The sequence below is a fragment of the Thamnophis sirtalis genome, unplaced genomic scaffold, assembly GCF_051295495.1.
Source record: "Thamnophis sirtalis isolate CommonGarterSnake01/CBP01778 unplaced genomic scaffold, rThaSir2_p1.2 scaffold_3, whole genome shotgun sequence".
NCBI lineage: Eukaryota > Metazoa > Chordata > Lepidosauria > Squamata > Natricidae > Thamnophis > Thamnophis sirtalis.
This window is the reverse complement of record NW_028261383.1, coordinates 88,823,506-88,967,684: the sequence shown is the minus strand read 5'-3', so window position 1 is coordinate 88,967,684 and position 144,179 is coordinate 88,823,506. Positions and strand designations below refer to the sequence as shown.

The 144,179-nt window shown below is 40.1% G+C and overlaps 3 protein-coding genes and 2 long non-coding RNA genes across 8 annotated transcripts in view; 2 read left to right on the top strand and 3 right to left on the bottom strand.

The window, feature by feature from the left end:
- The first annotated feature begins 4,634 nt into the window (after nt 1-4,634).
- On the top strand, nt 4,635-17,363 carry LOC148048058 (uncharacterized). Its single transcript, XR_015695783.1, has 4 exons — nt 4,635-4,731; nt 8,671-8,764; nt 10,417-10,526; nt 17,134-17,363. It is a non-coding gene; the product is annotated as an uncharacterized LOC148048058 (long non-coding RNA).
- Nucleotides 17,364-43,452: 26,089 nt separating this feature from the next.
- On the bottom strand, nt 43,453-49,207 carry LOC148048057 (uncharacterized). Its single transcript, XR_015695782.1, has 3 exons — nt 49,144-49,207; nt 45,108-45,148; nt 43,453-43,892 (listed from the first exon to the last, which is right to left on the bottom strand). It is a non-coding gene; the product is annotated as an uncharacterized LOC148048057 (long non-coding RNA).
- Nucleotides 49,208-58,490: 9,283 nt separating this feature from the next.
- Nucleotides 58,491-107,928, top strand: TCOF1 (treacle ribosome biogenesis factor 1). Its single transcript, XM_087709448.1, has 19 exons — nt 58,491-58,762; nt 64,714-64,769; nt 65,616-65,746; nt 66,818-66,930; nt 68,493-68,838; nt 71,999-72,081; nt 73,730-73,945; nt 74,640-74,846; nt 76,550-76,756; nt 78,874-79,054; nt 81,748-81,896; nt 85,047-85,265; nt 86,621-86,909; nt 88,220-88,302; nt 93,179-93,332; nt 97,109-97,558; nt 103,200-103,270; nt 105,347-105,380; nt 107,683-107,928. Exons 1-18 carry the CDS (start codon nt 58,652-58,654, stop codon nt 105,374-105,376), a joined length of 3,096 nt encoding a protein of 1,031 aa, XP_087565574.1. The 5' UTR covers nt 58,491-58,651; the 3' UTR covers nt 105,377-105,380; nt 107,683-107,928.
- A 1,627-nt stretch (nt 107,929-109,555) lies between these two features.
- On the bottom strand, nt 109,556-131,377 carry CD74 (CD74 molecule). 3 transcript variants are annotated; one of them, XM_087709445.1, is made up of 10 exons: nt 131,183-131,377; nt 125,607-125,782; nt 125,098-125,165; nt 124,234-124,296; nt 121,198-121,293; nt 120,776-120,842; nt 115,729-115,917; nt 112,195-112,275; nt 112,047-112,106; nt 109,556-110,765 (listed from the first exon to the last, which is right to left on the bottom strand). In XM_087709445.1, exons 1-9 carry the CDS (start codon nt 131,236-131,238, stop codon nt 112,060-112,062), a joined length of 843 nt encoding a protein of 280 aa, XP_087565571.1. In that variant the 5' UTR covers nt 131,239-131,377; the 3' UTR covers nt 109,556-110,765; nt 112,047-112,059. The 3 variants fall into 3 exon arrangements, with proteins under 3 accessions (XP_087565571.1, XP_087565572.1, XP_087565573.1); XM_087709446.1 differs by lacking the exon at nt 115,729-115,917 and having other exon boundaries at nt 131,183-131,375; XM_087709447.1 differs by lacking the exons at nt 112,195-112,275; nt 115,729-115,917 and having other exon boundaries at nt 131,183-131,374.
- A 7,348-nt stretch (nt 131,378-138,725) lies between these two features.
- RPS14 (ribosomal protein S14) overlaps nt 138,726-144,179 on the bottom strand; it is a 7,645-nt gene continuing 2,191 nt past the window's right edge. For both annotated transcript variants that reach the window (XM_087709443.1, XM_087709444.1), the window contains exons 2-5: nt 144,132-144,179; nt 143,536-143,697; nt 140,559-140,635; nt 138,726-138,835 (exon numbers count right to left, since the gene is read on the bottom strand). The exon at nt 144,132-144,179 is cut by the window's right edge and continues 103 nt beyond it. In XM_087709443.1, coding sequence (XP_087565569.1) covers nt 138,768-138,835; nt 140,559-140,635; nt 143,536-143,697; nt 144,132-144,179 — 355 coding nt within the window. In that variant the 3' untranslated portion in view covers nt 138,726-138,767. The remainder of the gene's footprint in view (nt 138,836-140,558; nt 140,636-143,535; nt 143,698-144,131) is intronic.

The following is a 144,179-nucleotide window of genomic DNA, read 5'->3' as shown; positions in this document are numbered from 1 at the left end:
GTCTCCAGATATTTGTTTTATTGTATTTATGTGCCGGGAGGGGTTGGGGCTTTTTCACACCACCAAGAAATCTATTTTAATCTTAAATAAGCTAAGCAATAGCTTCAATGGGGCAAAGAGCAGTTTTGTATCTGCAAGATATGGAGAAGGGAAGAAGTAACACGGAGATCCTAGCTAAAGGAAAAATACTAATCTTTTTTCCAATAAACAACCATGCTTTTACACAATGTTATATATATAATTTTATTTTTTATTACATAGACAACATCACATAACAATAGAAAAAAAACAATGGGAAAAGGAGAGAAAAAAGGGGGGGGAAACCCCATCATCACATACAATATATCATTGGCTCACAGGTGCATCCCTACTACATTTATACATCCCGTATCTCTCTGTTGTATATTTAATAAATACCACAATAACCTAGGGTTTAAAAAAAAAAGAGGGGAGGGGGAAGACAAAAAAGACAAAAAAAACCATCATCACATGCAGCATGTCGTTTGGTTACAGTTGTTTTAACCTCTGCATCTTCAAATAATATTTACCGTCTCAAATATTTCATCTAATATAACTAAAGGCCTTATTTTCATTCTACAATATATATTTAGTTAACATTGGCATTATTTTCCCCCAGAGAGTATACTTCTATTTATTGTTAACCTTGCATTTCATACCTTCAAACAGAGATCTTATTCCTTCATTGTTCAACAAAGTATCGCTGCCTATATATACCAGTTTTCATTTGTTCCCCTATTAGAATTGCTTTATCAGCAGCAACATATCATTATAATAAGTTCTTAACCTTATACATTATATTCCCAGACCTTATATTAATACTTCATTGTGTCATGACGCTTTTACACAATGTTGAAAGCTGGGTAGAAGAAATTGAATGAGAATGGGAACATCTTGCAAAAATGGAGCAATTGGTTAACCTGCACTTTCATTCCTATACATATGCATTACTATGTTGAGTGGAATGCATGAACGAGTCAGTATCTCATTATTGCAAGTTGGGCAGCTCTACTAATCAAATAATAAACAAACAAACAAACAAACAAATAAATAAATAAATAGCATAGTTTCAAATAAAATAATTGTTCATAAAATGTGCTTAATTCAGTTGCAGACTGAGTGCACCTTGCTGAGAATCTTTCCATGTATCTTATTCTCAGGAGCAAAGCACTGATGAACCATCTCGGATGAGTCATTAATAAATAGTAAATTGGGACAAAACTACAACTATAATAGTTTTGCCAATAATATTGCTCCCACTTCTTCACTGGTGAATTGAAAGAGAGGGGGGGGGAGGGATGTACTATAATGTTTTCCAGATTCAAATATATTGTGGGTTTTCTTTCCCAATGGAGCACTTGGAAGGGAAATGAGGTGGTTTTTCAAAGAGCAATTTGTGGAACTTCAATTAAAAAAAAGGCAGGAGATTTAAAGCAATCATAGTAATTTGATATGCCACAGCTTTCTTTCCTCCCTACAGTGATTACATTCCCCTTGAACCAGAACAAGAAAAGATTATTATCAGCAAATATTCCTGAAATTTTTTAAAGCCACTATTGACACTCTTCTTTCTAAATGTTCCTAAGCATCAATAGTTGTGGTAGTCCTCTCAACATCTCATTTGGACTTGTTCTGGTAAAGGGCTGGTTTCGCCAGGCTATGCACAGTGTCAAACTAAGCCACAAATACCTTATTGAACCCTGAGCTATAAGTTTAGTTTAGTTTAGTTTCCCTTTATTTGTATGCCGCCCTTTTCCCTGGGGGGACTCAGGGCGGCTCACAGTTCAAAAAGGGGGGGGGGAGGACAAACAATTTCCCAACATGAAGACAATACAACATATTAAAAAGAAAACACAACAGTCACACAATTCGGGTGGGGTTAGAATCTTAACCCCAGGCCAGCCGGGACAGCCAGATCTTTAAAGCGGCGTGGAAGGACTGGAGGGTGGTGAGGGTCCGAATCTCCACGGGGAGTTCGTTCCAGAGGGTCGGAGCAGCCACCGAGAAGGCTCTCCTCCGGGTAGTTGCCAGTCTGCACTGGCTGGATGATGGAATTTGGAGGAGGCCTAATCGATGCGATCGTATCGGTCTAGTGGAGGTAATTGGCAGTAGGCGGTCTCTCAAGTACCCAGTACTGACTTTGTGCCAGTCTCTTACTCTCGATTCAATCTAGCTCAGAGGCTTTTGGTGCCCAGAATCACTATTAAAGAAAAGGTGAGACAAATATAAAAAAAAATGTTAAGACATCCATTTGATTTTACTTTTCTTTGGTATTGTATTTTGACCGAATAAACAGTATTTCAATGTAACAAACAATTTCACTTGTATTGGAATATGAAGTCCTGTGAATTTGGAGGAGGCCTAATCGATGCGATCGTATCGGTCTAGTGGAGGTAATTGGCAGTAGGCGATTGCTGATACAGAGTTCCTTTCATCCATCCCAGAACCTATTCAGCTGGGCTACAAAACCCATAATTATGTTGTCCAAGCAAACAGGAGCTGAAAAGGTTTTATTCTGTAAAGAAAGAATTATTATAATAGAAAATAAGACAGCAATCTCAGATGGAAGAGGCTGCAGTGATCATTCTTTTGCTCCTCAAATTTTGTTCCCATAGTGAAGGGGAGGGAGCCAAAACATCTTTCACTCATTCCTACTTAGTTAAGCCAATATTTTTAGAATGTTTCCAATATTAAAAATGCCTTCAGAATACAATCTTGAAACTGCATAAGATCTCCTTATAACCTGTTCCAGATGAAGGCAGAATCCAGATGCTTATGCCAGTTCAATCTTCAAATGTGGAACTGTGGTTATAATGCAGGCTAATTCTGCCCACTGCCAGGAGTTCAATCTGGGCCAGCTCAAGGTTGACTCAGCCTTCCATCCTTTCAAGGTTGGTAAAATGAGGACCCAGTTTGTTGGGGGCAACATGCTGACTCTATAAACCGCTTAGAGAGGGCTGTACAGCACTGTGAAGCGGCATACAGCAATAGCAATAGCACTTTAGACTTCTATACCACTTCACAGCACTCTCTAAGTGGTTTACAGAGTCAGCATATTGCCCACAACAATTTGGGTCCTCATTTTACTCACCTCGGAAGGATGAAAGGCTGAGTCAATATTTGAATCTGGTGAGATTTGAACTATCAAATTGCAGGCAGCCAGCAATCAGCAGTAGTAGCCTGCAGTACTTCACTCTAACCACTGTGCCACCGTGGCTCATAAGTATAACTGCTATTGCTATCAAATAACATCCTAATCAAGAGCCTGCAACTGTGTACAAAATATATCTGTGCCTATGGCACTGTATCCATAAAATACCAGTTTGGTACAGCAATGGTTACTTCAAAAATAACAAGCTATCAATTTTGTGCTTGAAAGGATGGCCCATGTTCAGTACAGTTTACTGGCCTTCTTTGCCTCCCATATTCCTGGACTTCACTGTAGAAGCGTACTGGAATGATTAGTTAAAGGAACTCAAGTACAGCATTAATTTTGAAGGTAAAGAAGTTTGTCAAGATGATAAGAAGAGGAAAAACAAAGAGTTGTTCAGATTTTAATTCTCTTTTATTTTTATGAAGAGACAGAAGGGATGTGTGTTTAGACAAAAAAATGGGGCAAAGGCAGTCACTTGCCAGCATCAAAACACTGATCGGCCATCAGGTTTTCCTGATCTGTTCTTAGCCAGAGAGGAACATTGATGATTGGCAGATGGCTCTTTGGACTTTCTAGGCTTCTGAACATGAAAGAAAGGATCCCAATACCCTGATACAGCTGCAAATAATCAAAATGGCTCAGATAAATCATGGCGGCATTTTGAATTGTATTCTGAAGAGTTGGAGGATGACACTGGAAAAGTCCTCCTTTATTCATGAGATATAAATTATACCTTATCCTATTCTAATTGAGCATAATGCTTTATAAAAGTCTGTGCTGAATAATAGAATTTCCTAGTGGCTTCATTGATTTAAAGAGTACTTTTCAACAGGACTTGTCACCTTTTAAAAGAGGCAAGTGAGTCAGAAAATAGAGACCATAACACCTATAGGAACTCTTTTGCTGTATGGTGTAATAACATATTTGAGGCCTGAAAGAGTTTCCTTCTGCCCCATCTTATACCAAACAGAATCAAAGCTGAGTTATCTGGAGTTTCTTTCATACCTCCTCTTCTTGCCAGGGCTATATAGATGTTTACCTAATTATTCTTGCATTTCTTCTTCAAATCTATTACCATAGTCCTCTTCAGGAGCATAAATAGGTGCGTGGTAGATCTGATTTGTCTAGTCCTATCCAATTGCTCCATAGTTGAGGTGAACAAGTGGCAATGCTTTTGTTATAGGTAATGACAGATCCTATGGTGTCATACTTTAATGCAGCAATTAGTTTTGATCTCTCTGTTTAACTGACTCATGAAAATTTGGCAGTAAGGAAAGAATCAGGGAAATGGTATGGACTTAACCATCCCCACTGTGAATAAAGGAGTGATTACATTCTAGAATAAGCTTGACCCTTAGGTGAAGTAATGCTACAGTGCCAGACAAAGGTTGCCTAGGAATGGGTTTAGCAGCAGCAACATCACACAGAAGTTGGTCAGACCTATGTTGTCTCTGAATGGTATCTGATTACAACATGGATTTTAATGTATAATATAAGGCAAAACAGAGGAATGACAAAGGAAGTATAAATCTGCAAAATCCTCCAGCCCATTTGCTCAGGTTGGTAAAAAACTGAATGGGGATTTATCTTAATAATCAGCATTCTTAAGATGACTCAATATATTTAGCTACAGAAGACAAAGGACTAGTTGTTATTCTCCAGAAGCCAATTGAATTGTAAATGAAATATCATTTCAGCAGTAGAAATATGATAAGGTTTCCATGACTCCTGAGAAAAGGAAGCTAGTTTAAGAAATGTTCACCCCGAAAAAGGAAATTGAGACTTAAAATAAATGAGAAGGGAACTGTCACCTAGAGTTCTCCACCCATTCCAACCACTGCAACCTGAGGCAATTTCACTCTTTCAAAAAATAAAATAATACTGGATATTCTCTGAAACTGAAAAACTGCTATAACTTCCTTTACTTGGGAATAGTATATTCGATTTCTGAAAATGGTTTGACCCCTCCCACCTTTGCGATGGTTGCTCCTGATGTCCCAGTAGATTTTATTACTCAGGACAGCCAGGATCCAGATAATGGAAGGTTTGCTTCAAACTCTTCAGCTCATGCACCCTTTTTGTGTCCGTGACCCAATAAATGCGCGAACGTCAAAAGCGCGCCGATAAAACCGCAGTGCTAAAACCACAATGTCAAAAGCATGCCGACAACAGCACGCCGACAAAAGCGTGCCGACAGAAGCGCGATTTAAGTTAAGGTAAGATTTAGGGTTAAGTTTGGGGTTAGGGTTAGGGTTAGGGTTAGGGTTAGGGTTAGGTTTAGGGTTTGGTTTAGGGTTAGGGTTACAGCGCGCTTCTGTCGGCGCGCTGTTGTCGGCGCACTTCAGCGCTCATTCATCGGCGCGGTTTTGTCGGCGCGGTTTTGTCACCGCGGTTTAGTCAGGCGCGCTTTTGTTGTTCGCGCATTTGTGGTGGAACCTTTTGTGTCAATCCCCCAATATTATATGAAAACAATGTAATTAATGCTCCTTTAATAGCATCATGAATAATATTAATCATCATCATCATCATCATCATCATCATCATCATCATCATAAGTCAATTTCAAAAGAGTTTTACTTGGAACAGCTTACATCCTGCAACAATACATTTAACATCATCAAACAACAACATCTGCATATCCCAGGTCCTTGGGAAAGACTCAATAGGTGGATGCCAGATCCAGTCTAAACATCTGGCTGACTGTACAACCAGCCATAACAATGGCAGCTGACCATCCCAACTTTGGGTAACACTCTCTTGCCATGAGCCACCTCACCTGCAGAACTAGGAACTGACATAGAACTTAACCTCAACTGACCTTCCATCATTTATCCATCATTTATTCCAGTAATTGAGGGGCTGCCACAAAGAGGAGGGGGTCAGTTTATTTTCCAAAACACCAGAGGTCAGGACAAGAAACAATGGCTTGAAACTAATCAAGGACAGAAGCAATCTGGAATTAAGGAGAAACTTCCTAACAGTGAGAACAATTAATCAATGGAACAACTTGCCTTCAGAAGTTGTGGGTGCTTCATCACTGGAGGTTTTTAAGAAGAGACTGGGCAGTCACTTGTCTGCAATTATGTAGGGTCTCCTGCTTGAGCAAGGGTTGGACTAGAAGACCTCCAAGTCCCTTCCAGCTCTATGATTGATTGATTGAATGAATGAATCAACCACCTATTGATTCTCAAATAGTTACTGATTATCTGTTGACCTCCAACCATTTATTGCCCCCTTGTATAGACACACTGGCCTTTGGGAAGTCAACCTTAATCACTTTGGGGAACCCTACAATTTTACAGCTGACCAAGATTTCATAGCCAGTATTTCCTTCCAGGCTAGCTAACACTAGCACTTACACTTATATACCGCTTCACAGTGCTTTACAGCCCTCTCTAAGTGGTTTGCAGAGTCAGCATATTGCGCCAACAATCTGGGTCCTCATTTTACCCACCTCAGAAGGCTGGAAAGCTGAGTCAACCTTGAGCCTGTGAGATTGGATCTGCAAAACTACTGGCAGCTGGTGATTTGCAGAAGTAGCCTGCATTACTGCACTTTAACCACTGCGCCACCATGGCTCTAGGTTGTCAGAAGTCAAATGACTAAATTCAGAAATGATTCTTTTAATTAAAACCAGCTGGATCTCTAGTTTCTCATTTCCACATACAGTTCTAAAAAAAATGTTCTCTCTACTATTGTATCCTTATATGTACAATTTTTTCATAATGAATCATTTTATTTTTTAAGAAACTGTTTCTTAAATTCATGCTATCTGGTTCTCTACTCTTCTCATATGTTCTGAACTTTTCTGTTTTTTTTATATCCAAGTTGGTTCTCTTAAATTAAAATTACAGTATTATTCCTATTATCATTTAACCTTTTTAAAATCTATTATTCAAAAGTTCTGAAAGACTTTATTGACACAATTATTTTTCTGAGCTAAGAATTCTTTTTAAAGAATGTATGCCTTGAGGATGCCTTTAGATACATTCTTAGGCATCTAAAGCAGAGAAATGTAAAAATAATATTTTATTTTAATTTAAAATAAATTAATATTTTCATAAAATATTAAAAGCAATCTGGATTATATTTGTATCTTTAGTCATTTTTGCATGGGATCCTGTGTGAGTTTGTCTGTGTTTGTGTTTTATTCTGAATTTGTTGCAGCATTCTATGAATATGTTTTTCAGAAATAACACATTACTATTTATTACATTACTGTGGCAGGAATATTTCACACCTATCATTTTGCATTGGCCATTTCATTACATTACCTAGCCATTCTTGAAGTGATATAAATCTTGATCTCGTTAGTTATTTTGATATAGCAATGGTTGGATAACTAGAATACTCAAAACAACAATAGATCACTAGTAAGAAAATTACCATAAGCAATATAAATAGATCTCTGTTCCCAAAAGATCTGAATGTAAAATAGATAGTGGCAAAACAGAGGAGAAGAAAAAACAACAGTGGGAAGAAATGGAACAATGTGGGTAAAAACATTAGACATATACTATAAAAACCTTGGGAAAGTGTTAAGTTAATGCAAAAGAACTTCTGTTCTTTTTCATCTTTTCAGTCTTTTGTTGTTGTGGTGGTGGTGGTGGTGGTGGTTGTTGTTGTTGTTGGATATATATTAGCCTCAAACCTATTTTTTAAAACCAAATCTAGCTTTTTCAGGTAAATTCAAAGTGCTAGCTTACATACTACTTCTATCAGCCTGGCTACTACATGGGTTATTATTTTACAATGCTTTGTGTTGCTGGAAAATTCATTATGTAGCAGCGTAATAGAATAACAGAGTTTGAGGGTACCTTGGAATTCTTCTGTTCCAGCCCCCTGTTCAAACAGGAGACCTCCTACCAGGGCTGTTAAACTCACAGCCCGTGGGCTGGATGCGTCATGTGCTGGCCATGCCCATGCCCGGTTTAGCGTAGGGGAGAAAAAGTCTTGATAGTCACGTGACAACAGCGTGATGCTGTGAGTTGACACCCCTGCTCTACATCATTTCAGACAAATGGTTGTCTAATCTCTTCTTAAAAACCTCCCGTGTTGGAGCACCCACAACTTCTGGAGGCAAGATGTCCCACTGATTAATAGTTCTAACTGCCAGGAAACTTCTCTTTGGTTCTCTGCTTGATTAGTTTCCATCTATTGCTCCTTGCCTTGCCTTCAGGTGCTTTGGAAAATAGGTTGACCCCCTCTTTTTTGTGGCAAACCCTTAAAACCCCTTTATGTCTTTATGAAGACGCCTTCCAGTGCTCCATTTATCTTTACTGCTACTATCACTCAATCTACTCCACTACTGCTCTGCCTTTATACAGTATTGCAATGGTAGCCACTTCTCTTGCTTGTTGGGCAGCTTTAAAATGCTGCTGTCATGTCACCTCTAGTCCTTCTTTTCATTAAATTAAACATACCCAGTTCCTGCAACCATTCTTCATATGTTTTAGACTTCAGTCCCCTAATCATCTTCGTTGCTTTTCTCTTTTTAGAGTTTCAACATCATTTTTTATATCGTGGTGACCAGAACTGGATACAGGTCTCTACAGTATTCCAAGTGTGGTCTTATCAAGGCAATATAAAATGGTATCAACACTTCATGTTATCTTGATTGTATCCCTCTCTTAATGAAGCAGCTTTCTTCATAGGAAATGTGAGGTGAAGATAGCTAAATAAATGTGAAGTCCCAAATGTTGCTCTTAGCTTGTGGTAAAGAGTGAGGGAGTTGTGTTCTTGAATGGAAGTAGGTAGCTAGTGTGGAAAGTTATCACCCAGCCCTCTCGTTTCCCAGAGAAATGAAATATCCTAGGAAATGTTGAAAAGGCAGAATATATTTCCATGGATGTGAAAGGGACTAAGGTTTTAAAGAGAAACTTCCTGGAGCTTCCTGCGTCACCCCACTTTTTGACAATGGGCCATTAAGAAGGCCAAGCTAGTCGCTTTACATAATAAAGAGTTCTCCACTTCAGCTCCAGGGGAATGGGATTAAGGCATGATAATATTGGCACTTTACCCAACTCGCCACATGGCATCTGAGAGCTCAACCAAACCTGGATTCAAAACACAGCCTAGAGAGTTGCCCCTGCATGGCCCCATGGGAGTCTGACAACCAATCAGAATACAAGATCAAGATCAAAGGCCAGAGAGGGCATAAAACCAGGGACTTGGCATCTCAGTCCCTCCTTCTCTTTTTTCCACCAACATTGAAGCATGTGATCACCTTTTCTGTTCAGGACTCAAGCCATGTGGTCCTGTCCACCATTAAACCATCTTTCCAAGCACCCTCCATGTCTCCAGTGTCTTTTCCCCCCACTTGTAGCCAAACCCAGAAGGACATTTCTTTCAACACTAGCAACCAGAGCTTCCTTCCAATTTAACACTTGTCCATCCTCCCAGCCTGCCTACAGTTTCCTGTATTTGCAGTCCAATTTGAAACAGGAAATTCCCAAGCATAAAATGTATACCTTGTACAAAAGTGTTGGAGAGGTGTGGGTTGGTATGTTAGCAGGGTTCCTTTTCATGCATAAACCTTGCCACCCACATACCAGTTATGATTGTTCTTTGTAGGGACATTATTCCAAGCTGCAGATTGAGTGCCATTTATTTGCAGAATTGAGTAACTAAGATCCATATGAATCTTCATGGAGGCATAGGTTCAATCTAGCCTCCTGAAGGAGCTTCCAGTTCTGACTCCAAATCTATTCTACATCTAAACGGCAAGTATATTTTCTTTGAAGAGATGTCAACCTGGAGAGGGGCCTATGGTTTGGCTGACCTTGTTTCTTTGCTCATTGGATGCTTTCCTCGTGGCTTAAATAAAGTGATCCAATCTTGTTTGAATTTCTGCCCCTGTTTCTAGAACTGAAGCAGGAGAGCAGCAATTTCATGAGAATTCTGAGAATCCCAAGAAAAGTCTTCCTAAGATCTTTAGTCAGCTTCCCAGCAGATCCTTAAGGAAGAACTAAAGACTAAGGAAATAATTGAATCCTGCTGATATGCCATTTCACCAATGTCTCATCCTCTAAAACACAGATTTTTTTAAAAAAATGTTATTGAATGAATTTACACTTTACCCATTAATAAATGTTTCTTATAAGTGCTGTTTGACCTGAATATTCAAAAATGGATTTGGGGCCACTTGAAATAATATTTCAGGGCAAAAAGCATCACTGTGGAGTTTAAATGTATTATCATTTTCAAAATATATCATTTGTTATATTTTCTGTCTGCGCAAGCAGCTTCTTTTCACACCTGTAGCGGTTAAAAAGTGCTGATGCAAACAATATGACTTTGCTTGGAGGATCCTGCTGGCTATTGAGATTGAAATAAGATAGAAGAAGAGAAGAATGTAAATCTTTATAGCATATATGAATCTTAGGATCAGAGGTGGTATTCAGCCAGTCCTGACAGGTACTGGAGCACTAATAGTGGAAATTTTGAGTAGTTCAGAGAACCTGCAAATAGGCTGTCCCTGCCCCCGCTGCCTCCCAGCATCCAAGCTGATCTTCTTTTGTTGCCCTGAATGGGAGAATGGAGCTGGAAAGCAAGTTAGTGGGGGGGGGGGGGTTGGGGATTTTGCAGTATCCTTCCCCTGTCATGCCCACCGAGCCACACCCAGAGAACTGGTAGTAAAAAAATTTGAATCCCACCACTGCTTAGGATACATTGATTTGGGACTTCTCTAGTTGGAAGCTTGCATGGTCTCATTCTGGATCACCAAAATAGAAGGAAATGACATAATCTTTTTCCAAGCAGGACCTGGGAACATCTAGAAACTTTCTGCTTTTGGCTGCAACATAACAATTTTTTTTACAGCTAATATTATTTTTCAGATGGCTCTTCTATTCTCCCATGTTGGAAAGTTCTCCATTCAACACAAGCCAAGCTTAATGTTCCTCATTGGTACCAGATTTTTTGTTGCTTAGCTGGCCTAATTTTTCTTCAAAAGAAATGTGATGCTCAATAGTTTCCATTTACTGTGTGTTACTATTGCCAGCAGGAATTGTTCTTATCTCTTACACATTAAACTGCATGTCCAGATTCTAAATTTAAGAAGTGCACTAAAAAAAAAGATCTAAAAATGTTAAAAGCCTAAGTTAAAAAAAAAATCTCTTTTCTAAAAAAAAATTCTGAGAGAAATACACACACTTGCATCCTCTTTAAAATGAGATGTAAGTTTCATTTATTTTCAGATTCAGGTTATTTGATTCTCATAGCATTTCCACTCTTCCGTCCTTCAGAAAGCAGTGATCATTTTCGTTTCTGAAACTCTGACAATTAGTACTTCTAGTTGCCCCCCCAAAAAAAGGATGTTCATTCAATGCATACCTACAGAGTCACCAGACTTCATGGAAATCAGTAGAGTCTGAAAGAAGAATGAAAGGAATGGCTGGAACTCCTTCTCATTCATATTTCTAGATTGGGAAGCTTATTTGAAAGAAGAGAAGAGAAGAGACATCCAAATATGTTGTGAATACTTTTCTGTTGTGTCGCACTTAAAGGCCTCTAAACCTGAAATGAGTTTTGCAACCAGAAAAGGGGTAAGCAGCAGATAACAATGCAGAGAAACTACAAAATATGACATTGATTCCATATGTCAGAGAAGAGAGAATTCTTATCCAGGGAGGGTCTTAAAAAATTCCCAGCCATGGGAACAACCCACAAACTCCACAGAGTCACAGCATTACAACATGAGCAGTGTTGGCTTCAGTTTCCCATTAAATGAAACAAAGTAGAAAACAATCAACTCCTCTGTCAAAACCAGCCAACGCTGTGTGATCGGACAGCTCCAGAACTTGTTCCAAACTGGCACAAAGCCCTGGAGTGGAGATGTCCTTCATTCAAAACTGCTTCTCAATGTATTTGCAGTGCTTTCAGGCTTTGAAAGAACCTAGGGAAGCACCCACTCCTCACTCCCACCTCTCTTAGCCATTGTGAGCAGGAAGATGGAACGTTGCTGTCTTAGGAATCAGAGCAAGGTGTCTTATAATTCTGTGAAGAATTAATGTCTAGATATGATGCCATTGGAACAACTTTGTGCTCTGAATGCATACCAGTAAGTTGCAAGTTAAGCATGTGCATGCATTTTTGAACCTCCAGGATTATTTTTGCATTGGATGTTACTGCCTGCACATTTGCACCTGAGGATCAAATTATTATTTTTTTTGCATTACAGGATGGATGGATGGATGGATGGATGGATGGATGGATGGATGGATGGATGGATGGAGTGATAGAGTGATAGATAGATGATAGACAGGCAGACAGAAACACATACACACACACACCTCTTTTATGCACCCCTCATTTTTATTTTGTGAAAGCTTCCCTTTGGGTAACAGTAAATGCTCAAAATCCAATATAAAAAACATCTGTCTGCTTCAGCTATTTTTAACTATCTAAACTTATCTACTCTAAGACTAAAATAGCTGCAGAACCAGGAAAGAAAAACTAAGACCAGGAAATCCATCTTGAGTTAAAATAGATGGACGTTGAACATGCAAAAAAAAAAAAAAAGACAACTAGAGCCCATCATAGAATGATCACTTCTGCCTGTAATAATTTATGATGATCTTCATAAGTATTTTCTGAAACTCAAATGTTTCATTAAAAACTTGCAAATTACAACAGGGTATTTGATATTTATGCTTATCACTGAATTTACTCTCAGTCAGTATTAATACCCACTGGTGTAAGCCTATTGGTATAATAGGCTTACACTAATACCCTTATGTTATATGAGGGTTTTTTTTTTCCATTCACGGTAAACTGCCTCTGTAAAATAGATTTATTTTGCTCTTTGAGGAAAAGGATCCTTACTATTAATCTACTTACATTACTAACTTTCAAGATTCCCCAAGATTATGGTACTCCTTTCCCAATTGCTTTCTTCTGTTTAGCAATGAAACCACTACAAAGGCCAGGAGATGTGTCTTTTTCTTGGCTAGAAGCTTTTTTAAAAAATAAAAACAAAAAGAATCTTCAACACACAGAATACTTTAGTAAGTGTTTCCCACTCTGCCTGAGGTCTGTTGTTCCCAATAAATGCAGCCAAGCACATTTTTTAAAAAAGAAGCTTTTTTCCCTTGGTTTATGCCTGTGCCTCAAACAAGGAGGTCTTTCTCACTTGAAAACTTTCTGTAAATGTCCAGTAAAAGCAACACGATCACCTGGTCCTTCTGTTTATTTGGAAGCCAATCCCATTTCACAGAAAGAAAAACACACCTGTCTACATCAAACCGATGCATAAGCATGAATCCTGTTAACAGGAAGACGACTGTCTGCTTATATGAAGCATGTTCTCCTGCGTGCCCCAGAAATTTTTGCTGAGACGGTCAGTTTCTAAAGTGAGAGTCGATGTTGTTTTTCCTTTGATGGGGTAGGATGCAGGCTTTATCTCAGGAAGTTTAAATAGATTGATGCAAGATAACACTCTGTCCAGGAAGAATGCCTGGAAAGCATTTGGCTTCATGAAAACAGCAATCACATTTGTGAAATGCTTTATATTCGATTACATAGAAATTCAGAGAAAGTGCAACTTTTTGAGTTTCACAACCTCCCTTCATAAGGAAAATAACACAAATATTCGGATAAGGAAAAGAAATAGAACAAGCTATTAATATCCGTGTTACTTTTCAATCCAAGTTACTTCTGCAGACAAATGACATGGTTGGTTGCTAATTAGATTTCCCCCTGGGCACAAGATACTTGTTCTTGCTCCTTGCAAGATTACAAAATATGCATATGTCATTCAACTAAAAATGAAATCTGCATGATTCATAAATTCACCCGGTTGATAACTAACTGTACTGGGATTTTTTTTAAAAATGTGGGCACATAAGTGACACCGGAGGAAGGCAAGTACAGAAGTGTTTCTGCCTCAGCCTATTGCTGAACTCCTTATTTATCCAAGGAAAGGGGGTTTTTTTTGAGACTCAGTCATAACCTTGAAATCAAGAAAAGTCTGAATTCATAAGAATGTTCACTTCAAAGCTAACGCCCTCAAGATCAACAGGAGTTACTTTAGAACCACTATGTTTTCTTTATGACAGTTTCAGGATGAGAATATTATAGGCTAATGAACCACTTCTTTTCAGAAATCTAACATGCACAATAAAGCTTCCCCACATTCCAAGTCACTAGGACTTTTCCTGTGCCCCCCCACTCTCTGCAAACATGAACTTTCAGTTGGGTTTCTTTGATTAGACACACCAAGTGGGGTAATATTTCAATATTTCATGAAAGCCCTTCCATGTGCATTGCCTTTTTTCAACCAGCACTTTCCTATATATAAAAAAGTAAACTTTTGCCTTCAAAAAATAATTTAGGCCATTAGCAGGGTGATCCCTATTATTCCAAATAGTTCTATTGTTCAAAGACACAAAAGCCAAAAGGAAAAGGAAATATTGAGTGGGCAGTCTTAAGCAGGATTATAATAAATAGTTCTTTGTATCTTAACAAAATCAGTACCCATAATTGAATGGAAAGTCTTGGTATTATGGCTCATTAAAGAAGACCTGGGGGGAGTGGAGGGGAGAGCCAAATGACAAACCTGTGGTAATTTCGGGCCTGGGAAACTTCATTTATACTAGCAAGAGTGAATGTAGAATAAGAAGATCAAAGGTGTTCCAGTCTTTCTCAACCTTGGCAACTTTAGGAGTTCAACTTTCAGAATTTCCCAGTCAGAATTCTGGGAATTGAAGTTCATGCTTCCTAAGGTTGCCAAGGTTGAGAAACACTGCTCTAGTCCAACATATTCTTTCTCACACTCAGTCAGATGTCTCTAACATCAATCACATCAGAGGTGGTATGCAGCAGGTTCTGACCAGTTCTGGTGAACCGGTAGCAGACATTTTGAGTAGTTCGGAGAACTGGTAAATACCACCTCTGACTGGCCCCACCCCCATCTATTCTCTGCCTCCCAAGTCCCAGCTGATCGGGAAGGAATGGGGATTTTGCAGTAACCTTCCCCTGGAGTGGGGAGGGAATGGAGATTTTACAGTATCCTTCCCCAGCCACACCCACCAAGCCATGCCCACTAAGCCATGCCACGCCCACCATATTATGCCCACAGAATCGATAGTAAAAAAAAATTGAATCCCACCACTGAGTCAGATGTTTTTGGGATGCCTGTAAGAAAGACATGTAAACAAGCATTCTGCTGACTGCATCCCAGCCACTTGTATTAGGAAGCAATTTGTTTCCACAACTGGAAGAAACATCTATCTACCATTCATAGATTAACCATATACAGAGTCCACAATTACTTCCTTTGGCCTTTTCTGCCCACCATACAGTTTTATAGGATGATAACAGTTTTTGGGATAGTGGGGGGCAGTTATATGTATCCATCTTTTTCCAGGAAACACTTAACAGTTTGATCAAATCGCTCAGTTCCCTTCATTTCTAGCTTTCAAGTATTCATTATTTTCAATCATTTGGGTTGCTTTTTTCAGCACGGTTTCCAGTTCCGCAATATCACTAGCCAATTATATTGTTGAACAATGTTCAAAGCACAATCATATCACAGACTTATATGAAAGTTCAGCAGTATTGACATTTATTCGTTTATTATTTGTTTGTTTGTTTGTTTATTTTCAAGCCCCAGTGTGAAATTGGTCTTTTTTTTTAATAGCAAACACACATTAGGCTATTCCATTGAGCTTCCTAGTCTAAACCCAAGAATCTTTCCCTGAGGGTGACTTCCAGCTCAGATTCTACATACATTTGACTTTTATGACAATGTGTTTTCCTTTACATTTGGTGAAACTGAATTGTATCTGCCATTTTAATGCACCTCACTGTCGAGGTTCCAAGTAACAATCCCCAACGAAAGACGACTCCGAGGCTTGAGATTCCTCAAAGTTCAATTTTATTAGAGATGTCATATTGGCACATCTGGGAAAACCCGAAGCTGAAAATTTCTAGGTTTTTCCAGAGGTGGGTTCCTACCAGTTCGCACCTATTCGGTAGAACCGGTTCGTCAAATATACCGAACCGGTTAGAAGAGGTTCCACCAGTCGACCCGGAAAGCAGGCCACACCTACAGAAGAGGTTCCAAAAAATTTTGAAACCTACCACTGGCAAGGATCTTGTAACTTGACAGCTTTAAGACTTGCATGCTTCAATGCCAGAGTTTCTGAATAGCAATAGCAATAGCATTTAGACTTATATACTGCTTCATAGGGCTTTCAGCCCTCTCTAAGCGGTTTACAAAGTCAGCATATTGCCCCCAACAACAATCTGGGTCCTCATTTTACCCACCTCGGAAGGATGGAAGGCTGAGTCAACCCCTGAGCCAGTGAGATTTGAACAGCTGAACTGCAGAACTGCAGTCAGCTGAAGTAGCCTGCAGTGCTGCATTTAACCACTGCACCACCTCGGCACATAATAGCTACTTGGACCGACCTATATATCTCCCATACTCCATATAATCCCCCCTCCCATGTCCCACAGCATTTAATGCAGCAGGCCAGAAGGCCCAATGCAAAAGATGGCTTCCAGGACTGACACTCACACCACTACCACCTCTGCCTTTCGGAAGTTATTTTACATCCTTTGGTGATTTATCACCCTGGGTAATTAGTGCATCGATAACCTGTCCACATTCTCTCAGACTCTAAGCTATTAGTATTCAGGCTGAAAAACAAAAATCCCAGGAAAACCATGAATAAATCCACATTTTTATGCCTTTATTGTACAAACTGTTCCCATTTTTTAATTAGCTACAGTTTGCTGTAGTTAGAAAGCCTTTCTTCCTATTTCATGACAAGGGTCATTATTTAAAAAAAAACCTTCTGGATACTCAAACAAACAATTATTGCTATTAATTTGGTTTATATGCCAACTTTCTCTTCAAAATAATTGGGCACGGGAGTTTTTCTAAAGTATAGAGGAGTGCATTTCATGGTCTGAAAGCAACTCAGAAGAAAGTTCTCTCTCCTGTGTCCCATTAGGACTCTGAAAGTCAACAAGATTCTTCATAGAGATGGCTCCTTAGAAAGTCACGTAAAGGTTAAGATCTTCACTTCTACTTGAAAAGTATTTGGAAACCAGTGCAGAATATTTCAGCAATCTGGCATCTTGACCAGTTAGCAATTTCTGGACATTTCTGGTCATCTGACAGTGAATGCAGTGCAGTAATCAAGACAGGATGTGATCAGGCCTTGGATACCTTCTTCCAAAGCCAAACCAACGAGGGAATAACTGCAACTGGTACATTAACCCTAGCTACAGCACAAATGTTTTTCTTGCCATAACAACTCTATCAGAATAAACAATTCCAAGTCACAAGTCTGTTTTTCCTTTAATAATAACAACAGACAGGCAGTGGCCTTTCCCATATGCCTGTAGACATTTTCAGAGAAGTACTCCACATATGTACGTGCATAAAGACACATATAAAGAACTGAGCATCTTTGAGAATGAGATTTTTATTTCTGGATAAATGGACAGAGCAGGAGTATGAAACAGCTTGTTGAGAAAATTGGTGTGGCTTTTTGCTCATATGTTTCATGGGTAACAACTGCTTCCATTCCTTCTTAAGTAAGGAAGCATATATTGTGAAGTTCTCCATTACACACTTGTATCTTTCCCAACAAGCAATCTAGGGAGACCATCTCAAATTCATTTCCAACTCGGGGTCAGATGGTAAGGACCTTGAGAATAACAATCCAATCACAAAACAGTAAAACATTTTTCATATTTACAGTAACATAATCAAAACACACTTTAAAATATTATTTATTTATCCATGATAAATTTCAGTATAGTTTTCTCAGCATGTCCCCACACAATCCAGCTCCAGAAACAGAATTTCATACTAAAGCAGGATATCACACAGGGCCCCACTGCTGAAATGAAGTACTACATGCTTCTCTTTGAGTCTGCATGAAACTATTCCGCTCCTGCTGCATCTCTTTTGTCTATTCTGAATCATTGCTGGGTCATACTGACTTACCATTATATGTGTGCAGGATAGAATAAGCAAACTAATTTGTTTATTCCTCTGGCTGTTTTGCCCTCTCTCTTCCCCAGCTGGGGGAGAAACATCTGCCAGTCATAGAACTGCTGAGGATTTGGGGGAGGAGGCACTCTGAATGCAAGAGAATGTCTGTCAACTGTAGACTCCCTCTGAACTTCTCTTTCTACTTCTCACTCTGTTGCACTCAGGGTTAAATAAGAATTAAGGGTGGGGGGAGTTTTGAATCACAAGCAACATTTTGCTAGGAGAATCTCTCCTCTCCTTTTCTTTCTTTATATACGCAACAAATGCTGAGTTCCAGATGTGTCTATGTAATGCTTGGGAAGCAATGAGAGATGGTGGTCCTATCATATGTGATACTATTTCAGCCCTGAGCTTTGCTGATAAGGGGGTCTAAAATTAAATTACTTATCATGCTGCCAGCTGGATAACCTATTGCTATTTCACAATTCTGACTCAAGTCCAGGGCATTGGATGACTTCTTCCAGAGTTTTTATATTAAAGAGCAAGAGCTTAAAGAGCTTCTTCCAGAGTTTTTATATTAAAGAGCAAGAAAAATGATCAACCCTTCAGATACCATTGAGCTGACTTCTTGATCCCCAACATATATTGAGGAAGGAACAGAAACACTATAAAACAGTGCCTCCGATTCTCATAGACCAGCCTTTCATAACCTCATTATCCTTTGACATAATTTTCAGGTTTCGGGGAATCCTGCATGAGAATTATACAACAAAAAAATCAAAATGTCACTTACATTTTTCTTCTAACCTACACAATCCATGTTTTACAATATTTAAAACTACAGGAAAGCAACAGATCAGCCGCTGGATCACAGTGGGTAAAAATTTCCACCCCTGCAAGCAATGCTGTGTGTCAAATTAAAAAAAAACAATGTTTTTTTAATCACAATCTCTCACAGAAACCACCTCTTGTGGAATCCCAGTTGAGAAAGGTTACAGACAGTCCAGTAAATACCACTCTCAATGGTATCAAAATCCAAAGTCTAATAGGACCAATCCTATCCAGATCCCTGCACAGGTAATCCAAAATGTTCCTTATCTGAATCTGAATTCTGACTGTCAAAGTGTCAAAACAATCCATTTATTCTAGGTGGTTGAGGCGTTGGTCTGCATATACAGATATAATTAAGTCAGTAAGTCATTTTTGTTCCCTGTTTTAAAGGTCACATCCATGTGCATTCAGTGATATTTACCATGGAGAAAGCAAACATTTATATTTCAGATACAGATGGTTTAAATGAGACGTCTCCTTAATCACTGGTGGCTAAAGTTGATTTTTTTATCCTCTCAGACCTTGCATGCTGACATCATCTAGTCTGCAGAAGATGTGAGGAGAACAAATCTGGTTCTTGGGTCTGATGCAGTTTCCCACTACTCTTTTAGAGTGTACAAGAGTTGTGGGGAAAATAATGTGTGATTCTGAACATTTACTTAAGAAAATGATGAGATCAGAAACTGTAGACATACTTGATCAAAACTGATAGCATGTCTATGTTAGGTCTTTGAAGCAATTCCAAATCAGCTCCAAAACTGTTTGATCTTTTGAGATTGACTGTGTTAATTTATTTGGGTTGGTTATTGGGTATTTGAAGTTGCAGCAAAGTTGGACTAATTTATTTCTGGGTTGGTTATTGGGTATTTGAAGTTGCAGCAAAGTTGGACTTCATATTAGTGTTATGGCAGTTCTAGAGAGCTTATGGGTAGGCTTTTTTCACCACTGGGAGAAATGTTTCATCTTATTTCCTTTATCACAGTTTTTTTTCCAGTGCCTCAGAGAAATCATGGCTTCTTAGCTCAATAATTGTTCCTCATAGCAGCATTTCAAGGCAAGTGGTAGTGAAGGCAAAATTGTGCTTCAAATTGAGTTTGAGAGACTGAAGAATGTGGAAGTGGTCTAAAACTATTTAGAAATTTATTTTCTCAAAGCATTTCTGCAGTAGGAACAATCTGAATACATAGTTGGTCCAATTATTTTTTTCTGCTATGAGCAGCCAGCATGGTGGCTGTTCAAATATGGTAACCAGCATCAAGTGAAACTTCTAGAAACTGTGAACTGAAATAACGGGATGAACTTATCTGATCTGAGAAATATGAATTTAAGCATGAATCTTGCTATTAACCTAGCCATCCCAATTTAATTTATCATACCATTAAATCTATTGACTTTGTATTGTATGCAAATATCTTCCAGAATCGAATTACAATGACATTACTCTGATACGGAATACTAACAGAACAATCCAGGCAGTGGTGAAATTCAATTTTTTTACTACCAGTTCTGTGGGCGTGGCTTGGTGGGCATGGCAGGGGAAGCATAGTGCAAAATCCCCATTCCCTCCCCACTATGGGGCCAGCCAGAGGTGGCATTTGCCGGTTCTCTGGACTACTCAAAATTTCCGCTACCGGTTGTCCAGAACCTGTCAGAATATGCTGAATTTCACCCCTGTATCCAGGTATGTCTACGTTGGGGCTACAGATAGGAGCAGAATGTTCTCTCTCTCTCTTCACCCCACCACCCAAGCCCAGCCCTCCTGTTTTTCACCTGTGGATATCTTTTTAAAGGTATCTACAAAAAGATCTGAATTTAGCATTGTTGTTTCCCTTGCTTTTAAATTAAGGATCATTACAGTTAAAGAGAAACAGAGCTAAAATAGAATGACCCAAATACAAATGTTATGCTCTGGGCTGCCATATGCTTAGGGATAAGAAGGTGGAAAGGTTCAGCATCAAGGGTGTTGCAAACACACGGCCTTGTGCCATTTTTAACATTTGACTCTGACAGTAACTGCAAGAGGCTCTGAGGAAACTGCTAAGCATTCCTCCAGATATAGTGCAAGAGTTATAGGCCTTGAAATCCAATCCCAGTATGAGTTGGAGATAGTGCTCATAATTCTAATTCAAAGTTATTTAAAAACACACACACACACACACATTTCTGAGCTTTCAGGCTTTGTGGTTAAAGAACACACGAAGGCAGAACCATAAATTATTTTATTTACTTCTATATCTGCATACTGAAGGGTTTATTCACTGCTGCTCATTCATCTGATTTTTGCTGGCATTTTTTATGCATGTGTTGTCAGCATCTGCCAAAGGGAAAAGGAAGAAAGCTGCTCTGGAAATGCCCTTGCTAGGTTTATCTTTATTTCTAAAGTATCTGCATATTTCTTTTCAGGCTCCAGCATTATTAAGAAAACAGCAGTTTGCACTTTTTAAGTGGATAAATGCTTTGGAACATGTCACTGGTCTGAGACTGCCATATCCGATTAAATGTAATTTGTTTTGTTTGTATAGTATATGCTAAAGTGATCCCTACTATTGTGATCTGATGACCAGGATTTCTGGCTTAATATATATGTAATAGAAGCCCATCCAGCTGTGGACTGATTAATCAAACCATCGCTTTGTACAATGCCTGAATGTTTGCAGTTTAGTTGTTTATACCTCTTAGTAGTAGTCTTTTGATTGGTCCTCTCTCCTTCCACAGATACATGTCCATCCAGTCTTCTTTTCAGAGTTATCTTCCTATTGGAGTAACATGCAAAACAATCCAATTGTTACATTCTTCCAAAATGAGACATCCCCAGTGGTGGTATTCAGCTGGTTCAGACCCATTCGGGTGAACCGGTAGTGGTGACCTCTGGGTAGACCCGCCCACCCGCCCCAGTGCTATTCTGTCCTATTTAATCACATTTTTGAAGCTGCGCACATGTTTGCAAGCCCCTCGCACTCACATTTTCGGTGTGCAGTGAACCGGTGGTAAAATTATGTGAAACCCACCTCTGGACATCCCCATATGAGTACATTTGTATGACCTATCAAAATATATGAATTTGGCTAATATTATGTTATTAGCTGGATATAATTTTAATGGAATTTAATGGTGTCATTCACAGGCACTAAGTGACGATGAGGTTTTTTTTGGCATAGTATGTTTATAGTAACTCTGGCAACTATGGTTTATACCAGGGGTGGGCAATTAATTTCCCAAGGGTCTGAATTGTTGCAGAAAATGACAGGCTTTAGACTTCTCAGGATACAGGAAAAGTTTATTTGGCAGCCAGGTTCAGAAAGCTAGCCCATGGCTAGCATTGCAAGTTCTGAACAACCTTCATTATTGAAGCACACGTTCTTATACATTCTCAAAGGAAGCGTAACACGGAAATACTTAACTCATTTCCTATTGGTTACCTTGAGGAAAAAGCTTTATAAGGAGATGGGGTCTTACTTCTCCTTTTGTTACAGGTATGGACTACGTGTCATTAATGAACTTTATCTGAACTTTGTGATTTGGACTTTTGACATAGGGAGGTTGGCTGGAACATCTTGTGGTTAGGCACTTGCTTCCTATTCTTTTGCAAGCTGCAACTCTGCCTATGTGGCTTTTTAATATAGAAGTAAAGGGTCCCCGAGAGGCTGTCCAGCCTGACCCAGTAGGTTTCACACTTAATGTCCAAATCTCACTTTACGTCCTACTTTAATATGACTGTTTATATAACTAGGACTGTTGTAGAGTCCAACAGGCTCATGGCTTAAACTGAAGGTGGACACACAAACACACAAAAAAGCAGTTGCCTTCAAAATAAAAGCTACACAGTTGTATTGCGCACATAGCATACACTTGTTTATGTTTGATTTGTTTTGTTTCTGACTGACCTCACACAGGCTGGGCAAGGATAGCCAAATGGCCAGATGTGGCCCAGGGACCGTAAAGTGCCCAGGTTTATATAGAAACCCATGGCTGAGCCCAATAAACAAATTTAGTTTATACAGAGAGACAGAGATCACTTCCACACAAAGCACAAAGCATTAGAAAGTCACTAACTAGTTAAAAAAAGGCATGTCTTGCCTTTAAAATGAAATTGTACAGTATTTATTTTGGGCCTTCTTTCGGAGGCACGTTTGACCCACCACAGAACAGTAGAAGACTATGCCACTGATTCATTTACCTTCCCTACCTTCGCTGCAAATGTGAGCATGCATTGCTTGCATGTGCAATACCTGCACATGCACTCAGCCTTCCACGCATGTGTGTTGGAAGAAATGTCCTTCTGAGTTCGGCTCCAAGTGGGGAAAAAGACACTGGAGACATGGAGGCTGCTTGGAAAAGTGGTTTAATGGTGGACAGGACCACATGGCTTGAGTCTTAAACAGAAAAGGTGATCACATGCTTCAATGTTGGGTGAAGAAGAAGAGAGAGAACAAGATGCTGAAAGTTTCTGGCTTTATACTCTCTGTTTGGCCCCACCTCTCTGTTTCCTGTTCCTGTGTAAGAAACTGTATTCTAATTGGTTGTCAGATTCCCATGGGGCCATGCAGGGGCAACTCTCTAGGCTGTGTTTGAGTCTCAAGTTTGGTTGAGTTCTCAGATGCCATGTGGTGAGTTGGGTAAAGGGCTAATACTATCATGCCTTAATCCCATAACCCTGGAGCTGAAGGGGAGAACTCTTTATTATGTAGAATAGACTGGCTTGGGCATCTTAATGGCTCATTGACAAAGGGGGATGGGCAGGAAGCTGCGGGGAACTACTTTGTCTTTAAAACATGTTTCTCCCTATTCACATCCAGGGAAATACAATATTCTGCCTTTTCAATATTTCCTAGGATGGGTTTTAACTTCCACACATGTGCTTTTACACCCAATTGTAGAGGTATATTTAGGAATTAGGTACTTGAGAATCCTATACTCGCCACGTTGCTGGATTTTTTTAGTAAAGTCAGCACCAGGAAACAAGACAGCAAGATTAAAAAGTTTATCTAAAGTTATAAGCAAAAGAAGAAGAATCAGTCCTTAGTTTTGACAGGAATCAAAAAGCTTTTTAGCCTTTAAGAACTTTGATTAGAATTTCAGCTGTTCTGGAACATTAGATTCTTTCTTGGCAAATGTTAGAACAGCAAAATAAACCACATGTTTCATAATTTCAGGGCTAATCTGACCTCTTTCAAATTCCTGATGTCATGATTGTGAATCTGCCTATAACCATTTACTTTGACCTTTTCAACATGCTGATACTTTGCATAACATTCTACCTCTCTCCGTGTACTCAAATCCATTTTTTTTTTTTTTGCTAAGAAAAAATATGCTTGTACAAATTTCATGCTGAGAAACTTCATTGCTTAGGTTTCAACAAAGGCACCAAGGAAAATCTGGTCCTTGTATTTCTTTGCATAAATACTCTCAAAGCAATAAATGCTTCCAGTAAAAATTGAAATCTTTTTCATTTATAAAACAAAAAAGGCTGTATTCCTTTGAAAAAAAAACATTTCAAAATAAAGTATAACAAACAGATTTACCATAATATTCTGTTTTAAATTTAAAGATTCAGCCTTTTTTGTAAATTGATGTCAAAATGCGAGATTTCCTTCTTTATTTTTTTCTGTGAGGCACGGATTTAAGATTCACATTGGAAAACCTTCACTAGATATTAAATAAAGATAGTGAGGCAATTGTATTATTTGAGATACTCTTTTTAGCAAACAGATAAAACATTAACTAGTAAACTGGCAGAATCCCAGTTTTCAACTTGGGAGGTAGTGAGTTGCAATAAAGGAGCTTTCAGAGTAGCTCCTAACATCCACAAATCAAGGACTTTTATAGTTACCACATAATGATCATGTGTGGTTAAATATTTAAGTTAAAACCATCCTAAGCCATGAATCCTTTTGGCACTGTTCATATTCTCAAATCTTTGTAAGAGAGAATTCCAGGCGATCCTGGCTTACCATAAATGATAATCATAAATGTATACATGATTCATTTGTAGCTTAATTCTTTTCCAATTCTCCCCACAACTAGGAGCATTTAAATGAATATGAAATTAAAGCTTCATATGTAAAGCTCTCCTGGCTTTCTGCAACCAAAGGAATCAGAAAATGTAATCCAAGGACAAACCCTGTTTATTATTTTTACAAACCCTGTTTCTAATACAGTTCATGTAATACCGTATACTATGTTGTTGCTGGTGGTGGTGGTAGCTAGGAAATCTGATTCCCAGAAGCCAACAGGCTGAATCTATGATCTGTAGTTAATTTGAGATAAACTATGATTCAATGCTATATTTTTATTATATTTACATTCTTACACAATGGCAATCAAATAAGCTATGATTTGTTGCTATTAGCTGTACAGATACCAGATCTCAGATATTTGAAACAATGAGAAAAGCACCTGAAAACTTAGATTCAGGGGGGGAAATGTGCAATGCTTTTTAACATTCTTTATAGATCTAAACAAATAGGAAGGTGCTATTGTCAATGTCTATCCTCAATGTTCTGAAGCCTAGCAGAGGAGATCTAGCAACAAATCTAGCAACGATCAGAGCCAGAGCTGACCTAAGATGTCTCCGTGGTCATATGGCTGGCATGACTAAACGCCGCAAGCTCCCGAAATGCTGTTACCTTCCCACCAAAGTGGTCCCTATTTTTCTATTTGCATTTTTACATGCTTTGGAACTGCTAGGTTACCAGAAGATGGGACAACTAATAGGCGCTCACTCCAAAACGCAGCACTAGGGATTTGAACTGCCAACCTTTCTGATCGACAAGCGCAGTGTCTTAACCACTGAGCCACCGTGTCCCTTAAATGTATCACTAGACAATGTATCTATAGTGAATGGGCAGATAAATATTCCCCCACCCCTTTCATTCTCACAGCTTGCCTGCCGGCTCCCTCACATGGTAAGCTGCCGGCTCATGTCTCCATTTGACATCTTATTTCAAGTGTGATCTTGAAAGTATGCAAAGCCCAGAGTTCCTCAATATATCCTTTTTTGCTAGGCAGGTTGTTGCAAAATAAAAATCACTTAAGAAGGAAGAAGAAGCTGAATGCTGAAGTAAGGGAGACTTAAGAGACGCTTCCAACTTCTAACTTGGAATTCACAGGAAAAAAGCTCTGGCAGCTTAAAAAGAATGGACACAAAGGTAACATCCGTCCAAGAATCAGATCCAAGGATTGAAGGAACAAGGAAATATCAAGAGTTGCTATATACATACATACATACATACATACATACATACATACATACATACATACATACATACATACATACATACTGCTGTCTCTATACAAGCACTCTACGCAATCCTAAAGTGCTTTGTGCAATATTTTTGGAACAATTCAATATTCTTATCTCCTTTGATTTACATTTTATACAGAACTACTTAAAGCTAAGAATGTTTTATCTTCTTTTTCTTTTCTTTTTAATAAACTTGGATTCTATTTATCTCCTGTATGAGTGATTTATCTCCCTAACCAAGAAGGAGGAGAGGGACAGATTTCCCAAATCCCACATATCAGTGCTTACATGGTCAAAAAATGGACCTATAAAATATCTTCCCCCTGGGTCATTTTTTTTTCTTTTTACTTCCAAATGAGCTATTGGATCCCTGTCTCTGACTTTTGATGTGGTTAATGGGGAAGGTGAAGGCATCCTTTGGAAGGCAGGCAGTGGGAGCAAGAATTGCAGTTCACTACTACCTCAAGGCAAGAAGCACAGCTGTGTTGTGTAGTGCAAAAGAATATCTGAGAGGAAGAGTTTAAGACACTAGCCTGACACTGTAACTTCAAGCAAATACCTGCTGCTTTGTGAGGAACCATATTCTTTCCCATAAAAAGATATTGAAGCCCCTAAAAAATATCAAAGCTCCTAATATTAGCTCCTAATTTCTGCTCAAGAGTCACTTGGACTACGGTATGGGTTGCAGATAAATTTGAGAGAGACAGGGGAGAGAGAGGGAGGGAGGAAGAGAGGGGGGAGAGAGTAGACATATAAAAAGTGGAAAGTAAAGCATAGGAAGTCTTCTAAGAGATCAATCTGGCTTGTCAAAGACAATTTCTCAAATATATTTTCCATGTACAGAATAGATTCTAGGGACTATTTTTCTAATAGGAAGTTGATCCATCTGAGATTTGGCCATCAGGATATGTATCTCATATGCATTACTATACACACATACACCACTCTTTGGCTTGGCCAAGAGAAATTCCCGAGGTTCGTTTCCCAATTCATAATGAAATTGAAATATCAGCAGCATCATTAACTCTGCTTCAATTTAAAGATAAATATCATTTAATCATTAAAGAGAAGTATAAAAGAACTCCAACACTTATGTATGTACTTTAATTGATGAAAGCAATATGCTCTCTCACAGGCAGTAAAAAGATACAGGCTCCAATTTCATCTTATGAACAGAAAAATATTAACATTGCCCTTGAGTTCCAACTTAGCAAAAGTACCCTATTCAGCAAATAACAGGAAATCACAGTTCTAACTGATAAAAAAATGTGCATATTATTCCAAATATTCCTGTGCATATTTTAAATATGCTCTAAGTTAAAAAAAGATTCCAGGAGACAAATCATCTCCAGTACTTTTATATGCCTGCACAAACTCCCTAATCCCACCAAGATACAACATTCTTTCTACAAGCTCCCACCCATCAGCAATCTGTAGGAATTCACACCATGAACACAAAATTCATCTTGGTATGCCAACACTTGCATCTGATCACTGACATATGCGCAAATATATAGAGCAGTATCATTTTTCAAATGGCTCATGGGCTTTAATACTCTTTCCAAGAGACCTTGTTTTAAAAACCAAGTCCAGTCTTCAATCAGAGGCTGAATTAGATGCTGCAAGTAAAAATTGTTTTTGGCAACAGTTCCATTTATTTACTTTTTTTCCTCCCATCTAAGTGATGGATGAAGTTATAAGAGACTTATTTAAGAATCGGGGGAGGCGGAGGGAGATAGCATTGAAGCCTACATCTATGGCATTCTGAGATGTCACGGGTTCTTTTCTGAACTGTATCCAATTAGACTGACCCAGACTCAAGAGAGCCACAAAAACACTGGAGTCTGGACAGGTATTTTATATATAGAGAGAGATACACGTATATAGAATAGAATATAGGAGAGAGACAATAGAAAAAGCATTCACATACAGATTGGTAAGTTTTACATTTTAGTTTTATATCTTGGGTTTTTTTTCATAATGACATCTCCCCAGCCCTTTTAGGTATGTGTATGTATGTGTATATATGTCTCCCTCTAAAAGGATTGGGCCATATAGGAAAAGATAAAGGTTCCCCTCGCACATATGTGCTAGTTGTTCCTGACTCTAGGAGGCGGTGCTCATCTCTGTTTCAAAGCCGAAGAGCCAGCGCTGTCTTAAGATGTCTCTGTGATCATGTGGCTGGCATGACTAAACACCGAAGGACACAGAACACTATTACCTTCCCACCAAAGCTGGTTCCTATTTTTCTACTTGCATTTTTACATGCTTTCGAACTTCTAGGTTGACAGAAGCTGGGACAAGTAACGGGAGCTCACTCCGTTAGGTGGTGCTACGGATTCAAACAGCCAAACTGCTGACCTTTCTGATCGACAAGCTCAGCATCTTAGCCACTGAGCCACCAAATCCCTTTTTATTGAGGGTATACACACCTCTATACTTCTTTTTTTCTTGATGATCTGCTCCCTTTAAAGGAAAAACACCTCTCTCTTTTTTGGCAGATCTCCTCCATTCTCCTTCCATACCTGTTTCAAAGGTACAGTTTTATTGGCAGCTCTACCCTACTGACATTGGAGGAAAGGTTCAATGGAGAGGGGAGGAAGGCAATGCTGTCCCACACAAGAAAGGAAAAGAAGTCTTCATTGAAATAATCCTGGGAATTTGAAAAGATTGTGTTCAGAAATGTCTTTGTTCTGCATTATCTGATAAAGTTCTAAAAGTGCCACATTTTAGAATTTTAATTCTGTGCCTTTTTGACAATGTTGGAAGGAGAATCCATCAGGTTCAGTTCCAAGCTGGGAGAAAGACGCTGGAAACAACATGGAGGCTGATTAGAAAGAAGGGTTTATGGATAAAGCAGAGCCACCAACCACATGTGATTCTGGGCAGGTGACAAAATGGTTGAATGAGTGGATGGATCTTTATAGGTTTCTGTGACTTGGAAATTTGGTGTGCTCTCGGTGGGGTGGAATGAAGCTGTTTGTGTTTTGAAAGGGTGTTGGGCAATTCCTACTGTGAGTAATGGCTTTTGTCCTGTGTTGGATCTTGCCTGAGGGCCTGCTTTCTAATCCTACCATTCTGCCAAGGGATTTTGAAATATCCTGTCTTGACTGATTTCTTCAGTATTTGCTTTGCGTATGAATAGAGCTATCTAGATACTTGTCTTCCTCTTTCAATAAGCTCTTTATCTCTTAAGTGCTGTTATCTGCTTTGGGTTATTAAGAAAGATTTGGGGGCTGCTTTCTGTCTTTAAGAACATGTTTCTCCATTTCTCTTTTAGGGAAATATAATATTCAGCCTTTTTAATATTTCCCAAAATATTTCATTCTTTTAGGATGGGGGGGGGGGCTTTTCACAATAACATCATATGTGAAGAAAATCAGATTATCTAAGAATGTCATAACTGAAAGTTACTCAAGATGTACAATTTCCAGGTAGAAAAATGCTTCTGCACAAAATAGTTTTCTACCTATATGATATTTAGTTGTTGTTTTTTCACTGAGCATTTCAGCATGTGACAAACCCACTCCAGCTGCTGTTTAAAATAATAGACACCAGGTATAGAGCTGCATGTCAGCCAAGATGAAATGTGAAAGATGGGAGATTAGCCCTCTTAAAAGAAATTGAAACCTCATACTGGTAGATTATAAATTTAATCCAAATGCTAATGGGGAAGGCATTGCTAATTTTTTTCCTCCCAACTGCTTTTCTATTCATAGAAGAAAAAGAGGCATGTCCTTGAACTTTGCATTAAATAAAACTCACAATTTTTTTAAAAGTAGCATAAGATGTCATTTAGTCAAAATATAACTTTAATTTGCAATTAAAAGTGAATTAAAAGTGAATTGAATTAATATTAAATTGAATATTTGCATTTAAATGCTTTGAAACCAATTATTCGTATATTTTGCATTCTTTCTCTATGATTTGTCATACAGGACAGCTCAATTCTCACATATAAACAATAAATAGAGTACTTAAAGAACATTTCAGGTACCTATTAGAAGAATATATTTAAGAATGTGTGCAAATAAACCAGAAAAAGCAACTGCCTGCAAAGCCTAATTTGATGATGAAGATGATTATAATGCACATTTTAGCTTTGAGAATTATAGTATGGAAGTGTTAAAAATTAGATAATTGCCAAACAGGAATCAAAGTATTATATCTATGCATAATAATGTTGTCATCTGGAATAAAATAGGTGGGTTGTAGTAATTATTACTATGCTACCTATTAAAGCTGCAACTTACATTACTGTAATTTAGACTAAACTCAATTGAGTTTACTTTTGAGTAACTACAAACACTCATATTAGATCTCGCAAGTATGCTAAGCTTGATCTAAAATAAGCTCACATTTATTTAAGAGAAGTAATGTATCAGTATTTAAATTAAAGTACACACTTCCTTTTTTGTTGCTGAAGAGAGAACTCTTTCACTTGCCTTGGTGAATTAAACAATGATGGCAATTATTGTTAAAATATTGTGGCAGTTATATACAGTAATTATTTTAACTATTTCAGTCTTTTTATTCTAAAGATGGAATCAGGGAATTTGGTAGTGGTCTGGTTGAAATTTGATGTGTTGTGTTAGAGAGATCTTGAAGAATAGATGAAATACCAACAGCTGAAGAAAGACAAATCTAGCTCTAAAAAAGGAGGAATAATAGACTAGTCCATATGATACAGATAATTGGAAAGATTTTGCATATGTTTGCATAACAGCTTGATCTGAGTATCTTCAAAACAATATGTCTGCAGCATGGATTTGTCAGGAGCAAGGCCTGCCAAACTCAACTTATCTCAATTTTTTTAATTAGGTTTCCATTGATTATGGAAGTACTACAAAAAGTATCTTGATTTTAGCAAATCATGTGATGCAGCAAGATAATTAAATGTAGCCTGGATGACATGGCAATAAAGTAGATTCACATCACACTCAAGGAGAGCTCATTAGTAGAAAAAAATGGGGATGTATAGTGTTGAAAAGAAAAACCTAGAGGGGATATGACAGAACTCTTCAAATACCTGAAAGGATGGTAATTTGAAGAAGATAAAGAGGTGGTCTCTATCATCCTATAGGGCAAAGTAGTTTATAATAAATCTCTGTTTAGAGAAAGGCAGAATCTGACTGAATGAGAAGTTCAAATGCTAAAAGCTATTGAACACGTAACGAGCTCCCTTCACGGGGTGTCTTCAAGCAGTAGTGAGAAGACTTTCTGTCAGGGTTTATTTCAGCCAGATTCCCGCATTAAGCAGAGGATTGGAATTGATGTCCTCATTAATGTGTTTCAACAATATGATTCTAAAATGAGGCCAGAGATCTACAAAAAAAAAACCCAACAACCCACATTTGTCTGCAACAGAAACACAGGCTCCGCATTTGAATGAACCAAATTAGAGATCACTTCAAAAAATCCTGATATAATGGATATGTAATTACATTCAGTTAGATCTAAGTGGAAAAGTTTTAATAATACCATGAATTCAATAGCTTAAAAAATACAAAATTGGTGATAAAGAGAATGGGAAAACAACTGGGCACTGCTGAGCTGTCTCAAAAAGTCACATATGCACCACATGTGAAACTTTATTTTCACCTAGCGTTGTTTAAATTGTGTTGTTTATCATTGTTACCAGACAATCTACTCTTAAGCATTCTTGGAAGAAAAAGGCCACCTGGTTCAATTCCAAGTGGGGAGAAAGACACTGGAAACATGGAGGCAGATTGGAAAGATGGTTAAATGGTGAAGCAGAACCACCAAGCAGAGAGAGAGGGGGGAGGGAGGGTGGGAGAGAGAGAGGGAGGGAGAGAGGGAGACAGGGAGAGGGAGAGAGAGGGGGGTATTTATACTCTCTCTTGGGCCTTGCCCTTGAGCTTCCTGTTCCTGTACAAGAAATGTATTCTATTGGTTGTAGTCAGACTCCCATGTGGAGTCATGTTTGTCTGAATCAAGTTTGGTGGAACCTTGGGCTGATGTCATGTTCCCAGGTGATTTCGCAATACAGTGAGCCCTGCTGGTAGATGGGTAGATGGCTAATCCTATTATGTCCTGAGGATCATGTCTTAATCCCATCACCCTGGAGATGGAGGACTTTTGTCTTGTAGATAGGTTGGCCCAGTCTTAATGTGCACCAAATATCTGCTGTGGGCAGGGAGCTGCTTTGTCTTTAAAAACATGTTCCTCCTTTTCTCATCCAGGGAAATATAATATTCTGCCTTTTTAATATTTCCTAGAATATTTCACTCTTCTAGGAGAGGGGTGGGTGTTAACTTTCTACAGCATGTTCTTCTCTGAACATGCACTTTTCTATTTATTTATTCAATTTCTATAACTACCCATCTCAATTACTATTTTTTTCTAAATATATTGGGTTTTTCCTAATATGATTAGCATCCAATTGATGCTAGCTCTGTGTGACGGGGTTGTGTGTGAGAGCAGGCAGCAGGCTTTTTTTTCCCCACAGCGGTGAGTGACCACTACTGCTCTCAATAGAAAACAGAACCCACTGAGCTACTTGAAGTCATTAGTTTTACCTCTATAGTGTGAATTTGTATGCCTGAGTGATTCCTTCCTTCCTTCCTTCCTTCCTTCCTTCCTTCCTTCCTTTCCTTCTAAAATTGAAATGTTGCTAGAAGATGTAATTTTATGTAAAATCACAATAAATAAAATTTTACAGAGTCAAGACATTTTGCATTATTTGTGATCATTTTAGCGGGTTCAAAAAGGGATGATTTCTCTTAAAAGGCAGTAAACCCTTAGGGACAGAATTAATTCTTTATCTGTGTAAAGGAAACACTGCTCTCCCTGTAGATTTTTTTTTAAATAAAACAATACAGAAATTATTGAAAAAAATACTTTAACATGGAGGAATTAAAATTAAATGCAAATTTAATCCTTCAATAGCAGATTTTAAGAAAATAAATCTACCTACTCATATATATGACAGAAGTAATAAGCAAGGTCTGTATTAATTAGTTAACCATCAAAGAGAAAATAATCCAGCAATCATTTATGGTGGCGTCTCATATAATTAGCAGTCCTTTAATTTGCAGTTGCAGACAGGTAGCAAAGCCAGGGTACATCAAGTAATTGGTGGCTGGTACATTCAGCATCCGCAAACGTCACAGTCTATGAAGATTTGCCCTAAGGAGGTCATAAAATACAGCTGTAGTACTATTTTCTGTTTCTGCATGCAGTAGAATAAATGAATGCAATCAGCCATATCAATTTGCAAAAGAGCATGGAACAAAAATATCTTCCCCATGTTGGATTTTCAGTTAAACATATGCTTTTTATGTCTTCTTTAGTATAGATACAGATTTGGCGTTCAAGACGAAACATAAAATAATCCTGCAACCAACCAATGGCATTTTCAGGGTTATTAATATTTCTTGTACTAAGCCCTTACTTTAAAAAAAAGATTCTGTTGTGTTTTAATGCATAGCTCCTATTTATTTTACCTTTGTTGAACTTATTGTCAACGTCAAACCAAACCTGGCAGAAGCCATTGTCTTGTTTATCTTTGTCATACAGTGAGAGAAAAAGGGGGAAGAGGTTGGAATGCCTTACTAGACACAACACAGAGCTTTCTCCTAGGAACCAAGGTCATCTTCCCAGGTGACGGATGAAGGTGGGAAGGAGTGCCTGAGGAGCCTGCCAATTAACGTAATTGGCCAACGAGATCAGTGACACTGGGGGGAAGGGGTTATGCTGAAACCACAGGAATTATTCAGAGTTGGTTTTACCCTAAGTGTGTGCCGATATGATGTACCCAATAAATAAGTTCTTTGAGGAAGACAGTGGCCTCAGAGTTCTAATTTGCTTGAGTTTGTTAGTTGAAACCTTGATACTTATTTCTTGTCTGTTTTTTTTAATCCCACTCCAATAGTTCTGCTCTCAAAGGTCTGAGCTCCAGACTCAAACCAAAATCAGGATGCCACTCGCTCCAGATTCCCAACAGCTTATTAAGCCAGTATTTCAGCACACAGTGAGTTCGGTCAAAATGAAGAAAGGAATAAAGTTAGTGTTGGGAGCCTCTGCCTCCCAGTGCCCTTTGCAGATCAGCTGCTCATCAGGCTCCCAGCAACCACGATCAGCTGATCATCAGCCAGCTTGCAGTCAGCTGTTCATCGGCTCACCCTTGCTTGCTGCTTGCAGCAACATCTGTCAGTCTGATGGGCTTCATGATGTTCTCCCTACCACCCACCTCCTGTACTAGGGGTCCTCCCCAGGAAAGCATTGATGGTGGCGCCATTTCGGGGGTTGACAGCTGCCATAACAAAAGGATTCTTCTGATACTTATTCTTCTGATTATTTATTAATATTTCATATTTTAAGCCCATCTCCCTTCTTACTTTTTATAGCCACTTGATTCACCAAGTTGGATACGCAAAAAAACAAGATACCTTCAGAATTGGAAGAAATTGGATTTCTACTCAAATAAAGTTAACCTATTTTAGGTTGAGCGAACCTGAACAAGACACCAGAACAAGTTTGTATATCACGCACATACAAAGGGAGGTGGAAAGTGATTTAATCAAGTATATATGTGCTTCAGGAGATACATAGTGAAGGGAAGTATTGTCTGGTACGCGGAGTCAGCACAGAGTCAAAGTTATAGGAGACAAATAATAGTATAACACAATTATTCTTGTTTCTAATACATTGAAATTCAGATCCACATACCTTGTATTATACTGTATATGCTTAACATTGACTGGAAATTATTTCAGTGCTTACGTAACTATGCAGCAGCATCTGCGCACAAAAGTTCATGTGTATCAATGCTCCAGTCAACATTCCTCTAAACAATTTAATTTGGAGAGTGGTCCTAGTTTTTAGTTTTGTCACATATTCAAAGTGGTTTGATGTTTGTTAACTGCCCAGGATTATATTGTATAAGATGAGCAGCCATATAAATCAAATGGCAGACAGACAGATTGGCAGACAGACTGACAGACAGAAAGTTAACAGAAGTATTTCTTATTCCTTTCTCTGTAAATACGTTAAGAACATGTGACATGTCCTTCGACAACACTTCAGAGAATTCAAAAGGGGGATGTTGCTGTTTTTACATAGCAGAGCTATCTATCTTAGTAGGTAGTCTTAAATCTACAACTTATTTTTACTGGTTAAAAAAGGAGTCTATTATTATACTAAACAGACATGCTAAATATCTAGCAGCCTTTTTCAAAATCTTCACTGCAGCAATGAGACAATATTTCTTTTATATGATGGCCAACATGAGCAGTCAACCTTAATGGCATCAAATTTTATTTTTATTTTTTACAAAAAGCCCTCTCAACTCAGCATTTTTTCCTAAAAATAAAGGCCACATATTCCACAAAAATATACCAAATTATCAATGTTTACAGAATATGTGCATGAGGGGAAAAATGCAGAAGAAAATATATATTTACAGTATATATAACGGAATTTAGGAGAAGAAATTTAAATACAAACGGAGGTGTTTTTTTTAAAATAAGATATGCAATTCAGAGGTGGTATTCAGCCAGTTCGGGAGAACGGGTAGCAGAAATTTTGAGTAGATCAGAGACCCAGCAAATAGGCTGGCCCCGCCCCGCTGCCTTCCAGCCTCTCAGCTGATCTTCTTTTGCTGCCCTGAACAGGAGAACGGAGCTGGAAATCAGGTTAGTGGGGTGGGGAGAGAATGGGGATTTTGCAGTATCCTTCCCCCTGCCATGCCCACAAAGCCACTCCCACAAAGCAATGCCACACTCACAAAGCCACACCCACAGAATCGGTAGTAAAAAAAATTGAATCCGACCACTGATGCAATTATTATAAAAAAGACACCTAGCAATATTTCTGTCAGTGTGGTTATGGACCAACAGTCCTTCTGTAAAAACTAGAGAAAAGTTTGCAATCTAACCTAACAAAACCCATGAATTGAAAGTGTCCTCCAAAACACTATGATATTTTAAAGCAATAATAATTTATCATTAAGAAATCCACCCACACAGTAGAATGAAACTACAAGGCATTTTTTAGGAATTTAAGTTGCAGTGTCATGGTTAAATAAAAAGGATTTTTAAAAAAATGTAAAATAAACCAAGGCTACACATCAACATGAAATGCCATCTAGTTTAACCAACTTTATACATGTTTGTATTCCAGCTCCCACAAAGAACCAAATGTTTTTATTCCCCTCAGTGATGATGTAAGTTTTTCCATAGTTCTTACATAAACTGACATTTTAAACAAACTTGCTTAAAGTGCAGGTCTGGATCGGATCAGTGCCTGAGTGAGAAATTATTTGGTAACCATACTATGCTGCCTTGAATTCTGTGAAAGAAAGATGGCATGGAATAGGAACAATCAATCTGGCATCCTATCAGGCAACCCACTCACTAGGCATCCATCTTTAGGTTGCACTGAGATTTATAGGTTGCTAGCAATGATCTACTTTCATATGAACTAGAATCACTGCAAAAAAAAAAAGTTTAAGCATTGAAATGAGAAGTCATACATGTCTTGCATTTAAAACTCTCTGTCTACTTCTTAGAAGTCATTTATTGTCAGTGAAATGTGTTGCTTTTTTGATTCTGCCTAAAAACTAAAGCCGTAAATATATATCATTCTCTGGAATATCTTGTCATTTGAAAGATATATGTTTATTCATCAAGTATGAAAACAGATTTAATCTTGAGTCTAGCTAAACATGTCGGTGTTAATGGAGTACTAAGAATCAAATCATAAATGGCCACAACTTACCTCAATCCCTACACACACACACACACACACACACACACACAAACACAATCCCAATTTCCCCTTCCTACTCATAAACATAATTCCATTTATTCTTCCCATAGGTGGCAGCTAATTTTTAGTGCATTTCCATTTCTTTCTTCCTCCCCTCACTACCCCTAGTCAAGTGTTCAGATGTACTGTTTCAAGGATCCAAGAAGATGATCCTGAGGAGAAGATTATTTCTCTCTCTATCACCTTTCATGTGTTGAGGATTAACTTATTATGTTTGTACACTTATGACCGTTTCAGCATCCCCATGGTCATGTAATCAAAATTCATCTGTTTCAGATTTATGATGGTTGCAGTGTCACTTTGTGACCTTCTGACAAGCAAAGTCAATAGGCAAACCAGATTCACTTAATAACCCTGTCGCTCACTTAACAACTGTAATGATTCACTTAACAATTGGGTCTTACAATGGGGCAAAACTCACTTAACAAATGTTTCACTTAGCAACACCAATTTTGGGCTCAACTGTGGTTGTAAGTTGAGGACTACTTGTATAGGTTAAGGCCAAAAGTGGTGGTAGAAATAGCAAGCTATCATAAAATGCTTCCAGGAAATTCCTCAAAATATCTGTACAGGTTTCTAAAACCTGGCCATTGCAATGTTCTCAAAGCACTACCCTTCCCGAAGTCAAACTGTTAATAATAGCTTGTTAACTATTACAAACCTCCCTTAAACTTTTACTTCACACTTTATTTTTTTCTAGCCCTCCTCCCTTTTCCTTTCTAATGCAATAGACGTAATGCAATTTAAGAAAGGAACCATACAAAAATGCATTTCCATGACATAACCACAACTTTATTTTTATGTCAAAACTTTTAAACTTTATAATGGTGAAAAACAGCAGAAATCTATATAAAATCACAACTATTTAGCTATTGATGTTGGCCGACAAGATTGAGTATCATTGCCAAGCTTTATAATGAGGAACAACTTTAAAAATTAGCCCCAAGGTAAAGCTTTCATAAAAACACTTTTTAAAAGGACAATTAGTGGTAAACCGACAATAACAGTAGCGGAGAAGCAGCCTATGTTTAAATTAAATACCAGTTGAAACTAATTCTAGAATGCCAAAGTGAGTGGAGTGCATGTATATATGTGAATCTTTTTGTCTGTACGTCACAAGAATTGCAAAGTAATTAGCTTTTAATTCAGCGTATTTATAATAATACTGCTTTAGGAGATGCTAGGAAATTTAGTTGCCCAAGGAGATAAACACAATGTCATCTGTCCCTAAAAATACGAATATGGCGGGGAGAAATGACAAAACAACAAATAGACCTAAAACCAGAATTGTTTCTGTTGGGAATCTTACCAGAAAATTATAATAAAGGAAATACATATTTAATTTTATGTGTTTTAACAGCAGCAAGAATTGTATATGCACAAAATTGGAAAAATGAAAATATTCCTACAGAGGAAAGTGTAATAAATAAAATATTAGAATGTGCCGAGATGGAGAGATTAACGATGAAAATTAAGGATAAGGGGGAAACAGAATATTTTTTTAATATGGGAGACATTTTATCAATGGCTAGAAAATAGAAGCAGAAGTTAGAAACTTAAAATTGAAAAGAATGTTTAATTAAATAATGAAAGGTTAAATAATTTAATCAAATGTAATATTCAATTAAAGAATTAAGGACACGCAAATATTATTATTAATATGTTTGATGATAATTGTTTTAAATAGCATCATTAAATGTTGTGTTATTATTACTCAAAATCAATAACACCCAGGCAACACACTGTCGATGGGAACATTGAGTTTTTATGTATACCAGAGGAAAATGTATAAATAAAATATAAGATGTCATCTGTCCCATTTTCTTCAGAAGACAATGACTGCTGGATATGTCTGATGTCCTAGTAATAAGCTGGTCTTCTCCATCAAGCATCAGGATAACAGCCAGTATAGGAGGGGAGGGGTTGTAATCTAGTTGACCAGCATACATAGCTCTGTCTTTCCAGAGAATAAATTTGGCTGCATTAAGTGTGAGATTTTGATGCATTCTCCCACAACCTTGCTTATACTGTATTTATGTTTAATTGTTTTAACAGTTATTTAAGACTGTCTTAATCACTGGTTTTAATCATATCTGTTTTAATCGTATCTGTTATAAATTGAAATAAATTTGATGGATAATTATAAATAAATAAAATTTGTGAGCTCAGGCACAGCCATACTTCCTGAGGTAGTTACTTCTGCCTCCTAGTAGAACATACTCATGATCTGAGCATAGTTGAGTCAAAGCTATTTTTCAGCTATTTAATAACATGTTTTATCATTTGGAAGCTCTAGAGTTAGGTTTTTATTTGCTCAAATAGTATCAGATCACATAAAGTTTTAGTCATACTTTATAGCATCTTATCCATGATGGTGCTGCTAATGCAATGGCAAGCTGGTTGCAATTACAAATCTACGAGCAGTGTGTTTGTTCATTTAAATGGTAATGAGGCCAGGAACATCTTTAATTTACAAAAATGAACAAGTCATAAAAGATGCTATAGAGCAGGATAAGCGTTTTGGGGTAATGGGCCGCACTTAGTCTTTGCTTGAGATGGTGGGTACCACATTTCCAAGGGGAGGATGGGAACAGGATGAAAGGTGAGCTCAGCAAAAATAGAAACAAAGATTGATTTTTAACATAAGTAGAATTAAATTACAGCAAATGAATACGTTTGCTTTTGAAATATTTAATCATCCATATTTTATTGATCTGTCATTTTTAAAAAGTTAGGAGACAATGGTAATTTTACCAGAATTTTATGGGACCATATGTATTTAATTTCATCCTGTAGGTTACTTTGCATAGGAGATATATAGGTATAAATATATAAAAACATCCACCTATGGGAAAATTATAACTATTTGTAGACCGGCTATGTAAGAGGAGAAGAATTTATCAGGGTTTTTTTAAATGTCTTTTTCTCAGCATCCAGCTGGGGTGGATTCTTTATGTTCAGTGTTAGATTTATTTGATATTTGGATCATTCTTTTCCTTTTTTGCACATGATTTTTCCTTTTTTTTTGTTTTTAGTGTTGGATGTATGTTTGTCTGTTTTGCATTTTATTCTTGTATGTACATACATACATACATACATACATGCATGCATGCATGCATACATACATACACACACACACAAAAGTAGCCACCCATGACTTTAATGGTAATGCAAGAGAAAGGGGGGGGGGGAATCAATTTAATAAGAAGAGCAAGGAGAACACCCAAACTACTGAAGTCAAAATAGGTAACAAGAGATGCTGTTTCTAATTCCCATTGAATATGGAAAAATTAGTTTATATATCTCATGGAACAATAGAAGAGAATATTTGTAGCTCCTAGTTGAACTGTGGGGTACTTTGTTCTTTCATTTTATTTGTTTTAGATATTTCATTACCAAACTAACTAAGGTTCTACATATCTTATCTTACCTCCACCCAGAGAATATTAAAAACTCTGTATAAAGGGGAGGAACTTTTATGTTGATCTAGATATAATCCTAAGGGAAGTTCCTGAGAAATGCAGCCAAATTAGTTTGTAAATATTTAGCATTGTAAATATTTACCAAGTTAGTTTGCTAAATATTGATAAATACCTGGCAGTGGTGTGGAAATTATGGGATTCATTTTTTCTTTGAACAATTTACAGACAGAAAACAGAATAGAAGAAGCATAAATTTCTAAAGAACATAAAGTTCTAATATATGATTTAACACTGCAAATTTGGATAGTATCTTGATGGCATTTTCTCCTATAAACAAGTATTCTTCTCATTAAATTTATGATGGGATTATCATCTTATCCAGTGAGTTAGTGGAGTATTTACTTAGAACACAGAATGGGATGGCAAGAGGGTGGCAACATTACTTAGGTAGTGATATCTCCTTTCAATTAATTCTATTAATTCTATTAATTCATAGACAAAATTATTTGAAACCAGGGAAGAATTCAAACCTTCCCCAAAGTTACAGGTCAGTTGCTTTTCTCTGTGTCATCTACAAATCTCTAGAAAGACTTGTGTTAAACAGGACAGCCCTAGCAACAGAATCTGTAATCCAAGTAGAACAAACTGGATTTTACTTCAGACATGGCTGTAGTGATCCTTGTATTAACTTCCTACCTGGAGAATGGATTCCAAGGGAAAATAAAAACTGTTGCTATTTTTCTTGGCGGCCTATGGTACTGTTTGGAAAGAAAGACATCTTAAACTAACTAATGTTATACCTTGTCATAACACCATCACCTTGACTGACAATGTGTTGAATATCAGGTAATTTTAAGTAATTTTAAGTTCTCTCTCTCTCTCTCTCTCTCTCTCTCTCTCTCACACACACACACACACACACACACACACACACTCACACACACTCACACACACACACACACACACACACACACACTACACACACCAACCTCAATGCTTATCAGTCATATTGAACCTATGGTGGGAAATCTAAATGAAAGTTATGGAATGGGTCTTTATTACATTTGTGGCTAACAAAAGTCCAGCAGTATTCAAATCACCTAACTCAGAAAGAATCCCATTGTTTTTTGTTCCCAGAGAATGCAAATAAGTTACATTTGCCAATTGGTATCTGCATCGTTGCTGCAAAGTTCCATGTAAGAAATTAATGCCAAATAAACTAAGATGAAAATATCGACCTTCAGGCATTAAGCAGAGACACTGATTCAGTTTTCTTTACATTTTTCATTGGGGTCTGTGGACATTTTAAAATGGCATTTTCTTCTATCTCTTGGACATTTACAACCAGAAGAATGGGAGAGACTTTCCCAGTGATACTTCAGTAAAAAGCTATGCCTTTGTTCTATGCGATCACCGTGGCTGGACCTAGAAAGGTAGCACTGCTGGTTTATGGATCAAACATTCACCAGCTGTTCTCAGAAGTCCAGCCTTAGCAACCCATACCTAGACATGTTACTTAAATATATATAGCTTCTTTTTAAGAGCACAAACAACTCCAATCTTCTGAGCAACAACTGTGCTTTCTGTTTTATATCAAGCACATCAATCTGACAAATATCTGATTAAAAAATGCAAATAGATCTACATTGAAATTTATCAAATCATAATAGAAAAAAGCAAAGTGTCTACTTTTATTTTCTGCTCCCTATCTTTCACCCTTCTGTTCTACTGTTTCACTACTTTTACATAATGCGTTGCTATTGCTCCTTGCTTCCACCGCTTGTGTTTCCCCAAATGTGACTCTTCTGCTTTGATTTTAAAGCTCTACATCTTTTCTTCTTTGTGGAAGGTGATTCCTTCAAAGCCTCCTTCCTTTGTCTTGGTCCGTAATACACATGTTTTGTTCCTGTGGAAAGGAATGAAACTTCGTGACCCGTCAAAAGCGCGATCGACAAAAGCGCGATCGACAAAATCGCGCCTTTGACGTCATCACAGCGCGACGAAAAAGATCGAAAAATTCAAATAAAAATTAATAAAAATTAAATTAAAGCAAGCCGATTCACATAAAGGTAAGGGTTAGGGTTAGGGTTAGGGTTAGGTTAAGGGTTAGGGTTAGCTTTAGAGCGTTAGCGTTAGCGTTAGGGTTAGGTTAAGGGTTAGCGTTACGTTTTTCGTTACTTTAACGGTTAGGTTTAGGGTTAGGTTTAGGGTTAGGTTTAGGGTTAGGTTAAGGGTTAGGTTTAGGGTTAGGTTTAGGGTTAGGTTTGGGGGGCTTAGGGTAAGGTTTTCCCTTTATTTTTACATTTTTCGATCTTTTTCGTCGCACTGTGATGACGTCACAGCGCGCTTTTGTCGAGCGCGATTTTGTCCTACGCGCTTTTGTGGTGGAACCATGAAACTTAACTTCCTGGCAGTAGACAGGACTGAAATACTACTGGACAACATCGCCAGGGCTCGCTGCCTTAGAAGAGTGAGGAGAATCCTCAGGGGCAACTCACACCTTGGTCAGCCCTTCTTTGTTCTCCTACCATCTGGAAGGAGATATAGAAGCATAGGCAGCCACACAAACAGGCTGAAGAACACTTTTTAATCTGTGGGCTGTCAGGTTTGGTTTTAAGATTTTATTTGGTTTGTATGCCGCCCTATTCCCGGAAGACTCAGGGCGGCTAACAATCTGAAGGGGAGGGGGGTACAAAATAAAAATACAAACAATTTAAAATACACCAACAGTCGTAACCTCGGATGGGGCTGGAAAATTCAACAGCCCCAGGCCTGCCGGAACAGCCAGGTCTTAGTTGCTTTGCGGAAGGCCAGAATGGTGGTAAGGGTCCGGATCTCAACGGGGAGGTCATTCCAGAGGGCCGGAGCAGCCACAGAGAAGGCCCTCCCCCGGGGAGTTGCCAGCCGACATTGGCCGGCAGATGGAATTCGGAGGAGGCCTAGTCTGTGGGATCTAATAGGTCTTTGGGAGGTAATTGGCGGCTGCATTCTGGACAAGCTGAAGTCTTCGAACACTCTTCAAGGGCAGCCCTGTCAGACTCCTGAATGAAAAATATCCCTACAACAACATAGTACGATTGACTTGCAGGGCCGGCACAACATGCAATAAGTTCTCATGGTGCAATAGGACTGGGCGTTTGTTAGTGGGATACAGTGGGCTAGGGATTTTTTGTCTTTCACTGTGAAAGCTAAGGGAAGCTCAGTGTACACATGTTGTACCCCTGACAATAAAGTTTTGAATTTGAAATCCAGTTGTGGTGCTGTCCACATTTGTCCTCTCCTAAACTGACCAATCAAAGAACATTTGTATGTACAACATTATTGTTATGCCAGACTCTTTTTCTTTGGTTTTGATGTGAGCTTTGCTGTGGAGATTTCCTCAAGCAGCTTTCCGCTCTCAAAGAATGCTATACTTCCTAGATATCTGTTTCATCCTTCGATGTTTCCCATAATACTCAGCTGCTAGCTGGGCATCTGCACCTACAGACCAGTAGTAGAAGAACAGATATGTTTTTAATAGGGAAAAGGCTTTGAAGTGTAGACCTGCATGAAAAATTTTAAAAATCCTGTTATTCGTTTTTGAGAATAGTTAACCTGGGGAATGCTCTGCCAGCAGTTGTGTTAATGGAAAGAAAATGGGGAGGAGATTCTCAACTGAACAGTAAGCATTCTCTCCCTACATCTTTGGAACGTAGTAATTAAAATAAAACAATACTAACTTCTCATTTCAGTTCAGATTGTGGGGAACATTTTAAATGAGGTCATTTGAGGAAAAGGGGAAGCTACTTTTTCTTCTCCTTCCTATATTCACAACAGCAGGAAAAAGGAGATCTGTGTAGATATAAATGCGATGATGAACATTATTATATCAGTGGAAGACAGGATCGATCAATGATTAGCTTAAACAAAAGGCTTTATTGAAGTAATCAAATTTCATCACTCTGCAGGTTGTGATGAGCTAAAGTTCTGGAAATATTATGCCTGCATCTCAAGATTTTAATAGTCTCTTCTAATCAATCCAAATTCACAATACTTAGGTAAGAAAAGCTATGTCTGTTGCTCCTGGTTTTACTACTGGTTTGCTGCATACGTGTGCGAAGTTCAACGTAAATTGTTCTTCATGCATGTGCAGAACAATTTACAGTGAACTGCGCATGAAGTTCCCTGGGAATGGCAACAGTGACCAGGCAACCAGTTTAGGGGCATGGCCAGCCTGGGTCGCTGCCGATTCTGCGACCCAGGCCAAAATACCACTACCGGTTCGGCTAAACCAGGCCAAACTGGTAGCAACCCACCTCTGGTGCAAGATGCTGGGCTTGTCAGCTTCCAGCTGACAGCCCAGGTTCAAGATCCAAGTGCTGCATGACAGATGAGCTCCTGTTACTTGCCCTAGCATCTTCCATCTAGCAGTTTGAAAGCATGCAAAATGCTGGAAGATAACAGCATTACATGTGCCTCAGCATATAGTCCTGCTGTCCACATGACTATAGAAGTGTCTTTGGACAATGCTGGCTCCCTTGGCTAAGAAACGGAGATGAGCACCATTCTTTAGAGTCAGAAATGACTGGATGGGGTAAACTTTACTTTACCTTTTGTATACATACATATAAATGTGCCATCACAAAAATGATTCATATCCTATCCTTCCTTTTCGACTGTGATAAAAAAAGTTAAAATAATTGGTAACTGGTTTACCTTTGAATCCTGCTTGAGTTTTGATCATAGAAGGGCTTTTCCTGTATTGGAAGAGAATTTTCCTTTTAACTTCAAGATATCATTAACAAAAATATATTTTAAAAAAAGCTTCATGACAGTATAAGTATCCCACATACAGTTTTCACAAAAGTCCTTGCAACTGGATTTAATTGTGAATATTCTATGTAAACCAAGAGGTTATAATTTCACTCTATCTCTCTCAATGATCACATTTGACTGAATGAGGATGTTCATTTTTTTCAGTGAAGCTATTTTTTTTTTAAAAAAAGATGATTGTTCCTTCTTGGGGCAGGATAACCAATTACTGAAAGTATCATAGACCAGCTTTATGATTCTAACCTATGTTGAAAGTCTAGATGTACAACTCTTTTTCAGGCTAAGGATTTCACTTTCTTTTAAATACCGTATATTCTAGGTTTGCATTCAGGAAAATATGCAAGACCAATACAAACACCAAATGCAATGAGTAACAATCAATGGCACTTTGATTTCAATTTAATAATATTCCTCCTCTGTTACCTTAAAATTTTTGATTCATTGAAGCTACAATTTTTGAAGGTCCCCTTGAAGCCACATTCAGGGCTGGGCAATTCTGTTAAAAAGTTACAAGGAATCTTGGACCCTAATTTAAAATAACCTTCTGCCTAAGACAAGGCCAAGATACTGAAAATTAAAAATATCACTTGATGATATTGCATATATCTTCTTGAGAGAAAGAACTGTTGCCTCTAGGCTCTATTAGATAAAGACTTCACAAACAGGGATGGAAGGATTAACTACATGGCAGTTTTTAGTCAGAACAGTTGTGCTGGAGAAAATGGATTAAAATTCCATTTTCCTCTTCCCAATGACCACTCTTCTTATTCTGGAAAAATTGCATGAATTTCAGCTAACTCAGAGAGACAATGAAGGAATAACAGAATAACAGAGTTGGAAAGGATCTTGGAGGTCTTCTAGTCCAACCCTATATCATTTCAGACAAAAGGTTGTCCAATCTCTTCTTAAAAACCTCCAGCATTAAAGCGCCCACAAGGCGCATATGGAAGCAAATTGTTCCACTGATTAATTGTTCAAACTGTTAGGAAATGTCTCCTTAGTTCTAGGTTGCTTCTCTCCTTGTTTAGTTTCCATCCATTGCTTCTTGTCCTAACCTCAGGTGCTTGGGAGAATAGATTGATTGCCCTCTTCTTTGTGGCAGCCTCTTAAATATTAGTTTGTTTGTTTATTTATTGGATTTATATGCCGCCCTTCTCCCAAGGACTCAGGGCGGTGTACAACATTTAAAAAGACACATATTACAAAAGTTTTTTAAAAAATTAGATAGAGTATCCAAAAAACAAACCCAATTAAGATTAACAATAACATTTAAAATTAAATTAAAATTAACAATAATCAATCTTTTTTTTGTTGTTGTTGTTCAGGCCAGGCTGGCTTGCTGGAAAAGCCAACTTTGTAGGGCGCATCGGAAGGACCAGAGGTCGGGGATTATACGAAGCTCCGGGGGAAGCTCATTCCAGAGGGAAGGCGCTCCCACAGGGAAGGCTCTCCCCCTGGGGGTCGCAAGCTGACACTGTCGACGGCACCCTGAGGAGGCCAACTCTGTGGGATCGCACTGGACGATAGGAGGCTACCGGTGGCAGTAGGTAGTCTCGCAGGTATCCTGGGCCTAAGCCATGGAGCACTTTAAAGGTCATAATTAGTACCTCGCACCCGGAAGACAACCGGCAACCAGTGCAGGCCGCCTAAAAGGGGTGCAACATGGGAGCATCTAGGTACCCCCATAATAACCTGCGCAGCCGCATTCTGGACCAGTTGAAGCCTCCGGGTGCTCTTCAAGGGCAGCCCCATGTAGAGAGCGTTACAGTAGTCCAGATGAGAAAGGACGAGGGCATGAGTGACTGTGCACAGAGCATCCTGATCCAGGAAGGGGCGCAACTGACGTACCAGGCGAACCTGGTAAAAGACCCCCTGGTCACGGCCGTCAGGTGTTCTTCTAAACTAAGTCGCATATCCAGGAGGACTCCTAGATTACGGGCCCTCTCTGAGGGGGTTAAAATTTCTCCTCCTATCATCAAAGATGGAACAAGATACACAAATTGGGATGACGGAAACCACAGCCACTCAGTCTTGGAGGGATTGAGCCTGAACCTGTTCCTCCCCATCCAGATCCGCATAGCCTCCAGACATCGGGACATCACGTCGAGGGCATCGTTTGGGTGGTTTGGGGTAGGGATGAAAAGTTGGGTATCATCAGCATATTGATGATACCGTACCCCAAAACCACAGATGATCTCACCCAGTGGTTTCATATACATGTTGAACAGGAGGGGTGAGAGAACCGACCCCTGGGGCACCCCACAAGTGATGCACCTTGGGGTCGATCCCTGCCCTCCAGTCAGTGTTCGATCAGATTCGGGCCGGCTGGCCCTCCAACCACTCTCTAGACGTCTTTTCCGGTGTTTCATCTCCCAGAGCTCCTTGGTAAACCAGGGAGCTACCCGGGATCGACACCGGGTCAGAGGCTGCAAAGGCACAACACGATCCAAGGCTCCCATGGCCACCCTATCCCAGGCTTCCACTAGGGCTTCGGTCGAGTTATGAGCAAGGGATTCAGGAAAAGTCCCAAGCTCCATCAGGAACCTTTCAGGGTCCATCAGGCGCCTGGGGCAAAACCATCTAGTCGGTTCTGCCTCCCTGCGGTGAGGGGTAGCAGTATGGAAGTCAAGCCTGATGAGGAAATGATCCGACCATGACAAGGGTTGGATAGAAATATCCCCTAAATCTAGATCATTCATCCACTGTCCAGAGACAAAAATCAGGTCAAGCTTGTGTCCCCCATTATGGGTGGCGTCTTGAATTAACTGAGTTAGGTCCATAGCCGTCATGGAAGCCATGAACTCCTGAGCTGACTCAGATGTCTCGCCAATGGAAGGCAGATTGAAATCCCCCAGGATCATAAGCCTGGAGAAATCAACCGCCAATCCAGCTAACACATTCAGCAGCTCCGGCAGGGCCGATGAAACGTAGCAGGGAGAGAGGTACATAACAAAAAGGCCCACCTGAACTCCAAGGCCCCATTTCACAAAAAGGGACTCACATCCACCTATCTGAGGCACAGTGACCTCCTGAGGTCCGAGACTTTCCCTAATAACCACTGCTACCGCCCCCCCGCCCCTGCCCTGGGCTCTCCGCTGATGAAACGCCCAGAAGCCTAATGGGCACAATTCACTAAGGGGAACACCCCCTCATGGTCCAACCAGGTCTCCGTAATGCACGCCAGGTCCGCTATTAGAACACTGTTATGATGTCAACCCTAATCCTTTTCAGGGGGGCCTAGCCTTCTATGGTCCATGGGGTTGCAAAGAGTCGGACATGACTTAGCAACTAAACAACAACAACATTCTATTTCTTAGGCTAAGAAAAGGAGACTGGAATTAAGCTGATTATTAAAGAATCTATTATGAGGATTAAATGCAGTTTCACTATGTGCCCAACAGAGAACTAAGTTGAATAGTCAGAATTCAAGTTAATAAGTGACATAAACATCTGGATGGAATCCACAGTGGATAGATGGATATATATAGGGAAAACAATTGCTTGGCAGTTTCCTTTAAAAGCCTGAGGGAAGTCCTGGTGTGGGAATATCTCAATTTGCTGTTTTCACCCTCCCAGAGGCTCGAGGAAAGTACACACACACAAACACACACACACACACACAGTACAGAAGAGTGACTAGGCCATGGGCACAATGACCATGCCCACCAAGCAACTTGGCAGAGAACCACCTGCTAATATTTTTAAAGCCACTTCTAGTCTACAGGCTGATCTCTTGGTCACTGCACCTCTATCCATCAGCAAACCTGATCCACTTCCTGCTATTCCACCCCTGGGACTGAATCACTTATCTAACAATCTGAGATCTTGAAACCCCTGTACAGGGACATTTCACGCTCCTAAAAATACAGTGAACAAATAGTCTGCCTCCGGTTGAAACGACATGAATCTAAACTCTCACCTTTTGATAATTGCCCGGTGCTGTTCCTTCTGTGCCAGAGTTCCGTCATGGCAGTTTTCTTTCCTATTTATAATGATGCAAATGTTTGCTTAACTGAATAGTTCTATTTATTATTTGCCATGTTTATGAAAGCACTCAAAACGCCTTCTGTGCCTGTAACTATAAGTCAAGAAAATTCTCAGATTTGTCCATTTAAGTGGGTTCCATAACTGTAATGTCTTCCCACACACACACACACACATAGAATGTGCTGATGGCTATTCATTCATGAAGCTGTAAGCCTTCTGGGATCAACTGGCTTTGAAATGTAGATTTGCAGAGTGCCATTTCTTTAATATGAGCTTTAGCAAAAAAAGACATTTTTCACTTAACAATTTTCATGAAGACAATATATGTTTAAGTTTACTTTATTGTCATTGCACCTCATATAACGAAATTAAATGCTATCTTCAGTATACATCATACCGTGTTTCCCCGAAAATAAGACAGGGTCTTATTTTCTTTTGACCCCCAAAATAAACAGTTGTCCTCATTTTCGAGGAAGTCTTATTATTTTTGAGGTGCAGGAAGTGGCGAGCATCGTCACCTCATGGCTGCTATTGTGTTGCAATATTTTGGGGGAGGACTTATTTTAGCGCATGCACTCAAAAGCCCGATTGGGCTTATTATCCTGGGAGGTCTTACTTTCAGGGAAACAGAGTACATAAGAAAAGTATTTTAAAAAATAAAACAAAACACACATCTTTCACATACTACACAATTGAATTGAAAACCCTTGATACTGCATTAATATTGCACTATACAGTAGAATTCAACATAGCTACTGCTGTGGGATAGAACTGTTTTTCAGCCTATTTATCCTTGTTTTTATTGTCTTTCCTATTTGTTCTGAAAAATGAGATGCAGCAAACCTGCGTATTCTCAACTCCTCAATTTCTTTTAATACATTCACCAAAAGACATAAAATACTTCAGTATTTGCTTGAGATTAGTTTAGCGCTTCCCCCCCAAGCTCTAAATTGCAGTGATCTAAAAAAATACATTATGAGTTTTACAACAAATCACGATAAATATTAATCACATCTATCCTGTTTAGATTAAAAAAACTATAGCTCATGTAAAAATGAAGTGAAAATGTTAGATAACAGTGATGGTGAACCTTTTTTGGCTCGCGTGCCAAAAGTGAGGGGAGCACGGGAGGGGGGGTCATGCGCAGGTGCGCCACACCCATCATGCTATGCGCACAACCCCAGTGTGCATGCGTGCACGACCAATGCTCCCCCCCCCATTTTTGGCATGCTTTTTTGTTCTCCCCAGGCTCCAGATGCTTTATAGGAGCCTGAGGACGGCAAAAACAGACTCCTCCGCACCCCCGGAGGCCCTCCAGAGTCTTCAGGAGATTCCCTGAAGTGACTTCCAGTTTGTTCGTAGGGTCGTTTTTTGGCCTCTTGGAAGCCCCCTGAAATCTCCGGAGGGCTAAAACCAGACCTACAAGCAAAGCAGAAGTCCGTTCCTGAACTTCCAGCTTGCCCATAGGGCCTTTTTTCCACATGTGTGGCACGCATGCCATAGGTTCACTATCACTGTTATATAAAGTTATAGTGGAGAAAGAAAGGGAACAGTTCTTGTAAAACTCAAGTATTGTAGTGATTGTGCATCATAATGATAGCACAGATCAAATGAACTGACAATGTTCTGTCCACTGCCTGTCTCCCATTATGCTATTATTGGAACTAGAAAAATGTAGGTGTACTGTACTAAGGAAAGCAGTCAGGATATATACCGTTCTATAAGTAATTCCCATCATAGAGACTAAACAAAGAATGGGCTGTTTTCTAAGGAGACTTTCTTTTTCGTTTCATGCTTTAGCTATGGAAACAATATTATAGTACCATCTAGTGACAATTTGCAAATATTACAATACAGTAGTAGTCTACACACAAAGCAGATCTGACTTTGTTAATAATAAAACACCAAGTCACCATCATAAACTGGAAGCAAACCAGGGGTAGGTTCCTGCCGGTTCTAACTGGTTTGGTAGAAAAGGGTCCACAAATCTACCGAACCGGTTAGAACCTGTTCCTCATGGAGCGCCTGCCCCGCTCCCCTTGCTCGCTTCCCCCACCCATTCCGTCGGTGCTGGCGGGAGGTAGCTTGTACGGCTGGTCTCCTAGGACCCCCCCCAAACTTGCCTAGGAAGCGTGGCTGCCAGAAAAGCACGGGGGCATTCCAGGCATCTCCCCCCAATTGATTCCCCGCTTCCCCTCCCGGCGAAGTTTTCCAAGGTGTGGTTTCAAAAGCAGCCTCCCATCCCTTGTGCCCGGCTCCTGCTGAGCTCCAGGAAGGAGGAGAAGAGCCTTTGGGGAGTGAGGGGGAGGAGGGGGAGGAGGCGCACGCGTGGGGCCATGCCAGCTGGACAACTGGCACTAAGAAAGCGCCTCACAGCTTTTTAAGGGAGGAGGGGCGAAGGAAAGAGAGAATGCGGAGTTGCCTTTCAGGGATGCCAAAGTGGTGAGAAACCAGCACCACCACCAGAGTCTAAAGCTTTCGGCGGCTCCAGACAGATGAGGTGGAGAGTAGAGACCCAGGCGGTTTCCTTCGCTCCCCTTGCAAGGGAGTAGTAAGTAGTAAGCGTTGTTTTTGCATTCCTGCATCCACTGAACTTTGCACTCTTCTCCGCTCTCTCCTCAGCTCCTCGCGACTGCAATAGATGTCCAGAAGTGGTGGGGGCTGTCCGGTTGGAAGCCCAAGCCCCATTAGCCCCAAAAGCCGCTTCTGGACGTCTATTGAAGTAGCAAGTAGAGTGCGGAGAGGAGGCAAAGTCCAGCAGAGGTAGGAAGGTTCTCGGTGCTCCAGGAAGCCATGAAAGCGGCTGGGAAAGGTGCGCAGATCCAGGAAAGCTAAACCAAGCCATGCGCCTCTCTCAGCCGCTTTCGCTGCTTCCCAGAGCACCGAGAATCTTCCTGCCTCCGCTGGACTCCATGATCTCTTTGGCTTCTCCTCCATCGCTCACTCACTCTTTCGTCTGCCCAGACGGATTCGGCGCCACTTCGGCTACCTCCGGCCGGCCATACCCAGCAGCTGCAGCGACATCATCAAGAGCAAGAAGGAAGAGCCTGGCTGGGAGAGGGTCCCACCACCGCTTAGGCAGAGCACCGAGGCCCCTTCGCCTCCAAGCCACTTCGTCTTGATGATGTCGCCGCAGCTGCCGGGTGCGGCCAGATGGAGGTAGCCAGAGCAGTGCCAAGGCGGTCCAGGTGGGTGAACGAGCAAGCGAGCAATGGAGGATCAGGCAGTCTGATTCTTGTTCGCTTGCCCACTGGGCTGCCGTGGCGTGGCTCCAGCTACTTACGTCCAGCTGCGCCCAGCAGCTGCAGCGATATCATCAAGAGCGAGAAGGAAGAGTCTGGCTGGGAGAGGACCCCACCGCCACTTAGGCAGAGCACCGAGGCCCCTTCTCCTCCAAGCCATTTTGTCTTGATGATGTTGCCACAGTACCGGTTGCAATGGGACCGGTGCAACCCACCACTGACCTCCACCTAAAATCAGTCATGACTAGCAGGATAAAAGCCACAGGGACATCTTTCTAGGAATATACAAAATATTCCATATATAAAACATTCTGTAGCCAAAACAGCTAGATCCTGATGCTTCTTATCTGGACTAAAAAGAGAAATATAAGAGTTTTTTCCAACTTGGAAAGAGGATGCCTAAAAAATTCCTAGTTATGCAATAGTTTCTTATTTTGCAAAACTTTCTTAAGGTTACAACAAAGATAAAATACAAGGAAATGGGGAAAAGGTTAAAAAGAGAAAAAGGAAGATCAGGGAAGTAGCACAACTGAAGGTACATGAAAAAAGGGAAAGAAAAATATAGAAAAGAATAACTTCCAACTTTTTTGGGGGGAAACATATAAAATATAATAAGCTTTTGCTCTGAAATGAATCCTTAGCATACAGTAAGTAAATAGAAATAAAAAAAATCATAGACAATTTTAATTGTCAAATTAAAATTCTATTTTAATTTCAAGCAAAAACTCCAAAAATTGTTTCAACATAGAAACAAAGCTAGACAAAGTCATTTGTTTAATCAAAACAGTTTTACCATATATGAAATCCCACTCCGTGAAAATTTGTGAATTTTCCCATTTCTGGCATGGGAAAGGCCTGCTGCTGCGCTTTGCAAAAGTTTCAGTTGCACCTGAACTGAAAATATATCAGCTCAGCTTATGGTCCTGATACTTCTAGTGTTACTTTCAAAGCGGAACAAAATCTTCATGGGTGAATATCTTAAATCATACCATTTGATCATCGATGGAGATTCTCAGTCATCCAGGTCATGGTTGCCCCAAAGGTGCTTTTTCAAAAGGCTTTCTTGTTTTTCTTTGAAGACATTTCGCTTCTCATCCACATACCGTTTGATCCTACTGCCTAGTCATTATATTGATTGACAGCACCACTACAAAGTTTCAGGCATACTTTTTTTTTAAAATAAAGAAGAATTTGAAGTATTTTATATGATGGTGCTAAGATCTGAAAATTGTGTTCTCATGAATCATGTGCAGGGAAAGGAATTTTTCTGTTAAATGGAACTATGATTCCTCTATGTGCAGTGTGCATATTCTTTGTCAGCTGTCTCAATATTACAAACTTACATAACTTTTTTTAATAAACAAGGACTTCTGAAACAAAGTATTTTATAGCCCCTCCCAACACACACACACACACACACACACACACACATATATTAATGTATGCACACATACACGTGTGTGTGTTGGAAACTTTGTTTGCGTGTGTTGTGTGTGTGTATGTATGTGTGTGTGTGTGTGTATGTGTATATACATACATACATACATAAAAAAACACAAATATAACAAAGGCAACAGTAAAAATATTGGGTTTCTGTCGTGATTGACTCTTGTGACGAGCCGATTGACAGATGATGGAAGCAGTTAGCTTCCTCCCATAATTGGGGCTTACCAGGGGTTGTAAAAATCTAATAGATACCTTTCACCCTGGCTTTGCTGATAACGGATAAGAGCCTGTGGCCTAATGGCTAAGATGTCTGCCTAGTATGTAATATAGCCCAGGTTCAAATCCCAGTAAGGGTATGGCTAGCTGATGAGAGCTAAATAGCTTGAAATAGATCTATACTAGTCTCCCTTTACTTATTTATCAGCACAAATAAAGAAACACAAATATAACAAAGGCAACAGTAAAAATATTGGGTTTCTGTCGTGATGGATTCTTGTGACGAGCCAATTGACAGATAGCAGTTAGCTTCCTCCCATAATTGGGGCTTACCAGGGGTTGTAAAAATCATATATACATATATATGTATATGTATATGCAGATACACATAAACACACACATACACCCTGTATTTAAAGAAGCCTTCTCTGGATGTTATTAGATGCCTAAAATAGTAGCATCTTTCTTTGCCAAGATTGAACACAGTCAATATTATCCTCTAAAGTGCTAACTTTAGCACCTTCACTATCTAATTGCTCTATAGTTTGTACCTATGTATAAACTACCTGCTTGCAAAACTAACTTTATTTAGCCAGATGGTCAGATGGTCTTGTATAAGTGTTCATATATAATCAACTATTTTGAAACAAGGAAGTGCTATTAACATAGAACAATATTTACATAAAATATTGAATATTTACATGCAATGCAAATAAGGACTCAAGCTATATTTGGTTACGGAACATTTCCAAATAACAGACAGTCTACAGTACACTGCAACTCTTGAGAAACCAATGTGGTTACTTGTAAATGACTGGTTTCCTGATATCCAATAGCAATTAAGATTGAAAATTAGAAAGAGATGTTGCTTATCTATGTATAAACCTATGTGCTGTTCAGGTGAGGAGTAAAAAAAACAACACATCCTGCATAATCTAATGATTGTGTGACCTGAATGTTCTCTTAGAACAGGAAAAAATTAAAATGCTATCATACATACAGAACTATTCTGCCTTCTTGGTGAACAGCTTTTACAATTTTGGCAATTCAATTCCAAAGTACTTTTCAAAATTAAAATTAAAAAACCCAAAGCATTATTTTGTTTCAAATGTGTTACAGAACAAATAATATAAAGTTTGATGATCAGAGGCAAACCCAGAAGAGGGAGGGAGGGAGGGAGGGAGGGAGAGGGGGCAAGGAGAATTAACCCTGTTCTATCCATGCTCTCTTTGTGGACTTCTCAAATAAAATGGTTTATTGCAGGAACCAAATGCTGAACTAGGTAGAGGACCTTATAGTATTCCAGAGAAGTGGTTATCCAATCTTTCCTTGAAAATATCCAGAGATGGTACACTCACAACTTCTGAAAGCAATCTGTTCCACTGATTAATTGTTCTCACTGTCAAGAATAATGAGCTTCCATAAATTGCTTCTTGTCCTACCCTCAGGTGCTTTGGAGAACGTGAATTGCCTTTTCTCAGTGGCATTCCATCAAGTACTGGAAGACACCTATCTTGTCACTCCATTAGGTTAGACATCTCTAGTTCCCTTAATTGTTCATCATATGGTTTAGCATCCAGACCTCTCCTGATCTTTGTTGCTCTTCCTTGCACACTTTCTAGGCTTGGTTTTAGCATCTTTCTTTATCATTGTTGCAGAAATGAGACCAAATCAGCTCTTTGTCGAAGGGAAAGGTTTACTGCGCAAGGTTCAGCAGCAATAGCTCAAGCAGAATCTGAATCCCAAAGAGCAGTTTGTTACAGGTTTTTATACTTTATCCGGCAGGATATTGATCATTCTCCTAAATACATATTCTTCCCGTATCACGTATGCCTTGTACACATTAACCCTAGTGACAGGATATCTTGATTGCCTTATGAGGATATAATCTTACCAATTTCCTGCCTAGACCTAGTTAGGCAGATAAGGTATTCAATCCCCTGTGGAATGGATAAGGCTCGGGGCATTCTTGTCTGGCTTAACTTTACATTTTATGTTAACCTTTTACTTTATCATGGTGACCAGAACTGGACACGGTATTGCATCTTGATGCTACTTCTCTGTTGATGTACAGTACTGATGACAGTATTCCTCGGGTACTAACTATTCTATACTGTGCATTTTGGTTTTCTGCCTAAATACAGAATCTTACTTTTCTCCTCAAGGAGCTGCATCTTGTTGCTTAGGGCCCTATGTTCACATCTGTCAAGATCCTTTTGAATCTTGAGTCTATCTTTCAAAGTGTTAGCAATCCCCGCCCCCCAAGCTTGGTGTTATCTGCAAATTTAATGAGCTCTCTTTCTATCCCCTCATCTAGATAATTTATGAAGATGTTAAAGACTACTAGCCCTGAAGCAGGACCCTGAAGTAACCCAGTGCATATTTCCCTCTATGTAGATGTAATTCCATTGAGGACAACATGCCAACTGTGAATCCATCCAGTGGTGGCACTATCACACATTATTGTATTTTACCAAGAATGGTCTATTTTGTCAACTTCATAACTGAAGTCCATGTAGATGCATGCACAGCATTACTCTGATTCACTAATTTAGTCACTTTATCAATATACTTTGTATGGCATAATCTGCTTTAACAAACCCATACTGGCTCTAGTAATTGCCTTGTTCATTTCTAGATGCTCACAAATGCTCTGCTTGATTATCTTTCCCAGGATTTTACTTGGATGTTACTTTGATGCCAAGCTGATTCCTGGATCCACTTTTCCCCCCTTGTTGAAGATTGGAATCATATCAGGTCTTTTCCAATCCTCTGGCAGTTCTCTTGTGCTCCAAGAGCTCTGAAAGATTCTGGTCAGTAGATTCCGAGATCACATCTCCCAGCTCCTCCAGAACTCTGGATATAAACCATCTGATCCTGGTGATTTGAACTCATCTAAAGTAGATAGGTCTTCTCTTACCAATTTCTTGCCTATTTTGACCTGCCTTCCTGGAAATCAGATCTTATGCATTGTTGGAAGAAATGTCCTTCTGGGTTCAGCTCCAAGTGGGGAAAAAGACACTGGAGACAGGGAGGCTGCTTGGAAAGATGGTTTTAATGGTAGACAGGACCACATGGCTTGAGTCCTGAACAGAAAAGGTGATCACATGCTTCAATGTTGGTGGAGAACGGAAGGGAGAGAAGCTGAGTCCCTAGTTTTATGCCCTCTTTGGCCTTTGATCTTGAACTTGCATTCTGATTGGTTGTCAGATTCCCATGCGCCATGGAGGGGCAACTCTCTAGGCTGCTTTTTGAATCCAGGTTTGGTTGAGTTCTCAGATGCCATGTGGGGAGTTGGGTAAAGGGCCAATATTATCATGCCTTAATCCCATCACTCTGGAGCTGAAGGGGAAAGCTCTTTATTATGTAAAGTGGACTAGCTCAGGCTTTAAGGGCTCATTGACAAAGGGGGATGGGCAGGAAGCTGCAGGCAGCTATTCTGTCTTTTAAAACATGTTTCTTCCTTTTCACATCCAGAGAAATATTCTGCCTTTTCAATATTTCCTAGGATATTTCATTTTTCTGGGAGAGGGCTGGGTGATACGTTCCTGCAGCACAAGGAAACAATATAATGAGGATGGGCATACATGTAGTCTCACCCCTCAACTATTTGTTGGAGTTTGGTTCATTTACAATGTAAGTTCCCATAGCTCATTTTTATGCTACTCACAGAGATATTAAGTGTACTAGTGAAATGTAGTTTTTGTGTGGTCTATGTATATTGATTCTCCCTATAACTAGCTGCATTTATTTCCACCAATCTGGTAATCAGTTATATACCATTAATATGTGATTAGTTTGGTTTTCATTTTAGCAGGATGTGTAAACTCATACATTAATGTTTATTATGTGAACTTAATACTGGTGAGTTTAATATTATATTGGAGCTGATCCACTGTCAGTTGTTCCACACATACATTACAGCATTTGTTTATTCAAATGTTCATCTGAATCTATGTTGCTAACAGTGCTGTGTGTGGCTAGTAAGATGGGCAGCATATAAATTTAATAAATAAAAGTTTTAAAATAATTTGTGCAAGCATAAAGTTATAGAAAAAAATATTCAAACGTTAAAAATATAACATTAATATTGTAATGCAAAGTAGCAAGAGATTTATTCCAGTTAAAATTTCAGATGGGAGATAAAATATCGAGTGTTTCTCTTCCTTTTGCTCCAGAAAACAAATACCAAGTTATTTCACATCTTCCCAAATAATCCCAGTCCCGATGCTATTATTTCGATTGCTCAACACCATTGGCAAGACGCGCCGAAAAGAACGCACATCGAGTAACCTTTCGCGCTCAGACTACATTTCCCAGAAGCCCGAGGACCGGTATGAGTGGAAAGAGGAAATGACGTAGCCTTGGTACATGGGCAAAGGTTAGAGGCACAGGGAGTTTGGGGCATGTGGTTAGCCCGCCGCCTGCTCTACACGCGGGGCCTGCGTTTGTAGTCATGCCTGTGGGGTAGAGGTTATTGCTTCCTACGTCTCTTCCCCTCCCCTTCACACACACGCGCGCGCGCGCGGCGAGAGCATGGCGACAACTCCGCGAGAGCAGAAAGAGCTGCTGGCTCTGATACACCAGCAGCTGGTCCAGATGGGTTATGTGAGCGCAGCCAAGGAGTTGCTGGAGCAGAGCGGCCAGGTAACGGCGCCGTTGGCCCACGTGGCTGGAAACATGGGGGACCGGCAGCCTTCCTTGGAAGCCAGCTGCGGGGGTCAGGTTTCAAGTTGAACCGTCCCTTCCCTTCGCAAGGTTTCTCCTTTGGCCTGATAACGAGGCTTGCAAGTATCTTCTCTGGATCTTTGAAAACAGGGCACCCTGGACCTTACGTTCGTTTATTGTGGCTTTCCCCCCTCCCCACCTTTTTTTTAAATAATTTGGAAGCCACATGGAGGCTAAATGGAGGGATGTATGTATGTATTCATTCAAACCTAAGGCTCTCCTGTAGCTTCACTATCTGGGCTTGGAAATCATCACTAATACTTACCTGCTTTTACAGAGCTGCCTGGAAGAATTTCCTCTTGTGATTAAAATCAGTCTCTCCTTTCTCTTTGGACACTTAGGGCAATGATCAGAATATGTACATTCTCTGGGTAAGGATTATATTGAAGAGGTTGGATACTTACCTCTCGTACAGATTTTAGGCACACTTACATCTTTTAAGCATTCCTGTGGCCCTGTAGCATACCTAAATAAACAGTGGTTGTTGTGGGGTGATATTATGGAATAATAAAAGTAAATTGATCTTCTAAAAGGTATAAGGCAAATTTGTACTTTACTCTAATTTTGCCTCTGAGGGATGTATTTCCAGGCATATGAATCGCCAAATGCCTTGATTCTACTGTTGGAAGAAATGTCCTTCTGGGTTTGGCTCCAAGTGGGGAAAAAGACACTGGAGACATGGAGGCTGCTTGGAAAGATGGTTTTAATGGTGGACAGGACCACATGGCTTAAGTCCTGAACAGAAAAGATGATCACAGGCTTCAATATTGGTGGAGAAGGGAAGGGAAGGGAGAGAAGCTGAGTCCCTGGTTTTATGCCCTCTCTGGCCTTTGAACTTGAGCTTGTATTCTGATTGGTTGTCAGACTCCCATGGGGCCATGCAGGGGCAACTCTCTAGGCTGCGTTTTGAATCCAGGTTTGGTTGAGTTCTCAGATGCCATGTGGGGAGTTGGGTAAATGGCCAATATTATCATGCCTTAATCCCATCACTCTGGAGCTGAAGGGGAGAACTCTTTATTATGTAAAGTGGACTAGCTCAGGCTTTAAGGGCTCATTGACAAAGGAGGATGGGCAGGAAGCTGCAGGAAGCTATTCCGTCTTTTAAAACATGTTTCTTCCTTTTCACATCCAGAGAAATATTCTGCCTTTTCAATATTTCCTAGAATATTTCATTTTTTCTGGGAGAGGGTTGGGTGATAACTTCCTACACTACCTTACAAATACTGTCCTCCTTGAGGTTCAGAACTCACTTAGAGATGTAATACTAGCTTATGTAAAATGAACATTTCATAAAACTGCACTGTAGTGCTCATCATAAACACTTTGCTGGAAGAATCTCTTCTTCCCCTATTTTCAGTTCGGTTTCCATGTGGGAGAAGGCCATAATGGCAACCGTTGTCTAATTAAGTAGCAAATGGGTCCTCCATCAATTTGGGTATTTTGTTTATAAGTTGAGATTTATTCACTTTACTGCCATAAATCTGAGGCTGTCTCTGTTTGCAAGACAAACCATAAGGGTTGGCAAGTGTGCTCTTTCCTGCTATCCCCCATCACGTATAACTGAAACTGGCCATTTGCAATGATTTCGAGAACTGAAATGAATGTCCTCTTGGATGGATTGGAAATCAATCTTGTCACAGATCTCCATATTCAATTTCCAGGATGGCATCTATTTTAATAGTGATATCAGTTAAAGAAACACATCAGAGAGAGCAAGATAGAAGTGTTAATGTGCAGGATGAACAGACCACAACCTCTTTATGGATTATAATTCATACATTTTTGCTTTTAATTGTTACTACTTGACTAATGAAACTGAAAGCGCTACCCATTATGTATTTTACTTATTACGTTCTTGTAGGGTATTGTGGCAAGTGACCATCCCTGAAAGCAAATCAAGGAAAATAAATAACTTGCAATGATTTGTGTGTGGTTTTTTTTAAATTAATCATGACAAAGAGACACTTGCAGATGAAAATCATGGTCAGTCTATGGATCATGGGGCAGGTGGCATCAGTGCCAACCTGGTCTCAAAGGAAATAGCCAAGGGGCTACAACCGTCTCCTATGCTCCCACATAGTATGCAGCCTCTTGCGTCGGGATGCTAAGAACAAGACCCATACTTAAATGTCTTGATTTTTGGGTAAGAATATGGCGGGAAACATTTATTTCTTCAGGTTTTGGAGTCCTAAACCATTTGAATATTTAAATAGCATTGCTAAAAGATTGGTGTCTGACAGGTAATGCTGGGGTACCCATGTAATTCTTTTAGGATTTGCGTTCTGCCATTTCTGAAGGATATCTCACATAATATAATAGCTGCCTTATTCTGCACTTTCCAAATCACCTGTCACTCATGCTTTGGTCATTTTATGGCTTGACAACTGCCATGTGCTTTACATGGGGCTGCCCTTGACCACCCAGAAGCTTCAATTAGTTCAGAATGCAGCAGTGCAAGCAGTAATGGACATGTCTTGGTATGCCCATGTAACACTTCTGCTTTGTGGGATGCCCTGGTTGTGAGTTTGGTTCTGAATGTGTTTCAAGGTGCTGGTTTTATAGGGCCTGGTTACTTGAGGAACTTCCTGTCTCCCATAGTATTTTTCCGGAAAGCTCAAACTGGCAGGATTGGTGCGCTCCAGGCTGCATTGATTAAACTATCAGGATTCTTCTCTGTAATAGAGCTTGATAGAAGTGGGCTTGACATAAAGTATCTCTCCGTTCCAAATATTAAATCTATTAAAGCATAAAGGAAGAAAGGGATTATGGTGGGCCTCAAGCCCTGCCTCAAAATATAAAGTCTGAATAATGTAAAAATTGACTCTCTGTATGTGTACACACAGCTGCAAATGCACACATACAGCAGGCCACAGATTCTCTTTAGCCTTTTGTGAAGCCACTCTAAATTTTGTTTATAGTGAGGGTGGTTTAGGCTGCAATTTTAACTTTAGTGGGGTGATAAAGAATGGTTAGTTGCACCTGATTGGGGTAGGCATAGGAGACATTCTAATGTTTCTTTTGAAAACATGGTCTTTCCAATTTATATAGCTTAAATTGGTTGACAGCGTGGTATATGCTATAATTTTTAAACCCTGTCAGCATGAGAGGTTGCTCATAGAGAATTCTGGTTAATAGTAATTTCAATAGTTTTATTGAGGTCCTCACCCTGTACGCATTTATATTTGTTTATCTTCTTGTCTATTGAAGATCTGTTGTATCTTGTCTTTATTTTGAACGCTTACTGCCCAGGGTAGCATTTTCTTACCTTTATATTGTAGATGGGCTGGTCGCAATTACCTGCTGTGCATCAATGTCCCAACCTGCAAAAAAAGGATGTCTTAAGTATAATGGATCATAACTTAGTCATAATTGCTTGCTAAAGCCACTTTCTAGTAGAGTTGTCCATACTGGAAGAAAATTCAGGCTTTGTGTGAGCCATGGTTTTAGGCTTCATGTGTGCAGTTTGATGAGTAATATCTAAAGCAGTTTTTTGAGATCATTTTTGAATTGTGCACAGTCCGGCTTTGTGGGATGAACTTAGAGAAATCAGTAAAAATGGTGAGTGACGTCACACATTTTGCAAGCCATTGATCTCTTAAGTACTGTGTATTTTATTGAATAAGATGTAATTTACAGGATTTGCAAAGCATTTAGATTGAAGCCATGGTTACAGCAGATCTTGACCAGCAAGAAATTACTCTTGAGAAGAAATCTGAACGTTGAGATGAATTCCACTCATCAGTGGGTCCCACATCTTCTCCCTTGATGTTGGCATTGCCAACTCAGAGTTGCATGGGAGATGCGTTTATGCAAGAATAGCATTTAGCTCCTCCACAGAAGTGGGTGTTCTATGGCAAATTAAAAAAAAAATGCTGTCAATTTTCTCACAGCATAATTCATGTGATCTGGTAAGGATGCTAAGATAGAGGGCCAGGGAGTTCAGAATTAGTACGTAGTTTTCAGAACCTTGCAATACTCTTGGGACTTCTTTTAATAGAAACTTTTGTTCTAATTGCAGTTAAGTGGAACAACATGAACTTGGATTTAGTTATGGGGTCTTTGACAATTTATTAGATTTTAAATTCTTTTATTGATGTTTAAAATAGTGACAAAAATGAGAAAATCAAACAAAGATAAAAATACATTGTCAAAGAAAAAAAAAAGACACATAGGAAATGCTTTTTAGAAAGTTGGACAAGATGTAAAATTCCAGGAATAGATGAGCTCCTATGGAGCGGTATAAAGCATTTATAGGTCTTTTGATGCCAAAACTTTGTCAAATATATGACAGCATTCTGTTGGAAAATGTAATAAGGATAATGCTTCTATAAAACATGCAGTGTCCAACAAATATTAGGTTTTGGGAGAAAGTACTAAATTATATAAATAACAAAAGCTAAAATTTTCAGATGCTAATATTCTTTTTTGAACTACATATCTAATATTTGGAATTTGGAAACCAGACAACATAAATAGATTCTTCATGTCCTTATTGCCAACTATTAAAGCTCTAGAAAGATAAATGTATGGCCCTTTTCATTCCATGGATTTACATTTGTTACTTATGAGGATATTGCCTATAGATGTAGATTTTATATGGACAAGTATAATGGTATATAGAGTTTATTTATACATGGCTAAAATGGTAGTGATATGTACTTGAATAATAAGTTATTTGCTAACCATGCAGAAAATTGTAACTACTGCTAAAAAACTATTATAAAATCAAGAAGAATAAAAATGCTAAAAATATTATCATTTCCCACAATCATGAGATTAGCAGTTATCAGGAATTTGTAGAAAGATATTTATTATTGTCCTAGCTAATAGTCATCAACTATTAAATTAATTTATCAGTGCTGTTAATTTGTATTTATTGTTGCTCTACTTAACATTTATTAGTCATTTTGAACTATCAATTAGCAATGACATTACAGTAAGCATGGTATTAGAGTCTTTGATGTTCTAAGATATGCAGGCCTTTTCCCCCTTATTTTAATTTTGTGTCAACTAAGAAAATTGAGAGTTTGGGGACCACTGAAAGAAATACATGTGTAAAATATCTTGGAATTAGTAAAATGCTCTTTAACACAAATATACTCATTTTTAAACAAAATAAAAAGAAAAGAATTTGAAGCAATTCCCATCAGCTTTCCGCAATTTTGGGTAGAATTATTTTAACTTCTGCCATACCAAGAACATGAACAACAACCATATTCAAACAACTGAGGACACAAGATTGGAGAAGTTTTCATTTTCCAGGTGTATTGTATTCCAACTTCTTAAATAGGTTTGGGATTATTTAAATTGTGATTCTTAACATGGAGACAAATATTGCCTACCCCTACGTTAGAAGGATATAAAGAAGTACATTTAAACCCCGCAAATTTAATACATTTTGTTCCTAGAAAAAGGAAGATTGTTGTTGACTTTTATAAGAGCCATACATATAACCTTGTTTCATTCAGATTTTTCTAGTTGAGTCTTTGGTGGCAAATACCCTTTTACTATTGTCCTTTTAATCTGTTTCCTCCCTATTGATTGGCCTTTTCACTTGACCCATCAAACTACAGATTAGGAAGCCAACAACCATTTACAGTTTTGTTTAAAAGTAAAAGATGGGAAATGAAGATGTTCTAGTCTGAATATTAAAACTTATTAGATATTAAAGTGGCAGTGGCAATCCTCCACAACAGTTCCAGTTTCCTACATGGCCTTTGGGGAAATTACCCACCTCTATTTTAAGGTCTAACGTTCTCCTTATTAGATGAATGTTTAGAATTGTAACTTTAATCCAGAATTTTTGTACTAAAGATTCTATAATAAAATGATTTAATCGTATTGGTCCAATATTTTTTCTTCCTGTACAGAAGTCTTTGCCATCATCTCATGTTTCTTTGAAAGAGATCATCACTCAGTGGAAACAGTAAGCTTTTCTGTTTATTATTGGAGAGTGGTTAGAGATGTTTTGCCTCTTGCTATTTTATAGGTATACTTAAGTATTAAATTGTTTTTGCACTTGGTTTAACAGTCCTGATGTTGTGAATAATGTACCAGAGATCCAGTACTGAGTTTTAGACTAGTTTTAAACAACAGTGTAAGAAGACAATTTGTTCGTTGTCAATAATTTACTCAAAAAGCTGCTTATAGTTGCAACTATATTAAGACAGATACTTAAATTAGCTTTCTTACTTCAGAATATCACTGTTTTGAGCTTTTTTGAACTATTGGTACCCGAATTATCCCTTTTACACAATAAATTAGTACAAAGCCCAGTAATCTCCTGGGGCACTGAATTAAAATAGAAGTATGAATATAAAACTATGATGCATTTAGCTGCGCCATTTTGTCATTTGTTCTCTTGTATATGATATGGCTTAAACATTTACATGATGTGTAGAAATACTTCAAGAAAATCCTAGGACCATGTTCTTGCAGCTTAGATTATTACTGGACTTAATTAAGTTTTGCATTGTAATTTTATGGTCATGCATAGGATGTGTATAGCTCTAATTATATTTTTAACATTAAATTTAAGGTCTGCTGGCCTTATATTTTCTTGAGAAAATGATCAAACTGTATCAAGTCAGATCAAGTTTGTGTGTGTGTGTGTGTGTGTGTGTGTGTGTGTGTGTGTGTGTAAGGCAAAGAAATGCCAGCTTTTATTTCTGCCACAATAAGTGCTTCTGAAGAGGGGCACACAATTGAATACATTTTGAAAATCTCAGCAAGCCTTATTAACTCCAGCATCCTTATAAAATCTGTTTAACAGGACTTACTCACAAATTCCAAAACAAAAGGCCATAGAAACCAAGAGAGGCACTCCCGGAAAGCTCAGAATTCCTGACCCCAAGAGCAGCTCTGAGAGCTCAGAGGAGGAAGAAGCAACACAAACCATAAAAAGTAAGAACCAGTGGGAATGAACCATTCAGACAAGTATTCAAATGATTGACTTTGAGAATATAGGTGCATGAAAAGGGGAGATATACATGCCTAAATCTTAAAACCTGCTGATTTATGATTTCTTAGTGGAGAACAAAGAAAGTTGGAAGGCTGGGATATTAATGGCATGGGTATCGTTTAAGAACATTGTACCTCATTCCCTATAAGCTCCAAAAATGGTTTAAAAGTGTGAAATAAGCCCCTACCCATATTAATGGAATACAGAAGGAAATGAGATTGGGAACAAGAGGGAAATTTTAGGATTTATATATTGCATATATAATGCATTTATATATTATTCTGGCAACATTACAAGTTCACAATATTTGGAATACTACTTTACCACACCTTAGTCCTATATAGTGTTAGCATTCCAGATTAATTAGAATTGTGATTTGACACTTTAGATATTTAAAATTCAAATTGCATCTATGACCTTTTTTTAACCTTATCTATAGAACTTACCTTTGAACAACATGTTTTAATCATTGTCTAAAAGCTTCCATTGTTAAGGTACAGGTTTGGCAATTTATAAAGCAACATATTTTTAATTTTGGAGATCAGCAATTCTAGTTAATCTTTTTCTTGCAATACTTGGTTTAAAGTCGGTTGTATTTCTTTACAACTTCCCATATCTGAAATAAAACTCAGAATTCAAGAATAAAAAATAATTAACTTTGAGAAGATTTAAATCAGGACAACCTCAGTACACTTTCATGTATTATTGCTATTTGACATAGCTTGTGCAGAGTAGCTTATATTGGGTCTGTGTCCATTTGCACTAGCATAGACAAAATCATTTCAACCAGATGCTTAAAAGAAACTTTTTTTAATCAGCATATTTTATTTCCTACCTATCACTTAGTGGTCATTTATCCTTCGATAGAAAAGGTAGAGAGCAGAGCCCTCTTCAGTGATCCAGTTTGGCATCTCCTTTTCTAGAATCTTTTCCATTCTAGTTGGTTGTAATATAAGTTGAAAAAAATTACATTCAGTTTTTCAAAATGTTGTGCTTTTATATGGGTGTGCCAGCTAATCTGCGTGGGAATAACAGCACCAAGCCAACAGTAGCTAAAGAAAAGAGTAGCAGCGAAGATTCATCTTCAGATTCATCTTCAGAAGAGGAAGCAGTTGCCAAGAAGACTGTAAGCAAAAAGACTTTAATCATTGCTATTCTGCTGGAAAATATTTGGAGTGTATCTAGGATGGTTGATTAGGACTGTACCCAGGTGTCTGTTATTTTAAAAATTATCATCATCATCATCTTCATTTAACGATCCCATAATCCCTTAGGGGGTGGAGTCTGGGCAAATGAACATAGTTAGCAGAGTGTTTTAATGGCTGGATGCTCTTCCTATCGCCAATGCGGAGTTTTGTTCAGAAGATATATTCTCAGTGTGTCCAAAGAGAGAAATATCTGCCTCTGCCTAGGATGAAACTCATAGCCTCCTGAGTGTGAGATGAGAGCTCCACCTCTGGGCCCTGCACCACTCATTATTTTAAACATTATGTCCTAGAAAATATTTAAAATCTGCAGTCAGATGCAAGTGACTGTCTTGACTAAAAACTTACCTGCATTTCAAAAACAGAGTCTATAGGTTGTATTGTCACCGTTGGGTTTTTTTTTTTTTTACAGATAAATTCCTCAGTAGCAAACTATATTGTTTATCTTAGTGTTAACTAAGAGAAAAAAGTAAACATGTAAATTTACTTGGGAAAAGTTGCCTTCGATATTGCTTAAAAATGATGTCTTTAATTCAGTTCTATAACATATCAGAACATGCCAAAGACACATACACAGAGGGAAAAAGTTCATAATTTTAAAGTATACCATTGGCTACGTGTCTTCAGCCATTACAAGGTTTAAGGTATACAATTTGTTTCTTAACTCCCCCCACTTAAGTGGGGGGGGGGATGAAACAGCCTCCTCTGGTGACCACAAAGGGAATGCTTGTATTGGCCAGATCCCACTTTTATACCCCTGAACTAGGGTCAACCTCTGTAGAGATTCTCAGTCATCCAGGTCATGGTTGTCCCAAATGTGCTTTTTTCAGGAGGCCACTGGACTTTCTTGTTTTTTCTTTGAGGAAGTTTTGCTTCCCATCCAAGAAGCTTCTTCAGCTTTAACAGGATAGCGGGGAGTGGAAGGATTTATATTCCTTGCAGACAGCTGGTCATTTGCATCCTTTTAGAGGGTCGTTGAAGCACTTGGAGGTTTATCTGTATCAGAATCATCTGAGTAGTGCTCCTGATTCCTTTAATCTGCATTTTTTTTCCTCGGAGAAATATAAATCCTTCCATTCCCAAAGCACCTTTGGATAGGGTCAACCTCATTTTAGCATACAGAAGATCTCTATCACTATTGATGGGAAAGCACTCATTACACAAGCCACTAAGTCTGCTGGTGACAAGTTGTCTTCCCCAGCTCTTAACTGCCACACCCTATTTCAGGTAGCCACTTTGTGCTCTGTTGAGGTTATCGCTCCTGAATGGGAGAAGAAGATATGTGTTAATCAATTTAGAACTGGAAGTGAGGAGTGTGAGGTCAGCTCCAAGTACATATTAAGCAGGCAATTGTTATGAAATCTGTGGGGAACCTTGAGTCAGAAAGTTTCTTTGAACGTAGGATATGCTGAAGTATCTATAAAAATGCTTTGACAAATATCATGGAATGCCTTCCTCTTCTAACCAACTTTTTTTCTTGTAGGAGAAAACCCCAGTGGCTGGAAAAAAACCTGAATTACTGAAATTGGCTGCTCAAAATACTAATTCTGTCCCAGGAAAGGGGGTGACTGTTGCTGCTGCCCAAGCAAAAGGAGAGCAGAACAAATCTGTTTCAAATAGGGCCTTGCCTCCTGCTGCGAGAAAAGCAGGGCCAAATAAAGCCCTTTCTAGTAAAGCAGGGACTCCTTCACAGTCCTTGATTTCAGGAGGACAAAAAACAACACAGACCACAAAGACCGCAGAGAGCTCTGAAAGCAGCAGCAGCACCTCATCTGAGAGTGAGGAAGAAACAACTTTGACCACAGTAAAAGCCCCACCTTCCAAACCAAGTAAGCATATGGCTTAAGATGCTTGTTGCTGTGTTGCATAGATAGCACTCTAAATTTACAGAAGGGTCTTTATTATCTTACCGATAACAGTGAAGAGCTGCTATGGTAGTTTTACGTCTCTCCCTCACTTAGGTAATCTCAAAGTTCTTACTCAAAGCCGAAAGAACATTCTCCAGTGTGCTGAGGAGAATCCAAGGAATGAGTTACCTCTGCCTTCCTGCTCATTAGACTGAGTCAATCAGGTCTTTGTAGTCGGGGTCCCACCAGAAATCCACCAGTCTTTCCAGTGAAATTTGTCCCTGGAGACAGCCAAGGGATGCACATTCAAGGAACCAAACCATCTCACAATCACTACAGAGGCCAGTTGTTCTGCTGGGGAGCTTACGTGCAGACCCAGATGGCACAAGGCCCGTGGTCACAGGAGCACTTGCGAAACAACATCAACTGGCTAGAGCTCAAAGCAACCCACTTAGACCTACGACAGTTCCAGACCATCATCTCTGTCCACCACGTACTTATCCTAACTGACAACATAGCCACCAAGGCCCATATCAACCGCCAAGGGGGCATCCACTCCGTGTCCCTCATGTGAGAAGCCGGGCACTGGGCGGAACAGCATCTTCTACCCTTGCGAGCAGAACATATCTCGGTAACATCCAATGTACAGGTGGACTGGGTCAGCCGAGCCACAGTCAACCGTGTAGAATGGCACCTGCACCCCGACCTGTTCAGGGCACTGTCCAAAAGGTTCGGCTCTCCAGTCCTGGACCTGTTCATCACCCCATCAAACAGCCAGCTACCCAAGTTTTATGCCCAGTTCACAACACCAGGAGCAGAAGAGATCAACACACTCCGCATTCCATGGCCCCGGGAGCTACTATACACCTTTCCTCTGATTCCCCTCATCCCAGGGGTATTCAGGAAAGTACTGGCGGAGACAGTGGAGATCCTACTCTTGTCTCCCCATTGGCCCAGAAGGCCATGGTTTGCCGATCTAGTCAACCTGTCAGGATCCAGACCCTGGAGGATCCTACCAGACAAAATCTCCCTCAGTCATGGAATTCTCCACCACCCAGACCCACAATGGCTCCAACTAACCATTTGGCATTTGAGCAGAGGGCTCTGAGGCTGGACAATTTATCTGGCTGGGTGATACAGACCATTCAAGCCTCTAGGAGCAACCAACAGGATTTACAATTCCACCTGGAAAAAGTTCTGTGCCTGGTGCTCCAAAACATCTATTGACCTCCTCTCAGCATTGGTGGCCCGAATCCTGGACTTCCTACAGATTGGGCTAGACTTGGGCCTATCACCCAATACGATACACAGACAAATGGCTGCCTGTTTTATCTTGTGGGGAATTAAAGAATTAACCTTAGGATGGAACGAAGGTCCAAGCACAGAATAAATTTGTTGGGATGAAAAACGCATAGATCCTTCCTTATTGAGAGGGCTGCTAGCTCGGAGATGCATCTCGCCAAGGTGATAGCCATGAGAAAGGAGACCTTGCAGGTGAGAGAACGAAGGCTGGCGGAGTGCAAAGATTTAAAGGCGGGGGGGGGGGAGAGAGAGAGAGAGACTGGAAGACGGTAGGCAGTTTCCAGGTGGGATATCAGGGTACCCTCAGAGGCTTTAAGTTACTTGCGCATCTGATAAAGCTGTGCACAATAGAGTGCCTGATTTTATCGGATTTCTGCCCTGGTCCGACCCATGCCCTAGAGAGGGAAATGGCATACCTTGGCCGTCAGGAAAGCTCTCAGCATCTATATCAAGAAGAGAGCTTCCTTTCAAAGATCGGAGTCCCTGTTTGTGTCATTTCAACCCTCCACATTGAGTAACAAAGTCACTGCATCAACAATAGGCCATTGGATAAGAGTATGCATCACCAAATAATAGGAACTTCAGGCTCTTCTGTTATCTTGGCGAGTGACAGTCCACTCTACTAGAAGCAGAGCTACTACAGCATCATGGGTCACACAGGCCTCCGTTGAGATATGCAGAGCAGCGACATGGTCTTCTTCATCACCGTTTATATGGCATTATAAGCTTATAAGCTGAAGCGGCTTGCGGCAGACAAGTTCTCCAGAAGGTGTACATAGACTCGGGAACTCTGGACCAGAGTGCTGCCCATCCTTAGGACGTGCCGGCTTTGGTATGTCCCATTCCTTGGATTCTCCTCAGCACACTGGAGAAGGGGCGTTTCTCTTACCTGACATGCTCCTCGGTGTGCTAAGAGAATCCAACCTCACCCTGGCAGTCATTGGACCAGAGTCCACAGGTGGTCAAGTCAAGCATCATGTTCAAGTCAATCATCACGCCTTTGTTGAAAACTGGGGAAGTAGACATGCGAGGCATGACTACAAATACTTGATTGACTCAGTCTAATGAGCAGGAAGGCAGAGTTAACCCATTCCTTGGATTTTCTTTCTCAGCACACTGAGCAGGAGCGTGTCAGGTAAAATTCTAAATTCACTGTCAAGGAGAACATTCCTATTGCCAGGTACGAAAGCATCTTAAGATACCCTTGCCCAAACTATCTTTCAGAAAGGCTTGATGGGCTTACTGTAATTTTTGAAAATTCCAGAAAGAGAGTTTGCCTTAAATGACCTATAGGATGGGTGTTTATCTCTATACTGAGCTAGCAAAAATAAGTTTCTTAGATGCCAATCCGAATGCTCTCTATAAAGACTGCACTTCAAGAAAAACAGATGTTAGAGTTTTTCTACAAATTTGGGACTCAAAACAATTTTTTGAGGCAAAACGAAGCTTGTCATGATATAATTGTGTGACGTCTAACATGTAATGATTGTGGTCTGAATATACAAGGATTGAAGGGTATCTTTGCAGTGTCACAGAAACATGATTTTTATTTTATTTTATTTGCATCCACATCTTTCCCAGAGATAGCAGATAGCATACCTGTTATAATGCAAGAACCTTAGATGCTGAATCTACTTCGGGTTACTGTATTTGGTGATAGTAGGAATGGATTGGCCTCACTTCAAAATTTCTACTAATATTTTTAAACTTGATATGTGGAGCAACAAAGATGACTATAGGCTAAAGGGATATCTTATAATTTAGTATTGGTAGCTATAAATGCTAAATATTTTTAAAAGGTGATCTCTTTTGGCATCAAATCTTCTTTTCTATATTTTAGCTTTAAAGAGGGCGAGGAGCACAAGCAAAGGCTCGAGTGATGATTCTGACTCTGAGGACGAGACGAAAGCACCAACAGTCCAGGTAACTAGTTAACAGTTTTCTAAATTAGTGGAAGGGTGTGTCCTTTTTGTCTGTGCCTGCAAGCTATCTAAATAATTCCCTCACTTGACAAAGGCAGAGCAGGGAAAGTCCCTTTGAGAAAAAATACCCTTTGCTTCTCCCCATTTGGCTATTTCCAAAGGGGAGGATATATTAAGGAAAATTTATAGGATTCGTACCTCAGCTCCATAGCATCAACCTCCAGACACTGCTCATTTGTTTAATGAGCGTTTCTGTCTTCAGAAGATGCTCAAAGAAGACATTACAAATCCAATGAAATAGAGATGGGGAAATAGATTGGTCCTCTAATGACCAGTAAACACTGTAGTGTTAATTAAAATATGCAATCAAGTTTGACGGGGTTCTAAATTGAATGAACCTTTCCCCATTATTTGAATCTCTTGCCACATCACTACATTTTTGTCTTAAGAAAACCTGAGATGTTGGGATGGCGTTTTCCAACCTCTGCTCTTGTGCCAGACACTAGCTTTTAAGGCTATCAGGACATTCTTATGCTTGGATACTTTTAGAGGGATTGTTTGTCCCATTTCTCCCATGTGCATTTTTTTTTTAATCAACAGCAACTTTGTCTCCAGTGCTAAAGTCTGTATTTGCACATGAGGAATTTGTTCCAAGAATGGGGAAGGGAATAATTATAAGCTATTCTCCTACTTCTGTGGAGGAGGAAAGTAGACACCAGGATGGTTATGAGAATATGAAATTGAAATTGTGAGCAGAATATAATTCCTATTCCAATAATGGGAGAGCAGGCAAACTAGCATTGATTATTATAGTCAAATTTAGCATCCCATTTTGAAGAGAAATTCCTCTGTGGTGTGGTTTTGTTTGACCGAGGAGGAAATAGGATTGATTTATCTCTCTAACTCTGACATGTGAGCCCTGGGCAGGATCAGATTTCCTTTTCTGCCTCCCGCCCCAATCATAATTATTTTTACATTTTCTTTTCCCTCACTCCAGGCTCCAAATTGCTTTTCTCAAGAGGGTCTCTCCCTAAGGTGACCCTCTTCTTCATTTCCTGCTCCTAGTGGGAAATAAAGAAAACTTCTCTTGCCCAAAGGGGTTCCAGGAAATGCAAGAGAAAACCATACCAATCTTTTGCTTCCTTTGTCCTAAACCTCCATAAGCAACTTTCCTGGGTTTTGTCAATACCAAAGAATAACACTGGAATATGAGTGGATATATTGTCCTCTATTTTATCTTCTTCAAGTTAGAACAATAGATCAGACTTGATAGAATGAATTTACTCAATGGATCAAATATGGTTCAGATATTAACTGGTTTTATCCTTCTCCTGTCCCAACTTGACTATTCCAATGCATTAGCTAGAGCAGTGTTTTTCAACCACTGTGCCGCGGCACACTAGTGTGCCGTGACATAGTGTAAGGTGTGCCGTGGGAAAAACACCTGCCTATAGTCAATATAGGCACAGAGTTAAAAAAATTTAACATTTTCTAATGGTGGTGTGCCTCGTGATTTTTTTCATGAAAAAAGTGTGCCTTTGCACAAAAAAGGTTGAAAAACACTGAGCTAGAGTATGCATCTTTAGTAGCCAATACCTAGGTTGTTCACCCTGCAATACAAGGAACATTTTTTTTATCTTTCCTTCTAGATTAAAACAGCTGTGAAAAATTCCCCAATCACTAGTCCACTGCTGAGCAAGTCACCAGTCACTCCTGGCACTTGTGCAAGAAATACTGTAAAGGTAACCGCAGCAAAGCCAGCCAGTGCAAAATCTGGAAATGCAAACAGAAGCCCAGAATCAACAGACACTTCAGAAACTGACTCATCAGCTACTGAGACTAAAGCACCTGCTTCAGCATCACAGGTGAGATGCATTGGTAAAGTTGGTCAAGACACACTGATTTCACCATCTGAAGCTAATAGGTACAAAATGTAGGAAAGGAAAACAGCTTGAAACTGGTCCAAGAAAGTCTCTGGAAATCTGCTATATAGGAATTATTGAGCAAATACTATCTCATTGCCAACTATTCCTGTGGAATCTAAAGAGCTGTGAGAACTGATTTATAATTTGGAGATGGAGAGATAAGAATGCCATTGTGACAACTAGGGTCTCACTTGGATATGATAGATTGAAATTGGAATATAAAGTAACCAAGTGTGTAGTTAACATAATCTTCTGTAAATTTCACCAGATTTTAAGATTACAGACAATGCCCTCAAAGATAATCTTTTTCACTTGCTGTTGAACAAAGATTTCACCCTTTTGGCTGTTTTCAGGCTGCGAATTTACCAGATTTATCTTTTACACATAGAGCATGTGTGTTCTGCAGGTATATATATACACAAACAAGTTATATTTTTATTTAAATTTTTATATTGCTCTGTGTTGAAAAATAAAATTCAGGGAAAAGAAGTTGATCTAGCTTTCAGAACAATTTAACTTGCTTCCCAAGATCTATTACACCAGGATGTCTTAGTCACGTTCAGGAACTCTGACTTTATACCATTTCTCTAATCTCTTAACAATAGTTAAAATTATCCCCCCCAAAAATCTTCAGGCCTCCAAAGCACCAGGGAAAAATGCAGCATCAAGTCCATCGAAGAAGGCAGTTTCTGCTTCTATTCCATCAAAATCCACTCCGAAGGCCCCTGCAACCCACTTATCAAAACCACCGCCTCCTTCAAAAGAAGCCGAGAGCTCAGGCAGTAGTGAATCATCATCTGAGAGTGACAGTGAGACTCCGCCAGTTCCCATAAGTCAGAAGGTTGGTGCTCTTCAAAACTCTACTGTGTTTCCCGGAAAATAAGACAAGGTCTTATTTTCTTTTGACCTCCAAAATATTGACTTGGTCTTATTATCGGGGGGGGGGGGTATTGTTTTGGGGTTGCCAGGTGGCTGCTCTCTTGCAAGTGGGCGCCCAAAGAGCCAGGCACAGCCTCAAGGACAAATGGCTGTGTTGCGCTGTCGCAGCAGCGCAATATACCAGCCATGAGGTGACATACGCTCTTGAGCAGCCACCCGGCAACCCCCCTTTCCAGCCGGGCAGAGCACCACTCACGGACCCAGTGATATCCCAAAGGTGCTAAGCCGCGTGGTGCTCTGCCCTCCCCCAGCTCCCGCGGCTTGACGCATTAGGGATACCCTTAGATCAGTGCCTAAGCTGGAAAGGGAGGTTGTACAAGTGCCTGTTCCGTCCCCAGCTGGTGTGCCTCCCAACCTCACCATGTCCTGGCCCAACTCTCCCTGCAGAGTGGCAACTTCCGAAAGACTCAGCATCCTACCTCCGTGCTTTGGAAGCTGCAGAAAAAGCCATGTGGCGATGGGTGGCAGCGGCAGTGGAGATGCCCTGCCTCTGCAGGGAGAGTTAGGCAAGGGCATCGTGAGGCTGGGAGGTACATGAGCAAGGAGTGGAAAAGCTGCTTGCGCAACCCCCCTCTCCAGCCAGGTAGAGCCCCATTCACTGACCTAGGGACATTCCGAAAGCGCCAAGCCACAGGAGCCGGAGGGTGGCGAACAGACGCTCACGCAGCTTGGCGATACCCCTAGGTCAGTGAATGGCGCTGTGCCTGGTTGGAAAGGGTGGTTGCCGGGTGGCTGCTCATGAGCATGGTCACCACATGGCTGCTGTGTAGTACTGCTGCGACAGCGCAACACGACCCTGAGGCTATGCCCGGCTCTTCGGGAGCCCACTTGCAAGAGAGCAACCGCCCGGCAACCCCCCTCTCCAGTTGGGCACAGTACCGCTCACTGACCTAGCAGTATCCCGAAAGCACCAAGCAACGCGAACCTTTGCCCGCCCCCCAACCCTATTCCTGTGGCTTGGCGCCTTCGGGATATCTCTAGGTCGATGAGTGGCGCTCTGCCTGGCTGGAAAGGGGGGGGGTTGTCCAGGGGGTTTATTTTTGGGGGAAGGCTTACATTTTTGCCTGCCTGAAAAATGTGGCATGGCCTTATTATCAGGACATGTTGTATTTTCGGGGAAACACTGTCGGAACTGTGGTCTTTGTTTTTTCATGAACCAGCCATTTGTAAGATGATTTGCTTATTTTTAATAAGACATTTACTGTCCTCCAGGGTAGCATTTCTGGATATGAATGCTAAACAGGTAATACAGGATCACTTTTAAATACCAGTTCTGTTTGGTACCCTTTACTATGCATGTACAGTATATATAGTATAATTCTATTCTTACCCTGGAACTGCTTGAAGCATTTGGAAAATTCTGTAGGTATATACACACAAAATAGTTATATTTTTTTCTTTGTTTAAATTGTCATAGCACTCTGTACTTACAAATAAAGTTCAGGGGAACGAAATTGATGTAGTTTCAGAACAATTTAACCTATTTCCCAAGCCTTTGTTCTGATTTATTACACCAGAATGTCTTACTCAAGTTCATGAGCTCTGATTTATACCATTTTTCTAAACCTAACCATAGTTAAAATTATCCCCCCCAAAAATCTTCAGGCCTCCACAGCACCAGGGAAAAATGCAGCATCAAGTCCATCAAAGAAGGCAGTTTCTGCTTCTATTCCATCAAAATCCACTCCGAAGGCCCCTGCAACCCGCTTATCAAAGCCACCGCCTCCTTCAAAAAAAGCCGAGAGCTCAGGCAGCAGCGAATCATCATCTGAGAGTGACAGTGAGACTCCGCCAGTTCCCATAAGTCAGAAGGTTGGTGTTTTTCCTCTAGCAATGGGGGTCTTTGTTTTTGCATGAGCCAGCCATTTGTAAGATGATTTGCTTGTTTTTAATAAGATATTTACAGCCTGCCAGGGAGCTTCTTTGGATGGTGTAAAAAAACAACATGAAGATTAACCTGCTAAAATATACTAACAAGTCAAAAATGTTATAATTCAGATAAAATGGTCATCCCATCTTTCCACAATTAGACATCGGAATCATCAGGTTTTGAATGATTTCCTAAAAAGATAAAAAGGGGTGAAGACAACTTTTGGAGTTCATATTCCATAAAGTGTGACAAAAAGCCTTCTGGTCCATAGCCTTTTAGCTCTCATGTTAGTGATCTTAAGCTGGCTTCCTCTAGAGCAGAGGTGAGGAACGATGGCCCTTTAATAACTTGGAATTCTGGGAGTTGAAGCCCACAAGTCATAAAGGTTCCATCGTTCTCCACCTCCGCTCTAGATGATCAGACAGAATAATTTCACACACGATGGTCCTTTCTTTGCCAATGTATGTACCTCACATCTTAAAGCAATATAATTAATTCTAGCATTTCGGAAGCCTAGTATACGGTACACTTATTATCTGCCACATCTTCCATCTATAAAATTTGGTCTCTGCCTCTTGCTGCAACTTCCTCACTTTTCCCTCCATCGAGATAAGTCTGTCATTCTCCATAGCACTGCTTTTATAGACTTCTCAGTAGAAGGTGAATGGATACGTTCCTTTCCGAATGTTTCACATCCGTCTCCTTTGGTTGCTCCATTCTGAGCGCCATGGGATTTGGCAGAGCCAGGTCTTCAAATTCTTTTGACAAGCCAGGAGAAAATACGTATTATGAATGAAAGATTTGCGTAAAAGCAGGCACGGATGTCATCCAACATATCCGTTCAGTTAGCACAATTAGGATAGTTACATTGATTTTGCAAAAAAAATAGGCCAAAAATGACAAAATTGTGCGTATCACTTGACTAGTAATAAACCCAAACATCCAAATTACTGGACTTGCAAAGAGGGAAGAAAGAAAGAAATATATCCATTTAAATAACTCCTTTCCCCTTTTTAGAGTACAGGCCTTTTCTCGCCAGCGATTGTCAAGTGTGTTTGCACCACATTTTACACTGTCTTACTATATTCATTGTTGTCACACAGAGGAATAAGAAAGAAAGAACTGCTGTTAGAGACCTAGCAGCCTCAGCATTGCCCTGTTTAACAGATAAAAGCTGCTCAGAAAATGATTTCTTTTCTTGCCTCATTTTTTGTTGTTCTCCCCAGAGTTCTTAAAAATACAGCAGACCAGATGCTGAGTTTCTTGAAAAGACAGCTTTGATTTAGCTTCCTTTGTGGGGCTTTGAAGTCTGGTGTAATTCAGGCAACTATAGTTTGTATCACTCACCACTGTGTGGCTTCCTTTTAGAGCAATTGAATGGCTGGCTGTCTTTTGTAAAAGTAGTGCTTTATCCCTCTTCTTCTTTCCAAAATAAACTCAATTGCAAATAAATCTCCATGGGGCTGTAATGTTTATACCAGGGACATGGTCCACTTTTAAGACCAAGACCAAAGGATTTCAAATCATGTATTTGTTGTGTGTCATTCAAGAAGCAGTTAATCTGACAAATTAACCAATTTAAATATTAATCATTCGTTTGTTTGTTTATTAAATTTATTGGCTGCCCATATTACCACAAAGTAACTCTGGGCAGCTTACAATCTTTACAAAATAAAAACTATGCAAAGCTAAAAGACATTCATAAAATACTGTGAAATGTATTTTATTGTAAATAAAATGTTACGCACAAAAAATGTGATATTTAAAGATATTTAAGAAGCTTGGCAGGCAGATTAAGTTTTTGTATCTGTTTCAGGCTATACAGGTAATCCTCGGGTTACAACTCTTAATTGGGACCAGAATTTCTATCACTAAGTGAAGCTGTTGTTAAGCAAAGCATCATACTTAGCCACAGCAATCCCAGTTGTGATCATTGCTGTTTTTAATGGTGGGAATACATCATTTTGATTCTGTTGGAAATTGAAGAAGGAAGGAAAGATATATGAGAAATCATTGAGTTTTACATGTATGTATGTCTGTTTTCTCCCTCATGGTGCAGAGATTGTCAACTCCAAGCCCTTCTGTGAGGACCAAACAAAATCAGGCCAATCAGCCTGGGGTCCTACCCAAAGCTTCACCAGGTGCTTTGAAGGAGAAGGAAGCACAGAATGAAAGCAGCAGTTCCTCTGACAGTGAGGATGAATCTGACGTTACACCAAGCAAATTGCCAGCACTATCTAGTAAGAAGGCTCCAGCCTGGCTCAGGAGGAAAAAAAAATTTCTATTTTCAATGGCTCTACTAATTTCTTTGCTTAGCAGCTTGACAGGGAAAGGACACAAATAACAAGGGATGCACAAAACACATTCCAAAGTATCAGCACTGATGCCAGTTATTTCAAAACGGACATGAGAGATGTGTTAGCATCTTCAATTTTGCCTTTAGCCTATAATTTCAGCGTGTCTCACCAATTAGCTGATGCTCCCTTTATTTTGAAGAAAATTGGATGTTCTCCTCCTTTGTGGTGTTGCCAATCCCAGATTAATTTCTGAATGGTGAATTTTTTCTAAAGATGAAAGAAAACCAGTACTAAACTGATTCATGATTCTGTATTATTCACACCTGAAAGCAGTTGATATATTTCAATATGACTAATTTTAATGGTTCCTTTTCTTATGAAGAAGCCCTAGCAAGGCCAAACATAGCTGTTTTGTGATTTAAACCATCACATTCTTTCAGTAAATAATGATGTCAGATAATGGAGCATGGAGGATCTTGTTAATTGAATAGTAGTATAAATAAGAATCTGCTAAGTGTCTTTATGTTATTTTTGGCTTATTTTCCTCCATCATCTGTATTTTCATGTGTTAGAGTGAAAGGGTATAGATTTTTTTCAGCTGCATTAAAGATAAGTTTCCACTTTTATTTGCAACTTTCCCTACCTTATTGTACATAGATTTTGTACAAAACTTCCCTTTGTTAATATAAACTCCTTCAGAAATATTTTCAACTTTTAACTGTTCTCATTATTACTTCTCTGTGCAAATTCTTCTTATAAACCTGTGCCCTATTTTACAAACATCTGAAAACTCATCCTTTCTCAAATGTATCTCAGAAATAGTTTATTGTGTGGTTTTGCCTATAGAGAGATTAGCAAATTGTGTTCAGTGTTTCTATCAGTGCTACAGCAGTTGATAGATCTCATGAATTTGTTCTTGCAGAAATCTATGAAAAATATGTTACAGCTGTAACTAGTGTTCAGTTGTTAATAACAATGAGAGATGATGTCACATGGTGATTTAAAACGATTGATATTCTTTAGAATATTTTTTTGAACAAATCTGATTTTCCTGGAGTTTAAAGTCTATCATCTCTTCACCAGTTCCTTGGTATAGTAGGTTTGGCACACAGCTTTAGAACTCTAGCAGTTTTTAGTGGTGTGTATTTTGAAATTTTAAACTAAAGGCATCTTCCTGAAGTTAGATTTTATTATTATTATAGTGCTATGTACTTACAGCCCAAAACTGAGCCCAAAATTTCCGCTTCTGAGCAAGGCAGTTGTAAAATGTATCCCATTTTTTACAACCTTTTTGCTGCAGTTGTTAAATGAATCATTGCCGTTGTTAAGTGAATCAGACTGTTCATCAAATTTGGCTTCTCCCATTGACTGCTTGTTGGAAGCCCACTGAGAAAGTTAAAAGGGATGATCATGTGACCCTGATACCCATACACCTTTCATAAATAAATGCCAGTTGCCAAGCACTGAAATGTTGATCATGTAACCATGGAGATGCTGCAACGGTGTAAATGCGAAGTCCTTGCTTCAGTGCCATCTGAATGGTCACTAAATGAATGGTTGTAAGTCTAGGACCACCTCAATTTGTTTATAGAAAAACTTGCAGCATCCATAGTTAGCCCCGCTGTTACAGTGACTGGCTTCACAGTGAGAAAAATACCTTGTCGGTCATAAGCAAGTAACTGCTAGTGAGATCTATTAAATTTCAATGCTGTAAATTGAAATTGCACCCAGTTCTCCTAGTCTTTTTGTCCCAAAGCTGCCTTGGGGAAAAAATCAGCATGACTAGTTTTCTTTTTTTCGGTATCAGGAAATTGTGGATAGTTTCACAAAATAACTTTTTGAAGAACACAGTGGCTGTTTCTAAGATGTGTTTGGTTTTTGGGCGTAGGGCAAAGGGGAGAGACTCTTCAACATTGTGTCTTCCCTCCATCCCATTAACCTTTTTTTCTGATGCAGGTAGTCCTTGACTTACAAACTGTTCATTAGTGACAGTTTGAAGTTACAACAGCACTGAGAAAAGTGACTTAAGACTTAAGATCATTTTTCACACTTGCAACCATTGTAATATCCCCGTAGTTACATGATCAAAATTCGGATGCATGGCAACTGGCTTGTGTTTATGACCGTTGCAGTATCCCAGGGTCATGTGAACACCTTTTGTAACCTTCTGACAGACAAAGTCAATGGGGAAGCCAGCTTCACTTAACGACCTTGTTACTAACTTAGCAACGGCTGTGATTCACTTAACAACTGTGGCAAGAAAGATCATAAAATAAGGCAAAATTTGCTTAACAAATGTGTTACTTAGCAACACAAATTTGTGGTGGTAAAGCCGAGGATCACCTTCACATATTTAAACATATTTCTAAGCTGCCTGTGATATAAAAATGTATTTCAAAAAGGAAGTTCATAATATGCCAACTAAATGCAGATATCAGAAGGTATCTCGTCTTGAAATCATATTAGTTGAGCTGCTTCATCAAACATTTTAAGAAAACCACTGAGAATCGATGCATCTTCGGGGTTCTTGGCGAAAGTCAGGAAAGACAAAGAAGGAAGTAAGGCTGTGTGTTCTAATTGTACAGTCTTTTGGAACTGGCCGAGCTATCACTTTTCTGTCTCTTGATTGCTTTCAGCCCCCAAAGCAACTCCTGCAGCTCAAAGTGTATGTACAGTGAAGCCTCAGCCTCCAAAGGGACCACATCAGAAAGCCGAGCAGAGTGAAGATAGCAGTGAAGATTCAAGTGATGACTCTGACTCGGAGGAAGATGGAGCGGCCACTCAGGTAACCATAGAGAAGTCTCTGGAAGGGGAAACACTGTGCCCTACCATTATTATGGGGTTTTGATTTTCTTAGACTGTGAACGTTCTGGCATTGTTTGTAATTGGTTGTTTTATCAGTAAGGAGGAGAAAAGGGGCTTGAAAGGGGGCTTCTACTTTAGGAACAAAGCTGTGAATGAATAAAGAGACAGATAGAGTATTTGGTTAATTTTATCATTGCATCATCGTTCAATCCCTAATACGAATTCTTGAGCAGAACTGCCAATTGCTGCAGTTGTTCTCAAAACAAGAAATCGGGTGAGGACTAGAATAAAATCATTGCAGGAAAATTGCCTAGAGAGTTCTTGATGGTTGATTGGGGGAGAGGTTAATATGCTATTTGATCTGGCTGTTGGAATGAGAGAGAGAAAGAGAACAGTGCTTTGTTACTTAGAAAACATGTCTATTTAAAAAAAAATATGTTGGATATGTAAATTTATATATTGTTGCCCCAGGTGATGAATATGAAGGGTACATGGGAGTGCACACACAAAAATCTGATGTTTAGAATTGATCAGGAGAAGTAAATTTGAAGGACTATTTTGGGTGATGATTTAAAAAAGTGAGGCAGGACATTGTAGTAGAAGTATAACATTAGACTGTAAAAACAGCCCGGTGCACTTTTACTTTGAAATGAGCCCCATTGAGTTTAATGAGGGTGCCATCTGGGGAAAGCAAATGCAGTTGGTGACTAATTGCTACTGATTGTGAATACTTTAAAAAATAGGAAATGGATGGTTGACAAAACTCTCAATTGCATGGAGTTCAGGAAGAAGCTATAGGTTTGTAGTCTGAGAATCGCTTCTTTCTCTGTTTTGACACACTAAGATGACTGTATGTACTCAGGGCCAAAAACTGACATTTATTAGGTTTTTGGCTTTGGATTTTTGAAAGGGACGTGGGTCTGAAATACGTCACCCAAATTCTATTCCATCACTTGAATTTACTTTTGTAATTCTGACTCTGTGAAGATTTGGAAAGTCTCAGTAAAGGGGATATGGGCAGCTGGAACTATTTGTATACAATTAGATATGCTCTAAACCAATGGTTCCCAAAGTGGTTGGTACCACCCCCTGGGGGGCAGTGGGATGACTTAGGGGGCGCTAAGAGACAAGTGGGGTGGCAGGGGGCGCTGAGAGGCAAGGGAGGTGGCAGAGGAGTGCTGGAGGTGGCCCCTTCACAGGGCACAATTCTGCCTGGGGCTCTGTTGGCCGCATGTCAGCTGAGCAGGGGTGAAATTCAGCCAGTTCTGAACAGTGGGACAAATTATGGGCAGTTCGGAGAATAGTAAAATGCACCACTGACTGGCTCCGCCCTCACCTCCTGCCCCTCCCACTCACTCCTTTTCGTACCTCGCCTGCCTAGAGGCACAGGTGCTGCTGCTGCTGCTCCCTGGTTCCCTCGCTTATCTCAACCACACAGCCCAGCAGATCTCTGCCCGATGAGTCTTCCTTTGCTTCTATTCTAGCTACCTCCCCCACACCCCAGCCAAGGTATCTATTCTTTTCCCAAGCTATTTCCCTCCATCTGGGCTCTCCCTTGCACAGCTGAGCCTAGCATTCAGTTTAAAATCCAGGGCAGGGGAGGGGGGCAACAGAGCAGCCAGGAGGAGGGGGAAATTTTTTTCTTTTTTGCCAAGCTATTTTTTTTTTCACAAGGTCCCTTCCAACTCTGCTATTGTATTCTTGTAAGTCCTATTCTGTTGCGCATTTCTTGTCCACTTGCTCCTTTATTGGCTGATCTTAAAAGGTGGAAGCTGTCCACCACTTCAATATGTTCATTGCCAATTCTAAGGTGCCTATTCTCCATGTTCAGGCAACTGAATTACTGATTTCATTCCCTTGAATAGGGAATTACTCTGTCAATACTGACAAAAATACATACATGGTTGGAAAAGATGATTAAGCAGCATATAGATTTAAAGCCAGAAATATTTCTGTTGGGCATAATACCAGAAAGCTATGATAAAGGGACTATATACTTAATGCTACATGTATTGACAGCAGCGAGAGTTGTATTTGCACAATCTTGGAAAAATAAGAACACCCTATCAGATGAAAGCGTAATTCGGAAAATATTGGATTGTGCAGAGATGGATTGACTGACATTGAAAATAAAAGATAAAGGAGAGACAGAGTACTACTCAACATGGGATAGGTTTATCAATGGTTAGACATAAGAGATAGTGGTTAGATGAAGAAAGATTATTGTTATGTGCGCGTAAAAGATGAATGTTGTCTATGACTATAAGTATGCTAGTATAATGAATATGACTATAAATAAGCTAATGTAACTATTAATATTGCTATAATTACTATTTTATTGTTCTTTTATTATATTATTATTATTTCTTTTAGTCATTAAACATGAAACTCAGTCAACTGAACATTTAAAAATGCATCACAAATAGCATTGACTGGTACTGGTGGTTGATACAGGTTGCTGCCAGCATCCTAGGTATCAACCAAGTACCTTCTTAAAATATATGATGTTCCTAGTAGCAGTTTTTTGCAGTTCTGGTAGTGTTATTGCAGGAAGCTGCAATTTCTTTATGTGTTTTGTAAAATAATAATAATGATGATGATGATGATGTTGTGGTTAATCTTTGGTGAGATTCACAGCCTTTGGGGCTGGCTGGTAGCTCAACAGCTCGAGTCCTAACCAAGGACCTAGAAACTGTTAACTGTAACGTCGGAGGATATAAGCTGTTCCAAGTCGGGTGTTTTTTTGTAGAATCAGAATGTTCAAGTCTGATAAATTTAAAATTTCCAAATAGCAAGGTAGCCCTTTAGGTATTGCTCCAAGGGCTCCAATTACAATCGGGACAACACTCGATTTCTTTTTCCACAGTCGCTCAGCTTCAATTTGCAAGTCCCGGTACTTTGTGATTTTTTTCTTGCTGCTTATCTTCTATTGTTGTTGTTATTGTTGTTGTTGTTGTTGTTATTTCTATTATTATTAATAGTAGTATTACTATATTTAATTGTTTTTATGAAATGCCTGGGAAATATACTGTTTTCAAAATATTTATATATAAATAAACTATTTTTTTTTAAAAAAAGGAATTACTCTGTCTTCGCCACAGTCTAATTCTGCAACATTTTATTTCCATAGAAACCAGCTCAGGTAACAGGTCAACCTGCTACCAGTCCTGTGAAAAGCATGACAGCCAAGAATGCAGGGCTCACATCAAGCAAACCTCAGCCAGCAGGAAAAGCGGGGACAACCTCAACAAAACCAGGAACTGTACCTGTTTCAAAAGCTTCTGAGAGCTCGGAGAGCAGCAGCTCTGATTCGTCAGATGGCAAAGAAGCTGAGAAGTCAGCAAAGCAGGTAAAAGGAGAGGTCATTCTTCCATACAAGAAGCCACTCTTCAAGAAAGTTGTTCTCGGAGCAGATAAGATACTATAAGTGAAGCCACAAAGGTCAGGCTAATCTTGCAGGTTCTCTTATTGGAACCAGGGAAGGTATCAACATCTTGACTTTGGTGGAGTTGTCAATCTAGTACTCTTTTTTTTTCTGCAGTGCAGATAATGTAGAAATTCTTTATGTAAGTTTTGGAATGGCTAAATGCATTAAAGATAAAGCCGTTTTATCTCCGAGGGTATTTTGTGTGTGTATTGAACTTCTGTGAAACAGTCAGCAATAGAACCTTGGGCCTCCTGAGCAGATTTGCAGAATCTATGATTGATGGCAATTCAGTATTGCTGGCTGTTGTGTTTCCCTCCCAACAATTTGGCCAATGTTCCATCTATCAGGCTGGGGGATCAAATTTTATACCCCTCAGATAGGGTTCGTAACTTAGGAGTCCTCCTGGACCCACAGCTGACTCTCGACCATCATTTGTCGGCTGTGACCAGGGGGGCATTTGCCCAGGTTCGCCTGGTCCGCCAGTTACAACCCTACCTGAACCGGGAGGCTCTCGCAACAGTCACTCGAGCCCTTGTGATCTCTAGGCTGGAATACTGCAATGTGCTCTACATGGGGCTGCCCTTGAGGTGCATCCGGCGACTGCAGTTAGTTCAGAATGCGGCCGCGCGAGTGATAGTGGGCGCACCGCGGTTCGCCCACATAACACCCATCCTCCGCGAGCTGCACTGGCTACCTGTTGATCTCCGGGTGCGCTTCAGGGTGTTGTTGACCACCTTCAAAGCCCTTCATGGTAGTGGATCTGAGTACTTGAGAGACCGCCTTCTGCTGATTACCTCCCTCCGACCGATAAGATCGCACAGACTGGGCCTCCTCCGAATCCCATCCGCCAGTCAATGTCGACTGGCGACTACACGGAGGAGAGCCTTTTCTGTTGCAGCTCCGACCCTGTGGAACGATCTCCCCGTCGAGATACGCACCCTCACCACCGTCCAGGCCTTCCGCACAGCCCTCAAGACCTGGCTATCCCAACAGGCCTGGGGATAAGCTTCTAATTTGCCCCACCCGAATGTTGAGTGTTGAATGCAAGTTGTGTTTTTATTATTTTACTTTGTTCACATATTGTTTATTTTGAATTGCACCCCCTCCCTAATGATTGTAAGCCGCCCTGAGTCCCCTCAGGGAGAAGGGCGGCCTATAAATCCTAATAAATACAAAATACAAATACAAATATTGGTTTTGTTTCAGACGCAAATGTCAGTTGTTTCTGAGAAAATACACATTTTAAAATGCATAACCGTTTTTTTTCCCCTCTACAGCCGCCTATTCACCCTTTTTTTAAGCTGGTGGCTGGCAAAGTAGCCATTTCTTCAGGAAAGAGTGTACAGACTAACTTAAGTACATCTAGTGCTGCTTCCGACAAACCCCAGGGATCTGCCACAAAAGCAACAGGGAAGAAAGAACAAATCCCCTCCTCAAAGGTTAAACCGAGCCAGGTACAGGCTCTGACTGCTAAGCCCTCTGGAATCACCGTACCTGAGAGCTCCTCAGACAGCAGTGAAGAAGAAGAAGAAGCTTCGACAACAGCCAAGCCTCCGACACAGCCTGGTAAGAGAAGCCAGATTCCACCGGGAGTGGGTGGCAGGAGGATCTCTTCAGAAACACTTGGAGATTTGGAAGCCTGGTGAAGTGTAGATATTTGGAAGCACAGCTTGTTATGCACATAAGATGGCATTACCCACACAATGGGTAATGAAAAATGTTGCCCACTTGAGACATGTTTATGTGAAAATCACACCTCTGCACTTGCTTTTAGTTTAAAAAAAAAAAAAAAGTGGCTGAGCTCCTGAAATTAATCTTTCTTTCTTTGAAGTGTTCCTCCACTTCAGCCTCCCCCAGTCTTGGGATATTTTTGGTGCAAACAGTTGGGCATAACAGTTTATCATTTTTTTTTTTAAAAAAAGTTATTGAAAGTTTTAAAAACAATAGTAAAAGAAATTGCAAGCTAAACTCAGAAAGAAAAATAAAATAAAAGGTGTACAGAAAAAAGAAAGAAAAAGGGGAAAAAAAGAATATAAAAAGGCAGCTTTTGATCTTTCATCACAAGTACAAACTTAATAATCCATCATCCCCTATAATATCATATGCAAGTATCTTTTCTTTCCATAACCCATCCCTTAGCCATACACAAATACATAAATGATTAACATTTCAGTCGTTGTGTTAGCAAAAAGCCCATAAAGGGATCCCAGATTTATACAGACATGTCTTATTTTAACCTTGGTCAGTGCCCTTTAAAAGGCTCTGCAGTTGAGAGCATGGTGGGTCTCTTTGTATCCCAATCCTCAAACTTGGGGGAAATCACTCTCTTGGTTTTCTTGTGAAGAGCAGTCATCTGAAGCACAAGTGGGCGATCTTCTATCCTCTCCTGATCCAGAGAGGTTCCATGAGACCGGTTTGGGTCTTAGCTGCAGTCGTCATCTCAGCTCATTCACAGATGTCTTAGCTCATGATTCCTCACCCAAAAGAAGCCCACCGATTCCTCAAATAGAGTCCCACAATAGTTCATGTATCTGAACATTTAAATCACCAGTATCGACAAGTCTGGTACAGACTAACATTTCAGTTCTCCATTGTTGACATTTGTTGCTGTAATTGTTTTCATTAAAGACATGACAGTGTGATTGATATAGGACCTGCTGCAAGGACCTCCTTCATTGCCTAAGCTAAAGGTACCTCTGCAATTCCCGTCTCGTGAACTTTATAATAAGCAAAGTTAAAAATGTTAAAGAGTCACGCTATGTAACTGGACAACAAACATAAGCTTTAATTTGACTTGATCTTCCCAGTTCTCGCATTATGTCACAGCAGCTTTTAGTTTTTCGAGGACTCTGAGGTCACTGTTTGCTTTTTTGCAGCCACCCAGCAGAAACAAGAGGCAAAAAAAGAATCAGAGAGCTCATCTGAGGAGTCCAGTGATGACGAACAAGAAGCTTCTCAGGTATTTTTTCATGATCTCGGGTACAAGTTCACTTAGCATCATTGGATATTTTGTCTTGTCTTACAGAGAGGGAGGGGAGGGAGAAAGCAAGCAAACTAGGCACCTGAAGATGGAGGAAGTAGTCCTGCATAGGAAAGAGTATGATTCAAGTTGTCAGGAGGATCTGCTGTGCTGGTGAATCCGAACCTGGACAAACCAGTGGGCTTGAGATTCAGCTGAACAGCCTGGCCCAGTGGACAAAGTCAGGATTTTGTACTAGTGTTGGGCCTGGGATATGAACAAGTAGCCAGGTATCATTCCTGGAAGAAGGCAGTCCTGAAAGGCCTGACAATCAGATCAGGACTGGGGCATGGCAAGTGGCTTAACTAAGTTGAAGAACTGCACTTACTGGGGCTGCTGGGGAAAGCAGCAGCTGGTCACATATGGATGGAGGGCCAAGTGTGATGGCAAAGCCAAGAGCAGGGACTGTCCAGAGTGAACAAAGATCAAAGAAAGGGCAACTTGCAAGGAAGAATGTCAGAGCATCCAGAAGGGAGTTGAGATGGATTCCTGGCATGAAAGGAAAAAGCTGAGAGATACAGAGATATCAAGTAGTGGCTTAAGTAGGCTCAAATTGAGGCATCACAAGGCCTAGAAAACGCTGCCCCAGTGCTAATAATAGGAAACACTAAAAGCGGTGCCCCAACCAGCAGAGACCTCATCCATGGAGAGCTGGTTGATGGACTGATATCAATAGTACTAAGACAGAATGGGCAAACTAGAATAGGAGGCATAGAAAGAAAGTCTAAATGAAAGAAAATAGTGTAAGGGAAGGATATTTAGGATCTACAGGTAAAGGGATAAGAATGGAGGTAATCAGAACTTAACTAAAGCAGAATAGCATAATAATAACAATAGTAGAAAATAGAACAGAAATTGTAGAAGACGGGAACGGCCATGAAGGACAGGAGGAAGAGCTGCTGCCAAGACAACAGACAGATAAAAGTGGCCTGAAAATAACTAGGGAAAGCAACTTAAACAGGCTTCTCCCTGGTTCACATGGGGATGGAGGGAGAAGCACATTGAGACTTTATTCTGTTACTATAGAGTCTACCTGGTAAAGCTGACAAAAATAGAAACTGAAACAGAGCTAATTAAGGACAATAGAATAGAGTTTAAGAAAGGTCTTAGAATGGTAAGATGAAAGATAAAGAAACGTAAATAAAAAAGTGATGGGTGGTCTTTTATGGTAAAATCATCTTTCCCTTGGGAGTCATCAAGTGTCCCTTGTCTGCACAATCCATGAACCTATAATATGAACAAAGGATTATACAATCAGATGAACCTCCATAGTTAACATATTGCTTTCATGCTTTCTGAACTTGTACTAATCAGGGTGGATTGATGTAATGAAAATGAAAAATACAGAGTATTAAATAGCTACAGGAGGCGCTGTACTATGCATGCAGCAGCAGCTTTCTGTTGCAATTTAAGCCATGCCTTAGCTATAAAAGTTGTCTTTATGAGCAATGTGTGGTACCAACTGTAGATCTGTGGCACGTTAGGCTTGCATGCAACCATGGGACTGTAGTAATCGCCAACAACCTCCTGTATGCATATTTAAGAAGGAATGAACAGAGAAGCAAATTTATCCTGCAGGTTATAAATCCATACAACATATAAATACTTCCCCTCCTTTTCTAGAAAATTGAAGCATTTAACAGTCCCCACTCTGTTTGCCTTTTTTCAACAACTGTGCTGACAGCCTACACATTTTTTCATGGCTTAGCCTACATGTTATACAAGCTCGTTAGAGGAAGAAAGCAAACGTTTTGAAGGAATTTAGATTTGCATAGCCACATGTGTGCAGCTTGAGCCTTGCATTGTGTGTCTTTCCTGCCCCCCAAGAACTTAAGTTTGACAGCCCTCTCCCTTCAATTTGTAGCCAGAATGTCACCCCTTAAACACATGTATCCAAGTAACCTATTGGGGGAGGCACACTTAGAAATGATACAGGGGAACTTGATTCCCATGGGAATGAAAACTGACTAAATTTAGGCTTCCTCCTCTCTATTGCAATTACCCTGCCCACCAGGACAGGAAGGCAGGGCATGTTACAGGTTCCATCAATTAGGGTTCGTCATCTGATGAAACCACAAAAAAAGGGCCTTCTCAAGTCTTTGGCTTGGTGCCTTGCTGGCATCCTGCCATCAAAGTCTAGGAAGGAGGAACATGGGAAGGAACAAATGGGAAATCAACCTGTTTGTGTACGTGATGAAAAATTGGGAGGGTGGGGGAATGACAGCTTGATTAAAAAAGCAAGAGAGCTTGGAATCAGTTTATGCCACCACACAAGGTGATCCAAAGGATGTGAATTACCCTAAACATCTCAGCATCCCAGGAGTCTCCAACCCCCAGTTGGGCCCCACTACTGGGCCGTCACTTATTCAAAACTAGGTCATGTGAGGCAGCAGGCCAGTCCCCCTCCCTCCCAACCAAACTGCCACACCTCAAAGGTTGGGCCCACTGACCTAGGCAGACTCTTATTGGCAGAGTACAGACTGGTCATGGGGGAAGGCTGGAATGGGGGAAAACTTTCTTTTGAGCACAGGAAATTTAGTTCTGGCCTGACTTTACTGCAACCAACATCTTTTAGTAACCAATGGAGTTGAGGGTCTTTCTTTCCTAAGAGATCAGACTGGGGCAGGTCTGACAGGTGATGCCTTCCTGTGGGAACAATATTAACTCCCATCCTGCTGCTTTTCCAAAAGGCCCTAAAAGTGGCGATATCAGTGGAACCAGGGCTACAAATGGAAATGGAGCTGATCGAGTAGCTAACCTAATTGTGTTGTTACTACAATGGGGGATGGGGTAGGATTTTTAAATGGTTTTATTATATGATAGATTTTTTTACATTTTTAAATATAAGCCTCCAAGACTCAGCTATGTATGAGTTGAGCAGCTAGATAAATTTGTTTAATAAATAATATATCTAAAACAGCCTTCCTCATCCAGATCTTTCATACAGTATCAAAAGTACAGCTCTTTCCAAAATGTCCAGTCAGAATAATGGACATCAGATTTGGAAGGCTATAATAAAAGCTCTGGTAGATCGTTGTTTCATGCCATTTCTCTCATGTGTCAGCACGGCTATGAAGTGAAAAGTATTGAACTAGATTTAGATTTAGATTTAGATTTTATTGAACATTTATAGGCCGCCCTTTTCCCTGAGGGGACTCAGGGCGGCTTACAACAATGGGGGAAGGGAGTGCAAGACGAGACATAAAAGAAAAGAAAAACGTGAGTAAAAAAATTAACCATAAAACACAACATTCACTCAACATTCGGGCGGGGTGAGAATAAATCCTATCCCCAGGCCTGACGGGATAGCCAGATCTTAAGGGCTGTGCGGAAGGCCTGGACTGTGGTGAGGGTACGGATCTCCACGGGGAGGTTGTTCCATAACGTCGGAGCTGCAACTGAGAAGGCTCTCCTCCGCGTAGTCGCCAGTCGGCACTGACTGGCGGATGGAATTCGGAGGAGGCCTACCCTGTGCGATCTGATGGGACGCAGGGAGGTAATTGGCAGGAGGCGGTCTCTCAGATAGCCAGATCCACTACCATGGAGCGCTTTATAGGTGGTAAGTAGGACCTTGAAGTGCACCCGACGATCAACAGGTAGCCAGCGCAGCTCACGGAGGATCGGTGTTATATGGGCGAACCGTGGTGTGCCCATGATCACTCGCGCGGCCGCGTTCTGGACTAGCTGAAGTCGTCGGATGCTCTTCAAGGGCAGCCCCATGTAGAGCACATTGCAGTATCTAAACAGATACTGATAAATTTTGCTAATTGAAGAGATTGGAACCATGAAGGCAACCTATGGTGTTAGGTAAGCTCCCCATTGGGAGAACAAGTACATTCAGCGAAGCGTTGTGAGAGTTGTGTTGGAGAACACACAAACCAGCATACAGACGCATTGCAGTTTAAATAGGCTTTTACTTTCGTGGAAATAGAGGTATCAGAGTCCATCAAACAGTCCAAGTCATACATGGATAAGACAGTCAATGTCTTTCAGTTAAGGGATAATCCAAATAACATAGTCCATAATCATACAAACAGTCCAGTACTCTGCAACCTCATGGCACTTTCTAACAGCCAGCTTCCAAAACACTCAGATCAGATCAGCCCAACATCTAACAAAACAGAGAACTAACAGTCATTCTGGCTCCCTCTTATGGCTGATTGAGGAAAACAGCAACCAATCACATTTTACAGTATGATTTAAAGAAACAGGTATAGCATTGTTACATGATTTATATATTGCCAACCCAACCATTAGATTATATTCCTAACATATGGCATGCGTGCCACAGATGGTATGCGGAGCCATTTGTTAGGGCACGTGAGGCATTGCCTTGTCAGCTCCAGCGAGCATGTGCACGCTGCCAGCTAACTTTGGCCTTCTTTTAAAGCTGTTTTTTGGCCTCCGGATACTTCCCTGACGCCTCCAGAGTGCAAAAAACAACCCAACGCCCAAACCGAAAGTTAGGGAACGGTCTTCCAGTTTGCGCGTCGGGCTGTTTTTCGTGCTTCAGGGAATCCTTGTGAAGCCTCCAGAGGCACAGGGGAGGCTGTTTTTGCCCTCCCTGGGCTCCTAGAAAGCCTCTGGAGCCTGGGGAAGGTGAAAAATGGGTCCATCGCACACCAAAAGCCCGGGCAGGGGGGTCAGATGCATAGCATTATGAGTGTGGGCACGACCCCCCTGCACTCCCCTCTCTTTTGGCACGCAATGTGGAAAAGGTTAGCCATCACTGGATTGGGATATATCACTCTGGAAACTGCCCTTGCTGTTAATCACATGTTCATAAATTATTTCTCTCTCTTTTCTTCACTCCTAGTCTCTCTTAACAGCAAGCCCTCTGGTCTCCAAACAGGGTTCTGTCAGTGCTCAAGCAAAGTCATCTGGGATGCCAGCTCCTGCTGACAGAGCATCATCAACTGACAGCTCTTCAAGTGATAGCGATGATGGGGAAACTCTCACACCAAAAAAAGGTGGGCTTTGAAGGAACTGTTGGTACAGAAGTCTAAAAGGAAAGCACTTTTTAGGGAGTCTATGACAATTCGCCACAACCAACTCGCTTCAGGACGAGAGTTGCACTAATATTAAAGAAATAGTGGGATGGAATTATTAAAGGAAAGGATGCAAAAGGAGGGACGGAATGAAATGTGAATGGCAAAAATAGGGAAAAAATTAAATAGAATTGTTAAATTGTCCTACAGCGAGTTGGCCGCAGCAAGTTGACTGTGGCAAGTTGTCCCATTTCCCTTTTTAGGAATTCAGGAACTTATCTTTATAGTCCCCACCCTCGAACACATTCATTTTCCAGAGGCAACTGGACTCTTAAATCTCCCTTTTTTTTCCAAAGCCAAGTTTATACACTTATTTCAACTGGGTGAATATTTTCTGGATCCAGAAAGGATCCTGTTACATTTGTTTTTCACGAAATCTCACTACGTTTTGAAGGATTCTCTGCTATTTGTCCTATGCAGAGACATTTAATGATTGGGTTACAGTTGAAAATGTGTGGTCTTATTATGGGCTTAATTATTCTTTCTAAATGAAGATAAATTTTCTCTAATTGTCCAGCTTGGCTTATTATTATTATTATTGATGTATTATTATTTATTGGTATCCCACCTTTATTATTTTCACAAATAACTCATAGTGGCACAACTATTGAACACTTTCCTCTTCCTATTTTCCCCACAACAACCACCACCCTGTGAGGTGAGTTGGGCTGAAAGAGAGTGGTTTGGCCAAAGTCACCTAGCTGGCTTTCATGGATGGGGAGGCAGGTCTCATGATCTGCTTTCTAGCCTGGTGCCTTCATCACTAGACCAGACTGTCTAGTGGCAGACTGGAGAATGTTTAATTCTTAATGTAATGCAACTTTTTTTTTCATATTGTTAAAGACTAAATTTTAAGCCAAAATTCTGAGGTAAAAGCTCTTTTGTTGTGCAGGAGAAAGTTGCCCTAATAAAATGTATTTTTCTTTTAATTGGACAGATCAGAATAGAAATACATCTAGCTAGGTATAACTGTAAAACAGTTCTGTAAATTAGGAAATATCTGTTTAAAAAATTAATTAGGCCAAGCCTTTCCCCCAGCTTTTCTTCCAAATGTGTGTCATCTGCAACTTCTGGAATTCCCAAGTGGCCTTAACAAGGTCTTTAGATTGTTTTCCTTGAACAGAGCTTAGAACCTTGCTGGCTGAGGAATTCTGGGAATTGAAGTCTACACATCTTAAAGCTGCCAAGGATGAAAAATATTGTCCTAAAAAAACTTCTTCGGTTGCTCAATACTGTTCTTTATTGCTGAATTTATTTAATACAATATTGTGCTTCGATGGTGTTGTGTGAGGCAATTGTGTTAGAACTATATTCCTTATAGTCCAAATCAATTGGCAAGGTTCCAAGTTGCATAAGATCGAGATCCAAAAGATGTCCCATATCTGCACTAAAATGTCTAATGTGGGCAACCTCCACCCAGTCAATAAACAACTTGGGGGCTTGACCATGGGGTGATGAGGGTGAGTTAGGTGTGTGATGCGGTGGAGTTAAATTTGGGGACATTGAGGGGTGTTTAGTTTTACTACTCAAATTACTGTTAACCTGCTAAAAATCTAATGCATCTATTTTGAGCCTCTGATCTTTTTCTTTAATGCCTAGTGCTCAAAATCACCAATTTGCCACCCAGTATTGGTGCAGCCATTTATGGACAGGAAGTTCTGGAAAAACTAATCCAGGGGACCTGCATTCCTCCATGGGGCACAAACTATCCATCCCTGATCTAATTCCATGATGGGTATCCTAAATGATGGTGTAGGATGTAGTCCAAATTCATTTGGTCATCCCTATTTAGAGTCAATAGATGTGTTCTATGTGTGTGTGTGTAGTGTATATAAATTATATACAGAGAGAGAGGGAGAGAGAGAATGGTTGTGTGTGTGTATTTATGTCTATTTATGTACACACACACACACCAGCCTGAACAAAAAGCTTTAAATGGTTCATCACAACCCTAATATTTAAAATGAGGATTTTGGTTCTGCTGACCATATCATTCATTCATGTCTGGAGAAAAGGAAAAAGTCTATTCTTCAGACAAATGATTAAAATAAAGGCCTGCTGACAACATCACTGAAAGTCTTTGGGTGCTGTGTATTGGATAGCAGTAGATATTAACCTTAGAAACACACCAAATTCTTTTTCTATTGTGTGCTCAAAGAAGGCCTGAAGAGAATAAGATTTTACAGATTAGTCCCAGGAGTGCTGGCAGATAGAATAGTTATGATATTTATATATCAGGTTTCTCTTTCCTTTTCTGCTGGCTTCTTAAATTATTCCCTAGCTTGTAAATAGAGGTGGCTGTAAAAGTTTGACCAAAAAAAAAATACCCCTCTCACAATCCAAGTATCTATTTTATGTGAAGAGACAAAGATCAAGGGGCTGTCTAAAAGTGTTGTTGAACTGGGTCCCTTTTTGGTTTTCTGGCAGAACTGGGGAAACATGTTAATGCTGAGTTGAATTCTGTCCTGGTTCTGGGACTGTTCGACTTATCAGCAGTAAAGAGTCTTGTGGAAGCTTAAAAGCTAATCATCAAAAGGCTAACAATTTGAAGCATGAAGCACAACATATACTTTTACATGTGATATACTTTGAACATGTGCATAATTACCCTACAGAAATCTTCTGTTTAAGATAACCTTGACTTGATTCCCTCTTGGGAAAAAAAGCTAATATCAGATCCCATACTTCCCAGCCGTTAGCCAGATTGCCTAGTAATTGTAAGACAAACATATCTGAAGAGCGTGGAGTGATAAAATGGCATTTAAAATAATTGTACGACGAGAAGATAGAATGTGCTCTACATGGGGCTGTCTTGAAGTGCATTCGGCGACTGCAGTTAGTCCAGAATGCAGCCGCGCGAGTGATAGTGGGCGCACCGCGGTTCGCCCACATAACACCCATCCTCCGCGAGCTGCACTGGCTACCTGTCAATTTCCGGGTGCGCTTCAGGGTATTACTTACCATCTTTAAAGCCCTCCATGGTAGTGGATCTGGGTACTTGAGAGACCGCCTCCTGCCGATTACCTCCCTCCGACCAATTAGATCACACAGATTGGGCCTCCTCCGAATCCCATCCGCCAGTCAATGCCGACTGGCGACTACGCGAAGAAGAGCCTTTTCAGTAGCAGCTCCGACCCTGTGGAACGACCTCCCCGTTGAGATTTGCACCCTCACCACCGTCCAGACCTTCCGCACCGCCCTCAAGACCTGGCTATCCCGTCAGGCCTGGGGATAAGTTTCTAATTCACCCCGCCCGAGTGTTGAATGCTGAATGAAAGTTGTGTTTTTTACTGTTTATTTTAGTCACATACTGTTTTTGTTTTATATTGCACTTCCCCTTTCCCTACGAATGTAAGCCGCCCTGAGTCCCCTCAGGGAAAAGGGCGGCCTATAAATCCCAATAAATACAAATACAAATCTTGTATCTGAGAATTTCCTGGAGCAAGCACAAACGGGAATATAGCCATGACCGAATAAACTTGTGGGTTGAAGCATGCTCAGTCAGCAGCTAGAAAGCAGCAAAGCACAGGGAAGCAAAAAAGCTTTTATAGCTTATGCCAGTTCTTTAAGTAACATTTATTCATATTACATCATGGGTTTTGATGCTGAGTTGGAATGATTTACCCACAAATTAGCAGGTTTTTTTATAATGATCTGGTTCTTAATAGTTGCTAAATTGTAAACATTTCTTTCTACAGAGATCACTTCGTTGCCTTCTTCTGGAAAGGAAGCAGCAGCTGCTAGGGGAAAGGAGGCAAAGAAACAGGGCCTGAAGAGCACCAGCTCCAAGAAAGCTGCAGCAAAGGCTCAGAGCAATGGCCAAGCCCAAGAGACCTCTGCCGTACAGTTGCCAGAATCACTTGCCCCATTGTTCAAAGCTCCCCTTGGGAACAAAGAAAAGGACACGGAACAAGGAAACCCAGAAGGTGCCCAGGCAAAGTCCAAGACCTCGAAAAATGTAAAGAAAGAGAAGCCATCCAAGAAACGGAAACTGACAGATGGGGATACTGGCCCTTCAAAGGGCAAGAAGCGAAAAATGCAGAGCGCGGAAGAGTTAAAGTTAAAAAAGAAGAAAAAGAAAGCCAAGTCTTCAGACAGCATCAAATCAACAAAGAAAAAAGACAGCAAAGAAAAGAAGTCTGATAAAAGTGAGAACGCCATCCCTATCCCATGTGGGCATATCAAAGCTGGGTGCTAATTAATGTTCCTGGTCCTTCCCCCCCCCCCCCAATTATTTAATGCATTCTGCTGCCCCCATGTGGTAAAGAGACATTGTTTACCAATTGTTACCAATTCTTTTGTGTTGGTAAAGGGAGTAATATGTGGGGAAAGGTTTATTCAGTATATGCAACCTTAGCACTCTGATGTCCCCCCTCCTTACATGTGTGTAAAGAAACTATCCTAACATACTTCTTTTCTAAAGAAAAGTGAAATGGGTAGGCAAGAAGGCTTTTCGGAAGATATATTTAGGTCTGTTCTTTAACACTCTTCTGCTTCCTGTTTTTTTTTTCCCAGCAGCTTCTTCCTTCCTCGTTGTATGGGCTTGTTCTGCTTTAACTACTTCCCCTTTTCTATGATGCTCCCAGTCCTTTTATGAGCCCAATAATCGAATAGAACACAACAGAATAGAATAGGAACTGGAATGGACCTTGGAGGTCTTCTAGTCCAGCCCCTTGCTCAAGTAGGAGAACCTATACCATTTCAGACAAGAGACTATCTAGTCTCTTTAAAAACCTCCAGTGATGGAGCACCTATGATTTCTGAAGCAAGCTGTTCTACTGGTTAATTGTCCTCACTGTTGGGAAGTTTTTCCTTCATTCCAGATTGCTTCTCTCTTTGATTAGTTTCCAACAATTGTTTCTTGTCCTGCCCTCTGGTGCTTTGGAGAATAATTTTACCCCCTCTTCTTTGTGGCAGCCCCTCAAATACTGGACTACTGCTATCATGTCACCTCTTAATTCTTTTCTTTAGATTAGACAGACCCAAAACCTGCAGCCATTCTTCATATGGTTTAGTTTCCAGGTCATTGATCATCTTAGTCACTCTTCTCTGAACTTTTTCCAAAGTCTGAACATCTTTTTTCTATATGGTGACCAAAATTGGTTGCAGTATTCCAGGTATGGTCTTACCGGGATTTTATTCAGTGGCACTAATACTTCACATGATGTTGACTCTATGCCTCTGTTTATACAACCCAGGATTATATTATTTTTTTTGGCTACTGCTGCACATTGCTGGCTCGTATTCAGGTGATCATCTGAACTGATTCCCAGTTATTTGATCCCACTGTGATCCTTCCTTTTTTTGTTCTTCTGTCCAGGGTTGGTCCAAAACATTTGGATGCACCAACTTAATAGTTTTCCTTAAATTGTGATGTAACTCTTACCTACTTTGTGTTTGCTCTGTAATGTCCCTTATTTTTATCATAGGCCCTTTTGTGTGAGCAGGTGTCTTCAAGTCAATTCAACTAGTTGACCTAGTTCAGGGGTGTCAAACTGAAGGCCCGGAGGCAGGATCCAGCCCACAGGATAGTTAGATCTGGCCTAGATCTAACTACGGGGCTTCCCTGGAAACGGGGAAGGACCAGCCCGCAGTGCCTCTGCCAGCAAAAACGGAGCTCAGGGAGGCAGTACAAGGCCAACCCAGATTCTGTTTTTGGCCACAATGGCCTCCTGCAGTCATCTGCCAGTGAAAATGGAGGCCCAGGGAGACCGCATGCTTTGTTTTCACTAGCAAAGGGCTGCAGGAGGCCGTCGCGGTTGAAAAATGAACCTTGATGAGTGACATCAAGCTGGCCACGCCTACCCTGATCACGCCCCTGACAGGTATTTAAAAACAGATATTTAACCTGCTCTGCTATATGATTACTCATGATTTCTTTCTGATTATCTGGTAAGAACAGATGGAGGAGGCTGAACAGTCTAGGTAGGAGACGTTTTAGGAAATGGCTTCCTTTGCCACATGGCTTTAAAACTGAAATGGAGGCAACTTTCCCAGCTCAGGAATATGCTTACAGTTTTCACAAAGAGAGCTGAAAAGGATGCTTTAGCTTCAAAATCTGATGAGTGGTCATATTCAGCAGTACCTGTATACATTGTGAATATCGGTACAGATGAGTCAATCTTAAGAAGGCTGCATTTAGAGAGCCGCTGTAAGCACTAGGAGAGAGAGGTGCTGGGGCACTATTAATTTTGCTATTCAAAAAAAGCAGCTCCAGCCAATTCAGTCATTCCTGATGAGGCATTTGAGTTGCCTGCCGGTTTCTCAAACTTAAATGGTCACAGGTTTCCGCTAGGAAAGGGAGAACAAGAAAGAAAGAGGCTCTTGTATGGAGACTCGGATTTTACTGATCTTGATATAAGTCACCCTCTTTACTGAGGGGGGGAAAAACCCATTTATTTCCGTACTCTGCTTCACTTGACTAATCTATACAAAATAGGCTGTAATGCTATAAAAAAGTACACATAAAAAAGTGGGGTGGAAATTTTTTGTCATGTTAAAAAAAAAAAACAGATATTATGTTCTGTGTACATATTTGTCCTCTTTTAGATTTCCTGGTTTTTATCCTATTTTTGCCAGGGTCTCCTGTGAATCTGAGTAAACAGGTAGACTATATTAATATCGGTATAAGCATATAAAAAGACCAAGTGCAGAAATAGTGTTGACATTTGACATAAATGACAGATTTCATTTACTATACTTCAGAAACAAAATAACCCAACCTACAAATAATTGCTATCTTAAATTCAGTAACTATTTTACTCTTTTTGCAATTGGCAGCATGTCTTTAATGTTGTTGTGTAAGAATTCTGGCCTATTCATCCATGGTATATTGCTCTTTCCATAATCCTACACAACGTTTCCCTGGGTTTTAGATCTAGAGTTTGCCTTGACCATTCCAAAATATTGAATTTGCCCTCCTTCATCCATTTTGTTGTAAACTTCCTTGTAAGTTTGTACCTTTGAGACCATTGCTTTGATTTATGAATTTCAGCTTCAGCTAATTGATGGCACATCATCCAGGTCCTGAGACAGAAAAACATTTGCCAACACATGGCATTATCTCCATACTTAATAGCTAATACAAGATTCTTTGTCCAAACTAACATCACTGTGTCTTTCAAGAAGACTCCAGTCTAAATCAACAGTCTTCGTTTCCCCTATCAGCGAATTCTCCAGAAAAACTCACTGATAGTAACAGTCAGAATATATCTGTAGAATTGGGAACCGAATCATGAGTTAATAATGTTATTTTCCTCTCCAGAGTTCCTTGTTTTTAGTCCCCTGCCACTGTCTCTATAAGCCTATCTTGCTTTTGGAGGCTTTCATCTTTATTGTCTGTAACAGGATTTATAAAATCTCACCATCAATTAGAGAGGAGAAAGGAGCACATTTTATGGCAATCATAGCAACCAGCCTTTGACCACGCTGGCAAGGACTTTAGGGAGCTAGGTTTAACATATTCAGAGGATGACAGTTTAGGAAATGGTGAATTAGGATTTTTATTCAGGGTTTCAGAAAATCATACCATCTCTTCTATTTGAAGACACTCCAGAACGAGTGTATAATACATAATGAACTCAACTACAAATACATTGTTAAATCAGATTATAGATGCTGAAAATATTAAATTTTCAGAGGAATGCCATCTTATTTCCATAAATGGAGCAATCTTGTCTCCTAGGAAGAAAAGCCAGGGAGCTGCAAATGATCAGCTGTCTTGTTTATGTGTCCAGATAGTGAAGCAGATTTGGTTTCACTCTGGATACGCTTTAGAATGGTGTTACGCTTGAGTTTTAACGATTCTCTTAACCAAGTTCAAAGTTGAACAACTATGATGGTGTAGATTATTATTATTGGGATTTGCTGTGCATGACCCGTCAAAACCGCGGTCCACTAAAGCGCGCCCGATTAAAGCACGTGCGTGACGTCATCAGCAGCGCGACAAATACGACCGCAGAGAAAAAAGGGCGCTTTAAAAAGCGCTTTTAAAGCAAGCCGATTCACATAAAGGTAAGGGTTAGGGTTAGGTTAAGGGTTAGGGTTAGGTTTAGGGTTACGTTAAGCATTAGGGTTAGGTTAAGGGTTAGCGTTAGGGTTAGGGTTAGGTTTGGGGGGGGTTAGGGTAAGGTTTTCGCGTTAATTTTAAGTTTACCGCTCACAGCGTGCTGTTTTCGTCGCGCTGTGATGACGTCATGTACGCGCTTTCATCGAGCGCGCTTTAGTCTACCGCGGTTTTGTGGTGGAACCTTGCTGTGTGGTGCCATGTATGTGAAGCTTGAACATTAACATGGTACAAGCCAACCTTAAGAGTTATCTTTGTGCCCAAGAAAGACTTGGGAATTATCCTCCTAGGAATTCATAGAAAATAACAGCACATGGCTGCAGATAAATTTACAAATGTGCCCATCTGTTCAGGAAAAAAAGAGGAGGTGTGTTGGATGGTGGGGGTAATAGCATTGTAGTAACAAAAGGGAATGAGAAGGAGCATTAACACCAATTAGCCTCCTAGTAAATGGCTATTTTATAACCCCAATCCCCCAGAGCAGCTGTTCTTGTGACATTATCCCAGATATGCTGTTAATATTCCAAATATGCCTGAATTGAAAGTTTGCAGTGTGAAATGAAACGGGGTGACAAGCATAAAAATAAACTGCCCAGTGCTTGTCCCTGCCAACTAACAACCACAATGGAGCCCAAAATTTATGTTGTTCAGTGCGAAATTTGTTGAGTGAGAGTTTTGCCTCATTTTACGACATTTCTTGCCACAGTTGTTAAGTGAATCACTGCAGTTGTTAAATTAGTAACATGGTTGTTAAGTGAACCTGGCTTCCCCATTGGTTTTGTTGTCAGAGGGTCGCAAAAGGTGATCACATGACCCCAGGACACTGCAACTGGCATAAATATGAGTCAATTGCAAGCATCTGAAATTTGATTGTGTGACTATGGGGATGCTGCAGTGGTCGTAAGTGTGAAAAATAATAAATCACTCTTTTCAGTGCCGTTGTAACTTCGAACAATCATTAAGCAAACTGTTGTAAGTTGAGGACTACCTGCATTAAAATTTCTTGTGGGCTGACTTCAATTGCTTAATCCTGTCTAATTTTTCTGCCTTCACCGGACTTCCTTATTCTATCACCTCTTTTGCTATCCTAGTTAGTGAGAAAATAAATACCTGAGACCTCATGCCTGGATTAGATTAGCAACAACACATTGAAACCTCTTTTTAATGGTCCATTTGAGGAGAGGGTTTTGAAGTACATTACTGAGGCAGTTTATAGGCAAATGGTATAAATTGCGCTCTAATGATTAAATGAAGGAAAATTAATTTAACTGTGTCATCTGGAATATTCACTTGCAATGCATTTATCCCTTATTGGGGTGGGGGAAGGATCTGTGGATGGTAAATTGATCCATTGCCCTTGGAATCTGCTAAATCCAGATTTGTTCAAATCACGGTATCTTTGCATATAATTTTAGCAAAAAAACCCATCCAATTGCAATAAATAGGAGATTCTGGTGCAAATATGGATGTTTGTAGAAAAAAACTGTCTTAGCACTAGATTTTTGTAGTACAACTTTGGCATTCATTCACAATATGCAGCTCCTTGACATGTTGTAGTAATCATTTCCTTAAATGGCATTGGAATCCAAGAAATAAAGTATCTTGGGGAATTTGGGACAACTGGCACTTAAAATCATTCAAAGTTGGGAATGTGCTTTTATGTGACCCCAAAACATTTTTTTAAAAGATGCAATCTGAATTGTTTACTGTTAAATGTCTTACAGAGAAAAAGAAGAGCAAAAATGTGGAAAGACTTGATGCAGATGGGTCACAGAAGAAAAAGAAGAAAAAGAAGGTAGGAAATAATATTCTTGTTTTCAATTTTCTATGAAGATTCTCAGTTATCCAGGTCATGGTTGTCCCAAAGGTGCTTTTTCATGAGACAACTAGACTTGCTGGTTTTTCTTTGAACACATTTCCGCTTCTCATCCAAGAAGCTTCTTCAACTCTGACTGGATGGTGGAGAATGGAAGGATTTATATTCCTTGCAGACAGCTGGTCATTTGCATTCTTTTAGAGAGTCATTGAGGCCACTTGGTGGTTTATCTATGTTCTCAGGATCACCTGAGTGGTGCAAATTGGTATAGAGCAGGGGTTTCAAACTCTCAGCTATGGGCTGGATGAATCATGCGCTGGCCACACCCACCCCTATTTTAGTGAAGTGGGAAAGTCGCCATATGTCACATGACGACACGAGTTTTGACACCTGGTATAGAACCTTCTTGGAACTGTTGAAAGGATCGTGTTGTAAACTGGAGCAGATGGTGTCATGTCCCTCCCCTTCTGTTGAGGGAGCGCTGTTCAATTTTGACACAGATGGCCTCTTTGACCCCTCTTTCAAACCAGTGGTCCTCTCTGTCAGAAATGTGGACTTTGCTGTCTACAAAAGAGTAACCTTTGTCTTTTAAATGAAGATGGACTGCTGAATTGTGTCCTGGTTGCTTTGTTCTCCTATGTTGTGCCATGCGTTTATGAAGTGGTTGTTTTGTTTCCCCAATGTACAGATCTGTTCACTGAAAAAAGTTTTCAAAGAAAAAACACCTTTGAGATTTGTTTTGAACTGTTTTGTATGATATATGTATCTGGTACAAATTAAACTTTTCTTATCAACCAGTACAACAAGGGACGCTAAGTGGCTAAGACACTGAGCTTGTCGATCAGAAAGGTTGGCAGAATCCCTAGCGCCGCGTAACGGAGTGAGCTCCCATTTCTTGTCCCAGCCTCTGCCAACCTATAAATTCGAAAGCATGTAAAAATGCAAGTAGAAAAATAGGAACCACCTTTGGTGGGAAGGTAACAGCATTCTGTGTGCCTTCAGCCTTTAGTCATGCCGGCCACATGACCACGGAGATGTCTTCGGACAGCGCTGGCTCTTCGGCTTTGAAACAGAGATGAGCACTGCCTCCTAGAGTCGGGAACAACTAGCACATATGTGCGAGGGGAACCTTTACCTATCCACCAGTACAGTATTGAGTGTGCAGAGGGGAAATCACCCCACCATTAATTGGTTTCGTTACAATCCTGAACAGGTACAGATTGAATGGGTCAGTAGACTTTGAGCAACTGGTCTCATTGTTTTGTATTCATCTGACTCAGGTATATATTTAGTTAGTGAGTATATAGAGCTATTCTTAGACTCATGACATTATTTTTTTTTATGTTCAAAAACTCTTTTCAGAGCACAGGTATACAATTTGAGACCACATGTGGCCACCAGAAAATCCCCTAGGTTGATTGTTATTAATGTGATGGAAGAGAAAAACTATTAAATGGGAGAGGAATTTTCTTACGCACTTCTGCACAAAAGTCGTGTTTCTAGGAGACTCCTTTGGGGAAGAGGTGCTTTAGCCTAAGTAGTGGATTGGGTAATACATCAGAGGTGGGATACTGAAAAACATCTCTCATTTCGAAATTCAGACAATGCCATAAATAACTCTCTTAATATAAACTAAAAGGCTTGCTTCCTCTAGTGTTAAGTATTGGAAGGGATTAAACCCAACCAAAAAGGAAGTGACAGATTTTATTGTTTTTATTATTTTAGAGGCCAAGGATTCTTCAGTATGAAATGTTCCATCTATTCTTTTGCACGCATGTTGAATAGGGCAGATTACGCTTGTTTAGTTTGCTTTGCTTAGCTTTTACCTCTCCTCCGGAACATATTTACTTAAAGGATAGTCTTTATCTTTCCCCAGAAATGTATCTTTTTTTCAACACAAATGAAAACCAAACTGAGCTTTTTTCCACTGAAAAATTGAGAAGTCTCTATGTGTTTTTCTCCCCAACATAATCTGTATTTCTTAGCACATGATGATCCCTCTGTGTTATGTGTGAAAAGAACAAATTGAAATCATTTGCTTTGTGATTCTTGTAGAAAACGGATAGCCTTCCAGAAGAGGCATGAACATGTAAGTATGCTGAGCCATCCCTGCAAATTATATGTTAAATGAGCAGTTCTTAATCTATTGCCATCATCCTTGATCCTTTCCTGTGCTCAGATGGAACAGGAGGAGATGTAGGTATGTCAGGAAGGTATCAGACATAGAAAGGCAATAAGGTGACTCTGAGTTCAAAGTGGGTGAATGGGAAAGAACCTTTTTTTCCTTCTAGAATTTAACAGTGATTTTCACTTGTCTGCCGGCAGTGCTTAGAAGAGAACAAATAGAAATAAAACTCTTGCTGAGTAATTTTTCAAGTTGTAATAAAGTCAGCAGAATAATGGAGGTCTTCTAGTTCAACTCCCTGCTCAAGCAAGAAACCCTATATCTGTAACCCTATAGACAAATGGTTGTCCAATTTCTTTTTAAAAATCTCCAGTGCTGGAACACCCACAACTTCTGAAGACAAATCGTTCCACTGATTAATTGTTCAAACTGTCAGGAAATTTCTCTTCAGTTCTAGTTTGCTTCTCTCCTTGCTTAGTTTCCATTCATTATTTCTTGTCCTGCCTTCAGGTGCCTTGAAGAATAGGTTGACCCACTGGGCTTTTTGGTGGCAGCTCTTTAGATATTGGAACACCGATCATATCACTTTTAGTCCTTGTGAAATGTGGGAATGCATTTAATGTATGGTGGAAGGGCTATGGATGCAGTGAAAGGGGCAAAGAAAAAGTAAGATGAGGTCAAGATTTGGATTTTTTAATAGTCTGTTTTAGGACGTACACAAATGTTTTCTGTTTTTTTCCCCCACCTGTAAATATCAAGGAACTGCATAACTAAAATTTGTGGACACAATCAAGGGGGGTTCTGGGAGAGAAACAAAGGGATTGGGGTCCATCTCCTGGAGATATATTCAAAATTAAGCAAGATGGGCTTCATTAATATTTTGATGAGAAATCATAGAAATCCCATGGCAATTACAATAATAGAGTATCCAAGTAGGTGCTAGTGAATGTGGAGTTTGGTCCCTATTAATATACAGTACCTTACTCTGCCAGTTTTAGTGGAGGGTGTGGTTTTTTCCTTGATAGTTCCTTGATTAAGGGTTTTGTTTCCTGCTTGATTGTTTACCCAGTGTTTAATCCCTGCTTATCTGGATATTGCCTGCTGCGGAGAGGCTGTGTTCTTATATTTTTGTTAGGGTTTTTTATTGCCTCCTTTGAATGGTGTGTAAATTAGGTTTATTTCTGGGTGACTGTTCATGGTTGATTTGTGTGAGTGCCAGACTTCCAGGAATTCTCTAGCATTTTTCAACTTGACTAAACCTAGGATGCTCAGAGTTTCCCAGTTGAAACTATGGTTGAGTCTGTCTATGTTTTGTGATATTAATAAGTTTTCATTGTGTCTTCTGACTGCTAGTTGGTGTTCATGGATGTACTCTGCTATTATTCTGCCTGCCTGACTGCCCTACATAATGTGACTATTGTATTTAAGATGTTTTGGAGGGCTTTAGCTGGTTTGTGTTGGCCAAACTGGGCAGTCATCCAGGAAAAAAAAGTCCAAAAAAAGGCAGCGTCTAACTTTCTTTTTCATTCCCCAAAGATTGTGTCATGTATATGAAACCACCTTGATTGAAAGGAGAAGCAGCAATGGCAAATTGTGATGTTGTCAGGAAATCTGCATGACTAATTATATGGAGTTGGGCTGGGGCTGATCTCAGTTTTACCTTGTCTTTATTAGTTATGTTTACTAATGTATGGTTGTAATGTAGTAGAGTTGCAATTAATTTAATCAATGTCTTAGCATTGTAGACCTCCTGTTTACATTAGATATTTATAAATTAGATCTCTTCCTAGTCAGCTGACCTCCAGATATTTTTGACTTCTAATGCCCCATTAATGCCCAACTTTGATTCCATACATGAAGGGCATTGAGCTGTTGTAGGTTGTGTTACAGAAATTCTCTGTACTCTGATCACCATAGCTTTGAACTTGAGAACCTACTGATTTCATCAAGTTCTGCTTCTTGTTATTTTTAGGGTTTTTTAAAAAGGTTTTCCGGTACTTTCCATTTTAGGTAACTTCAATCAGAGATGAAAAAGAGAAATTTTCTTTTCTGGATTTGCTGAATATCCAACTCTATTTGAAACACTTCTTTTAATTACCTTTTTTTTTAGAAGACCTGTCAAACTCATTTCAGGGCAAAATGATTGCCAGAATCTAAAGTAGAGCAATTAAGAGTTTTTAAAAGAATTTCAAGAACACTATTTATTTTCTCTCACCTCCCCACCACAGTGCTTTTCCTAATTTTATCTTTTGTCTCCTCTCTGCAGTGGCTTTATCATTCAACCTGAAGAATGGAAGTACGTTAATTAGAAAATAATTATTCATTTATATTTTTAAACAACAAAACCAAATGTCAGAGATTGAATTTAATTTATAACTATTTTTACTGATGACTTTTAAAGCTAAGAAACTGTGAGCTTCAAGTAACCGGGATATGGGCTTGATAGAAGAATTCAGTTTGTATCATTAAATGAAATGATCTGGATGTCTGAAGAGGTTGCTCAGAAGAGTCATGTGCAAAGACAAAAAGTTGGCTTTGTTTACTGAATTTTTTTTACATTGCTGTTTCTCCTTCGTTTCTTCTCTTCCTCGACACTTAAGAGTTATATTTTTAAAGGAACACCCTCATCCCTTCCCTCCTGCTATTTTTTTTTAAATCAACTTTTTATTTTCATTTTCAAGAAGGGGCATCCTTTGTCTCTCTTTATGTGCAGCACGTTCAAAATTGTGTTGTCTCTGGATTGGCTTTCTGTCTCATCCTTCCTCTTTTTATTAATAAAAGATAAAAGGTTTTGACTGGAAAAATTTCGATTTCGATTTTATTGTATTTCTATGCCGCCCTATTCCCAGAGGGACTCAGGGCGGCTCACAACCAAGTCGGGGGTGGGTGGGGTACAAACGGAAAAAAAAGAAAGACAACGGACAACACAACACCACAATTTTAAAAACAATCAACAGCCACACCATTCGAGGGGGGACAGGAACTCATCAGCCCCAGGCCTGTCGGAACAGCCAGATTTTTAAGGCGTTGCGGAAAGCCTGGAGGGTGCTGAGGGTCCGAATCTCCACGGGGAGCTCGTTCCAGAGGGCTGGAGCAGCCACAGAGAAGGCCCTCCTCCAGGTGGTAGCCAATCGGCATTGGCCAGTGGATGGAATTCGGAGGAGGCTTAATCTGTGGGATCTAATCGGTCTGTTGGAGGTGATTGGCAGCAGGCGGTCTCTCAAAAGCAGATTTGTGTGTTTAAAAACAAGTGCACAATTTCTCCACCACACCTGCATATTGCTGATAATTTGGCAAAGTTCTGATCTCATATGGATTATGCTCATGCATTCATGTAAGAGTGGACTACAGGAAGTCAAGGGATATCTATTCAAAAGAGCATCTACATTCTGCATAAGAAGCAACTAGATTCTGCAATTTCTATAAAATAAAGTCCTGTGTGTGTGTGTGTGTGTTTTTCCTACCCAACTCTTCTTTTATTCAATCCTGTCTTGTACTAGAAGCGAGACTTGACAGCATTGTAGGAATTCTGGTAGGAAATTCCAACTTGATTATTCCAAGTAAAGGAGATTACTCTATTGCAGCCTAATCAAGAAAATCACTGAAAAGGTTCTTCCTGCCCCATTACCTTTAACATGGCAACACATAACTTTGCAGTGTTGGGGCAAGTTATAATTAACTGACCTTGAAAACTGTTATTATTTTGGGCTCATGACTTTCTAGGGTCTCAACATCTTTTTTACATCGTGGCAACCAAAACTGGATGCAGTATTCCAAGTGTGGCTTTACCAAGGCATTATAAAGTGGTATTAACACTGTTACTATGGAAGGATGCAGCTTGCTCCTGAACGTCATGTATGGGACGTTTTGTGAAAGCTGTTCTTTGTGTAGATCCCTCTTCTCTGATGTCTGCAGTGGCCAAAAAGAAAGACAGCATCTCCATCACACTTGCCTAATGATTGTATGCACAATCAAATGAAAGCATGTCAGGAATAATAACATCATTAGCAATTACTGAGCAAAATACTGCAGCAGCATCTTTCTGCAACTGCACTTTGTTCAAAGGAGAGGATATTCTGGCAGCCTGTGCGTTGCTAGAATGTGAAAGGGTCAAATCATTCGCTTCAGCAGAAGAGTGCTTCATTAATTGGTTACTTTTTTATTTTGCAAAAGCTTACAATTAAAATCATCTTAGTTTGTTATCAGTGATTATATATTCAGTGTGCATCATTAACAGACCATAGACTATGATTGGTGTATAAACGTGAGAGCCTATCATCAATTAGAAGTATGTTTTAAAGACTTCTTTGCTTATCTTAACTTGCTCAATAACTATTCTAAAGATTATGTTAAGGATATTCTTAAAGAAAGCATGAATACACGTCAGCAGGCCAAAATCTAATACTCTACTAAGCTTTTCTTGGAGGAAAAAAACATGCTACCTATGCCATCCAGTTAGTAAAGTTGGTCTTTCTGGAAGTAAGGATGTCTCCCCTGTAAGATACTGTGTCCCATCCTGATGTCTGCCAGATGACTGCAACTCCCAGAATCCTCAGAACATTTCTCCACCTTAGTAATTCTTGCCTCAGTTGAAGCCCAAACATCTTAGATTGCCATGATTAAGAAACACTGTTTTGAAGAGTAACATCAAATATGCTGGCCTAGATCTCTGACCTTGTAATAATACATCTGGAAGACGCCAATTCAGGAATGTTGTTTTAGAGATTTTGTTCTAATCATTCACATAAAATATAGTGAATTGGCGCATATCAACTTTGTTAGCTTCAAGATGGGTGGACTTCAAATTCTAGGAGTTGAAGTCCTTCTTGAAGCTGCCAAGGTTGAGAAAATAATGAAGTAAATAATGATATGAATGGGTGGGCTTTGTAAAATCAGGAGAGGCAATCTGAGGGAAATAAACCTTGCAAAGAAAGCATTTTGGAGAAATGGCATCTTTGTCGTATGTTAAATTCCTATTTGATGGTAAGTGGGCATGTGGAACAGGATTGATGTTGAAATATTTGCACTGAGTGATCTTAACTGATTAACCATCAGAATGGGAGGAGGGTGGGCATGAACTGATTATACAGGGAAATACCTAATTTCTTATTTGTTGTTCTTGATAAGCATAGGTCACTTTTCTAAAAGAATAATTCTGTACTGAGCATTGTTGACAGTAATAATTAAGCTACCTTCCTTTTCATTTAAAGATAATTCTTAAACTGATAAATTTAGAAGCAGATTCCTTTTACAGTAATCCTTGAAATCAGCATCCAAGCAAAAGTGAAAAAAGCTGAAGACAATTTGGCTTTCTTAGGCCAATGTGCTGGCTTCCTTGTTTCATATTTTCTAAGGAGAAAAAAGAAGAAAAAATGAGAATGGTAACCACAGTAGTTAAAGAAACAAAGCTATTATTTAGAAGTCTGAGTCTAGCTTGGTCTCTAAAGTGGGAAAGTCCACATCATATTTTCAAGATACCAAACCAATCATATGTTTTAACCATATCCTATGGATTACTGTAGCATTATTCAACTTACCCATGTATTTGCCACAAGCTCCTTTTATTCTGACCTTTTCCCCTTCAAGTTATTCTACACGACATTTATTTAATGCACAGCTCTAAATATTTACGGTGCCAGTTCAATAAATTTGATGAAACCAATTCAAGGAAGTTGCTTGTTTAGCTTTTATATCTGTACATCTGTTCTTCACACATGCATATAGTTAAAAAAAAACTGTTATTCCAGCATTATGAAGCATAAAGACATTTATATGTTCTGCAATCTAGTTGGACATGCATCTAAAACATAGCATGGAATCTGTGAAACCTACACATCCAGCAGTGTATTAGGCCAACTGGACGTAACCAAGATATTTTTCCCTCTTTTCTTCAGAATAACATTTGAACTGCAGTTCTTTATTGCATGGTAGATATTTGTAGATAATGTAAGACGCAAATTGCTACTACTAGCCTTGATATTGGTACACTTTTTCTAAATCAGGTGGGCAGCATTAGCTGAGAAATGAGTATGGTTAAAGAGTTATGGAACTTACAGCATGTCCTTTATAGCTATGGAGCTTATGTCCTTTAGAGGGGTGTGCATAAGTAGGGGCATACATAAGTGCAGCAGCGTGCCTAACGTCCCTGTCCTAATGTCCCCATTTATTTGCACCCATTTCCTGTGTTCTTATTCATGTTTATTCTTATCCTGTTATCTTGTACATGAGTGACAAAATAAATAAATAAATAAATAAATAAATAAATAAAATAGACCTTTATAGCCCTAAGCCAAGCCCTACTTAACCTGGTCTCTCCATATAGCTGGGATTTCAAGGCAGTTCCTAGCCAGCAAGCCAAAGAGCGTGCAAACAGAACATCCAGCCATCTAAAGGATATTAAGTTGTGGTAGGCTGCCATGGCTATCTGTAGCTAAGCATTTTGGGAAGCAGGATATTGCCCTAAAGTAGGGGTCTCCAACCTTGGCAACTTTTAAGACTTGTGGACTTCAACTCCCAGAGTTCCTCAGCTAGTTCCCAACTAGTTCCACAAGTCTTAAAAGTTGCCAAGGTTGGAGACCCCTGCCCTACAGAGCCCTCTGCACAGATTGAACAGGGTTCTCCTCAAGTCACCTGAAAAGATCCATCAGTATTGGTCTCCAGAATAGGTCGCATTCTCAGGATCCAAAATGCCTGCAAAGACAAAATATTCACACATTTAAAGAGACTAAAAACTTCTATTTCTTAATTTGAAAGAATCGATCAGTGCAACAAATGTTACCACCTTGGGGGGCTTTTGTTGCATTTATTGCAGGGAGGCGGCGAGTGGGGCGGGCTGGTGGTCCACTCTGATTAGTTATCCCTATAAATAAATAAATAAATAAATAAATAAATAAATAAATGTTTTACAAAGTGAAAAAACAGTACAAATTTTAAAAAGAAAAGGAATACAAGAGAAAAGATAAAAGAAAAAAGATATAAAGAAGTGGCTTCTGATCTTTACTGCTGTTATAAATGCGTTTATATGTTGTCCTCCATCTCTCTAGTTCTATCATCGCTTCCTTCTTTCCATATTCTATTTTTTTCTAATCCCATAAATCCCAAATTACATATTTTTCCATTTTCAGGAAAAAAATAATATTAAAGGGTGTCTAGTCATTAACAAATGTAGCTGTCTTTTTCCTAATCAAATCCCTATATCTGCAAATGTTCTCATCTTTACCAACATTCCTTTATTGTGTGTATTTCAGAATCTTCAGCTATTCCTTTTCAAGGAACTCTGACTCATTGTTTAAACCTGGGAGGAAGCTGTCTTGGCTTTAAAAAAAAGCCTCCTGATCTTTTATTGGCACACAAATACTAGCTTTTCTCTGATCAGGAGAAAATACCTATACCTATAATCCTAGTTTAGCTTGTCTATTAACCAACAACCCCTCCCTTTGGTCCAACAAAATAACAGAGTCGGATGGGACCTTGTAGGTCATCTAGTCCAATCTGCCCAAGCAGGAGACCCTATACCATTTCTGACAGATGGCAGTCCAGTCTCTTCTTGAAAGCTTCTAATGATGAAGCTCTCACAACTTCTGAAGGCAAGCTGTTCCATTGATCAAGAGTTCTCCCTGTCAGAAAATTTCTCCTTATTTCTTGGTTGAATCTCTCCTTAATTAGCTTCCATCCATTATTCCTTCTCTGGCCTTCAGATGCTTTGGAAAATAGGTTGATCACCTCCTCTCTGGGGCAGCCCCTCAAGTATTGGAACACTCCTAGCATGGTCTAGATCAGGCATGTCCAACCTACGGCTCATATACAACCCTGAACAGCTAGTAATGCAGCCCCAAGATGTACACTTTTAACATTACGTGATTTTTAGCTATATTTTTCATGACTCAATTGCACAGTAGTCAAGTATGGACTACATAGGGAACAATTGAACACTCTGTACAGGAGGGCACTGAGCTGTGTTATCTTCACCTCCTGTGCCCACCACACATAGTCGAATAGAAATCCATGTGTGTCAGACATTACATTTGCTTGTGCAGCTTGGCAAGTAAAATGCAGTGGTAACAAATTATATGTGTGTGATAATATAATGTGTGTGTGTGCCTGTGAAGACAGATGTTTATTAATCCAGCAAAAAAAAATTCTTAAGTTTTTTGTTGGGAAGCATACATGTAGGTTTCCTGATTTAATTATTACACTTGGGTTTACTGCATTAATTCACAAAATAATAAGTTAAAATAGCTTTTTAGCAACTGTGGTAGAGTGGTGCAAAAATTAATTAAATAGTTCTTTGCTCATGATATTGATATAATTACATATGCTCCATCACTATTTAGGAAAATAAATGGTTACTTTTTTTATGAAATCACAGCTTCAACATCCTGTCAAAAAAAACCCAGAACCATAAAAAAATAAAATTGAGAAAGAGTTTTCAACGAAAAATGGAGAGTTGAATACTTTTTTGTCAAAACAAATAATAAGGCACTATGTTTAATTTGCAGGGAATTGTGTCTGTTTTAAAGATTACAAATTAGAAAGACATGTAAAACACGCTGCCAAATTCGATACATATCAAGGGATGTTTTGTAAAAACAAAATAGCGGAACTGAAAAAAGCATGTCATCTAACCATTTTTAAAACAAATTTACGACTAATTTGATAGTTATGTGGTAGAAAATCTGATCGCAAAAAAATTGAAACCATTTACTAATGGTGAGTTTATTAAGCAGTTTATGGCAAGTATGGCAGAAATAATTTATCTTAGGGGTTTTTTTTTAATGGATTTTTCTAAAATCAGTTTGTCTCACTGTACTATAGCCAGGCAAATTGCAAAAAATAGAAAATTCTATTTATCGAAAGAGATTTGGAGAGTAAAGTTAGTAATTTCAAATTTTATGCTTTGGAAGTAGATAAAGTAGTAATGCTACAAATATGACTCAATTTGCCATTTTTATTAGGGGTGTTGATAACAAATATAATCTCACTGAAGAAAAATGGCTTTAGTACCATTAAAAAACACAACTAAACTTGATTTACCTCAAGCAACAGAAATTACGTTAAAGTGATTTTTTTAAAAAAAAATTTGCTAACAAATCTGGTATAGCTACTGATAGTCGCCTGGCTATGGTTGGTTTTTTAAAAAAGCATTTATAAAACTAATAAAGACAATGCAATTGCTGCCAGCAACTCGTATTTGATGAAATATCATTGCATTGTGCATCAAGAAAATGTATGCACAAAAGCTTTAAAAATGGATGGGGCCATTCATTCAAGTGATGATGGCTATGGGGCATATAGATGGAAGCCAAAGGGCAGGCCTTTGCAGGGGAAGATGCCACCTATGCTTAAGACCAGTGGCGTGTTCCAGCCCTCTGAACTCACTCCCAGACCCTCTCAGAGATGTACCCTGGGGGAGTTTGGCACCAACCAAGGCCACAGGACAGGGGGAGTGGCAGTTATCATTCAAGAATCTCTTTTGGCCTTCAGGGACCATGCTCCCCACGTTTCCAGATGGGAGACCCTGTTTCTGAGACTAGGCTGCCAGGATCAAATGGGAGTGTTGCTGCTGTACCAGCCTCCCTGGTGTGTAGCAACCTCCTTGCCTCAGCTACTGGAGGCCAATCTGCTTCCAGGTGCAATTCAAGGTGTTGGTTATTATCTTAAAGCAGGGCTGTCAATTATATTTCTAATTGTCAAACTCCAGGCCCCAAGGCCAGATGCATCATGGGCCACGCCCATGTCTGGTTTAGCGAAGGGGAAATCCCAATATGTCACGTGACGCCCTCATGACAATGTGAGTTTGACATCCCTGCTCTAAAGCATGAATCCAGGATATCTGTGGAACCACCTTTTCCCGGTGGGATCCCATTCGTGCTGCAAAGGGGCCTACTGCAGATCCCATCAGCCAAGGAATTTGGCTGGTAAGATCCAAGAGAAGGGTTTTTTCTGCCATGGCCCTCTTCTTTGGAATATCTTGCACAGGAGGTAAAATCTGCCTTCTCTCTTTTTTTTAGCCTTCAGAAAATACCTTAAAACGTGGCTATGAGGCCCTGAAGGAAAAGCTGTTGGCTGGAGGTGGTTGGTAGTGCATGAGCAGAGAAGGTGCTCCCACTTCTCCACTCCAAACCTATGGATTTTTAGTTTAATTTTTATATGTTCTTATATTTCTAATTGTCTGGATATTTGTATCACACAGTAAGCAACTCAGAGTTGCTTCAGACTGCAAGATGGGTGGCAAACAAATTTAATATTCATAAGCATAACCATCACATGAGTAACTCTCCTCATTGATAGCAAGCAGAAAGAACCTCTTTACCAGTACAGTCTGGACGTCCTCTGATTTTAGTGCCCTCAATTTCGGTGCCATCTTTGTAGACACACCAGCAATAGCCGGTGCCGGAATGGCACTGCATAGGCAGATAGTTCCCCTTTTTATCACAATGGGCACATAATTTTCCTGGATGGACACCTTTAACACACTCTTCTTTCTGGCACTTGGTTTTCCCTTTAAAAAAAAGTGGGGGGGGAGAACCAAGGAAATGTTAATATTTATAGCTGATTGCCAGGACTCTTCCTATCCTTTTAAAGCACTTGTAAATCACAATAATCACATCCTTTGTCTTCAGAAGAGCACATATGATGATACAGAATGTATGGCCTTTAGTGCAGGTTGTGGTGCAAGCTCCCCTCAGCCTCACCCAGCAAGGACAATAACAGAACAACAAGAGTTGGAAGGGATCTTGGAGATCTTCTAGTCCAACCCCCTACTCAAGCAGGAAACCCTATACTATTTCAGAAAAATGGCTGTCCACGAAGGGCCAGGAATGGTTGGAGTTGTCAAATATCTAGGACAAGGCTGTCAAACTCATGGGCCACGGGCCAGATGTGTCACGCACTTGATCACACCCGGTTTTAGCAAAGGGGGAAAAGTCATGATACATCATGTGACAATGCCATGACAACGCGTGTTTGACACCCCTGATCTAGGATACGTGATCCTGGACAAATCAGAGTTAATGACTGCAGTGGTGTATGATAGATTAGAAGTCATTGTGGACTTTCTGTGAGTTAATTATAACATTTGATTGTTAACAGCCTGGCCTGAACAAAACAAATCAAAGTATTGATTATTGTTAATTTTAATTTGAATTCTTTTAAAAAAATGTGTCATTGTTAATTTTAATTGGGTTTGGGGATATCCTATTTAATTTCTTTTTAACTTTTGTAGTATGTGTTTCTTTTACGCCGCCCTGAGTCCTTGGGAGAAGGGCGGCATATAAATCGAATAAACCTCAAACCTCAACAGAGGACTTTAAAGTTTACCTTTGCTGTTGAGTTTACCTGTTAAGGGTTCTTTTTTTTACAGTAGATAGATGTCACATTGCTTGGGTAAATAGAGTTGTGGAAGTTCATAAACTGTGGGCCTGTTTTGCAAGGGGGAGAACTATTGTTGAAATATATTTATCAGTATTCAGCTAGGGGGGAACAATATGCGTGTATGTTTTTGGTTGTTGCTTTATGTCAATTTTTGTCTTGTTTATCATTTTGCCTTGTCCTTTTTTTTTTCTTTTGGAGTTTGTATTTTAACTTGGGATGTAAATTTTAAAAAAATATATATGAGGAGTGGTGGCAGTTGTACTTCAACTCTGTCTGAAGAGATGCCATTCTCCAATGCTGGTGTAATTAAACATGATAAATTTATATATTGAGCATAATTCAGAAATGAAGTGTTTCTCGGAATGTGGCACAACTCCATGCCAGAAAGCCAGTCCCTCGGGGAGAAGCATTCAATAGTCCTTTTCCAAGGACAGTGGGGCTTTTGCATACACAATGCACATTGGAAGGGAAGGGAGCAAGCAAGTCTACTGCATAGCCATCGCATCACACATAAGCAGCCTGGAAGCTCCAAGTAAAGTTTTAACTTATGGCTGACTGTGTCGGCTACTCCTTAATCATCAAAACATGTTCCATTGTAGCTACAGCAAAGGGAAGGGAAGGGTAAGGAAATAATGCTTTTTGTAACAATATGCCACTTTAATTATGACAGCTATTTCATTGGGATGGCTCCCAAGGAAGCCATTTAGCCTAATGAGAGCAAACACTAATGAGTAGTCTAATGGAGGTAGTATTAATATAAATCCTGCTAATGGGGGCAGTAGTTGATGACTGCTGGGCGGCTAATTGATCTGAAAACCTCAGCCACTGGGTTTGATTTCAAAAACTGCAGAAATCACAGAAGGAAGAATTCTTCTTAAACACAAGATTGGTGCTCAAGTTAGTTGCATAAAGTGACTGAACTTACTGAAGCATTATTATTGAATCATTTACGGAGGGGAATTGCTGAAAGGCCTAAGATGTTCCCGTGGGTTTTAAATTATATTGAAGAGGCTCTTAATTTGCACCTTGGGCCTTCCTTCCTCCAGATGCAACTTCTAGTTTGTAACTGAAGTATTAAATGAATCATTTATTGCTGTGTGTGTATGTATGTGTGCGTGTGAAAGAGAGAGGGAGAAGGAGGGAGGAGAAACACATTCTTCTGCTTGGTGACTTCCAGGGTTTTTTCTTCTCTTTCCATCTAAGTTCTGGGCTCTACAGCATGTAAAGCTCATCAACCAAGCAGGCTCAATAAGTTAACAGGTAGTCCTCGACTTAAGACCACAAGTGAAGCCAAATGTATGTTGTTAAGCAAGTTTGCCCCATTTTACAACCTTTCTTGCCACAGTGGTCAAGCGAACCACTACAATAGTTAAATTAGTCAAACGTTTGCCAGGTGAAACTGGCTTCTTCATTGATTTGGCTCATCAGAAGGCTGCAAAAGGAGATCACGTGGAAACCCCCCCCCCCAGGACGCTGCAAGCATCATAAATATGAGTCAGTTCTGATCACAGGACCGTGGGGCTGCTACGACGGTCGTAAGTGTGCAACCTGGTGATCAGTCATTTTTTCAGTGCCGTTGTAACTTTGAATGGTGACTAAACAAACGGTTGTAAATCGAGGACTACCTGTACTGTGTACATTCTGCCCATTGCCTCTTCTTTGTAGAAAGGCAAGGAGCTTCAGCTAGAAAAGATTCCCAAGTCAAACACCCTGTAGTAGTAAAACAATCAGTACTGCATAAATAGTCTGTTCCAAAATTAATTTGTATTAATTGATCCAGAAAGACAATCCCCCCCCCCTCCCCAAATGATGTCCAATGGGTTCAAAGCGGTTCCTTCAATGGGTGTTAGAGAGCACTGACAAAGAAGATGGGATAACAAGAGAAAACAGTGGTTTGGCCACTGTTTCCATGTTATAGAATAGAATAACAGAGTTGGTAGGGACCTTGGAGGTCTTCTAGTCCAACCCCCTGCCTAGGTAGTTTCAGACAAATGGCTATCCAACATCTTCTTAAAGACTTCCAGTGTTGGGGCATTCACAACTTCTGGAGGCAAGCTGTTCCACTGATTAATGTCAGGAAATTTCTCCTCAGTTCTAAATTGCTTCTCTCCTTGATTAGTTTTCACCCATTGCTTCTTGTTCTACCCTTATGATCCTTCTTACCCTTGTGATCCTTCTTGTTCTCTTGCTCACTGGGATCAGCCCTAATCTGCTATTGACATGGACTCTTGATAAATGTAGATATCTAATAAAGACGGACATTTTCATCCCAGCTTAAGACACCGGCCAATTTACATCAAGAAGGGATTTGAATATTTTACACAATGAGTTATACCCAAACGGCAATATTCCTTGGCACATCGTTCAGTAACCCCCCTGGATAGCTTGCTCTCAGAAATGCATTGTTGAAGGGCCAAAGGCAAATGGTTTATTTTGTGCAAAAAGGAACTGAAAAGGACAGAATAACGCACTGATATAATTTTACAGCTGGCAATAAGAATACTGAATTCAACCAACATTGGCAAGAAGAGAGGAGCCGTACCCTTGGCATCAATTAAAAAGATGTTTGCATCTTAAAAAGCCATTGGCTTCGAGTGAAGGGCCTGCCTTGGCTTGTTTGAGAAAAGAACCAAGCTTTCATCTAGTTTCCACTCATTAGTCTGTCTGGGAAGGAAGCTTCTCCTCTTCCAACTCTCCATCCCAGCTAGTTTGGAAGATGGGAGGACCGCGTAGGACGGAGAGCTGCAACTTGAGAAGGAATTTGTGGAAATGGCAAAATTCCTTTTGCAACAGAACAAGAGATTTTCATTTACAAGATCATTTTCTTTTAATGACCCTATAACCCCTTGCGGGGTGGAGTCTGGGCAACTGAATGGAGCTAAGTGTTTAGTAGCCGGATGCCCTTCCTGTTGCCAATGTGGAGTTTTGTTCAGCAGATACATTCTCATTGTGCCCAGAGAGAGAAATATCTGCCTCTACCGAGGATCGAACTCACAGCCTCCTGGTTGTGAGGCGAGAGCTCCACCTCTAGGCCACCACACCACTCATTTGCATTTACAAGATGGTGCCTTTGAATTCTTTCATAGAACGTGGCTTCCTTCGAGTAAAAAAAAAAGCAGCTCAAGGTTGACTCAGCCTTCCATCCTTCCGAGGTTGGTAAAATGAGGACCCAGATTGTTGAGGAAAATAGGCTGACTCTGTAAACTGCTTAGAGAAGGCTGTAAAGCACTGTGAAGCGGTATATAAGTCTAAGTGCTTTTGCTATTGCTGATTGGACGCACCAAAGGCATCTTCCTGCAATTGGCTTTCTTCATTACTATAATGCACGGTAGTCCTCAACTTACAACCACAGCTGAGCCCAAAATTTCCGTTGCTAAGCAAACCAGTTGTTAGTGAATCACTGCAGTTGTTAAGTGAACCATGTGGTTGTTAAGTGAGTCTGGCTCTTCCCATTGACTTTGCTTGTTAGAAGCCAGTTGAGAAGGTTGCAAATCACACGACCCCAGGACAATGCAATTGTCATAGACACAGGCTAGTTGCCAAGGGCCCAAATGTTGATCACAATGGTTGTAACGGTGAAAAACGATCATAAGTCAGTTTCCTCAGTGCTATTGTAACTTCAGATGGTCACTAAGCGAATGGTTGTAAGTCGAGGACTACCTGTACGGCACTGATCCTAAACTATGAAATAAGCAAAGCTACATAGAATGGGACAGGGGGGAGACAAACCCTCTGGCTTTTCTGCATATACCTCAGTATTTAACTTTCCTCACAAAGCTTGGTAACATCACGACACTTGGGAATGCCTTCTAGAATATTGTTGCTGTTCCTACTCATTTCCTACACTTCTTTAGGATGGTAAGCGCAAGTAGAACATGACACTTCGATCTGCTCTGAGGTGAACGGATTCATTCTTTGCTTCCAAGAATTTCATGCTTACTTCACGCTTAAAACTTGTTTGTTTCCTACAAGTCTAGCATGCATACCTTTTTCGTTATCCGCTTTTTGGGCCAATTGGAAGATCAGCCACTTGTGCATCCAGGTTTCAAACTCCTGAAAACAGACCAGATATCGTTACTGAAGGTTAATTATATTAAATTAAGGCCACCATTGTTCTGCCCCTCCTTGGTAACCCCTTGGAGAACAATCCGTATCTCCTAAAGAGGGCTGTTGAAGATCCATAGGAAGATGCAGGTGTTTCTTATGTAAGTAGAGAGGAAGGTAGAAAAGCAGAGGATTTCTGGTAGGACTATACTTGGCCCTCCTGTAGCAGTGGAAATCAGAATAAGGCAGTCCAAGGTCTTGGTAAGAAAATGAGAGAATCAGAGAAGAGGGATGAAGGTTCAGGAAAGAAAATTAGTAGCATCCAAGGAGGAGGAACAGGACTCTAGGAATGATAGAGACTTACCTTCCAGTCATTGTAACCCATGTGGATCTTCAGGTGTCCCATATTTTCCATGAAGTTGCTTTTTAATTCAGGAAAATTTCTGGTTGGGTTTTCTCGCTAAAGAAAGAGACATATTTTCAGTACAAGAAGGGCTGTTATTCAAGAGTACCAGGGTCAGGTTCGTATGCTGATTATTTTTTTTCTTTTCATTTCGGCTTATGATGTGGCTAAGCCTATGCAGCTATGTTTAATATGTTTAGGTTCAGGATTATGTATGAAATCACATGCTCTGCTAAACTACCAAGTTTCCACCCAAATTCTTTTGACCCCCGAAATAAGCGCTTGGCCTTATTTTGGGGGATGTCTTATTATTTTTGAGGTGCAGGGGGCCCCTTAACCTCAGCCTGCAGCCCACAGATCAGCTGATACAGAGAGGGCCAGAAGTTCTGTCTTTATTTCTGGTACGCTCTTGCCAGCCCTAGCATCATTGGGCTTACTGCTCTTTTTACGTCTGCCACTAAGAGAAGGGGCGCAGTAGCTAAGGTTTACGGGAGCGGCCTCCACAAGGCTGTTCCGCATGGATGGCAAGTGCATATGAGGCATGTGGAACATATTCCCCCCTCCCCCCAGGAAATGGAGGGAACCGGCTGCGTATGCGTTTAAATGTTTTAGGGGAGGGCTTATTTTGGGGGTGTGTGTTATTTTATCACATGCGCTCAAAAGCCCGATTAGGCTTATTCTCCGGGGAGGTTTTTATTTTCAGGGAAACAGGGTATGATTTGTTTAACTATGACATACTAAAACAACTGGTATCAGTTTCATGCAACATGCTTAGCCCAAATGAAGCAACAAAGTGTGTGATGACTTTGCATGTTGTGTGAACCAGGTGTGAAGACTAGGCTTAGTTTACACATTATGAGCAACTTGGTTTCAACAATTTAATGAAGTGCCCTAATCTGTGAGATCATCTAGACATGACTGCAACAGTTCTGTACGTTGGGACTGGATCGCCACTTCATCCCTCTGAATGGTAATTTAAAACAGAAAAGGAGTTGATGGGATAGGGGTTGCTGGCATCCCTAACCCATAGTTCTCCTCCCTCCAGTTTACTTCCTAAATTCTCTTCCTTGCAAAGAGCAAGGAAGCTGACCTTGATGGAGGCATGCAGCTGCTACCTAGACAAAAGAAGCTGAAACATTTTTAAAGTCCAGGAAGAGATGACAGTAGGAAGAGGCTTAGGCATAGACCTCCCTAATTCACTGAATTATAGGAAGAGAGGGACAGTGTAGCACAATGAGACTGTGGCAAGCGACTGTTATTACATCCAACCTCAGAGTAGATTTCACCTTCCTAGCTAAAGGGAGGCTAAAGCTAATTGTAGAGTTTATTTCCTAGCCTGGTCTACTCAATGGTGCTGGCAATCTGTCTCAGTGGGATTCCAAAATCTGAATGTAACTCTCATCCCAAGAAAAGCAGATAGGCCAAAGAGGTCTTGAAAATATCCATCTCACTCAACTAGCACAATTAACTTTGAATACATTGGAATACCTAGGCTGGGGAGTGGTGCTAAAGCACACAGATCAAGCAAAAGCGGAACTTGAAATAAAAAATACAGCTCTCTTTGCAGAGTTAAAGTGAAAGCACTTGGCAAGAGGAACTCTTTGGTCAAGGTCCAAAGCAGTTACACGCCTGACTGTGAAAAACCAGCACAGACTTACAGTTTGTGCTTTGTTGTTTAAAGAGAAAAATAAATGCTAATCAACTTATCCGGAACAAACTGGTGCACCAAAAGTTTGCTTCCATCGGCAGCTTCCTTAGATCTTGGCAGAAGCTACTGCTACGTTCTGTAAGATTCACTAAAGAAGGCCCTTCCCTCTCCCATTTTTCTTTGAGTTTCAGTTACTCCACAGATTGTATGTATCATGCAGTCAAGGATCGTTGCTGATTCTCATGTCTGGAGAAAACATTCACTGGTCAATTTCACTGCTTGAAAAGCAAAGTCGATTAATGAGATTTATAAAAGTAATGAAGTCTCAGATATGATTCTAACAAGGAAGAAGGACAAATTTTCTGCGGAAAATAGTTTAACACAGTGATGGCGAATGTTTTTGTCCTTGCGTGCCAAAATTGTGTGCATGTGTTCAATAGCATGAGCATGCATGCCCCACACCCATAATGCAATGCGCCCCACCCACCTGCGCATACGAACGAGACCATCCCCACGCATGCACACACTGCCTCCCCCCCCCCCATGCGTGCACTACCCATGTGAGGAGGAGGGAGTTTTCACCCTCCCCAGGCTCCAGAGGCTTTGCTCAAGCCTCTGGGAGGACGAAAATGGCCTCCCCCAGACTCTGGAGGCTCTCCGGAGGCTAGAAACATGCTCTGTTTTTGGTACCAGGAAGCTTCAGGAAAGCCTCCGGAGCCTGGGAAGGGTGAAAAGTGGGCCAACTGGAAGTTCAAAAATGAATTTCTGGTAGGCCCGTTGAGCCTGTTTTTCACCCTCCCCAGGCTCCAGAGGCTTTCCTGAAGCCTGGGGAGGGAGAACACGGCCTCACCCAACCCCCCGGGGGGAGAGGGCGCCTGGAAGCCAGAAACAAATCGTTTCTGAATTTCTGGTAGGTCTGTTGGGCCTGTTTTTCACCCTCCCCAAGCTCCAGAGGCTTTCCTGAAGCCTGGAGAGGGTGAAAACAGCTTTCTCCGCCTCCCTCTCGGCCCCCCCCCAAAAGGCCAAAAATTAGCTGGCCAGTGTGCACATGCACACTGGAGCGAATGGCTTGTGTGCCGGCAGATATGGCTCCACATGCCACCTGTGGCACGCGTGCCATAGGTTCGCCATCACAGACTTAATGAATATTAGATGCTGAGTGGAAGGTAGAGGCTCAAGGAGGAGCCACAACCTTGAGAGAGAGAGTTTGAATACAGCAACGTGTGGTGTACGCTGTGCCTTTTCTCTCAAGCTTTCATGCATCACTGGATGCAGATTTGCTGGTGTATCCACAATCGGGACACAATGCTTTGTCACAAACGCAAAAGTAACAAGACGAGACCCCTTACCAAGAGCATGCGTTTGACTTGATCCTCGGTGCTATTAGTCAGCTTCTTTTCCATCTGCAAAAACTGTAAAAAAGAAAATAGGGATTTATACCAGGAAAGGAGGAAATTAGAAGGAGTTCCCTTGACCCTGGAATTACAGTAGCGGTGGGGGTGGGGGGTCTATTCTTGTGATCCTAAGAGAAGAAGGGAGGGACTAAGATAATTTAAACATAATGGTTGCCTCACTTTGTGTGTATCAATTCTAAATACACTTTGTGGGCAAAGTTCTAAACAATTCTAAATTGTGTGTAACCATGATCCATGAAAGTTTGTGCAAAAACAAACGTGTTGCCTTGAGAGTACTACATAACCCTTGGTTGAAGTGCTGTGAAAGGTGAACTTTTAAAACTAGGCAGTTTTTCACAAGTTGCAGAACTGCCCATTGAAATAGTTCAAGAGGAACTATTGGGAATTCAACCAGTGATGGGATTCAAATAATTTAACAACCAGTTCTCTGCCCCAATGACCAACTGTGAGGGGGGTGGGTGGCTCAGTGGTCATGTGACTGTGTGGGCGTCGCCAATTCAACATCCCTCAGGTCGATGGGCGCTTCGCCTTACTTATTGCAATGTAACTGGAGAGGCAGTTTCTGTAAACAGAGCAATAAAGATTAGGCTAGAAACAATACCAGAATGTTTCTTTCCTGCCTTACAGGAGTAGCCTTTAAAGTGGAAAAAACCAAAATGAGATGTCTTCTTCTGCTTAGAAAGTTAACAACCGCTTCTCCCGAATAGGTGTGAATTGGCTGAATCCCACCACTGAATCCAACACAGATAGACAACAATAAGTCATGGAACGGAAAGGATCAGTGTCTGTTCTCTTTACCTCAGGTTCATTCAGGGCCAAAGGCATCACATTGGCTATTGCCATCTTTGGGCCTGATCTTTGGACATCTGTGGGAAGAAAGAGAGTTTTAATATGCATATCGAAAGGGGTAAACATAAGAGCGTTCACAAATGCCTTCTACTCTTATACGTGTGTCAAACCAGGGACATAAGAATTTGAGTCCCTGGTTGTAATCAAGACAAATCTCTGAAGCATGACAAGGACATGTTTACCTTTGTGCATGTGTGAGTGTGCCCAACAGAAATTTTGACTAGCTTTCTTTGAGTCGGAAACCCTGTCCTTCATACCCAACCACAAATTACTTTCAAAAATCCCTTTTCCTACCAGATGGCTTTTTTCCAAGCAGGATTAAATAAAGAGATCACAAGGAGCTTGTGCAACTGCAAACAAGATGTCACAAGTAAACCTTGTCTAAGGTCCATCCATCATCTTTGCGCTCTGCAGCTGAAAGTGAAAAGAAGGGGTGGGTTGGGGGGTAGCTGACTAACTTTTAGAGATGCTGCCGGTCAGGGAGTCCAGTTTCAGTTGCTGGGTGTTCTTGTTCAGCTTGGTGATCTGGTTGTCATGCTGATACACAAAGTAGACGGTCACAGCCTGGCCAGCGAGGAGCAAGACCCCCAGGAGAGAAAAGATAGTGTAGGCAGTCCCCTTGCCGCAAGAATTGCTGCCAAATATAAGAGGTGTGTGTCAGTACTCACCCAGCCATCCTAATGTCTGTCCCTCCCTCTCTAACCGGAGGTCCTGTACAAAACATCTGCATTTAAGTGGTGATGAATGCACATCTGCAGGATTCTGCTAGAGATACATGTTGCTTTGACATTTCTGCTATTTATAATGCAGAGCTCTGCCTGTTGCAGGAATTACCAAGTTAGTTGTGATAGCAGATGACTCGGTGATCCAGCCCCTTATGATTTTGTTAAAAATTAGAAAGAATTATAGAGAAAGAGCAAATGAAGTCATTACAGGTAGTCCTTGACTTACAACAGTTCGTTTAGTGACCGTTCAAAGTTACAAAAAGTGATTTATGACTGTTTTTCACACTTACAACCATTGCAGGATCCCCATGTTCACGTGATCAAAATTCAGGAGTTTGACAGCTGACTCATATTTATGATGGTTGCAGTGTCATGGGATCCCCTTTTTCGACCTTGGGACAAGCATAGGATATTTGATTTCCTTATTGATAGGTCCCAGTTCGTGCGAGTTGGAAGAAAAGTTTCCATCTCCATCTCCTTGAGTAGGGGTTCCCCACAGGGTTATGTCTTGAGTCTGCTACTGTTCACCTGGATGTCTGATGACTGCTGTGCCAAATCTGCTACGAATCATATTGTGAAGTATGCGGATGACATGGCAGTGGTGGGTCTTATCCAGGCTGACAATAGGGAAGAGGTGAAAATTCTGGTGGACTGGTGCAATAAAAGTAACCTGGTTCTAAATGTTAATAAAACAAAGGAGATCACTGTAGATTTTAGAAAGAGCTGACATAGTCATACTTCCCTCAGTATCAAGGATGCAGCTGTAGAGGTGGTCAACCGTATTGAGTATCTGGGGGTGCAGATAATTAACAATCTGAACTAATCTCTCCACACATCCTTAGTGAAGTGTGCAAACCAGCATCTGCATTTCCTGCATCGGATGAGGAGAGCACATCTTTCTTCTTCTGTCCTGGCCACTTTTTACAGAGACACGATTGACAACATTTCAACAAACTGCAACACTGTTTGGTTTGGTGGCTGCAGTGCCTCAGAGAGAAAGTCCATACAGAGAGTGGTAAGGACAGCTGAGGTGATTGTAGGAAACTTGCTTCCCATTATTCAGGATACTGCTTATAAGCTTTGTGCTTAGAACTGAAAGCATTGTCAGAGACCTGCACACCCACTTCACGGTCTGTTTCTGTTGCTCCCCTCTTGGGGGAGGTTTTGAAGTATTTCCAGGAAGACTACCAGATTCTGTAACAGCTTTGTTCCCTTCGTCATCTATCTGGTATAAACTTGCAAGATTCTTTTCTCCCCCACTATTTATATGTACACATTTGAACTAGACTATGATGTTTTTCTGTGTCATATGTGTGTGTGTGTATGTTATAATGGTTATCTTTTAAGAGCTGAATGCAACAAAATTTCATTTTAATGAATGCTGATTAGCATACATTTAAAGTGACAACAAAGTTCTGTTCTATTCTATCAGATGATTCCCTTTTGCGACCAGCAAAATCAATGGGGAAGCCCGATTCATTTAACAATCGTATCACTAATTTAACAACTGCAGCGATTCACTTAACAAATGTGGCAAGGAAGGTCATAAAATGGGGAAAATTCACTTAACAAATGGCTCACTTAGCAACAGAAATATTGTGATGGTCAATTGTAGTTGTAAGTCAAAGATTATCTGTATTTTTCCCCTTTCACCAAAGGATTAATTTCCCTCATGGAAATCCCTCCCTTCCCTCCCTTTGGAAGCCTAGTATAGAGGCAATTAAGTAAACAATCTACCAACACCCTCCTGAACAAACATTGCAAGATAAAGGTGTGGTTTTTGTTTTTATATGTATAACACAGACCAAAATGGAAACAGTGGAATAGGCAGAAAATCACACCTGGCCAATAAAAAAAGTCCCCTATCAAATTACAGAAAACCCCTATCTTCCCCTGTATCTTACCTCTCGCATAGCTCACAAAATAACCTAGTCCAAAAACAAACTTGAGAAATTCCCAAGAGACCTTTATATGATTCATTAATTTGGATTTGTTGCTTGCAAAATAGAAGTTGAAAGCGAAAGCAAAGAAATGTTTGCCAGCACAACGCAAGGAGTATAACAAATCAAGGTTTTTGTTCTGGCTAGCTCCCTTGTAGTTTTGCACTTTGTAACTGCTCCAACGAAGTCCACAGAATGTCATTTTTAAAATAAAATAAAATCAAGATGTGCGACATATAAAAAACAGGTGGAGTTTTGAACAATCAGTATACATATATTCACTGATTATAGAGGCAGCTAAAGGCGTCAGAAGAAGGACTTTTGGAATTAAAAGTCACTGGTTTTTTTTAAAAAAAGATGGATATGTTTGACATCACTATCCTAGAAGAGCCTTTTCCACATGCCAAGTTTTATATGCAGGTTTTTTTAAAAAAAAAAAGCAATCAAGAAGAACTTTCAGTCTAAGGTTTCCGAACTAGCAGGTTAGTTTAACCTTGTAAAATATTATTAGGTCTGCTTGCTGCTAAGGTGGTCATGTTGTTTCCAGACAATTCTGGAAAAGAGGTGAAAAAATTACTTGAAATATATAAACTGAAGCCACAGACATAACAACTGGGGGAAGAGGTCTTCTGCAGGTTAAATAATTCCACTTATGATTTAAATAATTATCATAAAAACACACTGTCTAATTGTTCAAGATTTATTTACATCAATATCAGTAAGTTTTTAAAGGTGACAACGCCCTCAGCTAACTGCATTTCTGGTGACTGCATACTTGGCAGCATTACTGGTGTGGTTCGCTTTCTTCCAGAATGTTCTTTCAATTTCCTAATCTAGAAATACCAGGTGGTTCTCCCCAGTGGTGGGTTTCAAAACTTTTTAGAACCTCTTCTGTAGGTGTGACCTGCTTTGTGGGAGTGGCTTGCCAGCCATGTAACCAGGTGGCAGTGGCTTGCCAGCCATGTGACTGGATGGGCGTGGCCAACTTGTAAAATGTGGTGAAACTCACTTAACAACGCTCTTGCTTAGCAACCAAAATGTTGGCTCAGCAACTCTGGTATTTGAAGCACGAAAATCTTAAAGCTGTCAAGTTACAAGACCCTTGCAGCCCTAACCCTTTAGAAAAAAAAACCCAGGGGTGTTCAAACTTGACAGCTTTAAGACTTGTGGACTTTAACTCCCAGAATTCCTCCTCTCGCTCTTTATCTTGATGATATGCGGACGGGCGGGGAGAGGGAGCTGGAACCGGTTCTAAACGGCACTGTAGATTTGTGGAACCTCTTCTATAGAAGAGGTTAGAACTGGCAGGAACCCACCCAACTTCTCCCCCACCTAAGTACTACCCAGGACAGACCCTCCTTCTGAGGACAGAGTATCCTGGTATACTCTGGGCAGTCTTCCATTTTAAATTAAGTTAGAGTGGATTCAAAAGCAGAATATACTGTGATGTGTTACCTTGGAGAAAAAAAATGTGGAGAGTTTAGCATTTTAACTGCAAGTTATACCAGCATGCACTCAGTGGGAGTTAGAAAATGTGCTCATAACTGAAGTATAGATGAGAGGTTTTTGAACACATTTCACCCTAGCAACAGCTAATCATCTGGAATCTATTAAATGATTGCTTTGATTATTGGCTTGTCTTATAGTGTCTGTGGCCAGCTTTACCGCGGTATAATTCCCTAAAAATGGTCTCCTTTATTAAGAATTATTTTTCACCATGTAAAACTGCACAGCATCTGAGGACATAATATACAACTTTAGGCACTGTAAAAAAATACAAATGTGCTTTGGGACTATGAGAACTCAGATTCACATTTCTGCTGCTTTACGAAGCTTTGAACATTTTACAGGACTGTTATGAAAGTAATATAGTCGAATTTTAGCTTTTCTTAAAGAAGTGGTAAGATGCCTATGTAATGAATTTTGGGGAGCAAAACTAAAAATGATATTGTCCTTTATTTAAAAAAATAGCAATATAGCAATAGCAGTAGACTTATATACCGCTTCATAGGGCTTTCAGCCCTCTCTAAGCGGTTTACAGAGAGTCAGCATATTGCCCCCAACAATCTGGGTCCTCATTTTACCCACCTCAGAAGGATGGAAGGCTGAGTCAACCCTGAGCCGGTGATATTTGAACCGCCGAACTGCTGATCTAGCAGTAGCCTGCAGTGCTGCATCTAACCACTGCGCCACCTTGGCTCTAAAAAATGTACAAAGTAGTTCTACTGGGCAGAATAAATAATAATAAAAAGCAAAGGGCAATTCGTGGCTACAAATATGTTTTAAAATGACACTTTTAATGCAAAAAAATGTGAACATTTTTACTGCTTAGAAAGGAACAAAAAGGACAGGGAAAGAGAAATGTGTTATATTTCCAAAGCACTATTGTAAAACAAATTTGAAAATGATGATATACCAGAGAAAATGTATAATTCATTGCCAGTGATTAAAAAATAGCTCCAGTACTTATTTGGTTTTAGCGCATAACTTAATATATTGTTAAACTGATAATCAATACTATGGCTTCCTTATAATCTGACTGGTTTTCTTAAGCACCAAACACAGTGTCTAAACTTTTCGATAAGATTGAAAGATTGCCCTAGAGTGATTGTGCTAATGAAGCAAGCCCAGCATTAAAAGTTTCAAGGTTAGAAATATGCCTACACTTGAACAAGGTTTATAAACTTGTGCTAAGAATGGAACGGAATTGTGCTAAGGCAAAATATGGTTGAGTTAGCATATAGCGTGAACTATATTGTGATTTATAAAACATAGTTTACGACTCGGCATGAGTGTAAAGCCAATTATACGTCATTCAATAAATCATAGTTGAAGACAAAAATAAGAGCAATCTAAGCAATATAATCCCACCCATATTTATTCACCCAACCCCGTGAATACAAAATGGGCTTATTTCCATGTAAATTTTCATAATGTTACATCTTCAGAGCTTCCCACGATTCCTGTTCTTCCGTTTTGAAAATCCATATAACCCAGCCTGTGACTTTTGCCACCAGATTCCCTCCAGTTGGAACAGGCTACCTCCCATATAGCACCACCACCGGCATATAGGGTGAAATGCTAGGAATTGTTAACCAACCCAGGTGGAGGGCATTGTGCATGGAAAACTGCCACTAGCCTTTGGCCAATGCACTGAGGGTCTACTTCAATGCTTGTCTTAATTCCTTCTTATATCAGCATAGACGTTTCTAGAGACATTGGGGTTTTTACAGAAGGACACACCCCCCCCCCATTATTATGTTTCTCACCTACATCAAATGTCCCCTATTTTTCATTACAATGGAGGTTGCAATACTGGACACTCAAAACTCAGCCCAAGGAAATGGGCTGAGTGGTAGCTACAAATACCTTGCTTGTTGTCTTGCAGAACCAGTTGGTGGGAGAAGAATATGGTCGTCCTCCATGGTCTTTATTGCCTCAGGAGCCGAGTTGTGGCAATGTGGTTGATGGCTGGGAAATGAGAATTTTAAAAAGTTTGCTGGACTTTTCAAGTGTTTCTTCAAAGGCAAATGAGGGAAGTGAAAATAGAAAGTGCTAGGTAGCTGGAAATACCCTTCGATATTCTGCCCACATTATTATCATAAAGGAATCTAATTGGGCATTTTTATTCTAGATTTAATTTCTAAGAGATGTCATTGGGTACTCAAATGACATCACCTGTTGGCAGGCAACCTGTTGCTGTTCTGTGTTCCATCCAACTGTTAGCGTGCAGTAGCTTTCTCAAACCAGTCTTTATCATAGTTAATGATTTTGTAGCTATTTTACTAAAGAATAAAATAGCCTGGGAACAAAGGTTTCTGAGGTGTTAGGAACTTTCCTTTAAATTCAGGTCAAATAACCGTCTGAATAGATTGTAGTTTATGGTCAATTCGCACAGCTTTCATTCAAGTTGATATTGCCTCCCTATTGCAACTATTTTGACTCTCTCCATACTCAAAATGGTGTTTCTTCCTGAGAGTACTTTTGCGTGTGTTTTAATAAGTGCCAATTGACAGGAAGCTAGCATCTAGCTCAGGATCCATTCCATCCTTCAAGGAGAAAGGTTTCATAGGTAAAATTCTCACAGAAACTTCAACCCCAGAACAAGGATGTGGAATTCTGAACTTTGGAAATCCTCAACTAGTTCTTGTTGGGAAATGATTAAGGGAAATTTCCAGTTTAGTTTGTACCCAACAAATTCCTAGTCAATTCTTATATTCAGATCAGAGCAAGAATACACCAGTCAGTTCAAAATCAGTCTTGGTACCTGTATCATTTTATTATTTATTAAGTATCAGGAAATATAAAAAAACATTACTATTAACTAGTAATGTTGTGGCCCACCAGTGGAAATGGTGGCTGACTCAGACAATGAGGAGATTGGGGAGGAACATGGGCCAGTCCTGAAGTCTGGGGGAGGCTCTGATGAGTGCTCTGCAGTAGAGACAGAGATGGGACCAGGGCCATATGACAGTTATCAGCTGCCTTTAGAGTCGGATATCAGTGGGGCAGAAGAACAGCTGGAACCTGTTCCCGATGTGCACATGTGCAGAACTGCCAAGAGAAGGGAACAGCTAAGGAACAAGGGCTGACTTGGGAGTAAAAGCACAGGTGAACGGTAAATGGCCCTTCCCCTAGGGAATAAAGAGGAGCAAAAGGGGAGGGGAGTTTGTAGGAGACAATTATTTCAATTCATTAGAGTGAAGATCTGTTCCTGACTTCTTGCCACATAATTGCTGCTGCAGCATGGTGTTTGGAAGATATTGGTCTGGCAACTCTCCAAGCCTGATAAAGGCCTGTAGTTGTGAAATCTCATGAAAGACTGTTTGCCAGGACTTTGCTGGAGAGGAATTCCCTTTAACCTAAATAAAAGAGGTTTTACCAGGATGAGGAATCTTCTTCATGGTCTTGGGAAGCCTAGGTCAGAACAGGTAAAAACAATTAAAGGGCAGGAAAAAAGGGCAGGAAAGAGACATTAACTGGCAAAAATTTACATTATCTATAACATTATTTATGAAAACATCCACTCCAAAGAATATTTGAGAGCCACTAAATCAATACATTAAACAATTAGCAGAGACATTTTAAAAAGAGTCATTTTTGGTTAGTCCAGCTATAACCCTGTTTTGTACCATATATAATGGCAGAGGAATAGAGATGGGAAGTAGGATGTTAGGTGAAAGATCCTCCATTTTGCATTGTAGAAATAACTGTTTCTGGATAGGGATAACACACTATTTCTGAATTTGAGAGTAAGAAACATTGGAATTATGTACCCAACCGTTCTTATCAGCACCTTAGCAGTGCTGAAACAAATAGCAGTATGGCCGTTATTTCATTCATTCTAAAATAAATTTTTGAGCTAGATCAGAGGCCCAGTTTTAATGCACTCTTTTTATCCAGTGGCTTATGTTAGGCAGAAATTTAAATTTAGGCTGGAATTTGTAGTAGACTAAAATGCAAAGAGATGATTGGAGAATCTGGACAGTTTCCTAATCTGTAGTATCACAGTAGAGGATAAAATCCGGCATCATGAATAGACTTTACTGGTCAATTGTGCTTTCCACTCATCTTCTTTCCTTTGAAGCTCTTTTTGATCTAAGATCTACTTGAGAGGGGTCCTAATCCTCAGGAGCAGTTTAAATATTCAAATCATGATTTAAATAAATATAGTCTTTTGACAATTTTTCCCAACCAGCCAGTAGGCATACTTTAACTTATATGCTTTCTTTAATATTGATAGGGAATATATTTCCAATGGCTACCGGATCAGTACGTTCAGTTGATAGATTAAACCGGACCAGCAATATTCCCCTACTAAAAGTATCAGAAAATCAGCTGACCACTGGGAAAGACAGGGCAAAAGAGATGGATACATGCTCCCATTCTGTAGCTATTATACATCACATGGTGCGCGCCGATCCACTAAGGCTGCTAGACATATGAGGACAGAAGAACAACCATAGCACAAGAGAAGCGAGCACTCTGCAAAGCCAGAGCTTCAAATGCTGGAACGACATGTGGCAGAACATTTTGTGCCCATATAGGCCTTACCAGCCACCTACAGATACATTGTGGATAGTCCACAACCTGATAGATGTCAAGATCCTCTTTGAACACAAACATCATCATGTTACTCAGTCCTTTGTGGCCAGATTTTCCACCAATGCTCAACAGCCTTGAGGAAGACCTGGGGGTAACTGATAGGCTGCTTCTGAGCAAAATAGGTCTTATAAAAAGTAACTTTTCACAGTTCAGAAGATAAACTTCACAAACGTGAGTGTCTTCCATTCAGACCTTAAAAAGGCATGTCCCCAAATCAGATATATTTGCTGGTGTTCCAAGGAAATAGTCAGATCGTTTAGAGTTTTAGGTCCCAGTATCATTGTTGAGGCTGGTTCTTATTCTCTTGCCTCTGGGTGGCATTTTTAGGTCAAAGGATTGAGCCAGAGGGGTGAGAGGTTGGGAGCATTTTTCAGGAGCTGCTGATTTGGGCCATCTTGGCTCCTACTGATTTAATTTTTTTTTAACTTTCTTTAAAAAAAACCAATACAATAGCAAAGTTGGAAGGGACCTTGGAGGTCTTCTAGTCCAACCCCCTGCCTAGGCAGGAAACCCTATACCGTTCTAGACAAATGGCTATCCAACATCTTCTTAAAGACTTCCAGTGTTGGGGCATTCACAACTTCTGAAGGCAAGCTGTTCCAGTGATTAATTGTTCTAACTGTCAGGAAATCTCTCCTCAGTTCTAAGTTGCTTCTCTCCTTGATTAGTTTTCATCCATTGCTTCTTGTTCTACCCTCAGGTGCCTTGGAGAATAGTTTGACTCCCTCTCCTTTGTGGCAACTCCTGAGATATTGGAACACTGCTATCATGTCTCCCCTAGTCCTTCTTTCTATTAAACTAGACATACCCAGTTCCTGCAACCGTTCTTCATATGTTTTAGTCTGCAGTCCCCTAATCATCTTTGTTGCTCTTCTCTGCACTCTTTCTAGAGTCTCCACATCTTTTCTACATCGTGGCGACCAAAACTGAATGCAGTATTCCAAGTGTGGCCTTACCAATGCATTATAAAGCGGTATTAACACTTCACGTGATCTTGATTCTATCCCTCTTTTTATGTAGCCTAGAACTGTGTTGGCTTTTTTGGCAGCTGCTGCACACTGCTGGCTCATATTTAAATGGTTGTCCACTATTATTCCAAGATCCCTCTCACAGTTACTACTATTGAGCAAGGTACCACCTATACTGTACCTGAGCATTTCGTTTTTCTTGCCTAAATGTAGAACCTTACTCTTTTCAACATTGAATTTTATTTTATTAGATAGTGCCCAATGTTCAAGTTTGTCAAGATCCTTATGACACTTAAGCTTGTCTTCTGGAGGGTTGGCTATTCCTGCCAGCTTGGTGTCATCTGCAAATTTGATGAGTTCCCCATTTATTCCCTCATCCAAATCATTGATGAAGATATTGAAGAGTACTGGGCCTAAAACAGAGCCTTGGGGTACTCCACTGCATACTTCCCTCCATGTAGATGCAGTTCCATTGAGGACTATACGTTGAGTGCAGTTGGTCAGCCAGTTACGAATCCATCTGGTGATTATGCTGTCCAACCCATTCTTCTACTTTATCTAATATTAGGTTATGGTCTACCTTATCAAATGCCTTACTGAAGTCCAAGTAAATTATATCAACGGCATTCCTCTGGTCCACTAATTTTGTCACTTTGTCAAAGAATGCAATAAGATTAGTCTGGCATGATCTGTTTTTGACAAACCCATGTTGGCTTTTGGCTATTACTTTGTTTACTTCTAGGTGTTCCTTAATTCGTTGCTTGATTATCTTTTCCAGAATCTTTCCTGGTATTGAGGTCAGGCTGATAGGTCTATAGTTTCCTGGATCTATTCCCCCCCCCCACTTTTTTGAAGATGGGAACCACATCAGCTCTTTTCCAGTCCTCTGGCAGTTCCCCAGTGCTCCAGGATCTCTGAAATGACAGTTGGTCTTACGTGAACTGTTGTTTTAGGAGGTTTTGCAGGATTAGCCAGGTTTGGGTATTGTGATGTCCGAATTCTGGCTAATCTTGCAAAATTCCTCTGGAAAAGATATAGTTCAGAGGTTCTGAGATCTCATCTGCCAGTTCCTTCAGAACCCTGGGGTGTAATCCGTCCGGACTTGGTGATTTGAACTTGTCTAGGGTAGACAATATTGTTTGTATCCCACTCTTCTTATGTGGTCTATGACTTGATTGATATGCATATCATTTTAAACAACAGAAGTACTTTTATCACCTTTCCCCCCCCCCCAATCTATTGTACAGAGGCTGGAATTCAGTGATGGCCTCTCATCCAAATACCAACTAGGCCCAACCCAGCTTTTTTCAGAGAGCCATTATTAGTACTGCCACCTAGTGATTATGTTAAGGGAAAATGTCTTTAAATTAGAATATTAAACATCTTATTAAAGAAAAATGTCTTGAAGAGTATGGACCATGTAGGATGTCTTGCTACTTCTGAGATAGGAAATGCAGGTTTCTTTTCATTACATTCTACTGATTAGTTTAATACTAAAATAGAATTTTATTAGCAATAGTGGCAATAGCCAATATCAACCTCCTGTTGAGGTGAAACTGAGCATCTCAATAGACATTGTGTTTTCTTATTTCAGTTAGGAAACAGATCAACTGGTTTTGAAGATGTTAAAAGGAGAACTCATTTATAGAAGAACCATAGAACAATTTAGAACAAAACCTTGTTAGCTTACTTTGCAATGTGCTATATTCTCAAAAGCTTTACATAATTACAGCCTTCTGTTGTGAATGTCGGCTTAGTAACTCTACATTGTGAAACAGCGGATTTCTTAATAGCTACCTGGTCATCTTGTCCTTATATTTTGGTTTTTACTAGCAAATTCATGGATTAGTTTTCAAATGAGTCACTTCTACAGTACATTAACAATATGCACACAAGAGGATTTTTTTCCCCCAAGATGCCACTTTCACAGAATCAGACTAAAAAGAAATCATGGGATTGCTTCTCTATTTTCAGAAGGGGAAGCAGTCTTGTCAGTGGGCTCCAAAATAAGAGAGCCAACAGAACATAGCTCCCTTGGCAACACACAAGCATTCACAGGCCTTTATTCACTGCTTACTATCTCACTCTTCCCCCACTGGTACACCTCCTCCTACTGCTCCAACTATTACTCCGAGTCCTATTGCTGGAGGACGAGATCTCTATCTGCTCTATGCTTTATTTCTACACACAACTATCAGCTGCCTCCCTGAATAGCTTTTAGTTAATGTTTCTGTGGTGGCTGGGGAGAAGGCTTAAGAGCAAGAAAGAGGTGCTGGCCATTTTCTAGGCAGGCTTGTCTTCTCACGGAAGCAAAATAGTTTACATATAATTCCTCCAAAAGGCAAAGATGGTACCAAAAAAGATGGTAGCTGGGGAAAATGGTTTCCTATGGCACACCTCACCGCCAGGGAAAGTAGATAGAAAGGTATGAATTTGCACTTAAGGTTGCACCCCATTAAAAAAAAATACTTAACCTCTATTGTAAAGTATATATTGGATTTACCAGTGAGCAGTTAATCTGATTTTCAGTGAGATTAAGCCCCATTTCTGCTTTATATTTTTGGTAGTTATTTAGATTTAAAAGATCTCCTATGAAATGCATCAATTAATTTATACTACCTTTGTTTAAGTTTCAAGTGTCCATCAGAAAAAAATAAAGCTTCAAAATAATGCAATTTTCAAAACTTGATTCCAGATGTTGACTGGAGCCATTATCTTCAACAGAGCTAAAGTTGGGGAAAGATTTGCCTACCAGCGTCAGCAATAGACTAGATGTTGAAAATAAAAGTTCAGTTCCTTTTCCATTCTGGTTATCTCCCAGTTGAACTAGGCTATAATTTATATCCCAACACTACAAACTTGAATTATCTTGGAATTTACATATCTGAAGTGTTACACAAAAATCTATTATCTATTAATTAATCCTGCTGTAAAAATGATTCAAGAGCACTAGGCCTGATGGTCAGTTAAAAGAAGAAAAAAGTCTTAAGATTCTCATGGACATTTTTTAATGGTGAAACACTGTACAATAGCTTGAATTAAGGAGTGTGGCATTAACAAGCGAACTAACTGTGGTTATTTATACAGCGTACTGCAATTATAGTATTGGGTCACCATGCGGACGGATGGGTAAATGTTTCTTGTACAGAAATTCTATGGTTGTTTTTCCCTCCAATTTTAAACCAAGACTATTTCCGTAACACCATACATACTTACATGTCAATCAATTCCACTGCATAGTCAGCAATATTTCTGGGTGGTCTTTGAATATTGTTGCCCAATGATATATATGCAGATTTTTTTTTAAATGATAAAACTAAATCTTAGTCAGGAATGAGGGTCAAAAGATTTGAGGCAAACTGCTGCTTTTCAAAACAACTTCGAGAGAACTTTAGAAATTCAACACAGACCAATTTTGTATAGCAGCCTTCCAGATTGGAGGCTGAGCTCCTCATTTGAGGAAGCAGTCATCCAAGAAGACAAAGCTCAATCTATACTAAGAATGCAGCCGTTCCCCGTCTCTACTTTTAACTACCAACATTATGCATTACCTCCAAATTCTACTCAACCGATAAGAGTCTTCGTTTGCAATACTTTTATTGCTTTAGGGTTTTATTTTGCACTAAGCAGCTTCATAGTAAAACAACTTTTAAGTGAAAAGAAATACACCCAAGTGCCCGTGGCAGCTAATAGGAGGAAAAATAACCCTCCAGACAGGGAGGATGTTTTTCATGTCAATAATTATTGAGAAAAGACTTAAAAGGCAAGTCAAAGATACAGTTCGCAGAGCCGCAGTGGTGACTAAATTTATAGAAGAGGAAAACAAATGAGAACACAGATTTATTGGAAAGCTTTAATGATGAAACAAAACAGCTCCTATTTTACAGACGACGACCACGGCGACCGCCCTTTCTGCGAGTGCTGTCTGAAGGAATGGGGGTAACATCCTCTGTGGAGAGAAAAATGTTACTTTCGTTTATTATTTTCACTCTCTGTGTATATCAAAAAATCAGAAGAGGAACATGGAAAATAATACTTTTAAGAGAGAAGAGAGCAGCATTCAGAACACAACACTAAGATCACAAAGTTTCGTGAGACAGATTATACTTCCCAATTTAAGTTTCTGAAATTTCAGGATGTGAAAGTCCAAGAAAAGGCAAGTCTGCACAGGCTTCAAAAAACAGCTACTAGGAAAAGCTAGGTCTATGCACAAAAGAAAGCATTTATTTCCAATGTGAAGGAGACTCATTTTGTTTCAAAACTTCTGTTGAACTTTTTTGAACGAGTTGCAGATTAAGAGAAGTGAAGCTTGGAATATTTTGATTGTTCCATGTTTGGGCTGAAACAAAGTTTAGAGTTATTCTTTTCCCCTGTTCTGCACGGCTTAAGTTCCAAACTACTTTCTCAAGTCTTCCCAGCATGTGATCCTCTGAAGTCCTTGTTTTTAGAACAATGTATCCAACCAGCACTTCCAGTAATCCCCTGACCTTTCCAGAGTCTTATCAGTCTCTCCTCTTTGCTGCCACCAGAATTCTTGCTTCAAGCACAGCATATCCTCTGTCTAATTCCCACCCCAATCTTCCAACGTATTTTTCTTTCCCCCATTCCAACGTATTATCTCTACCTGAAGGCCCTTATTACCTGGATCGGGGGTGTCAAACTAGATTTCTTGAAGGGCTGGATCAGCATTGTAGTTCTCCTCCATGGGCTGGTAGGGGTGGTGGCAGCAGGGGGGAATGCAGCACCATGCCGGCCAAAATGGGGTATGCCTCATTTTCACCCTCCATGGTATTCTGCAGTACTCTGCTGACTGAAAACAGGCTGTACGGGGTCCCCATGCGGTCCATTTTCAGTTGGCAGAGGCAAGGCGAGCTGGTCCTTTAATATTTCCAGGCCAGCCCCATGGGCCGGATTTAAGCACCAGATTTAAGGCTTGAGTTTGATACTCCTGAACTGGGTCATCTTTTTCTAATGTCTCGTTTCAGTATAGATAAAATAATTTTATCTAGCAAGGACTTTTTCAAACGATCTAATGCAAGATAAATGGTTTTATTGAGATAAAGTAATGGGATAAAGAAACAGCTATATTCTCTGTTGTGGCCCAGCAGGAGCCGTTGGAGCTGCCACCAGACTCCGACAGTGAGGGGCCCTATGAGTCGGCTTTGGAGGATGTGGAGGACCCTGGACAGGGTTCCGACTCCGAGCAGGGCGCAGAGAGGCTGGTTGGCCACCAGGAGGCGTCTGAGCTTTGGACCAGTGCGGAGGAGACAAGGGAGTTGTTCCTAGATGCCCGGCATCGGAGTAAGGAACAATTATGCAATTACAGGAGGTAATTGCACTCAGCTGGTGGTAATTAGGCTCCTCTCCAGACTATAAAAGGAATGCTTGTGCACACGCCCCTTTTGTAGAAGTCAACGCAGGAACTAATGTTGGAGAACATTATTGTGAGCTTGGCAGGCTGGATTGCTGCCACGGTTTATCTGTGCTGGATTGCTGCCCAAGTTGGTCTGTGCCGGTTTGCTGCTAAGGACCTGTCTGTCTGTTAATTAAATGCTGTAACTTATCTTTGGCTCGGAGTGTGTTGATGTGGGACGAGTGGGGTCAGAACAATTCTCTATGAAAATGACTGCAGGAGGCACATTATTGAAAATACCCTTCATCAGAAAACTTACCAATGCGGCCAATCTTCATGCCAGACCGAGCCAGAGCCCGGAGAGCTGACTGAGCTCCAGGTCCAGGAGTTTTTGTTCTGCAAAAAAAGTAAAGCATACATTAATAAAAACTGAAACTTGACTTTAGGATTTATTTCATTTGGAGGAATGGAGAAGTATCGGGGCAGCATCAGTGTAGCAATTATTTTTTTGTTGTAGATTTATAGCAGTCAGAATACTAATAAAGGTGCAATATGACTTCAAGCTTTCTAGTTAATTACTCTTAGTAGCAGAGTGCCACACTAGATAGATGGTTGGCCTAATATAGCATGGCTCCTTTTTGCCAAAAGAACTGCTATAAATTGTAAAGGTAAAATAAAATCGAAAGAAATGGAAATCACTGAAAAGTTCTTCAGAACACCTATTTAGAATGTCTTTAAATGCAAGTGCCTTTTGTAGATTTGTTCTGTATTTAGTTTAGTAAAATGCTTGCCCCTTTATTACTTGTTTTTGCTAAGCCAGTTCTAATTAATTACTAGAACTTCTAACCCACTCCAATCTCAACTGGATGACACGGCAAGAGAAGTTACAAGCAGTCCTCATTTAGTGACAACTGGGACCAGCAATTTGAAAATAAAGTGGTTTCCAAGTGAAACCGTTTATTATCTTGTTTCAGCTTCCCTTTGCTAACAGGCATGTGAAGGTTGTAAGTGGGAGGACAGGTTATAAGGTTTCTTTTTCATTACCACTGTAACTGCAAATGGCTGCTAAATGAGGTAGTCGCTAAACAAGGTCTACCTGTACATAAGAAACCAAAAAAACCCCAAATGCAATTATATTCCTATCAAAGCAGTGCTCACAATTAGCTTTGACCAGAGGAACAGAACTGTTTCATTTGCTTCTGAAAAGCGAAGACATTAAGGCTGGCCTTATTTTTTTAGAAGAAAATGCTATAAAGTGGGTGCTACAGAAAAGACCTATCATCCTTTCTGTGTGTATCACAAAGAATGGGGATACTTAACAGACCTTCTTGTGATGAGTGGACTGAAATGGACTGGACATATTCATTTTTTGTAAGATACCACCTTTTTCTTAATACTACACTGTATAAAGTGTAGATGGCTTTGAATTGGGCCTAGAAGCCTACTTACTACCAGTTCAACAACCTCGAAGTATTCTTCTACACGGGCACTGATGTCCTACAATAGTCTAGTCAATTTGGTAGCAGCTGCAGCTCCTAAAATCAGCCCTTCAAGGAGTAAACTGCAATAATTCAGCCTTGTGTTGATCAAAGGACAAATGTCTGGGCACCCTAATGCAAGTAAGGCTGTTACTGGCTGAACTGAAGCTGAGCAAAGCCATCTCATTGGCCACATTTTCTATCTGTTGCTTGAGTAGGAGTGAGAATCCAAGTGGACAAGTCACACCTCCTTTGGGAAACTGTTGTTTCACTCACAGTAACCACTTGGATCATTGTTATTGGGGTGTCCAGATATTTATTGGCATCTGTACACTAAATCTTGATACTTGCTCAGGACTTCAATAGTATTTCTAGCCTGGACCAAGATAGCAATGTATACCCAATGACGATACATCACCCTAAATTTGTGAATGATCTCTGCTAATGGTTCCACATAAACATGGGATAAAATGCCAAATTCCCAAGGGCTTGAGCACTTGTCACCCACCAGCATCAACTCTAATTACTCATTCCAGTAAAAGCAGAATTAGTGCCCCAATGTTCTGACCCAGCTTCCCAAACAAACCCTCCGATATGAATCAAAAGATTCAGCCCCGGTAAAAGGTTTCTCTCGCTGGCTAACAAGTCCGTCCAGCGGAAGAGGAATAGTTGTCTGCCACACCTACTCATCTCTGCCCTTGCCTTTTATCCCCAGAGCTAGGGTGGGGCCTCGCTAGCAGCGGTGGCTCTTCCTTCCCCAGGATCAGCCCATGGCTTTCCATTGCTCTCGTCTCTGTCTTCTCTGCAGCTGCGCATCAGGCACTGGACCCAGCTTTTCCTCTTCTTCTTCATCAACTACCTCCAGACCTGGGGGCTATTGACTCTCCATCTGAGGGCCTACCGATGGCCCAGGCTCTGCCTCTGTCTCTCTCTCTGCCAGCTCCATTGCCTCTTCCCCCTTTGAGCTCCCAGATTGCCTTGATGCTGACCCTGACTCCCACGCCTCCCCCTCATCCTCTGATTCATTTGCTGGAAGGGCCGGTGGCCAATAGGCCACAACACCCAATCCCTGCATTTCCAGAAGGGTACTGTGGTCAATAGTTTCAGAGAGATCTAATAGGACCAATCCCTTCCCCAATATTCCAACAAAGGCAATCCATCAGAACAATCAACACCATTCCTGTCTCATAGGCAAAGCTGAAACCTGACTGAAAAGGATCCAGTTAATCCATTTCCTCTTGGATCTTCCTACCACCTTCTCAACTTTCCCTAAGAAGAGAAGGTGGAAGATCAGGACAAGTTATAAAGGGTGATTTGATCCATGGAAGCCTTCTTTGGGAGAGATAGCAGTTCCACTAGCTTCATTTTCCTCACAGACACTTTTAACCAGCTGCTCACATGATGCCTGGCTGCCCAAAGGAGCCAAGCATGGCACAGCTCAAGCCAAAGTAGTAAATTCAAACTACAAGAAAGTATTCCACTGCAGTAAAACTAGTTAAAACTCCAGGGTATTTTTTAAACAAGGATAGAGTATAACCAATAATGTAACATCAGACCAATGAAATATCCACTAATATCCCCTATATTACGGATAGATATTTACATTCAGATTAACAGAACATTCTGCAGCTACATCTCCAAATACAATTCCACAGAATAATATTTTCCATTTTAAAGCCTCTCAGTAATACAAAATAATACTAGAGAGGAGTTAAATGACTTTATTATTTAAATCAAAGTATTCTAAAGTATTGAAAAATAGTACATGTAAAAATGTATGTGGAAGAGAGATAAATGAAGCACTTGCTCCCCCCTTACCTATTTCCACCTGTAGCCCGCAGTTTGATATGAAGGGCAGTGATTCCCAGTTCCTTGCACCTTTGTGCTACGTCTTGAGCAGCCAGCATAGCAGCATAAGGAGAAGACTCATCCCTGTCGGCCTTCACTTTCATGCCACCAGTTACTCGGCAGATAGTTTCCCTGAGAAAATAAGTGCATTAGAGATGAACTTAATCCCAGCCTTTCCTTCACCAGAGACAGCATATAGTTAAACGTAACTTCTTTGCCAATTTATCTTTAAAATGTAGTGTGAATAAAACAATTCCCAGAATTAGGGTTAGAGTTTCAGCTTGATTGCAATACCATTACATCTCTTAGCAAAAACAATAGTTTCTATACAAAGAACTTCCAAGAGTAGATACTTCATCTAGGATTCAGCTATGGTAATAAAACATAATATTCTGCTCCATGAAAGTTACAATGCTAAGTATGTATATGCCCAAGGAGACAGAGTTTCAAGTTTAGGCTATGTGAATATTATAGGCCTTTTGACAGAAGTAAGTCGTGACATCTATTGCCAACATCTTCTATTACAATCTTGTAAATATTATTCTTTCACTAGTAGAGATACTCACTTGCCAGACAGGTCAGTTACATGGACAAACGTATCGTTGAAGGAAGCA

Coding starts and splice junctions, on each gene's coding strand:
- TCOF1 (XM_087709448.1), top strand. CDS start 58,652: ATGGCGACAACTCCGCGAGAGCAGAAAGAGCTGCTGGCTCTGATACAC. Junction 64,770..65,615: donor ATCATCACTCAGTGGAAACA/GTAAGCTTTTCT, acceptor TCTGTTTAACAG/GACTTACTCACAAATTCCAA. Junction 76,757..78,873: donor CAGTTCCCATAAGTCAGAAG/GTTGGTGTTTTT, acceptor CTCATGGTGCAG/AGATTGTCAACTCCAAGCCC.
- CD74 (XM_087709445.1), bottom strand. CDS start 131,238: ATGGAGGACGACCATATTCTTCTCCCACCAACTGGTTCTGCAAGACAA. Junction 121,294..124,233: donor AAGTCAAACGCATGCTCTTG/GTAAGGGGTCTC, acceptor CTCTTTCTTTAG/CGAGAAAACCCAACCAGAAA. Junction 120,843..121,197: donor TGGGTTACAATGACTGGAAG/GTAAGTCTCTAT, acceptor GTCTGTTTTCAG/GAGTTTGAAACCTGGATGCA.